Source organism: Dermacentor variabilis, chromosome 3, assembly GCF_050947875.1.
Source record: "Dermacentor variabilis isolate Ectoservices chromosome 3, ASM5094787v1, whole genome shotgun sequence".
NCBI classification, from domain to species: Eukaryota; Metazoa; Arthropoda; class Arachnida; order Ixodida; family Ixodidae; genus Dermacentor; species Dermacentor variabilis.
In genome coordinates, this window is record NC_134570.1 from 191,781,988 (window position 1) to 191,903,883 (window position 121,896).

At 45.2% G+C, this 121,896-nt stretch overlaps 1 protein-coding gene across 2 annotated transcripts; it reads left to right on the forward strand.

Annotated features, from left to right (window-relative positions):
* Window positions 1-15,477: 15,477 nt before the first annotated feature.
* LOC142576580 (ribosomal protein S6 kinase beta-1-like) lies at window positions 15,478-118,189 on the forward strand. 2 transcript variants are annotated; one of them, XM_075686767.1, is made up of 16 exons: window positions 15,478-15,953; window positions 21,442-21,479; window positions 33,584-33,701; window positions 35,340-35,408; window positions 48,145-48,216; window positions 54,784-54,917; window positions 60,676-60,776; window positions 65,566-65,656; window positions 66,446-66,536; window positions 69,013-69,054; window positions 73,321-73,386; window positions 75,013-75,153; window positions 82,292-82,399; window positions 86,909-87,015; window positions 91,276-91,507; window positions 116,972-118,189. In XM_075686767.1, exons 1-16 carry the CDS (start codon window positions 15,861-15,863, stop codon window positions 116,975-116,977), a joined length of 1,509 nt encoding a protein of 502 aa, XP_075542882.1. In that variant the 5' UTR covers window positions 15,478-15,860; the 3' UTR covers window positions 116,978-118,189. The 2 variants fall into 2 exon arrangements, with proteins under 2 accessions (XP_075542882.1, XP_075542881.1); XM_075686766.1 differs by lacking the exon at window positions 116,972-118,189 and adding an exon at window positions 101,478-103,969.
* Window positions 118,190-121,896: the final 3,707 nt, after the last annotated feature.

The window sequence follows — 121,896 nt, forward strand, 5'->3', positions numbered from 1 at the left end:
GAACATTGGGCCGCTTTGCAGGAAGACGGATTCTACCCACCAACAATCACACTCTACTTTATAGCCTTATGGGTGTACTTCACCCGCATTGGAGGTGGGTTGAGTGCGTACGATTGTGTCACAGTGTGCATGAAATCACAAGTTTGTGAGGGGTTCATGCGTTCTTCTATTCAAGCAGTGCGTACTGCTCCAGGAAGCACGATACACACCGCGGGATTCATATATACCCGATAAATAATTTAATAGTAGCATTATTATACGGAGCGATTTCGGTTTCGGTTTCTGTGCTCCGGGTGATGCTATGACGTCATCAGAGAAGAAACGCAACACGGCTTTGTCACGTGGGTCACAAAAATAGTGACGTAAAACTATGCTGCGTCGTCTGCTCGTGCATACGCGTGCTCTGCCAGCAGAGGTAAACAACTGGCGATTCGAAGTGCATGTCGCGATTATTACAATTATTGTGAAGAGCGACAACAACGGCAAGAAAATATTGCGGCTTGTGAGAGTCGGTGATTCATTCCGAAGCGCCGTAATATTTGTCTTTGAAGTGAACTGGAAAGAGCCTAGCGGCGATATCGGCGGCGCCAAACTGTCAGAGGCGGTGAGGCTGCCGTGGCTGCCAGAGTGACCACTCCTCGGTCGCTGATTGGCCGCTTCGCCGTACGGCTGCCGCACAAATGGTTCCCGGGCCCACCCTCTCTGCGGCAAGGAAATCTCGCCGTTCGCGAGCAAAACCGCCGTCGCACGGGAGCCCGCGAACGGCGTACGGCGAGTTTCCGTGCCGGTAACGTGGACGGGCCTTTACACGTTGAGAAACGCCAAGCGAACGAGAGACCGCTCCGAGCTGCCGAACTATGCGACTGGCAGATGCCTACGTCAACTGCACTCCGCGACAGCGCTGTGCATGTCTAGGTTAGCCAGGGGCCAGGGTTAGCTCGCTTACAGTGTTCTAGAAGCCTGTAGCATAGAGAAAGGATTTTTATAATGACAGGAAGCTGAGCTAGTTAGGATTCATAATGCTAATTAAGGGGCAATTGCGTCAAGACACGGACACAAGAGAAGAGAAGCGGACAACACGAACGCCGCATATCCTGGTCCCTTTCAGAGTCGGCCAGTTAGTGTTTACCGGCACGGCAACTCGCTGCAGGCAGTTTGCGTTCGCGGGCCGCCGTGGAGCGTTCGTGTTGTCCACTTCTCTCCTCCTGTGTCCGTGTCTGCGCGCCTTACCCCTTCTTTGCATTAAAGGGACACTAAAGGTTACCAGAAACTCAAGTTAAAGTGGTAGAGCAATGTTCTAGAACGTCTAAGGCGTCAATATAATCGCGAACAGAGCTTTAGTAACCGAGAAATTGAGGTAAATGCATGACACGATTTGAGACCCCCCAGCGACATTGCGGTACTAGCCCGATGACGAAAGGACTCTTCATAATTTGTGTTACTAATACTCAACTAATCGTATTAAAAATATCATTTCATTCGATTATAAGCCGGAAGAAATGCTACTTGTCTACGTCTATTCGATTCTAGGAAAAAATAACATTTTGACGTTACCCTTCAGTAATATGGGTGTTCGAAAGGTTTCGTTTTCGCTCGACTCTGCGCCGCGCACGCTTTGGAGTTTCAGTAGTTTCGTTATCGCGTCGTGCTGTGAGGGTTCTGCTGGCTCGCGAAACTTTCATTTGGAACAAGCAGCGAGAATGCCACGTCCATGTGATGTCGTGGGAAGCCCTCGTTGCTTTCCCGCTCCGGAGAGCCGGTGTCGAGGCCGCCGTCGTAGTACGCAACGACGCCGGCAGTGCGAGCCCTCAGAAGCAGGTCGCGCTCGTCGGTGCTCAAATCGCTGAAGTTGAGCCCACCATCGCGAGCCAATCTGTCGGTGTCAGGGTCCATTGCGACGAGCGTCGAAGTTAGCGTCATAGAATGAAGTACCAGCTTATGGGCGTCTTGCGCTGGAGTGTGAGGTATAGTAGCGGCGCCTGGTGGCGGTGCGGGAAACGACATCTGGGTCGTGCCAGCTTGGGTCGTATTGAGCCCTGGCTGTGGCGAAGCACGTTTCTAGGCCGAGTTTTGCGTCGATTCGCACATTTTTATGCCCTGTTGCGAGTGCGAAAAGGCTCGTCGCTTCTCATAGACCACGCCGACCACGCTGCGAGCTCGCTGCAGCCTATAGTTTAACGAAAACGGACTCTCCGTGTGCCGTGGGACGTAACGTGGGACGTAATTCGTTTCTCCTTCCGCTAGCTACCATACTCCCGCTTTCGCTCTGCTGTCGGCTCTGTCTTGGCTCTGTTTCTGGCCGCGCGTTCGCGTTTTGCGCAGAAAAGCCGTAGCGCCGTCTGCGGACGCCGTTCTACTCACCGATGGCGCAACGTCACTATGAGACCATGATGTCAGTTCTCCTCGATCGGAGGGCGGGCGATTTGAACTGCGCTAGAGGTACGCGGACGCTTCAGAACGCATTTTCTCTTAAAATAAGTCTCTCCTTGGCACGAAACAAGCGTTTCGAGGTTTCTGGGATGGTATTTCAACAGTCCACGTTGACTTAATAGTAACCTTTAGTGTCCCTTTAAGAAAGGATTTCTATATGCCTGTAGCTAGGTCATAGTGGAGGCTATGCTCGGTCGCTCGGCTCAGCAGGCTACGTAATCGGCATTTCATCGCTACTCCTCATACGTCACGTTTTTGTGCTAGTGTGCTATGACATCAATATTTTCGTTCCTCCGCTGTGACGTCATAACTGCCGCGCTAGCGATGTGTCTCGACTACGAGAAGGAGCTTTTAATGACTTTTTGGAGCTGAATTAAAATTATTTTGAAATGCTTGCAGCGTCCAGTACCTCGTTGTAGGTGTCCTTGCATACGGAAGCAGCCTACAACATACTTTTGGCATGCCCATACTTTTTATAGCCTCAAAATTTGGTGTCCCAACCCCTTACCCACCCAAAGAAAGAGCTAATATTGCTTTAACCAAGTGTAAAACATTTTACACATTTACAAAAACAGCGTGTTAATGATTACACTCCTGTGAAAATTTTACACCAGCAGCAAAGGAGAATACATTTTGTTACTGCTCCTGTGTGCGGTTGAGCTCTATGCCACCAGGTGGCTGCACCGTGCAGACCATTCACATTTGCGCTTCTGTTCATCCCCTGAAACGACACGCAAGGGGACACGGCCAGGCCCTGCTATGGTGGCTAGAAGGGCCTGGCCGCCATAGCCCTGCCCCCTTGCGCTTGCCTTTACCCTAATTCCGGACTCGCGAAACGCTATTGCGTTAGTAATCTTCCGGTGTAAATTGACGGCTGCAATTGCGCAAATCCTGGCGCCGATCGGATAGCGGCAGTCCGATGCGCTGCAGCCAGTCCGCTCGTCTACTGGCTTGCAGAGGGACACGATGTCGCAGCTTGACATATTGACAGTCGCTACGTTTGCAGTCCACAACGCAACAAAGTCGAATCATAGCGCTCGCGATAAGACACACTGACACTGACGGCGGAGCTCTCGTCAAAGACTGAGCACGTTGTAACACAAGCAGACGACACTTGCTGTGTGCCGGAAGTGCACTGAAAAATTGTTCTTGTGCATTCTCTTTATGTTACTTTCTTTTTATAAAAACAAATTAACTAACATTCCAACTATTTCGAATATCATTTGTTTGCCATAAAGTTGGGAAAATTATCGATCACGCGCCCTGGTCAGCCAATCGGATAGCTCGCCCCACTGACGTCATATGGGTGATTTCCGCCATATAGGTAGGGGCGGCTTAAAATTCCGCCGAGCAGTGTGCGGCGATCGGCAGCGATGTGCATTTTTAAAACCTTATAATAAATTCCACGCATTACGCGGAGCACTTAGATCTGTCAATTAGTGATCAGAAGGACGTACTCTAACGACTCAGTACGTTTGTAGAAAATGGTCAAAATCGTTTCAGGGTCCCTTTAAAGGGCTTGAGACACTAAATTTTGAGGCTATAAAAAGTCTGTTGTAGGCCGCTTCCGTATGCGAGGACACCCACAACGAGGTATTGGATGCTGCAAACATTTCAAAATAATTCTAATTCAGCTCCAAAAAGTCATTAAAAGCTCCTTCTCGTAGTCGAGACACATCGCTAGCGCGGCAGTTATGACGTCACAGCGGAGGAACGAAAATATTGACGTCATAGCACACTAGCACAAAAACTTGAAGTACGATGAGTAGCGATGAAATGCCGATTACGAAGCCTGCTGAGCCGAGCGACCGAGCATAGCCTCCACTATGACCTAGCTACAGGCATATAGAAATCCTTTCTTAATGCAAAGAAATGGTAAGGCGTGCAGACACGGACACAGGAGGAGAGAAGTGGACAATACGAACGCCCCACGGCGGCCCGCGAACGGCAAACCATGGCAAACTGCGTGCGGCGAGTTGCCGTGCCGGTAAACACTAGCCGGCCGACTCCGAAAGGGACCAGGATATGCGGCGTTCGTGTTGTCCGCTTCTCTTCTCTTGTGTCCGTGTCTTAAAGGGCCCCTGAAACGGTTCGGACAAATTTTGTAGACGCGTAGGGTACAGCTTAAGTAGAACATTCGCACCACAATTTAAGTGAAGCGTTACGTATTAATGGAGCTACAAGCGATTAGAAGTTACCCTCCTCCCCATCCGCGCTTTTCCTCCTCAACTCGTTCGCCGAGCGAGCGGGGCTACGCTCCGCCTTCACTGGTCCTGCGTCACGATGCGAGGTCACATCGTCTACTTCCGGTTGTTTTGGAGCCCGCCCCCGCCCGCGCGAGACCACTCCGCTAGCCGCTTGGCTGTCGACCCCAAGCGAGAGCTATCGAAGCAGCGTGCGTTGCGAGCATTCTGTCGTAGCGCCGAACGTGTCTGGTATTCCGTTAACCACAGGCAAGCTGTTCATTTCGGCAAATCACTGGAGGCATAAACTCAAGCTCATGAAGGAACTTTGGCGTAGACGTACGTGAGCGGCCTGATCGGTCTACACGGTCCAGACACTTGTTGGCGCAGCGTTTAACCAGCCAAGCAAAGCGCTAATATTGCTCTAACTAAGTGTAAAACATTTTAAACATTTATAAAATAACGTGTCGATGATTACACTGCTGCGAAAAATACGCACCAGCAGCAAAGAGGAATATGCTTCATTGCTGCTACTGTTTATGGTTGCGCTCTATGCCACCAGGTGGCTGCACCGTGCAGACCATTCACATTTGCCCTTCTGCTCATCTCGGCTCATCCCGTTACGGCACAGTCAAGCGGCCAGACCCTGTCCCCTTGCGCTTACGTTTGCCCTAATACGGGACTCGCGAAACGCTGTTGCGTTAGTAATCTTCCGGTGTAAAGTGACGGCCACAAACGCGCAAATCCTGGCGCCGATCGGATAGCGGTAGTCCGATGCGCAGCAGCCAGTTCGCACGTACGCTGCCTTGCAGAGGGACACGATGTCGCAGCTTGACATATTGCCAGTCGCTACGTTTGCAGTCCACAAGGCAACAAAGTCGAATCATAGTGCTCGCGAAAAAGACTTAGACCAACTGTGACCGCGGAGCTCTCGTCAAAATGGAGTACGTTGTAACACAAGCAGACGACACTTCCTGTGTGCCGGAAGTGCTTGATGTACTGAAAAATTGTTCTTGTGCATTCTCTTTATACTACTTTCTTGTCATAAAAACAAATTAACTAACATTCCAACTATTACGAAGATCATTTGTTCACCATAAAGTTGGAAAAATTATCCATCACGCGCCTTGGTCAGCCAATCGGATAGCTCACCCCACTGACGTCATATGGGTGATTTTGGTCATATGGGTAGGGGCGGCTTAAAATTCCGCCGAGCAGTGCGCTGCGATCGGCAGCGATGTGCATTTTTAAAACCTTATAATAAATTACACGCTTTACGCAGAGCACTTAGATGTGTCAATTAATGATCAGAAGGACCTACTATAACGACTCAGTACGTTTGTAGAAAATCGTCAAAAGCGTTTCGGGGTCCCTTTAACGCAATTGCCCCTTAATTTGCATTATGAATCCTAACCAACTATATAGCTCAGCTTCCTGTCATTCTCAAAATCCTTTCGCTTCTAGAACACTGTAACCGAGCTAACTCTGGTCCCTGGCTAACCGAGACATGCACAGCGCTATCGCGGAGAGCAGTTGACGTAGATTCTGCCAGTCGCATAGTTCGGCAGCTTGGAGCAGTCTCTCGTTCGCTTGGCCTTTCTCAATGTAAAGACCCGTCACGTTACCGGCACGGAAACTTGCCGCACGCGGTTTGCCGTTCACGGGCCCTGGTGCGACGGCGGTTTTCCTCGCGAACGGCGAGATTGCCGCAGAGAGGACGGGCCCGGGACCTATTTGTGCGGCAGCCATACGGCGAAAAGCGGGTAAATATTACGGCGCTTCGGAATGAATCACCGACTCTCACAAGCCGCAATATTTTCTTAGCATTGTTGTCGCTCTTAGCAATAATTATAATAATCGCGACATGCTCTTCGACTCGCCAGTTGTAATGGCCTCGAGCTCCACCACTGGAAAAGCTGGCGCCACCGTCGGCGTGACGTGCTAGGAGGGATCACGTGGACATAGCGGCCGCGTCGGCTGCTTCGGGCGCGCGGAAGCGACCTGAAAACGAGTTTAAATTCCCTCGTACGCTGCGGTCCTCAGTTAGTGGCGAAATTTTCCCGCTTCGAGTGTCTCCATCACAACGCTTCAAAGCACTACAATAAGTAGTGGCTGCCTTTGAAGGCGCGCAACATGGTAGGCTACTGCTCGGTTCCGCAGGGCCGGACGCACGTAACGGAGGCCGGTGTCAGCCTTATTCACACGTAGCCGCAGGACAAGAAGCTGCGTGAAGCTTGGCTCGCGAAACATAAAACCGGCAAACAGTCATCGGCTACAACTCGGGTATGCAGGAAGCACAGACGCGAGGAAGATTTCTGCTACGTCGCCCGGTCTGCGATGTTCTGAAAAAGCGCACTGAGACGCTCGCCCGAGTCCGCTGCCCGACTAATGTCATGGCGGTTTGGTCTATGAACTTGTCGATGCTATAGATACTCGCAAGTTCAGTGGAATGGAAAGGCAGCGGTAAGAAGCACATTTAAAAAAAGCATGGCATATGGTCAGGTTTGTGTTATGAATTAATGCACTGGATTACAAAAAAGGAGCAGCGGGAAATTGCACGCTGAGAACACCGATAAACATACAGTGCGACGCAACTCGAGAAACAATATTGAAAGGTAAAATAATTTAGAAGAAAAAGAAAGATTGAATCGTCCCGACGGGACATCACAGTCCACGCGTAGGCGTCGAAGTCTCTACAATTAAATTATTTTTGAACAGCTCTGATAGCGCCCACGCAACAATGGTTGCTTGTATACTGTCAAATGCTCATATTCTGCGGCCTAAAGCTCATGGCACGGTGCGAAAACGCGCGCGCGGAGAAAGCGAAACAGTGCGCGGACAAGCATGCAGACGCGCAGTCGGTCGCTGCGAATCTGCGCGATCGCTGCATTGAGGCTTCGTTCTATTACGCTCCATTTAGTTATACAAACACTATAAGAATATATTTCACATAGTTTGCTCTCAGCGTTTACCTACCTTTCACGCAAGAAGCCGGTTCGGGAGACTCCATCGCGGCGACCGCGCGCAGTGGCGTTCACTGTACGTATTCGGTAAGGAGATAGCGTCTGTAAACGATTGTGTGCTTTCAGTTTGCCCAAGATTATTATATAGACAGTAAGAAACTTCTCTCGTTTCGAAAGTACTTATAGAAATGTCCGGGAGAGCTCGCGCGTGGTGTTTTCAGAGAGCGCTAACAGCAAAACCTATGAGGAGCGCTTCACATGATCCCTCATACTACGCCAGCGAGGCGCTTCCGATAGATGGCGACTCCGTAACTCCTCGCCGCCAATACCTCTGCTGGCAGAGCACGCGTATCCGCGAGCAGACGACGCAGCATAGTTTTACGTCACCACTTTTGTGACCCACGTGACCAAGCCGTGTTACGTTTCCTCTCCGATGACGTCATAGCATCACCCGGAGCCCCGAAACCGAAATCGCTCGGTATAAAGATCGTATAATAAAATATTTATCGGGTATATATGAATCCCGCGGTGTGTATCGTGTTTGCTGAAGCAGTACGCAATGCTTGAATTGAAGAACGCATGAACGAAAATCTTCATGTCTCCACCCCTTTAAAGGAGCACTGACACAAAAATTTGAAGTCGAGATAACTTGTGAGATCGATTTAGTTGGTCACACACACATCGTCTATAAGATATCAGCGGCGAACATCGCTTAGAACATATTTAAAATCAATTTTAAAGTACGTGCGCGCAGCCAACCGCAAAACAGAGCACCTCGCGACATTGACATCAAGCGGCATTGTAAATAGCACGACCTACTCTATAAAGGGCGACCTGCGCATCCCGTGGTCGCCTACGGCAGCGCGCGGCCCAAGAAATACCACGTGATCATTGAGTAGGGACCAAGCGTGCCGGTAGAGGCCGCCAGTGCTCACCCTCACAGCAACGCCCGAAACGCTCCGGCCCTGCCATTAGGAGTACGGCGATGACGGTGATAATTCGCAGAGGAGCCGCAGTAAACTCGGCATTTCACATTATTGACAGGGTGCGGCTAGAAAAATCCGCGTCGATACATGCAATACACGCCCCAGATATTTGGTATCTTCGCTGTGCAGTGCAATGAAATTTTAAACTACTTTGAAGGCGCGGCCGCGCGGCTGCTAGGATTGAAATAGTGTAATCCCTTAGAGCTTTTTCCCCCCCCCATTGTCTGCTAAAATGTTGGTTAGTGCTGTGGTGCTAATAAGGTCTGGTGCGCACTTTCCGCGCTAGCCGGGGTCTGAGCGCGCCCGCACTTCATTCTCCCGTAGGTTTCGCTAGTCCCGAGCCGGACGCAATGAACGCACTACGTACCGCTTTGCAGGGCCCACGCGTTCCTTTGCTGCATTCGATCGGCACGTTCACTGAAGTGACGTGCCGCTGAGAGCGCGGCAGAACGTGAGTGGTTTTAATTGCAGTGCATGCCACAATCGTAAAAATGTGCTGTTATTGACGTATTTATTTACGCCACTCTACCAAATGATAACGAAAGTCTAGCTTGAAAAATTCCAAGAGCGCTTTATTGTGCCATCACACAGATAGTCACTACACTTTAAGCACTTTTCTCGAGTTGGGCTTTTGAAACGATCGAAAAGCTTCGCTACGTTAGTCGACACCACGCTTCGCGCGAGCCGGCGTATGTCGGAATTGGCTCCGTAAGCGTGTTCGAAGTCGGCGCAGGTGGCCACTGCCGCGCGCTATGCGTCATCGTTTGACATTCGCCGCCAGCGCGTGTTTATCGCGGAGGCCGACTATATAACCGCTTGCCAAAGAACAGGCGTACGCATTCAACATGGATGGAGAAGAGAGTGACACTACCGATACAGAGAGCTGTACGTGTTTATGGCTGTACAGAAATCGCAAGACAATGTGCCCAACAACGATGAATAAAGATTAATAATCCTGCATAACTTATGGTATATATCATTCATAAGCAATTTGCATCACTACACAAGGCACACATATAGCATAACCATAAGCTTACCAAAGCATATCCATAAGTGAAACCATAAGCATATAACCATAGGCTAAATCATAAAGCATAAGCTAAACCGTAAGCCATATCCCTAACTTAAACCATAAGCATATCCATAGGCTAAATCATAAAGCATAACCATAAGCTAAACCGTAAGAATAATCATAGGCTCATAAAGCATAACTATAAGCTAAACCATAAGCATCACCGAACCTTTTCGCTTCAAGATATCCAGGCTTAACCTTAGCTAAGCCCCAGCCATTTTTTTTTTGTTGTTGTTGTTCAGGTTTCAACCATTGGTTTCTAATATCGGTCACGGGGAACTCATGAAATGAAATTCCTCTTCATGCTCGGCCGCTTGACTTTCACAACGGTATGCAGAAGTAAACCATCGTGCATGAAGCCGCAAACGCGAAAGCCGGCGCCCACGGGGCTGAGAATCACAGTGTCACTGAAATAGAATCTGGTAATCAAGATCTAGCGACACCAACAGATCACCAAGCACTCAGCTAATCGATTGTATCGCGCGCGTGCGTTTGCGTACGTCCTTCCGTGCTCTCGCTGAAAATGCTTGCTGCCCGTGCGTGCGGCCGGCCACGGGGTTGGGGGTAGGTGGGGGTGAGCACTAGCGCCACTGTTCGCGGCGGCGGTTTGGAAAACTCAAAAAAGCTACACAAGCAAAAGCAAATCAGCGGCGCTGGCGCAGCGCCGCACGCGCAGGTCGCCCCTTATACAGTAGGGATCGTATCCCGGCCACGGCGGCCGCACTTCGATGGGGGCGAAATGCGAAAACACCCGTGTACTTAGATTTAGGTGCACGTTAAAGAACCCCAGGTGGTCGAAATTTCCGGAGTCCCTCACTACGGCGTGCCTCATAATCAGAAAGTGGTTTTGGCACGTAAAACCCCATAATTTTTTTATACAGTAGGTCGTGGTAAATAGTCAGCATTGAAATAGCCAAGAAAACGCTACGTCATGTGGCTACGTCACGAATTTTCGTTGGCTTCCATGCGGCCCACATGTGCTGTTCTCCTCTGTTGTTGCTTGTTCTAGCTGTTGTAGTGGGACGCTCTCTGTGTCGCTGCAATTGCAGTTTTTGTCGTGTTCATCGGGATATTTCCCACACCATCAGCTTGATTGCGCTGCCACAACGTTCAACGCCGATTTGTTGTGTCTTACCAAAGATTGTGGTCGATGCGAGGGTTTTGTTGAAGTTCGTCCTCGCCATCGCCAGCCGCAATATCTGAGTCGCTAAGTGATTGGCCACGTCTAAAGCGCGAGACACATGGCGCGATTTTCCGTGCGATCTGTCGTACGGCGCGTCGTGTGCGACTTGCCGCATGCGGCGATTCGGGACACATGGTACGAATGAGCGATTGGCGGCCCAGAACCGGCGCCCTTGCGTGGAAGTTCAGATTGCTGCGTAACTTCGAACAGAAAGTGAAAGCAACCGTATTTGCTCAGCTATCTTGTTTGAAACAAACGATGACAATATAAACACGTCTATGCGAGCACTGTAGACGTGTTTCCGCAAGGGCAGTATCGGATCCGTTGACAGCCGCCGATGGCCAAGAGCCGGCAGGCATAGCTCGCTGGGCCATCGAATCCGACACCGGTTGCGCTTGTGACACGATCGCTTGCAGCTCGTGTAACGAAGCGCATATGTTAGTCGGCACAACGTGTACACAGTTATGTCACGCTTAAATTGCAGCACATTTTATTTCATTGGCGCCGACAGAAGCGAACGAGCATGCCAAGCGAGCTTGCGATCGCTGGGAGACGATGTAGGCCTAGCTCGCCGGCCGTCTATCCGGGGCCGAGGGTCCTTGCGATGCGTCCGCAGCTCGTAATAAGGCGCCTAAATTCGTCAGCACAATCAATGCCTGAACATTTATGTTTCTCTTAAGTGAAAATACGGTTAGTTTTCCCGGTGCCGTAAGTAGCGATGAGTAAACAGGCCAGTCAGGCGAACCGCTTCGTATACAGACGATTGCTGGCGCGCCTATGCTTACCGCGTCCGAGTAGAAATCACGCCAATGATTTACTACTTCGCACAACGTTTTATAACTCGCACTCTTTCGAGGTCACTTTATTCTAGCAGTTATTTCGTGTCAGAAACAAATTGTAGCCCATTTATGTGCCGCCGTCGGCGGCGAAAGAGGCCCGCGTTTGGACCAGGGAGAGAAAAAAAAAGACATGATCGGAGCGGCGAGGCGCCCGCTCGCCGGCCCCGCCCCGCCGGGTCTACCACGTGGCCATGACGTTCACGCTACCGGCGCTGCCATTGGTTGCGGTCGTCCGACCGATGCGGCAGTCGCACGTCAGCAAGTTGGTCGCGCACGCTGGCTGCGCGTCTTAGCATACGTAATGGTTTTTTGCGAACACGTGACCACTTCGTTTACGTTCCCGTTTGTCCCGTCTCGGTGCTCTCTGGAACCGAAACTTCGACTGGTCGCTGCAAAAAAGACTGCAAATAATTACCTGTCGCGCTCTGAAGTAAATGAGGTTTCGTGCCGTGATTACTGGGCCATTAACTACTTATTAAAACAGAAAAAACCACGTGGATTTTTTTTTGTGACAATACTCCTTTAAGGCTCTGTTCGCGATATTTTACCGAGCACTAATCTATCACTTTAGCTTGACTTAATATTTGCCTTTAGTGTCCCTTTAAGTCTGCAGTGAAGCCACATCCACGGCCTCATAACCGCCAGCCACTGTTCCTCCGCGAAGCTGCAAATAGTTCGTGCTTCAAACTTTCCCTGTTACCACATTAAGGCGGTAGCCACAAAAATAATATTATAAGCGCGTAATTTAATTCGTTTCACTTGTGTATTATGGCGGAACAGAGAAAGCCTAATTCTTTATTGAACTGAAATAAAGCGCTTGCTTGCTTCCACTATTTACTGTCAAGTTTCACTTGAATTGACATTGAAATTTCATGAGTAAAACGGGCTCAATAGTGAAATACACTGTACCGCGGACTTTTGAAGAGTGAAATGCTCAGACTCTGTACACTTTGTCCATGTCTGTCGCACACCTCATCGCTTCTGCCGATGAAAAGACTCGTCAAGAACCGCAGACGCTCTGGAAGTATCGAGTTCAACGCTATTTTGAAAACGTCGCATGACGATGACATTCTTTCATGCTTTCTTTGCTTCTGTAATTAGCTATCGGAGTAACACAACCCCGCGCGGTTCGTGAGCCTTTTTTGCTAACTGCTGCTTATTTAAGTTGTATATCCTACTATTGGCCTCGAGCTCCACCACTGGAAAAGGTAGCGCCACCGTCGGCGTGACGTGCTATGAGGGATCACGTAAACATAGCGGCCGCGTCGGCTGCTTCGGCAGCGCTGAAGCGAGCTGAAAACGAGAGTTTAAATTCCCTCGTATGCGGCGGTCCTCGTTCAGTGGGGAGATTTTACCGCTTCGAATGTCTCCTTTACAACGCTTGAAAGCACTACAATAGGCAGGGGCTGCCTTTGAAAACGCGCAACATGGTAGGCTACTGCTCAGTGCCGCAGTGCCGAACGTACGCAACGGAGCCCGGTGTCAGCCTTATTCCTACGTAGCCGCAGGACAAGAAGCTGCGTGAAGCTTGGCTCGCGAAACTTAAAACCAGCAAACAATCATCGGCTACAACTCGGGTATGCAGCAAGCACAGACGCGAGGAAGGTTTCTGCTACGGCGCCGGGTCTGCGACGTTCGGAAAACGCGCACTGAGACGCTCGCCCGAGTCCGCTGCCCGACTGATGCCATGACGTTTTAGTCTATGAACTTGTCGATGCTATAGATACTGGCAAGTTCACTGGAGTGGGAAGGGAGTGGTAAGAAGCTCATCAAAAAAGAAGCATGGCATATAGTCATGTTTGTGTTATGAATTAATGCACTGGATTACAAAAAAGAAGCAGCGGGAAATCGCACGCTGAGAACACCGATAAACATACAGTGCGACGCAACTCGAGGAATAATATTGAAACCTCCAAGAATTTAGAAAAAAAAAAATCGTCGCGACGGCACATCACTGCAGTCCCCGTATAGACGTCGAAGTCTCTACAATGAAATTATTTTTGAACAGCTCTGATAGCACCCACGCAGCAATGGTTGCTTGTATACTGTCAAATGCTCATAATCTGCGGCCTAAATCTGATGGTACGGTGCGAAAAAGCGCACGCGGCGAAAGCGAAACAGTGCGTGGACAAGCATGCAGACACGCAGTCGGTCGCTGCGAACCTGTGCGACCTCTGCATTGAGGCTTTATTCTATTACGCTCCATTTAGGTATACGAACACTATAAGAACATATTTCACATAGTTTGCTCTCAGCGTTTGCCTACCTTTCACGCAAGAAGCCGGTTCGGGAAACTCCATCGCGGCGACCGCGCGCAGTGGCGTTCACTGTACATGTTCGGTAAAGAGATAGTGTCTGTAAACGATTCTGTGCTTTCAGTTTGCCCAAGATTATTATTTAGACAGTAAAAAACTTCTCTCGTTTCGAAAGTACTTACAGAAATGTCCGGGAGAGCAAACGCGTGGTGTTTTCAGAGAGCGCTGACAGCAAAACCTATGAGGAGCACGCCGCGTGATCCCTCATACTACGCCAGCGAGGCGCTTCCGATAGATGGCGACTCCGTAACTCCTCGCCGCCAATAGCAGACTTCGAGAAGCGTATAGCATAATCACGGGCTGTTCGGGAAAAAAAGAAAAGTCAACGTACCTAGACTGTCGTTGAGCCCGAAACGTATATATGGCGCAGAATTTCTGTATAAGGTTCCCGCCTCCGTGCCCGCACTTGCCTGTGACGATGGGTCCTTAATCCTGATTCTAAAATGTTGGCCTTAGCTTGGCGCAACGTCTTTTGACAACACTAGAATAGGGGATGTGAGCACGAGACTATATTACCAAATTGAGGAACAGAAAATTTATTGTAGGTTATACAGCCCCGGGGGGGGAGGGGGGGAGGGCTATGCTTAGAAAAAAAAAGGCAAAGCTATTTTCGAGCTCGAACACCTGCAGTACATGCGCATATGTGTTTCGCACTGAAATTCACCTTAACTTCCAATACCTGTAAACATTCATTAGTCTATATAGCTAAAGCTTATTTCACTACAGTCGTGTACTTTTGAGAGGGGTTAGCTTTTAAAAGTATTACGCAATGCATGACAAATGTCTAAAACACATGAGCTGACGGAAATGCTATTTCACTGAGTGTTCACTTCATTGTCAAAAGACACACACGTGGACACACACGCCTGCCACATGGCGAGGAAAACCATAACATTATCTAGAGGTTCCGGCATCATTTTGAAGGGTAACGGTACATGTTTGTTCAATACACGATTGAACAAGAGAAAGGAAAGCGGAATGTGACATTGAATAAAACTTTCTTCTCCGCTTATGCACGGTGCAGTCAGAACCAATTAGTAGTGAATATCGCCGGTCGTGTGCAAGTACGAACCGACTAACCCAGAAACACGTTGTATTAACTGTGACATCCACATAAACAGTTAAAAATGATCGTAAACAGTAATTGAATACTATTTTAGTAATACCAATCATACGGTTAATCCAAAAAAGAAATGCTGGAGGCCATGACACATTCCTGGCACCTGCAATCGCTTTTGACGTCTGCACTGCACGATAGCAGGCTTCGAGATTGCTTCCGTTATCCGAGGGCGCAGTCGCAGGGGGTTGTGATTTGGACATTACTATTCTTGATCACATGTCGAAGACAGCCTATGGTGGGTGACGGAACTTGGGAACAGGACCGAATGGGAAAAATTATGCATTTGAATTTCGCGGGCGACAGATGCGCCATGAAAACCCTAGTGCCGAAACAAAAACTGACTAGATTGCAGCGCCACCCTTGGCATTGCAAGGCAACCTGACAAAGAAGGAGAAGCCTTGACTCGTCGTCAATTTCGTTATCTCTTACAAGCCTTGAGAAGAAAAGCCCTTTAGCTCGTGTTTTCTTTTTTTCCATTACGCTTCGGTACTTCATCCGTTATCGAGGCTAGCTGCAGCTACCATCAACGAGGGAGTGAATTTGCAGCACGCCGTGTCGTGCATCTTTTGTGAGCCGTGGAACGAGCATTGCACCAATCTGTGACCACTGTGTGCGCGTGTGTGAGCAGCTCTTTCCGTCGCTCGCATCACCTGCGCGAGAGCGGAGCGGCGTGGTGGTGAAATTGGGGTGCTTGGTTGCGCGCGCGTGAGTGTGCTCGTCGCGACGTCTTGTCATGGGCCTGTCGTAGTCGAAGGCAGGCTCCTGCGCTATGATGGCCGGTGTGTTCGACTTGGAGCTGCACGACGCCGAGAATGACAAGAACGACGAATCCAGCGACGACGCCATCGAAGTGGACGAGCAGGTAGGCAGCACGCGCCCGGCCTCGACACATGGCATCGCACCGCGGTGACCGCATGGCACACGGTTACCGCGCAGCACGGTCCGTTCGCGCAACCGGGCTCGTTGCCGCTGTTGCGAGCGCGCTTGGCACGCGGCGTGCACACGGCTACGCATTGCCACCGTATGGCGGGGCGGCCCGCCGAGCGCGCGCGTGGGGAAGGCCTTGCTCGGGCTGCTCCACTAGCCCAGTTCAGCCGCATTCCGAGACCCGCAATCGCGCTCTCGGTACGGAGGAATTCCCGACGCCCCGTTGTTGCGCCGGTGGGGGATTGTCGCCACCCCCCTCCGCCAACGACACCGACGAGTGTGCGGTAACCCCCGTTGTTTATTTTGACACGTGCTCGTAGTCCCCCCTCCGCTGCGGCGAAGCCGTTGTCTTGGGTTTCGCCGGTGCCCCGCCGAAGCTCCTTGCCAGGAAGCGACGTAATTGCTCGAGCGAGCCGCAGGTGTGCGGACTCTCTCCTGCTTCCCCTCGAGGACCGCGGTGCGATCATCGGCCTGTCTACCCACGCCCTCCTCCCCCGAGGCGTTCCGACTCCGCGTCGAGTCATGGACCGCAATGCACGAGTGTCGCATTCCTCGATTCTGCGTAGTACTACGGCGTGCCTGGCAATGCTGCGCTCGCCGAGTGGGCGTGGACGCCTTCGGAAAGCTTTAAAATTGAAAGAGCACTTAGGACGCGGAAACGACGCCGCGCAGCGCTCGACCTCGCGAAGCGCTTTGCAGCAGTGGAGTAACGATGTTGCACGATTGCCCCCCCTCCCCGCTGACGACACCACGCGCTGAGCTGTCGCTGATTCAGAGGGTGCGTGTGGTGCCGTTTCCTGCTCGCGCGTGCTGATATGCACAGGAGAATGGTGTAGCGGAAAGAAACCGGAGACGACGCAAGTAACAAAGCAAAGCGGCGCGTCCAACTGGTGAAGGGAATGCGCAATACACGCGTATAAACTTGACCTCGAAACGCTGCAGCGGCAGACTCGCCGGCCGCGTGTAGCCTTTCGCCCTCCGCGCAAGGTCGTCGATTCCGCTGTGGGGAGGAGCGCAGCGCGAACACGTGTGCCGTGACGTGATTGCCACGCAGTGCGAATGCCGCGTGCGACATCTGTTCGCGCAAGCGACGGGTTTTCCTCGCCACCTGTGCGATAAGGTGGGAAGGCGATAGGACCGCCGCCCGACAGATGCTCGTTTGAATGAAGGCGCCTTCGAGGCCCGATTGTCATTGTGGAAGCGCGATTTGTTACTTACTGTTGTACTGCTACATGTACAATATGCACATCTGTGTATCCTGCATAATACTGTGCTAGATTTCTTTTTTCTGTTGCTATAGTTTCGGAACATCCACCTCAATATAGTTGTGCTCAGTTCACGAACAGCACTGCCATTAAAAATATATATTTTTATATTCCACATGTATTCTTGTTATTCATACACAGTTACTATGCAGTATTGCATAAGGCTTGCAGTCAGGCGACATATGTCTTTGGCTGCCATTGCAAGGGATAGGCAGAGGCAGGCTCTGGCAGCTTAGTGCAGAAAATTCTGCTAACTGGGTGCTAACGACAGAGCACATTGTACTTTAGCATGACAAATGGGACACAAGATGAAGCCAACGCACAAAGCACTACTCAAAACTAAAATGTATTGAAAGAAATCAAACACGTCATCAAACCTGGCACAAGGAAGGAAGGAAAAAGGGGAGAAGGAAAAACAAGAGGTTAACCAGTTTAACTCAACCGGTTTGCTACCCTACACATGGGAGCGGGATGGGGGGCCTGTGAAAGATGGGGAGGAGAGAGCACAGCACACACATCGTCAGTTACAGTCCGTCACTCTTGCATGGTACGTGACATCACTGTCACAGCCGCTTGTCCAAGCCAGTCTCTTTCAAAAAATGAAGTAGTCCCTTCGTCACCTTCAGCTGCAATGTCTTCTGTTGAAACCTGACACAAAGAATGTTAGGTTAGTATATGAGAAAAAAGGACAAGGAAAACAAAGGGGATTTTACCTTGCTACCAGTGATGCTAGCAGCATTCTGTGCATGCATAAGTGCAGATGGTCATGCACATAAGCGTTTACATGAATATTAACACAAGCACGTTGTCATTATCATACCATCCTCAACATTTCGTCGTAGTCATGTAGTTGTGGCTATTCCACAGTGGCCTTACTGTCATTTCCATACTGTTACGATGCATTCATCATTCTATTGTCATCATGCATCGTTGTTATTACATCTTCATTGTGTGATTGTCCCTGATCAGTCATCACACAGTCATTCGTTTGCAGTCGTCGTCATGCCTTCATGGTTGTACCGTCATCGTCATTCTAGGTTCCTCAAACCATTGTTGTCATTGTCGTCGTAGTCACATCGTCAGCGTAATTCCATCCTCATCATATTATCTTCATACTGTCCTAACACCGTAGTTCTCTTTCCATCATCATGTCATGATATCACTGTCGTTTCAGCGGCATGTCATCGTTGTCATCCCTTCTTTGACAATTGTCATATTGCAGTCAGCCTTCCATTGTCATCATATCCCATTATCCTTATGACGTCGTAATCATGCAGCCATCGTCATTCCATTGTGGTCATATCATTGACATCATGCCGTCATGTTTGGTCTCTCGTCATCCTATTGTCACCATGCCGCCGTCGTCATGCTGTCATTGTCTTTCCATCATTGTCGTAAGTTGTCATTGTTGCTATGGTTGTTCTATCATTGTAATTCCAGCACCATCATGTCATTGTCATCATTCTGTTGTGCGTGCAGCTCAGAATTACTTGGAAACTGATGAAATGATATGCCAGAGCCTCTACCACACACAGGCTAGTGTAATGACCCACAGCAGTTAACAGGTGCTGCAGAATATGCTTCCGATAATGCTGCTCTTTCTAACGTGCAATGAACGCAGAAACCACACACCAACTTTGAAAGGGCATTCAAAAGAATGCACCACAAATGCCACCAACACCCTCTTTAAATAATGTCTCTTCAGACAGTGACCAGGCGCCACCGCTACAAACTAGGCTGTAGCATCGCTCCAGGTGCTGGCCGGACACGCTCGAACTGAAGTAATGTCTCGCGCACCACCAGGAGCAGCGGCAGGACTCAGGGGGCAGCATTTGAAAAGCTGGGGGTGCTGTGCTACTGCTGCTGCATTCGAGCACAGTCATGACAAGTGTTTTGTTTCTTCTAATAAACTTCAATTGCAGGTGTAGCGCTCTGACTATGTGTTACGTTAGTCTCGTTTCATGTCTATTACTCTACAGGACAGCTTACTCTAGTAGCCGGTCACCTGCTCCACCACCTGCTTTTGCATGTGTTGTGCTGTTTTTCCCGCATTGCTAGAAAGCAGTACTAGCTAGAAATGCACATAACAATACAAGACTAATTATTAAGGCAGCAGCTATTGAAAGGGGCATCTGTGTCAGTAAAACTTTCATAATGTTGACGGATAGAAATTTCCTTAGTTAGGGTCATCTGCACATGATGAGCCACCATATGCCTTAGTGTGTTCTTGTTGATTTGTGGTGGTCTTGATAACTAGCACAGATACATGTGGTTGTGATCACATGCGCGAAGTTATATATTCATGCTTCTTTCTGTAAATGCCAGTTGGAAGTCAGTGCTTGTCCTTGTCGCTTCTTTTTGCATTCCATGTCTACTTTCGCACTGGCTATATCATTATGCAATGCCAACTAGCCCGGTCTCGCACCTTGCTTCAGTTTGTGTGGTCATTTTCCCCTCTTTCTCATGCTAATATTGTGGCGGGCACAAAATATGGGCCAAGATGGGGCACAAAATTTTCAATGAAGGCAGTGGCGGGAAAGCTATGCCAATTGCGCCAATCTGCACCAGCTTGAATTTGTGCCATACTGTTCCAAAAGGGTCTTTTTTACTTAAATTACACCATTGCTACACCAAGACATTTGCTAAAGGGAGTGTATGCTAAAAAATGCACAGAGCCTATTCTAAAAAATGCAGAACTGCTAATTGAGCGGGGCATGAAGATGGAAAATTTCAGTGACATTCGAAGTGGGCAAGCTGTGTGGATGCAAGCAAGGGAAAATATGGCAGCTAGTGGGAAACAGCTAGGTGTTGGCGAATAAGGCAAAGAAAGTGCAGGGCAGTGCACACTGAAGTGTACTCTTTGTATGAATATGCTTGTGTTAAAGTTCAAGCTCATCACAGGTTCATTTTGCTAGATCTTTGCTAACGCTTATTGATGTTCTTTTTGTGCTGTGCTGGTACAAAAAGGTAAGAACAGCGATATATTCTGGGCTTTCATTTTTTTGTAGAAGCATGTTCTTATAAACATGCTCATGCTGCAAGCAACTTGTTCCTATGTATAATATCATAACACTATATCTGTATTTCCCTATATGACCACCCTGGGATACTTCGTGTTAAAGTAATGGAATGGGTAAATATATTGGTTTTATCATGTGTTCTGCTGTTCTTCAGGATAACACAGAATCACACTTTTTCTGAAAGTGGGCTTCTTCTGTGATGTTCATAGTATGAGGTGATCTTTCTTTTTTTTTCTGTTACGAACTGTGTTAATATTTTTATTGAAGTCAGAGGTGTGAATTTTGCTTGCCTGTGAAAATAATATATTCTTGTACTTATATTGTTCATGATTCTTTAGCCGATTATATAAACTAGCGAGGACATTAGACTAAATTTTGTACATCTGGTGTGTACTTTTGTGAAAACTCTATCCCTGCTCCAAGCACAGGCGCAGCTGTTCCAAAAGTAGATGTCGCCTGCTCCAAAACACTGTGAAAGATTAAGTCTGTATGTTGGCATTATATAAATCTTGAGGTCATCAAAAATAAACTACATACGTACGAACATTGTGTCAGTGCCACTCGATTGCATTGGGTAAACTGCCAACCCCTTTTCAGTGAAATTAAAGGAACACTAAAGCGAAACAATAAATCAGTTTAGACTAATGAAGCATTGGTTGAGAACCCTGCAGGCAGTCATTTAACGAAGAATAGTTTGATTATTAGATGAGAAAATGAAGGTCCAAGTATCAGTATTCGAATTTCGCGCCGAAACCCCAGCGCCGGTACGTCAGCGTGACGTCAGGGATTCCAAAGTATGTTTTAGCATTTGGGCCGCGTTGGCTGAATAAAGGTTCCCAAAACTTGCCATGTTTAATATTTGGTTCCTTTAGAACACAATGTAGTCAATCTGTACTGCTATATATAATTAGTAGGCCCTAGAAGATGCCATCAAAATCTTAGACGTCACAGCCCCCAGGTGCGGGAACCTAAGTAGGCGTCGCCACCCGTATTTCGTTCTTGCGCTTTTTCTGGCTTACCAAACGTCTTATCGTTGTAAGAATGGTGTTTTTGGTGTTGTAGAACAGTAATTTACTGATGCAGAAGAAATCATTTTTCGCTTTAGTGTCCCTTTAAGTATGCGTTTTTCTCTTTGCAGAGCCTTTCGGTGGAGCCCAATATCAACTCCATATTAGAGTAAGCACCTTCGCACTCTGTCTGTTTCTTTTATTTCCTTGTTATTCGGGCCAGTTTGAAATTGTGTTGAAGTAATGTAGCCTTTACTCTATTATTTTTGTGATCATTCATATGGGACAGGCTGTGCTAACTAGGCTTGAATATTGAAATAACACCTGCCATGTTTATCATTGACCAGCTGGGTCTGATCCAGATATTACTATAGCTGGTGTTTTAACCACAAAGAAAATTGCTCTAAATTAACCTTGGTGCACAAAGTTTTTGTATAAGCCGAGGCGAAATTTCACAAATCATGTTGTTCATGTTGCGTCGACGCACAGTCAATAGTAAAAGTTGCTCCTTTGTCTTTCTTCTTTTCTTTCCCCACCTTTTGTATTCCTAGTTTGTAATCGTGAAATACTGTTTCCTGTGCACAGCTCAAAAACCATTTGTGATTTCAGCGATAATTCAAAGGAAAGGGAATTAAATTTAGCACATGTTATGCTTTCACCATGTAGCAATGAAATATAATGGCCAATTAACCCACAAGCACCCCTGAGGATCAAACTTAATCCACACCTGTCATTGCTGTATATAAGAAACATGCAGACCGGTAACATCGTATGGTCAGTGGTAGCTGCATTGAACACTTTCCTGAAACAGTATTGTGCAACTTTCTTCTTTGGATTTCTTTTCTTTATCATTGGCTGGCATGATGCCAAGCCTTTATCAGCCATATTGGCCACTCACTGTGACAGCTGATAAGGACTGAACAGAACAGTAAGCGGCTGCATAAAGGTCAATTCACTCGCTGCTGCTGCCATGTTTCCCTGCAGTGTTTTGACAGCTCGTTTCCATGCTCCTCGAGTGAAATGTGTTTATGTTGGCTTGCGTGCGCTTGACGCCATGATTGTTAATTTAGTTGTACTCACAGACAACTTTCTGTGGTTATGAAGGGAAAGCTATGGAGGCAAGCAAAGCATGCATGGGTGAAAGTGCTTCTGAAGATAGTCCCGCATTTTAATCCACATTAGTTTAGGCTGGGGAAGAGAAAACATAAATACTTTATTGACAACAGTTAAATAAGATAGAACACACCAATGAGTGTAAAGGTTCACTCATTTTGCGGCTTTTCCCTTTCACGTTTGGGCGAATGCGAAGCCGTTGCACATTGTCGCTGTGTCGATTCAGCGTCTATCCCGAGCAACCAAAAGCACTGCCAAACGCTGCTGGACTACTTGGCGCCGTAACGGATGTGCAGCAGCCACATGCCCATAGCTTTCCCTTCATAGCCACAGAATGTTGTCTACTAATATAGTGCGCCTATATTTACAAGTTTATACAGCTGATAAAATTACTATCCTTACTTCATGTAGCTGTCCACTAATTTGCTATCGCAATGGAGGCTTTGTCTTACAGTCGAAACTGTGACTTTTTATGCTTTGGAAAGCATTGAAGCTGTGTTAGGTTGACACTTTTATGTACTGCAACTGTAGTGAACAAATCAGTTCTGTGGTGGCCCGCAAGGTGGAAGAAAGTTCATGAAAGCGAAAAGTTTGATCCACTCAACTACAGCTGAATAACTTTTTTCTTCGTGGAAACCAACGTAAATTTGTGTTGTGTGGTAGCTGTGTTGCGGCTCGTGAACTGTTTGCATGGACTCTTCCTGATGTCCTTTTTTATGTTGCCATGGCTTTATCTTTTGCAAAGTAGTTTTCTTTTAACCGTGTGTCACCACAAAGAAGGAGCCAAAAGCTTTACAAGCAATGTGTTCTTGCACACATTTAATTAAAGGAGAGCATAGTCAAGAGTTTCGTGTAAATTTGTCCTGTTGAGTAACATGTTGAAGATGAAGTTGGAGTCACAGTTGGAGTTGGAGTCACAAATAATTAAAAATAAAAAGCAGGCACATTTTGGAACCTGTACGGGTTCATTTTTGACTACCAAGATGTCAGTGTTGCTTTCCTGGCAAGATATGACATGACAAAGAAGTTTTCTTTCATGCTATTGATAGCATTGATCGTCATTTGGATGAGTAAGGATTCAAGAAAAAAAACGAGTCATTGGATTCTTCTCCTTAGATGTGATTGTGGTGTTACTCCAATTGGAATAGTAACCAAAGCTATCAGTGTCATCAGCAAAGGACCTTTCACAGTGTCTATCACTTTCTTTTGCTGTACACGTGTTGTTTCCTGTCAGTGGTGGTTGCATCCCGCTCCCATTGAACCTAGATTCAAACTGAACTATATATGGAATGATTAGGCTTCTGTAAGGACAAATTCGTCATTCATAGTCAGAAGAGACCTTTTGAAAGTGAAAAAATGGAGAATCAGAGTGGTGCTACCTATTTTGAACTATCCAGCCTCATGTGATGTCACCACAAGCTGATTCATAAAGAGCGACAGAGAGGGAGGTTATATGGGTCAAACTCTCCTGGCGCAGGCAATTCAAATTCAGGGGGCAGCAGCAGGACCTTAAGTCGGCAAGTTTCTACTCAACATTCATATACTAGCAGGTGGAAACAATGATATACTTCTATACAAATAATTCATCGATTTATTTCTGCATAAGATTTTCCTTTATAAAGCTTCTCTCTAAAGATTCCCAGGTGGTCAAAATTATTTCAGAGGCTCTGCCATGGCAGTCCTCATATTCCACTGTGCAGTTTTTGAACTTTAAAGCCCACACTTTATTATTATTCTTGATTAGCAGGGCCGTTTGATGGTTATTTGTTCTTCAGATGTTGTTTTGATGCTCCTTTATTGTTATTGTGAATTATCTAGCTACGTCATGTGGTGGCAGTTATGGTCAGCACACAATACCTTGTATACCACACCAGGATAATCGCTTCTGTCAAGTTTACATGGTTTCTACATCCCATTAATGTAACAGGTAGTTTGACTAGTCTGATAGGTAGGTGGTTGGCAGTTTCACTGTAGCTTTTTAAGTAGGGCTAGCGCATGCTTTACTTTTCCTACTTGGGGCATACTGAACATTGGCCGATTGTTGCTAGGAGTGTTCATTAGTTTGCCAGGCTTAGGCAGCATATTGGCATGTGCCTGTTTGGATACTAAGAAAGGCCCCCAATTCCCATTGTTTTGCTGATAACAACTAGGAGATCATGTTTTTCTGGTAGCTGCGAAGCATCCTATACATGATGATGAGGCCCAGAGGTGCTTCAATTGCATCGTGGTGCACTGAACTACGCTCTGCAAAAACAAAGCAGATTCCCACCTACGAGGATTTGTTTGGCGCAGGTAAAACAGAAGGAAAGGGATTAAATTCAGTGTAGAATGTGTTTCGAATGTCATAAACCAATTTTTCTATGGTGCAGCTCATTTGAAGTTGGTATCCCTGGATAGTATGCTGGGGTTTATGACGGCTAATTGATGTGCGAAATAAGCGTGTCTGCCCATTTAAATTGCCACAGAACTGGGCCCAGCACCAGATTGACTGATGATCAGTGCATTGCCGGCTTTCTTTTATTTCACCGATTCTGTGATGAAGGGAGTTTTAAAAGGGTAGCTGTGAGAGTGGCAGAGGCACTTGGCTTCTGAGCACGAAGTTTCAGGCTTGATTCCCAGCTGTGGTCGGTGTATTTTAATGAGATGGAATTCAAGAAAGCTTGTGCATCAACCTCTGGGTGCACCTTAAAGAACCCCAAGTGGTTATAGTTCGCTTTCAGACTTCCAATACAGTATCTCTCACGGACCACAATGCTTTGAATTTCAGTTTCAGTTTATTATTCTTTCAAGATGTATAATTAGTTGTTAATAGCATACAGGGGAGGATCCCAATGTAAAACAACTTCAGCGGGGCCCTCAGTTAACAAGATTGGTACTAAATGATTAACATACTAGTGTAAAATTATGCAATATACAAGTAAATGAGAAGTGAACAAAGTAGTGTAAAGGAATACATTCGATTTTTATACAACTAGTCACACATAAAAAAATCGCACATTACCAATCTAAATTGTTATAACCTATTTAATAAATGAAGCACACTTTATATACAAAGTAACTTAATCAAGACAACTAGTTATACAAAATGAAATTTTAAGTTCACATTTGAATGCATGCAAAGATGATGATGATTTAAGAGCATGGGGTAACTCAATCCACAGTTGAATCTCTGAGGAGGAGGAAGCCATTTTTGCCATAATTCATGTTGCATTTAGGTAACAGAAAGTTGTGATTATGGGTAAACCTTGGGCTATTGGTATTTATGAGCAACCTAAAATCTATTAATTGAACCGCGAGCTATTTATTAAGTAATTTAAATAGAGTAATAAGTAAATGAAGTTTAAACAAGCCATATATAGGAAGAATGAAGTTAGCCTGAAGGAGCGGAGCAGCATTAGAGTAGAAAGAACTGTTGGTAATAATGTGAATGACCTGGTTCTGAATGTGCTGTATGGGCAAAAGGTGACAGTTATATGTATTTCCCTACGTAGTAATGCCATATGTAAAGTGAACATGTATGAAGGCAAAGTATAAAGACAATAAGGCGTGAACAGAAAGAAATGGATGAGAGTTAATGAGAGCTCTTATACCAGAAGCAGTTTTTTGCCTAACATAAGCAATATGATTAATAAACTTGGAGTTAAGGTCTAATTTTATGCCAAGGAAAGTTACACTATCGGCCGCAGGGATTAAATGATGGTGTATGGATGCTTGTGGTAGGTAAGGCAGAACTTTTTGAGATGATTTAAAATCATGAACTGAGTTTTAAGCGGGTTCAAAAGTAAGGTTGTTTAAAGAACACCATTGGTCACTTTAGTCACTTCGTTGTTCATTTTAGTGATTAGTGTTAACAATATGTTTGATGTGGAAATGGTCGTATCAGTGTAAGGGACAACGTTAGGAAGATTAATGCAATCAGGTAAATCATTAATGTAGATGCAAAGCAATAAAGGCTCAAGTATTGAGCCCTGCTGTAAGCCTTGACTAATGACCTTAATTTTGAGTAAACGCCACCTATGCAGACTGATTGTTCGCGATCAAGTAATTTTTTAGAATAAGTTAAAGGTGGACCAGTGATACCCAATGGTTCTAGTTTAGTAAATAAGATATGATCAGTGGTGTCAAAGGCTTTAGTGAAATCAAGAAATACATAACCGACAAAGTCGCTGTTGTCGATAGAACACTTTAAGAAATCGATTAATAATTGTAAAGCTGAGTTGGTTGAACTACCTGCACAAAAACCAAATTGGCAAGGCTTTAGCAACTTAAAATTTGTCCAGGCACTTGTTAATACGTTTCAGAAATAATTTTTCAATAATTTTGCTAATTTAGGACAGTATAGAGATCGGGCGATAGTTTCGGACCTCTGTAATATCACCTTTTTTATGCACCGGGTTTAACTTGGCCTTCTTATGTGGGCACGGAAAGGTACCACATGTGAATGTAAGATTAATTATATTGCTCAATACTTACGCAATATATGACCTTGCACAATATATGACGCAACAAGCTTTATGTGGTAAGCAGAAATATTATCTAGCCCGATGGTAGAGTTTTTTTTAGATTCGGGATTGTAGAACACACTGCATCAGGGGTGACAGGAAAGAGAAAAAAAATTTATGGTTACTACGTATAAGAGGATACGATGAAGTTACAGGCCTATTATGGAATATTTCATAGAAGTAATCACTAAACGAGTTAGCAATACCGGATGCCTTGGTGTAGATTTGTTGTTTTTAATTCATTTTATCAATTCTACTAATCTGCAGTCTATTCAAAAAGTCATGGAAATTTTTCATTTTTTCTTGGGGTTATTTTTTGTCTTACAAAATTATTTTTCATAATAATGTCGCTTAGATCTTTTTAGGTTATTCAACAGATTGCTGTATTTTTATACCTAAGTTTTAGACCCACATTGAAAGGCCCTTTTTTAGTTTTTCTATATAGATTATCTTTCTTTCGCATGCTAGTTAACAAACCTTTTGTTAACCAGGGATTATGCAGAAATTTAAATATTTTCTTGCATTTTACCGTTTTCGTGTTTGTATACACAGCTTTAAGAAACAAAGAATAGAAATTGTCTAGTGCTCTTTCAAGATCACGCAAATTCCCAATGGAAGCCCTGTCAGTATCATGAACTGTATTGATAAAGTTGTCCTGATTTAACCTAGAAGTAAAATGGCACATGTTAAAGTAAAGTAGTTTCGTGGCGAAAGTTACAAGTACGGGAAGAGGATCATTGATAAGTACATCAATGATGCCTGCGCGTGACATTGGTGTGGTATTGCTTAAAGCGTGGTCAAGAAGAGTACCATTTTCATTGGGGGAAAATCGCATTGGGAATGAAATTAGGGACTCAAGCCCGAAACCAAGAAAGCAATCACTGTATGCTATTGTGCTGTCTGATAAATTAATATTGATATCACCAACCAGCACAACTTTCTTGTTTTCAGCAGAAATTATATAGAGTACTGTAGCAAAATTACGTAGAAAATGCGGGATAGATGAAGGTGTGGAACGGTAAATGCATACAATGATCAAATTGTTAAGATTGCAAAAATGGGAACATTAGGTTCAATCCACACTGATTCACAGTTCAAGACATTTGAAGACAACTAAAATCTACGCTCTACGCTTGTACTTAATTTCAGACTATATACATATAGCCGAGCTGCCGTAGCGACCAGAATCACGGTGACAATATTCTGTACGTGCAAAAACCATACAGATTGCCATCACAAGAGCTTAACCACGTTTCAGTAATACACAGAAATGAAAAAGAATGACAGGGTTATTCAGAGGAGGCAGCAATGCTGCCATAGTTTTTGCACAAACTACGCACATTGATGTGCATTAACGAATAGAATAGGCAAAATTAGAGAGCAACAATTTTGTTTGCTCAGGTGCAAGCAGTGCCATGATGATATAAAATAGGAAAGATAACCTGCAGAAATCAGCGTCAAGTGAATACGCTAAGATCAGATTTCGCATTTATGCAAAGGACCCTGCTGTCATCAGATTTACGGGCCCTAATATGACAATTCTCAGCTCAGAGGAACCGCCATTTCTTTTCCTTTTTAGCGCTAGCGCTTTGCTAAACAGATTCTCGTTGGTCATAGTAAGATGTTCGTTGACAAAAACAGTGGTATCATTACTTCCAGATGTCCCGATCTGGTATATACGCAAATGCGCTTTGCAAAGGAGTTCGTTTTTCTTTTTGCGTGAACAGAAACGCACAATGATGCTTTCCTCAGCTGTTTTACTGGTCAGACGGTGAACAGCATCAGCGTCAGTCGATGCAACAGGGCATTCAATTACTTCTCCGATGGTTTTCATTATAACTGCGCAATCCTCGCCTTGTGTGCATTTTATTTCGACAGTCAGCCCGCTGTATTGCTGAATATCTGCAATCATCTTGTATAGCTGTTCATTTTCGGCCCTCAGCGTTTTGTTTGAATTGACCAATTCATCAACAGATGAGCGTACTGAATTGTATTGGTCACTCATAAAACACTCACTGTCAACAAGTGAACCAAGATTACCAAGACCCAGATCTTCTAGCTTCTTGGAAATTTTAGACAGAAGATCATCAACAAGGTTATCGTGTTTAGAATGAAGTAGGGACTCAAGGTGCTCAATTTTCTTGCCCAGTTCAGTATTAGTAGGATATTGCTTAGCAAGCAAAACCAGAAGGCAACACTTACTGGCAGCTGCCGCAGGTGAGAACACAACATGGACGAAAATAATATCAAGGCCAACCTGTGGTGGAGAGAACAGATTCTTAGTATAATTCCAGTTCCTACGACCGCTGCCCAGAAAGTGCCTGGATGTGTTGGTGGCTCCCTTATATTCCCTCTGACTCAGCTGGCGCAGGAATGGTGCTGTACTAGGGCAGAAATGCAACACGTGCGAGCAAGAGAACGCTAAAGGCCGCACAAGGCGACGATTGCGAAAGCGATGTCACTCTTCCAGTAGCCACATAGCGCAGGCGCAGTTGGGCACAGGAGGAGGGGTAACAGGGTGGTATGTGCAGGCACGAAGTAGCAGCTGCACACGGTAGAATGCTGCATGGCAGGAACCGCTTGCTCGACAGCACCACTCTGTAGCAGAGAGAACCGATTCTTAGTAGACGTCCAGTTCTTATGACTGCTGCCTAAAAAGTGTTACAGTCAATCAATAAATAAAGCTTAGTTGACTCTTTATTCACAAAACGGGACTAAAAACACAAGAAATGTGAAATCCTCGACTCTGCAATTTCATTGCCAGTGTATATAAAAGAAACTAAGAATTGTAAGTTTTCTCTTCATTATTTCCTGCTGCTTTTAGTGTTTGCTTTTCTTCTTTGCCAAGAAAAGTTTAGAAATAGTTTAGGAAAAAATCAACTCGTGGCCTAACTTGTCTCAGTGTTTTACTATGAGTAAAGGGTGACTGCATGTTTCACTGACCTCTCTACGATAATACAGATGATGAGCGGCAATGACGTGCACTCTTTGTAGGCTTTCAGTGACAGGCAGAGCAGCACACACGTATGCCAACAGGGGTCAATGCCCGTTCTTCCCACCTGTTGTCTCCTCCACATCTGGCATTAGTCGTGGTCTATTGTCAGGAGCCTTTCATTGTGCTTTTAACATCTGCTCACTTTTGCAAGTAGTGTAGATGTCTTGACGTCAGAAGTTAACATGCGAGACTGAGGTCACTCATTCACTACGTAGCAGGAAATTCTTCGCAGCCCCGACTGTTTACGTCGCATATGGGCTGCATAGATGTGGGGTGTTTGTTGCCTCTTTAACAAGATTGTAACTGCATATCAGATGACATAAAACTGGAGGCCAGATGTCGTCAATGTCTTCCTGTCCTTTTCCTTTGTTTGGTAATAGTGGGGACTGTGTAAGATCCATGGTAAAGAACATTCATTCACAAGCACAGCTGTTACGTTGCTGGCAATGTTGTTTTGTTGACACCTGCTTGTTACCGCACTGTACAACTCTCCTAGACGTTAATAATCTGCAGGAGTGTTGACTGGCATGAAGGTCTGTGCCATGACACAGAACACAACTGTGATACTAGCGTTGGCAGGTGCGTAGGCACAGAACAAACTCTTGTGCAAGCATTGTGTGCTAGATTATACGTAGCGCCCATTGCATGTTTGCTTGCATGTTTGCTTGCAGTGCAAACAGAAATCCACACACATGCTCCTGTGCACTGTGTGCACAGGAGTGCACTTTCTGCACATACAGTGGTTACAATAGATGTTTGCAAACACTAGACCTGCTGGAAGGTAGCAAGGGCTATCTTGGTTTCAATAGAATAACCTAGCAGATGATACAGATAGCAGATAAAGTAGAGAGGGGGAACTCTCTACTTTCTGACGTGTGCTCTGTGACACAGCCCTGATTGACGTGCCAGACGACGCTCCAGTGAGATCATTAAAATACTAGTGGAAAGCTGTATACCTTGAATAAAACACTTGTATTCAGTCTGATGCCTTGTTTGCAGGAAATGAGATCTTGGCTCATGTGAATTATCGTTTTGCTAGCCTCCTAAATGATTTTTGTTTTGGTTTCAAGGGACACTAAAGCGAAACAATAAACCAGTTTAGACTAATGAAGCGTTGTTTGAGCACCCTGCTGGCAGTCATTTCAAAATAATAGTTTGATTATTAGATCAGAAAATGAAGGTCCAAGTATAGTGTTCAAATTTCGCGCCGTAACCCCAGCGCCGGTACGTCAGCGTGACGTCAGGGATTCCAAAGTATGTTCTCGCATTTGGGCCGCGTTCGCTGAATAAAGGTTCTCGAAACTTGCCATGCTTAATATTTGATTCCTTTAGAACACAATGTAGTCAATCTGTACCGCTATATATAATTAGTAGGCCCTAGAAGATGCCATCAAAATCCAAGACGTCACAGCCACCAGGTACGGGAACTTAAGTAGGCGTCACCATCCGCATTTCGTTCTTGCGCTTTTTCTGGCTTACCAAACGTCTTATCATTGTAACACTGGTGTTTTTGGTGTTGTAGAAAGGTAATTTACTGACACAGAAGAAATCATTTTTCACTTTAGAGTCCCTTTAAATAAGATCATATAGGCCATCAGTCATACCATATTTACTTGTGCAAAGCCTGTGCTTCATTTTTCACAGGATGCGGGCCTTACATGAGGTAGGTCTATAGCTACTCGGTGAAGCCTCCAGCTGTATTCAGACAACTACAGAAAATAACGCAACCACTGGCAACCAACTATGAACACATTTACAGTCGCCGCTGTAAAAATGTCTAAATAATTGGGCAGTCTCAAGAATTGCTACTGTAAAATTTATTTCGTTTTTTTATTATTGTGCTATCAAAGCCAAAAACTTGTTTACAGACTTGTGCTCGGTGTTGTGCCCCATTAAAATAAACCATACTCGAAATCTTTGTGATAGATGCATTTCGAATTCACCCGTAGTGTGTCACGGGCTGTTACGCAGTTCATATACCGCACACGCAACCTTGACTTACAACACATATGTCAAATCCAGCTTAGGGTGCTGTGCTGTGCAAAATCCGTTTGGAGCTTTATTGGCATTAGGCCCACCCAAGCTTACACAGTTTGGTTTGATAGGCGAACTTGGTAGGCTTTGGTTTGGCCGCAAGCAGTTGGCCGCCGATAGCCCGCGAACCAAATTCCGCTTCACGCACGTGGCATCGGTCCAGCCCCTGCACGAGATCTCTGGCTCGATCACCGATGTGGTATACTAGTACAAACATTGCAAAGGCGAACTTACTGTTACGACTTGCCGCTGACACCCCCTTTGGCTAGGCCTAACCGGTTGTGCCATGCCGCTTCGTTGCAGTTTAGTGCCTAATGCGGGATACAGGGATAATTGCGATAATACCGCTGTCGGCACGCCAACTACCACCATTCATTAGCAGCTTACGGAAATAGCCAGCACGCAAGTATGCACATCATGCTTAGTAAAATTTTTTCCCAGATTTTCACACTCGATGTGGGGGTGCGGGTCTTGCACGTGGGCAGGCCTTACATGAATAAATACAGTAAATAGTTAGAAACAATCAAATCACTTAGTCAAGTGAAAGCTTTTGGACTGATTGGGCTATTGTTGCAACTGTGTGGCGGTGCTGAAACATCATGGAAGCAGGAAGACTACTGGTGGGTGAACAGATAATTTAAATTATTTGGTGAATTTGCGCACATAATTAAAAGTAACACTCGCATGAGAGCAATGCCGTGCGGGGTTGGCAATAAAATCTGTCATGGGTTAAGGCGATATGCTATTTATACACGTGTTAATATACAATCTAGAGTGACCACTAGGGCTCACATTCATTAACATTGTGCAAGCAGTGTGACTAGATATGTCTCTCTCACAGTGGAAATGGTTAAAATGTTCATGAAATTTTGGATGCTGTAGGTTCATCTTGCACTGAGTGCAAACTTGATAGGTGACAGTCCAGTGCAAATGGTTACTGGCAAGAAGTAAATGTTCACGTAGAGGGTCGCAAATTAACACACGTGCTCAAGCAAAGTATAGACAGGATGAGCACCTCGTTCAGTCTACTTTTGCCCCTCTTCTAATAACAGTATTTCATCAACCAGCTTAACAAAAAGTGAAAAAGACAGCGGTGTCTTTAAACTGAAATTTACGTGCAGTACGAAAAGTGAACAATCCTGCATGTGCTAATGCCATTTTTTTAGACATGTAACTGCCAAGTCATTTGCGTGGTAGTTTCTGGCAGCTTATGAGGTTGGAAGGCTTTTGTCAACAAAAAATACAACATGGTAGTGCAAACAAACAGAATGCCTTTATTGTTGCCTGCGTTACAATGTCAGCTAGCTGAACTATAAGGAGTAGCTCCTCACTGGTTGCTTCTAGTTGCTAAATATTTTCGCAGGATAGAGTGACAGTCTTCCTTTAATCCTGTTATATTAAGCCTCCCAGTTCCCCTTATTATTCTTGCTTATTACCGCTGATGTTAAAGTAGTGATGGTAATATCACCAGCAATACCATAGTAAAGATATCAGTAGCGCTCATTGCCATGCAAAGACATTGTGTGCGTGTTCTCTCAAGTTTGCCTTCGTCTTGAGTCGTGAAAGTATGCAACAGTCGCACTAATGGTGCCCGTCTTCTCCCTCGGGACTGACCAATTGCTCGCGCAGATTGCAGGATGTCGAGAAGATTCAGCTGTCCGAGGACACGGTCAACCCCAACCAGGAGAAGACTGGCCCCAAGGACTTCGAGCTTCTTAAGGTGCTCGGCAAAGGCGGCTATGGAAAGGTGAATTAGGAGACCTCTGGTTTTCTTTTTGGAAAATTATTTACCCTCAACCGTTACCCAAAGCTTTAGAGACATTTCCAAGCTGTGGCGAGCAGCTTAACTGTGATCCTTGTAAGGAAAAGTACAATCATTGCATTTTACTGCTAGTACTAACACATGGAATGAAACTTGGAGGTTCGGGAAAGAAGCTCGAAAAGAAGTTAACAAGCATGCAGCGAGCGATTAAAAGAACATTAGGCATAACATTGAGACAGGAAGACAGTGGTCTGGATTAACGAGCACATGGCAGTAGCTGATATTCCAGTGGAGATTAAGAGGAAGAAATTGAGTTGGGCAGGCCATGTAATGCGTAGGGCAGAATGTGAGTGTCAAAGTTGCAAAGTGGGTGCCAAGGGAAAGGAAGTGCAGTCAAAGACGGCAGGTGAAATCGTCTAGAATGAAAGATTAAATGAGGAAATTTACAGGCGTAGGATGGCATCAGCTGGTCCAATGCATTGGTTATTGGGGATTGTTGGGAGAGGCTTTCGTCTTGCAGTGGACATAAAACAAGCTAGTGATAGTGAGGGTGATTACAGAGAGGTTGAGTTGTTACGCCAACATAGAGTGTAGAAAGGTAAGTGAAATTCTGAGAGGTCAGTCTGAACCCTAGTGTTCTAGCTAGCTACTCAGTGTCGGGATGAAGGAAGGGGAGAACAAATGGAAAGGGAGAAAATGTTGATGATGCCATTTAGAAGAATAGAGGTGATGCCCATAAATAAAAAGAAACACTAAAAACGAGGTGTGTGCGTCTACAGGATCCAACTGTGGTGGTTGAGTGGCTACGGCACTCTGCTGCTGATTGCAAAGTCGCAGGTTTGATTCTCTTCCTCAGCAGCAACTCTCTGATTGAAGCTCAGCGCAAAATAGATTGTGTTTATGTTTTGGGTGGACATTACACACCCGAGGTTAAAGTTTGAATTCGCCACAGCACCCCTCGTGCCCTACTGTGTAGTTGTAGGACAATAAACTCCACAATTAGTACATGCATATTTAGAAAAGGAAATTTGAGGTATAGTTACTCACTTTCACTCTCTTTCTTGTGTTTCGTTAAATGCGAGAGCGTTCCTTTGGATACCCTAGCCCACTTTGGGTTGTCTGTGCAGCTTCGATATGATGACCACACAAAAAGGCCTGCGGCATAGAAAGCGAATACGTACTTATCCTGTGCACCACGGCAACAATTGAGAAGGGGTGTGAAATAAGGTGTCTGCTACATTAGAGGGGAAGAGCACCACCGTTGTTGTGTTGTCACAACAACACGTGGATTTAGCCACAAAAGCGACAACGCCATGCAGATGCACCTTCATATTTCGCTCGCTCGGCTGTAATGGAATCAGAATAAGGTCAGTGTCTCATGTGAATGCTATTGCGCAACTTTAAACTATCATTGTAGGTGTGGTCTGCCAGATTTTTCTGGCCTGAATATGCATAAGGGCATGTTAAGTATACTGACATGTTTTGTGCATATTTTCTTTTTCTATTTTAGCACTGCACCTGTCGAAATAGACATTTCTGTGCCATTTTATCTCTCCAGCTTTCCTCATGTATCAACTGTCTATGGGTGCTGACCTTGTCTCCTTCCTTCTTGCTGTATCATAGGTTTTCCAAGTCCGCAAGCTCACGGGAAAGGATGGCGGTCGCATCTTTGCCATGAAGGTGCTCAAGAAGGTGTGCAATCGTTTTTCTCTCCCGCACTGTGCATCTCTTCTGACAGCCTCAGAAATTCCTTCGGTGATAAATTGCCCAAACCTGTTGACAATATCTGGCTGCTTGAAATACGAGCATTCCGTGCAAACACATTGCTCGACTGGTTAGTTCTAAAAGTTGCCGAAAAAAAACTTTTGCAGTCATTATCACTTTCACATGATTATAGCGTATACAGTTGCACCTCATTATAATGAAGTCATACTTGCAGAAGATTTCATGAAATCAGGGCATCAGTTATTATTTATTTGGATTGCACACATGAAAACAATCAAAGAGGAAGAGCGCTAGCTTGCAACTGCCACCAGGAGGGGCACAGACCCTGCAAGATCTAGAAGAAAAAGGCATACATAAAAAAAGAATAGTGAATGAAGCACAGGAGAGATATTAAGAGGGAGGGAAAAAAATGTAGAAGGTGGGGAGAGTAACAACACAAGAATAAAAAACATGTATATGTGTCATACACTCATTGGGCAGCACTTGAAATCCGGCACATGGTCCACAAATTAGCACAACTATTGGAGCAAAATTTAGTTATGTCAGGGTATCTATGTTGCAGCAGTAAAGGTCACTTCACAGATTTCCAGTATAGTTCTGGTAATCAGCATCCTCTCAATAAGCTTTTCACAAATGAAATCCTGGAATAAAATAATTACAGGCACAAAACCACCGATGCATTCAGTACAGTCAACATGCGATTTTTCAGACTCCCTAGGGGCCGTGAAAAGCATCAGAAAAATCCAAAAGAAATGAATGCATGCCTTTCTCCAACGGTTCAAATCGCCACAGGAACGTTCTAAATAGCTATGAAGGCCTGCCAGTGCACTTATGAGGTATATCGGTACTCGTACTGTGATAGGAGACAGCGAGTACACGCATGTATGCTGTGTAAGACATGTAAGACATGCTGTGTCCCGTGACAATTGCCCCTTCCCAATCTTGGTATGCTTCGCCGCATAACACTACTATATTGAGGTGAAGCTGCCTTTCGGGAACCGGCATTATGAAATGCATCGTAATTTCTGAGCTTCGAATACATTGGCGAGGATTACAAAGGCTGAGTCAACGCCATTGATAATAGCGGCACAGTTTGTCAATTAAAAACACTGCACCAAATAGCAAGAAGCTTGGTAGAGAACGTCAAAGGAGGTAGGCCTAGCATTGTTGCAGTGGTGGCAATGGCTGCCAGTGGGTGTGCATGCGAGAGCACCTGTTCGAGACAGCGAGATAACCAAATGGCAGCAGTGGTAGCTTGAATAATGCTGTTTCAGACATGTGGTCATGACAAAAAGTCCGGAAAATCTGACTGCAAATGCTTTCTGCGTCGGAAATTTCAGATGTTCTTATACATTGACTCTGTGGGGTAAGTGGTGGTGCCACACAGGTGTCGGAATTATTGGGAATGTCCGAATATTGGTCGTTGACTATACAGGTTGTGTCGAGATGCTAAATTTTGGCCGGGACCACGTGTGGTGCTAGCAGCTGCCTACGGCACCACACATACAAATGGCACCACGCATACATGTGTAGTGGGGAGCATTCATATGCACACCGACTTGTTTAGCGTGGTTTCGGCATTTGAAAGGATATGTGTGGCATCCCTCTAAACTTGGAGGATGAACCTTTTGATAAGTTTAGCAAGTGAGAACCAAAATAGTGGTTGGCAAGCAGGCCACCTAGAAAAGCCATGTTGCCCATGATCATCGGTGTCGTACAGTAACCACATTTGTTCAATCAACCGCACATACTGACGCACAAAAGGTTTACATTAAAATGGAACATGGGTTTTAAACCGACTTAGAATGCAGAGGTTGTCTAGAGTTATGATACTGAAATCTTTTTGATAAGTGTAATTTTATGTTCTTATACAGTGAAACCTCGTTAAACCGTACTTGGCCGGAGCTCGGAAAAAGTATGTACTAAACGGTAGTACTGTTTAACTAAAATAGCATGAGATCGCCCACTTACCTGTCAAAAACGTAACACGGAACTCAAAGAGAGTGTGATGAAAGGGGAAAAGAACATGCAGTATTTATTCACTTCGCAGGACAAAAGTGTTATTTTCGTTTGATGCCGCGGCGGCCTAGCGTGACGACAGTGGCCTCAAACTTACTGAAGCTGCGTGCCAGCTTTTCAGCCAGCCCCCTCTTCTCTGCAAACACTCGCATGGCAGATTCCTCGTTGGCATTACGTATTATCCATGCACGCGTGCAGTAGTGCTGCAGAAGTTCCAGGGCGCATTTTTCATTGCCGGTTGCTGTTCTCATTGGGACAATTGCATTCATGAGGCTGACGTAACACGCAGCTTCTGCCACTGTCGGGCCTGAATCGCCCGTACTGTCACTTTCCATGTCATCCTCATCACTGTCGCTAGTCAACACTTGGGCAGCAACAGAGGCAACGATGGTGAAAAGTCGAACCTTGTAGCTGACATCTCTTCGCGGTCGCAGCAGCTCTGCCAAGCAACTTCTTCGCGTTCTAAATGCCACACACCGTAGTCAACAGCAGATCCCTGTCACATGCCAGCGCCGACTTCTTCGTGTCACGTTCGATAGCACGGACAATGTCTAATTTTTCTTATATGCTAAGCACCCGGCGTCTTTTTTATCCGAGCTTCGGCATGATGCGAGTCCTTGCTTGCACGACGCCACAATGCTCTCTGGCACAGTGCCAAAATGATGTTGATGTTGATGAGGCTTCATGCGCAAACGCACAGGGCGCTTGGAGGCCATTGTTCCGATCTCTGAGGCCTGTTGTTCTGCCGGACCACCCGATGGAGACGACGCACCGCTGTGTTTGTGCAACAAAAAGTGGAAACGCTATGTTTTAACCGATGTGTATGCAATAAGCTGGTACGGTTTATGTGGATACAAAACACATTATGTTCAATGGCTGCTGAGTCGGGGATTTGACTTCACTACTTTTAAAATGATACTACTGTTTAAGCTGGTACGGTTTAACGAGGTTTTACTGTATTGAACATGAGGTGTAGTTTTCATTATCTCATTTAGTTCTAGATGTTGGGAGTTTTCTTTACTTAATTTTTTTGTGAAAGCTTCTGAAAGAAATTATGAGCCATTCCACTCTGTGAAGGTGGATGACCAGCAAAGCTGTGTAGCACATGACAAAGAAGTGACAAAGAATTTTGAACAAAAATATGAACAAATTTATTGCCTTGATCAGTGGTCATTGTGACGAAAGGTACACACACATATTTATTTTCATACATCCGCATTCATACGTGTTATACATTCGTTGTGTACATCTGTGTTCTCATTTCACAATACATTGAGGTAAGGAATTTGAGACCTAAATCGCGGCACCGATCGGTAGTGGGCTAGTGCCGTCAGCGCCTTCGCAGAGGGAGGGTCACTGTGGGAACGCTGGCATGGTGTGCGGCACCGGAGCCCACTGTGTAAGAAGACGAGGACGAACGTGCAAGCAGTGGCACGAGCCATTGCTGATGATAATTTTTTTCTCGCACAGATTTGTTGATGGACACGAAAAATGCATGGAACTCTATCCATAAACAGATTTGCTGTAAAACTGTATTTCCTCAGATTTTCGCTAAACAGGGCATCAATGACTTCTTTGTGATTCCAGAAATTTAGTAGAACCAACTTCAGTGCTCTGTCTATCTTTACTCTATCTCAGTAGTTCCTTGCAACACTGCGGAAGCTACACAAATTCTCACCCAGTACAAAGGTCGAATTCCCCTCTAGATGTGCTCATCTGCACCGCATCATGCGCATGGCATCTGTTTGCCATCCTGTTGGCACACGCTCCATAACTGGTGGATTGATGCAAAAAAATGGTCTGATGCCGTAACCATAGGCTGCATTTATGCATGAAACAGCGGGGCTTCGCTTCACCTGTATGCTTTCCCTGTAGTTGCCTTGCAGCCTACTTAGCAAGTAGTACAGATAAATGCCCTTACAAATGTTCACCCGTGCCACAGCGTCTGCTTGGCATCTACCTGGCATTTCATCACTACCACCATCGCGTTCCATGCTAGAGTGCTGTAGTAAATTAATGATGCATTTAACAATTAGGCTCTTATAGCATTGCGCATTGTCATTGCATCACCAGTGCTAATCCTGTGGCGCCATCTGCTAACTAAAGATCAAACCGCTTTTACGGCTCACCACCATGTCTGTGGCCCTAGCAGCATGAAAACAAACAGCCGATCTCAGTTATTACGACAAAACGTACCTGATGCTTTGACCTCAGCCTGAGATTAGACTTAGCGATGATGGATTTTCCCACTTGTTTCTTGCTGACATGGCGGAGAGCCAGTAACAAACGCGAATTAGGATCAAAGCAGGTGGTTGGCACTGTATGGGCACTGCCATGTTGCTATGTGATCACAGTTGTGGTGGCTGTTATGGTTACCAACAGTAACTGCCACAGTAATTATTGGTACATGACGTGCGTGTGCGAAGGTCCTGACACATTGCATGTTACTGTATGTTGCGAGCAAAAATTAACCTCTGTAGTGCAGCCAGTAATCAGCCAGTTATGCTTGAAGCTACCATATTTATTCGTATATAAGGCAGTCATGATTATAAGACGAGGGGGGAGTTGGAGGACCCAAGAAAAAGAAAAGTCGTCCACTCGTTAATACAGACATCTCACGTGGTCCTTGAATGACTTGTTGAGACACACATCCAGAGGCTGACATGACTTGTTTTGCCTCGAAGGATGACAACCAGATTACAGCTTCTTCACCCCTTCGGTCAGATGTCCTCGAATAGCATGCAGGATGAGCATTGATTGGCGAGCCAACAGTGTCCCTGTATGCTGGCACCACACTGTCTTAATGCAGTTGATGATGAGTGCCTCAGTCGTCCAGCCTTTTTCTTGGCAGCTTTTCTTCTTAGTCAGCCAGTATTTTTTTTTCTATAGTAGAAGTCCGCCTTCTAAGGGAGAAGCTCTTTTCATGAAGTTCTGTGCCCAGCCTCGGCTGGCCTTGAATTGTGATCCAGAGACGCTGCGATCCACTGCGAACTCGCGTGTCTTTATCTGCAACATACCACGGCTCCTGGTTTCTTTGACAAATTCACTCAGGCTTGCCTCCACTTTGGGAAACACACTCTTCCGTGGTCCCTGGAAAGTTTTTCACGTCACTGAGCAGGCAAAGTGGGCCTAGCACATTGTTTTCAGGCGCGCCATATTTCCGGCCTGCTGCATAGTTGCCCAAAGCTTCGGCTTCAGTTATCCCGTATCTTTTTAATGTTGCGTCATAGTAGCAATGACAACTTGCCATGGTGACTTGTCAACACGGAAAGGTTCTCGTAGGCAATCCAGCCGAGTCAAAGGACACACGAAGCCTGCACGCATGCCCGCAGGTAAACACAAGTGACAAATGCATCAGAGCAGTCAGACTTCGACCTCAGCTTGTGGATTGGAACGTACTAGATTGTTCGGGCTTCTGGCCTTTTTCGACTTCACGCTATGTGCCATTGATCTCGGAGCCGACGATGTTCTCGGCTGTTGCTTTGTAGTTTTAACTGCTGTCGGATCGCATTTCTTTTTCTTTCGTTTTGTTGACAGTGGCCCATTTTGTTCCAGTGTGAACGTGTCCTAGCATTACAAAGTTAAATATTCCGAATTATTTACATCTTCATGCAAAGGAAACAATAGCGTGACTTTCTCCACACTGAAGCGATAATTGAAGCTGTTTACCTCGAATATGAGAAAAAAAAAAACTCTCCTTGTATTCGGATACAGTATACGGCTTAACCCATTTCTAACGAACTCGACAGTTTTGTGAAAAGTCGTTATATTAGTAGTTTAGTATACCCTATTTACTCGCATGATGATTGCACTCACGTCATCATGGCACCTCTGAATTTTGTCATCAAAATTTAATTTTTTTTTCTTTCCCGTGTAATGATCGCACCCCAAACTTGTCGCGGCGATATGTTGTGTGCCGAGTCTAGCTAATGATGATTGCGCCTACCATCTGTTGAATGCTGTCAAATGCTACGCGAACGACTCTTGAAGATGTAGCAAGCGGTCTGCCCACACCAAACATTCTTAAGCAGATGCCCCATTTCATTCCTTTCATCACTTTCCGCACTTCCATGAAAAAAAGCTACAACCAAAATTGCCTCGGCTTTATTACTTTTAGGCTTCATAATGGTCTTGGCCAACAATAAAAAAGGCTCCTTTCGATTTTTCTTGTCTGGACTTGTGGGCACGCAACAAATCACGAGTGGCAGCTATTGGCTTCGAGCTCCACCACTGGAAAAGCTGGCGCCACCGTTGGCGTGACGTGCTAGGAGGGATCACGTGGACATAGCGGCCGCGTCGGCTGCTTCGGGCACGCCGAAGCGAGCTAAAAACGAGTTTAAATTCCCTCGTACGCTGCGGTCCTCATTTAGTGGTGAAATTTTCCCACCTCGAATGTCTCCGTTACAACGCTTCAAAGCACTACAATAGGTAGTGGCTGCCTTTGAAGGTGCGCAACATATATGGTGGGCTACTGCTCGGTTCCGCAGGGCCGGACGCACGTAACGGAGGCCGGTGTCAGCCTTATTCACACGTAGCCGCAGGACAAGAAGCTGCGTGAAGCATGGCTCACGAAACATAAAACTGGCAAACAGTCATCGGCTACAACTCGGGTATGCAGGAAGCACAGACGCGAGGAATATTTCTGCTACCGTGCTCGGTCTGCGATGTTCTGAAAACACGCACTGAGACGCTCGCCCGAGTCCGCTGCCCGACTAATGTCATGACGGTTTGGTCTATGAACTTGTCGATGCTATAGATACTCGCAAGTTCAATGGAGTGGAAAGGCAGCGGTAAGAAGCACATTTAAGAAAAGCATGGCATATGGTCATGTCTGTGTTATGAATTAATGCACTGGATTACAAAAAAGGAGCAGCGGGAAATTGCACGCTGAGAACACCGATAAACATACAGGGCGACGCAACTTGAAAAATAATATTGAAAGGTCAAAGAATTTAGAAGAAAAAAAAGATTGAATCGTCGCGACGGGACATCACAGGCGTCGAAGACTCAACAATGAAATTATTTTTGAACAGCTCTAATAGCGCCCACGCAACAATGGTTGCTTGTATACTGTCAAATGCTCATATTCTGTGGCCTAAAGCTCATGGCACGGTGCGAAAACGCGCGTGCGGAGAAAGCGAAACAGTGCACGGACAAGCATGCAGACGCGCAGCTGGTCGCTGCGAATCTGCGCGATCGCTGCATTGAGGCTTCGTTCTATTACGCTCCATTTAGTTATACAAACACTATAAGAACATATTTCACATAGTTTGCTCTCAGCGTTTATCTACCTTTCACGCAAGAAGCCGGTTCGGGAGACTCCATCGCGGCGACTGCGTGCAGTGGCGTTCACTGTACGTATTCGGTAAAGAGATAGCGTCTGTAAACGATTCTGTGCTTTCAGTTTGCCCAAGATTATTATTTAGACAATAAAAAAACTTCTCTCGTTTCGCAAACAGAAATGTCCGGGAGAGCACACGCGTGGTGTTTTCATAGAGCGCTGACAGCAAAACCTATGAGGAGCACGCCGCGTGATCCCTCATACTACGCCAGCGAGGCGCTTCCGATAGATGGCGACTCCGTGACTCCTCGCTGCCAATAGTGGCCACGTTTGCACTGATACGTTAGAAGTGTACCCTATTCATACGCCGACGCTTGTAACACAGCTAAAATATTTGTCCATACTTAGCGGAAATGTGCCGTGTGTTAGGATAGTAGTGAAGACAAGTGCCGCAGTTTCCGCGGCATGCCCACCATGTGTTTATGTCACTGGCAGCTACACTTGCCCATCTCTGTTTCTGTCCCCTCAAAGGGGACATGGCTAAGTTATTGTCGCAAAGTTGCCGATATTAACAATATTATTCATTACTGATATGGAAGAAACTGTTTCAATGCACGTAACATACTCACGAAAAGAAAAAAAAAATTCTTTCAGCACGTTCGGCTTGCTCCGCCGGCCGCCATATTTGTTTTGGTGTCCCGCACTGTTACAGCAGCAGCCGCCAACTTGTTGACCTGTTGTCATCCTGCAGCAAACGCGGGATGAAAAAAAAATCTTTTCGCAGGAAATTTAACCCTCGTAATGATTGCAGCCCTTAATTTGCGTCAATTTTTTTTAGAAGAAAGTGCGATCATTATGTGAGCACATATGGCATATGGACTCCCCCTTAAGAACACTGAAAAAATAACTGCACTGAAGCTGGCATCAGCAGCTGCAATTCGGCAGCACTTTGGCCCGAAAAGCAGATTTTCAGTGTCGTTTGTGTTCCTGCACCTAGCTGCAAATTTCAGTTGGGAAAGGTGCATCTAAGGAACGAAAAGCGGCATTGTGTAGCTGTTTCGAAACGGCACCTGGTTTCGTTTGCCTGTAGTTTCAGAACTACAAGTGCAGTCGCAATTTTTTAATCATGAGCTTGTAGTATATTTACTACCAGCAGTACTTAACCATATTCTGCATAAGAGACCAAACCATTCTAGTTAACCGGAACGTAAGCTTTGGAAACCGCTGCAGCCTGATACTGCCATTTGGCGAAGGTCTCGGACATCAAGGTCACCGCTTTGCGACTGCGTGTTGGCCACATAGGAGCCATAAAATTACGTTATCTATGTCACTTTGGGCAAAAAGAAAAAGATGTTTGAAAGGTAGACTGTTATTGGCAATCGGCAATCTGTAAACGAAGCGTAGCCGAACCGTGGTCTCCTGATAATGGCATAGTAACCGCCGATCCTTTGCAACATTGTGTGGCAGTAGCACGCCAACTCGGGCCACAGGGATATTGACAGTAACGACAGGAACACTTCAGTGGCCATTGATCCCATGGTGGTAGGACATAGCTGGTCGTTCCAAATTGCTGAAATAGGTGTAATGCACGTGGTACTGCACAGACAACTGCGCAAAAGACGAAATTGTACCGTTGTGGCATCCGACATTGCGCCAGTGTGCACGCTGCACCATGTTGTTTATGCAGTATGCCTCCTCCTCCTCCATCCTGGAGGCATGTCTAAATGCGAGCAACCTTCCTCGCGGCTTTTGGAATCTGCGCGCAGTGGTTGCTTGCTCGTCGGAAAGGTCGTATAATCGAAGTGGTTTGACTGGAGCAGGGTTCACTCTGCCGTGCACCTAGTGTGGTCGTGTTTCTGTGCTCCGTTATTTGGTACTTCGCGTGCACCCTCCTTTTGCCATTACCGGGTTCGGAGCATCCACTGTAACAGCACGGTGATTTAAAAAATATTCCTTATATCTGGAAGCAGTTTGAATGGCCAGAGTAAAAAAATCGTAAATGCACTGAAATGTGGTCGCTATAACCGATAGATCATTGTATCTAGGATCGTTTATATGTGGGTTTAACTGTATTCCGTTGCGCAAGGCTATTGTGTACTCCTCGTGCCTTCGTCCATGCTACAAGGTTCTTGTGAGATGGAGGGCAGAACTAGAGTAGCAAAACTTCAAAGAAGACTTCCGGAGAAACACTACTGTGTATGTCAAACAAGTCTTTCATCACAAACAAACATTAGGCTAGCCATTGCTTGGCTTGCCGTTTTTGAAGCACTCAAATGCCAAGGCAAGCATGGGAACCACAAGTGCATGCATTTGTGCATACATGGCATTCAAATTTTGTGCAGTGCACAAAATGTGTAAGCAGTACCTCCACAAATGGGTTTACACTAGTGACAGATTCCACACGATAGGAAGTGAGAACACTCATTTATGTAAAGCGGTCATCTCCAGCTGGTGCATGCACAGCTTGTACAGACCTAGGATCTGTAAACACTGTACAAATGTGTGCCAAGCCGTACCTCCGTGCACCGCGCTGGCGGTCACCAACAGTGAGATTGCAAGCCACAGTTCCATGCATATTTCGTCTGCACTTATGCGAAATGTGACGCTGAAGGGTGACAGCGATCCCGCCGCGATGATTCCCGACTGTGCACCAGCTGCCGCACATAAATTATGGGCCATGCAGCGGCATGCTTCTTCAGAATGTAAGAGAACGAGTCTTGAGTCGTCATGCTTGCTAAACGTGCAAGCTAGCAGATAATGCCGATGGCTGTCAGTAAAGCGCACAGTGTATGTGTACATCGATCCGTGCCACTTCTCATTGTCGCCAAATGTTAGCAAAACTGCAATAAATGTTACCGTATTTACTCGCATACCGATCACACTTTTCTGTAAAAAAAATTGACGCAAATTCAGGGGTGCGATCATTACGCAGATTAAATTTCCCGCGAAAAGAAAAATTTTTCATCCCGTGTTTGCTGCGGGATGACAACCGGTCGACAAATAGGCGGCTACCGCTGTATGTAGTGCAGGGCTCCAAAACAAGAATGGCGGCTGGCAGAGCAAGCCAAACACTCCGAACGCAATTTTTTTTTCTTCTCGCGAGTACATTACGTGTATTCACAGTTTCTTCCGTATCAGTAATGAATAATATTGTTAATATCGGCAAGTTTGGGGCAATAACATAGCCATGTCCGCTTTGAGGGGACAGAAACAGATGGGTGCGCTTAGCTGCCAGTGGCATAGAAACATGGCGGGCGTGCTGCGGAAACTGCGGCATTTGTCTTCACTGCTATCCTAATAGGGCACGTTTCCTATAAGGGTAGGTGAATATCTTAGCTGTGTTACAAGCGTCGATGTATGAATAGGGTACACTTCTAACGTATCAGTGTAAACGTGGCTACTATCATTGCCGCTCGCGATTTGTTGCTTGCCCACAAGTGCAGACGAGAAAAATCGAAAGGAGCCTTTTTTGTTGTTGGCCAAGACCATTATGAAGCCTAAAAGTAATAAAGCCGAGGCAAGTTTGGTTGTAGCTTTTTTTCATGGAAGTGCGGAAAGTGATGAAAGGAATGAAATGGAGCATTTGCTTAAGAATGTTTGGTGGGGGCAGACCGCTTGGTTTTTCTTGAAGAGTCGTTCATCTAGCATTAGACAGATGGTAAGTGCGATCATTATTAGCTAGACTTGGCACACGACATATCATTGCGACAAGTTCGGGGTGCGATCATTATGTGAGTGCTATTATGCGAGTAGTAAATATGGTATCGCTTTCCTTATATTGTTTGCCAATTTGCTGATCGATCTCAGGTTTAGATTAATCTTTAAAAATGTGAGCCCACCTTTCCACAGCTATCTTTATGTGCAATCCTTCAATGCTGTCGTAATTGTGAACATAACAAAGGGTGGATCTCGCAGTCTTTGCAGTGCCATCGGTGCCGATTTGTGTAGTTTCTAGTATTTCTGCAGGCCACCGTTACTGTAGGCGATGGCAATAAGGCTGGTACAGATTTGTGATTGCAGCCACCTGCTGCTGCTGGTGCTTAATTTTTCACGGCTTCTGTAAGCCACAAATGTGAGCGATAATTCAGCTTACGAATTTGTTATATTAAGGGTCTACTAAAATGGGGAAAGCATGGATTCTTCATTTTGAAATATTCGTTGTTTATAAATTCATAGTACTGAAATATTTTGACATTAGAACAATGGGCTTTGAAATTCCCAATGTACTGGAGATTTCTAAAATTTTCGATAATCTGAATTTGTTTTTCACACTATATAAAGTTTGTAGTAACAAGATTTCACTGTAGTTGCAGCTTGCAATGGTCGCCGAGTTCTCATAGTAGAGGCAGGCTTTCCAGGAAATGTGGATTGCCTGGACTGCACTGGATGACACACAAGATAGATGTCAGTAATGCCACAGGCATTGGAAGTATTTCTCTAGTGGTCTGCGTGGGCCACTTTTGTCATTCATGGAACCTCTTCCTCATCCCTGAATGTGCTTCATTGACGTTCTCCCTCACTTGAACTGCGAGTGTCACTCAAAACAACTTCTGTTACTGACTACCACTTTATGATGTACTTATTAGATCGCTCCAGTGATTTGTCTGCGCTTGCAAGGTTTATGTGTTAGATCTTTGTTGTAGTATGTAGCTCGTATTCAAATTGCAAAGGCACTTGCACATGTGGTCAGTCTTTTGCAGCATGGCTTTCAATAATCGCAGCACAGTGTCGCCTGGCACAATGTTTGAGAAAGGGCTTTTATTACGCTTGTTCTCTCTGCTGAAACCTTGGCTGCTATTTGCAACCTCTTTACAGAACAATAGGCCTGGATGTGTTACTTGCGAGCCAGGTGTGCCAACACCAAATACTTCAAAAAGATTTCTGCGTGAGTTGGAGCACGGAGGGTTAAATTCGTAAAAAGTTGTTGAAAGACAACAAAGACAACGCTCTGTCCCACATACAAGCGTCATTGCTTCTGCAGAATATGTATTGTAAAGGATATCCTGAATAATCAGAAATATGTGTGTGTGTATGTGTGTTAAATGGAGACTTGCTTTGGAAGGAAAATAGTCAAGCCTATTTAATAAGCATGAATATATAACACATTGCACATAACTAAGTCTAAAATATTTTTTGTGCTGCTTGTTTATTCTGCTTCTTTGTGCCGTGTGCTGCTTCACATATTAAGATTTCTCCGCCATAATAGCATCTAATGAATGTATTGTTACATACAAAGTATTGGATAATGGTGAAGGCATTTTCCATGTCGAATGTGACTTCGTTATAATGAGGTACAACTGTAGTTGCTAGCATCCTGTGCTGCAGCTGTGTAGGACACATTGCATGTAGTAGGTGCTGCTCCGTCCTGCTGACTAACGGAATGCATGCTGGCTTTCCTTGCAGGCCACCATTGTCCGGAACCAGAAGGACACTGCACACACAAAGGCTGAACGGAACATTCTGGAAGTAGTCAAGGTGGGTGTGCCACGTGGGCTCTTTGGGTTTTACTATGCTGAAGCACCCCAGTAGACTCGCGTATACAGTAAAACCTCATTAATACAGATTTCATGAGACTGAAAAATATGTCCGAATCAACTGAATGTTGAATTACTGTAAAACCCCGCGTATAATACGAACCCGCATATACAGTCAACGACCGATTTTTCGGACCCTCTAGGGAGCGTAAAAACGTCCAAAAATTCAGGGAGTCCGAAAAAATGAATGCATGCAAAAAAAAAAAAACGATTTTTTTTTCTTTTTTTCTCGGATCTAGAGTTAAAGGGTGAAGTACCAGGCTTCCTAAACCCTGCCAAAGCATCAGTGAAGTGGCTATAAAAAGAGGCATTCAAAAACTCTGTATGCAGCCGACTGCCGGTTTATTATGTACATGTGCATCGTCGGGCAGCCGGTGTTATTGCTGCAGTGGCTTGAACTTGTTGTTTGTTGTTTGCACGGCGTTCCAGTTGCATGTGATCATATTAGCCTCGATCTGAGCAAGGGTCATGTCAGCACTGTACACCGACGAAAGAGTCAACAGTGCTCGCGCCAACTCGGCGCTTGCAGGCGGCGCAGGCATTGGCTCATCATTTTCAACATTGGAGTCTTCTGAATCCCCCACAACCTGACGGACTATTTCCTCGTCAGTCAGTTGTGCGCAGAAGTCGAGCTCGTTGTCAGCGTCAACAGACTGTCAACAACAAACTGACGGTACTGCTTTCTGTGCTTCGATGCCATCGGCGAGGACGACGAAGACTAAGTGGGGGCCATCGAAGGCGAGTGAAATCCTCAAGTTGCGAACAGTGGAGTTCGCTGACGAGCGTCGGAGCACCTAGGCCTAGCGACGCAGAGCACACTTGACACAACAGCACAACCACACACCACGCTCGCCAAAACGTGGCCTGCGCAAACAAACGAAATGGCACCGCTCCGGAAACTCCGCCGGAGGCAGAAGTGCGGCGATGAACACAGCCAGCGTGGCCAGACCAAATCGGTGTGTGACGGGTAGATTCGGCTAGTTGTGGTTCAAAGCAGTGATATTCTTTGGCTGCAAGTCGATTTCCTTTGCAAGGGCGCTGCGCGAGGAGCCAAAGAACCTTCCGTCGCAAAAAAGTCCGGAAAATTGGACGGCGGGGGGTTCGAGCGTCCGAAACTTCAGATGTCCTTATACATTGATTCTATGGGGCTCGTGGCGGTGCCGCGAAGGCGTCCGAAATATCAGGCATGTCCGAAAATTTGGGCGTCCGAAAATTCAGTCGTTGACTGTAGTACGAGATGAAATTTTTGGTACGCGAAATAAAAAAGAAGTGTCATCCGCGTTTAATACGAGTTAGGAAAACTCAAGGAAAACATTTATTTATATGGCACTCTGCACTTCAATCACTGTCTTCCTTAGCTGCGTTCTCTTCATATAGTTCTTCGTCAGACATATCTTCCCAGAGGTACTCATCCTCTGTGCCATCGAGCACGTTTGAGATGCCACACTTCTTGAATGCGCGATCCACAAGGTCCTCTGGTATGCTGGTCCATGCATCCACAATCCACTTGCATAGCGCCGCTGGCGAAGCCCACTTCAGCCGCCCGGTCTGCGTCACTGCAGGCTCACCTGAGTGCATCCAATCTGCCTAACACCGCTTGACCGCATCCTTGAACGGCTTGTTCACGCAAACATCTAATGGCTGCAGCTAAAACGTCATCCCACCCGAGATAACAACGAGTTCAATGCCGGATTTGCACAACAGCATCTTCACTGAGTCGGCCAAATGGCAACGAAATGCGTCCAGCACGAGGATGGACGGGAACGACAACAGTGCGCTGGGCCGCCTACACCAGACAGACTTTATCCAGTTGAGCACAAGATTCTTGTTCATCCAGCCTTTCTCATGGCATCTCTTGACCACATTTTTTGGCAGCTCCTCACCTTTAGGCACTGTCTTTCGCTTGAAGACGACATAGGGCGGAAGCTTGCGTCCGTCTGCCGTGCACGACATGACGGTAACTCGCGTTTTCTCGTTGCCAGTGAACCGGACATAAACTTGTTTAGATCCCTTTTCGTGCACGGGGAGGGTCGATGGCATGTCCAGATAAACCGGCATTTGGTCGTCATTGCCGATTTGCCCTAGCGGAAACTTCTTGGACTTGTGCAGCGAAATAACATGGCCCTGGAAAGCCACAAGCAGCTCTTCGAATGATTTGGGCAGCTTTTGTGAAATCGAAGTTCGGAGGTTTAAGGAAAATAGCACGGCACATGTAGTGATAAATCCAGTGCTTGCTCGCTTTGAAGGCGGAGCTCGATAGCCCTTTTTCTCTTGCAAGCTCCTTAGCCTGCAAGCTTGCAAGCCTGCTTCACGCTCACATCTAGATGCGTGGCTCGCTGTTGGTGTACAAACTCCGTCAGGGCGAGTTCGATTTCCGGGAATGTCCCACTCTTCGAGTTGCAAAAGCTTCTTCGCATTCCACTGCATGCAAAAAGGGCTTCCTTCTGTTGACGCCATCCACGAATGCTTCCCTTGTTGGCGCCAAACTGCCTCCCGGCTGCACTGTTGCCAATGTCCTGTGTGGCTAAAATAAACTTTCTCTTGAAAGCACCCGAGTACTGTTTTCTTGGTCCTTCAATGCGGAATAAAAAAGATGCACTTTACAATACACGTGTGCCGCCAAGGTGTGCACTCAACAATAAAGAAACGATGCTGTATTCACGTAGCAATAACGAAACCAAGCCGTAGCCATGCAGCAATAACGAAGTCAAGCCATAGCCACGCAGCAATAACGAAACCAAAACTTCTAGCCCAAATTTTTGACTGAAATTTTCGTGCGGACCCGCACATAGTACGAGGCGAAAATTTGAGACGCTAATAATAGGAATAAAACATCATATTATATGCAGGTTCTTACTGTATCGAGGATCTCAAGAAAAATTTGGAGGATGCCTAAACTTCGCGTTTAAGAGTGGAACATGATAGCATTCAAAGATCTCCGACTGCTTCTCACGCTTGTTGGCAACTGCCGCTTATGTAACCGTAATGTTTACTAGGAAGCGCTGGTGGCGAACGCTGTCCACGAAGGCGAGCTTTCTGGCAGAAATGCGGCCTCTTGCGTGGGCCTTGATGTGGGAAAGCCCCTTGATAATTTGATAGTAGCAACACTCTCGTCCTCGCGGCGCTTTCCTCCTCCATTCTTCTCGCCTGCCGGCTGCGCACGGCACGATTTTTCTTCTGGGCTCCCGTGGACGGGCCAGAGCATTCTATGGAGGCATGTTATTTTGGGCCAGTTGCACGCCCCGTTGGTGTTGAAATTTTGAGAAATGCTGATAACAGCATTGACAATGCTGAAGGCAGCGTTTATGAAGAGGTTGGTATTTTCTTAAAGCCGTATAAACAGGGTATACTGATGTAAAAGGAGCTTTGAGGCAAGTTCTATACTTCAGACAATTTTTCTGCCACATGATGAGATGCTTTACTTTGTTTGTCTGATGTAGTATTGCTTGTGGCACATCCCTTTGTGTGTGGCTCATTAAGCGAAAGCCTTAGATCTCTGTTTCAAGGTTGCGTTGTGAGCTACAGAAGATATCACGTGACCGAAGGAAGGCCAGAAGCGAACTAAAGCATGTGCAGCCGTGTATAAGAGATGATTACTGATTAGCAAAGTAATGATTCATAAGTGATTGGTTTAAGATGAATTAAGGTGTATTAAGGAGGAATAAGGTGTATTAAGGTGTATTTAAGTCGATGAAGGTGGATTAGGCTGAAAAAAGTGTATTAAGGTGCACTAGGGAGGATTATGGTGAATTAGGGGGCATAAAGTGAATGAAGAAGGATTATGGTGAATTAAGGAGGATTCAGGTGGGTTATGGTCGATAGAGACAAATTAGGGTGGATTAAGGTGCATTGAGGAAGATAATGGTGGACTAGAGTGCATTAAAGTGAATGAAGCTGGATTAGGGTGGATTAAGGTGCATTAAGGAGGATTAGGGTGGAATAAAGTCAATGAAAGAGGCTAAGCCTCCCCCCCACTCCCCATCTAGCTAGCGTACCTGCATTTTTTTACCTCGGCTAGGAAGTACACGTGCACTGTTTTCCGACTAACTCACTGGTGCACCACCTGACATAATCTTGATACAAAATCATTTTAGGTTAGGTCGACAGGGCATGAAACCGTGTATTTGGTCACCGTCCCTATCATTCAACAAAATTGTTTTTCGAATTAATTTTTTACAATTGCCTGATAAATTGGAAAATTTTAAGGCCCCTTCCGGATAAGCAAAATCCATCGGCAATGACTTATTTGCTTTAAAAATCTGGTCTTGTCTCCCAAACACTTGTGTATACCCACTATGAGGGATTGGCCAAGAAGCAGGCTGTTTCCCGTATGTCTAGAATTAAAACAAAACTAAATTTGAATAGTAGAATGCAGAACTTTAAAAATGTGATTTAGAAGTTTAATAAAAGTATTGTTAAGATATTTAGTAAAATAACATCAAGAAATGAAATAATTGATAATTCTATAATTTCAGCAAGGTACTCTTTTTGCCTCTCTAATGAAATTGTAAAGTGCAAGAAAAGCATTCCTGTGGCTGAATTCCAGTGAAGTCGCACCAAAAGAAAGAATGGTTGTCAAGGTTACCGATAGCCGAAGTTTGTTAAATGAGTTTTTAGAGTTTTCTTTGTCTAGCGGTTAGGATAGGCAGTAACTCACCAAAGGATTGGCGTCGTCCTTTTCCACAAGGTACTGTTGTGGCAAATATCTTGTGACCTAAACAAATATAGTGCTCGATAAAGATATTTAATGAATCTCAAGTGTGATGAAATTAAAAACAAATACGTATAAACTGCTTCGAACTGAAATCAATAGCAGCACAAGGAAAATTAAACCTTCTGCTAGGGTCACTCTGCAAGCAAAGCTTCTATTGAAGTTGTCTGTGAAGTGAAGGTCTCTACCTCTTGAATGCAACGCTAACAGCGTCAAAGGAGCGACTGATTAAGCCCACTGCCTCCTTCTAGTACACTGTATCTTTGCCACAGTCCAAAGGGATGCTGTAAACGACCCCTTCAACACACAACACAAAAAGTTTGCAGTGTGTCGTGTCACACCCAAATGGCTTGCATGTATCCACGTTTACCCTCGTGCACAAACTACGCAACTTCAAAGAGGCAGGGAACAAGATATCTACACCGACACATTTCCCAATCTTTTTCAGGTTGTGACTAATCTTTTGCAGGTAGGGCAAGATGATTACTTTTTTTTTTCGTCGCCTGGTCAGTGGCATTGCGAATTACGTTCTTGCTTTTCTTTAGAATGGTGCCTGCAACAGCTGACAATGCATGCAACGTGTATGGAATATTGTTTCTATTCTTGCTACTCCTAGTCCTTCCATTCGAGAGCACACTTTCCTATCTTGATGAGCCATAAACAAGTCACTTAAACAAAGCGGGATGCAGGAACCCATGCATACACGTGTCTTTTGCACGCAGTTTTAATCACACCAAGAGGCAAATGTTGAGGAAAGATAAAAGTTCAGAATTTCTAAGAATTTCCCAGAGGCAAGACCTGTTTCATTATGGAACTTCACTACACCATGAATGTCAATGGTGCTGTCCACACACGGGAAGAAATCGGTACTTGATATGGAATGGAATAAGTTCTTTATGTCCAGAGAAGTGAAGCTGCCCTTGGCATTGTAGCTTAAAAATTCTGACTTCATTAGAACTGGTTATTGGTAATTGGTCATCAATTTGCTTGTCTTAATTTGCCTGCAGAAAACATGCAAGATTTTTTGCCAGCAGCTGCTTTTGGAATTGATAAGTTGGAAGGGGCAGTCAGCTTTATGCATTTGACCATGAAGAACATCTGTAAACTAAGGTTTTTTGCTTTTGTCCAAGTCCCGATGGAGCGCAACTACTCCAGGGCTTTCACACAACCTGCGTGCGTCCTTCTTTACTTTGGCTAGGCACACATCGTCCCGCTTAAGGAATGAAGAGTTTATGGCATCTGGTACCTTAGTATTGTAAACACTGCTTGGAAAAACAGTGAAGCGACCCTCTTTGTCGGATTGTACCAACGACAGTTTTTTTTCCTTTTCAGTGTTTAACAAGACGAAATTACCAAAAAGCCCCGTAAGAAGTGCCCATTAAGTTTATCTTCAGACTTTAATGCTTCCTGAACCAGAGTAGCTATCAGAAAAGTAATTGTAGATTTGAAATCAGCATCAAAAACTGATAGAGACAGTGAAGTTTAATTCAAATTGAACCAAAAATAAAGAAAAACATATTAGAACCCTCGCGACCCCCTTAATTAATACGCTGGGACATAAATGGCAGGAAATGTCTGTGTCCACTTAATTTATTTGGCACTCCCAATTCAACTGTTCTAGCCACTCAACATAGTTGAAACAAAATTGCCTTACATTTCACCGTTTAGTCCACTTGGCCAGCTTCTCTCTCTTTGCATGGATGCCATGTCTGCCTCTATGACTTTTTTTTTTTTTTTTTAGTGTGCCAGTTGCCTTGGTCAATGCTGATGACATTGCCTTATTTGTCGTGTGTGCAGCACCCATTCATAGTGGACCTCATCTATGCCTTCCAAACGGGCGGCAAGCTCTACCTGATCCTGGACTACCTGAGTGGCGGAGAGCTCTTCATGCACCTAGAGCGCGAGGGCATCTTCTTAGAGGACACTGCTAGGTGAGTGTGCCTCTGGTATTGCACTGCGTTAGCTGCAATGCATATTGCAATACGTCTGCAACTGTCTTTTATGTTCGCTCTGTATGTTATCCGTTAACTGCAGCAGAATGTCATCTAAAGGTGCGTACATTAACTGTGATAGAAGAGCTCTTTGTGTTGTGGTTATTTTGCCATTGGGCTGTTTGCAGTGCACGTGTGAGGTTCAGTACCATAAACTAGCCCCATTCATTGTTCTTCTGTGAAAACAGAAAAAAAGAAAAAGTTTCTGAATTCTCTAAAATTAGCATTTTTTAATGATTAGGCACATCAGTTAGGTGAAGTTATCAGATAACTTTAGCAATGCTCCCACTCCTCCACCAAATCGCACCAAACAAGATTTCCTGCGCCATCCTGTTAAAAAGACAATTTTGCAACGAAGTGTGCCAACTGTGCATTACCTGCGTGGCCACAGTGGTTGGCAGATGTGCATAGTGTGCATGATTAAAGCACTTTCATAAATTGAATTTAATTTACCTGCATGTTGCCGATAAATAATTCAAGCTCGACGGGGACGGCCTAAATGTCTGAATAATTGGGAGCCGGAAAAATCCCAATTCGCCAGAAAACAAGTGCCTTTATTCCACGAGTGACTAAAAAAAGTGCCATATTCTCCGATGACCACTTTCGGGTATACATACGCATGTACTGTTCGACACCATGCAGTGGCTGCCACAGAACTTTGTTTTCGTGAAGCTTCACAAAAACAAACTAACGCCAACTTCCAGTATCGCAAAGGCTTCACAACAAGTGACGTCACGGCCTCTCGTCAGTTTTTTCTTTCCTCCATGCAAGCAACGTATCAAAGCCAAAATATAGCTATTTCCACTCAACTTGGCATCTGTGGCTGGTCCCGTAATCCAAGCGGAGCTCGGGCGGTTGGTTCAGTCACAGGTGGATCTCCACCCAACCAATTGGGTGGGGCATCGCGGCGTGTTGCATAAACCGTGTGGCCTAGTCTGGAGGAACACTTGCATCTTGGCAGCTGACACTGGAAGGTGTGGTGACCCTCTGTAATCCAGCTTCTGTAATTCTTCTGTAATCCTCTGTAATCCAGCACAATGCTAGAGGGGGTGCCTAAGGCCGGGGAAGGTTGTGCCTCCTTGTAATTAAAGCATAGAGGCCGACACAACCATACGAAAGGTATGTTTGGGATGAGAGGCGAGGTACGTCTAGATCCCAGGTGTCAGGAAAACCTCGCCATCTAAAGCTGGGGGTCCTTGCGAGCCCCTGTAATCCAGCTCATTGGAGGCTGCGCGAGTGAAATTGAACTAGGCTGCATGTGTGGTGCCTCACCGAGGTGTAGGAGATCCACACAATCACAGGTGACTTCGCTGCGTGAGGTGGCACTCTCATGTAATCCAAGCTGGTGATCAAGATCAAGGAAGCTTGCCTGTGTTTAACCTCGCCCCCCCCCCCCCCTCCTAGTGGGCGCCTCGGGCAATACTGTAAAGTGGCTAAGAGGGCGCGGAAGCGAAACCAAGCCTTCCGGTTTGGGAGTAGTACTGTAAGGTGACAATCTGGAGTTTCCTGTTGTCAGGACTCAGGCCTCCTGTCACTGATATGGGAGGTCCTTTTGGGAAAGTGCCAGCGGTCAACCCATCTGCTATCTAAATGTGGGGAGAGATGGCTTCCCAGCCAGAGGTCTGGAGTAGAAGGGAATCACCAAGCTCGAGGACGCTACGGCGCCCGGCAGAGGTGCCTTTCACGGGGTGCATTCGGGGAGTTATCGCCCCCGCCAACTCGAATACAAGGGTTGCCCGGGAGACACGTGGATATGAAGACAGTGGAGTTTATGGACAAGCTCGAGCAATGGCAGGTTTGCAGTTAGTGTGGCTCAGTGTCTTTAGGAATTTTTAGGCTTGACTGTCAGTACATCATATGTGGACTCTGCGAAAGCAAGTATGCTTCGTATTGTTATTTCTACGGGTCATACAGAATTAGTTGCTGCGAACAGCATACGGGCTCTGTTGAGCTTAAGCTGGAAGCCGGGCACCCTGACCACAAGCGAGTATGTTGTGTTAATGCGGCTGGTGGCTGCGACTTTGTTGGACCTCTGAGAGACTTGGACCAGCACCTGCGGGAGAGCTGCACCCTGTACCCGGCGACGTGCTCCAAGTGCGGCGACACCGTTGCCCACAAGGACATGCGGAGCCATTACGCTGCATGCAGCGGCAGACCGGGAGTTTTTCTTCGCAACACGGATGCTCGCTGCCTGCTTTAAAACTATGGCGCCGTATGCGAGAAGCTTGAGCAGGCTGTGGCCTCAGCTGGTTCGAACGACCACGATGTGCTTCGGGGCACAGTTAGTCTGGTGCGCCAACAGTTCGCCAGGATTCGCGGCCAACTGGATACAGGCACCCCGTGGCACATAAACATGTAGTGTCTCTCGTCTCGGCAAATGAAACCGCAGCGCATACGGCGACGCTGGGCCTTCCTATAGGGATTGAGCAAGCAGCAGTATTTCGCCATTTGTTAACTTTCACGAAATTTCTTATTTTGCGAATCTCTTTGTTTATATTGTTAAATAAATTACATTATACCTTTCATGCCTGTGAAGTCATCTTCATCACTAATACGTGCTCATATGAACTAGCATATATAGACACATAAATACCCAAAAAATGGATGGGGAAACGACGACGCGGTAGCTATATTGGTAGAGCATCGCAAGCGAAATGCGAAGGTTGTGGGATCGTTCCCCACCTGCGGCAAGTTGTTTTTATGCGAAGCATATTACTAGAGCTCAACCCAGCTCCTCAGGCGCGGCGGTGTCGCCTTCAATACCACGTGAGACCGTGACGTCACGACAGAGGAGAAACGGGGCTCCAACTCGCGCCGTCACTCGCAGCGTCGCCCCTCGCATCGAACGCGGTGAGCGTCGAGCAACGCACACGTTCGGCGCGACAACGAAATGTGCGCCTGAGCAAGCGCCGCACGCCTGAGCCGACGCCGACGACACCGGCTTTTCTGCGACACGAGCTCCTTAACGCTGTCGCGTTAAAATAAAGGCTAGTATGCTTCGCATCCTGGGCTTAACCTTAGCTAAGCCACAGCCATTTTCTTCATTCACATTTGTTTCCATTAATTTATTGCTTCTTTATTTCATTTATTGAGCACAAGTAAGTTCCCCTATGTTCTTGTTTGTTTGCTTCTTGTAATGTGGCTAATAAAAATCCGGCCCCTTGGTTAACCCCCTTTCTTCTCATTTATGCTTGAGTGTACTGGCACATGCCACTGCCCCGTTTCAAATGGGAATTCGCTCATAATCATCATCATGCTCTCCTGTTCTATTCAGGAGTAATAGTTATTGCAGTGCCTACGACAGTCTATTGCGGAACTGTATGGCAAATTTTCATTTCAAACCATTTAGGCAGTTGACTCATTAAAGGAAGAAAGCCCCTGCATTTTCTTATATTACGCAGTATGCTGAAATCGTGCTTAGCTCTGAACCTCTTCAGGATTCAAGTGTTCATGCTGATGTCTCCCACGGTGTTAATACAGTAGACTTCTATTAATTTTATTCTGGTTAATTCGTTTGAAAATTGCTTGAGTGATGCAGTCCGATACAAACCAAATTGCATTTGTGACAACTTCTAGCTAGTGTCATCATTATTGCCATCAACAGATGGTGACCATTGATGGCAACAAAATGAGTTCTTACGTAATCATCGTCATGTCTGCACTTCTTGCAGAGTCATTTGATAAATGCAAAATGTCAAACATGCTATTTACTATATGGAGAACATGTTTTTCATAGACAACAGTAAAGTGCTGTCTTAAGAGCGATGATGCACATTACTTTCACAGAATGTAAATTTATTTAAGTAAAGTTCACAGCTGTCGTCCTTTTCTTATTATCGGCGGCGTGCTATGTTTTTCTTGCTACAAAAAATTAGGTGTGGGTTCCATTTCTACTTTGTATTAAAAAGTGGTCGTGCATTCAATTCAGGGACGTGTTAGAATCTGGCAAATACTGCCGACTGAATCGGCGTTTTTTTCTCTTTTATTTACTGAGTCGTGCTTAATTCAGTGTGCCGAATAATTCGACCAATTTTGTTGGTACTGTCAGGGTCAAACTAATGGAAGTCGACCATACTAAAATTGCTGCGAGGTACTGTTGAGGTTATTTGTTTGTCTGTTCAGTGGTTGCGTTCACTACGTGCATGCGTGTAAGCTTTCGCTGCCATTGTTCACTACTCAGAAATTTAAGACCTACTCTGTAAACAGTCTTGGAATTGCGATACACGAGCTGTGTTTTGTGGCTAGTTTCGTTGCATACCGTGTTTGGCAACAATGGTAACTCCAAACTTGTTTGCACAGTGCCGCGCCTAAGTGCTCATTGCTTTTCACGGTGCCTCAGCAACTTCTTGTTTTGCAAGAAAAGCCTGGTATATGAACCAGCATGCTATAATCACAACTTTCTGTGGCAATGAAGGAAAGCTACGGAGGTAAAGCGCATACCCTGACAGTGCTGCTCAAAATTAGTCTCACAGCTTCATTCGCGTTTAAGCCGTGGAACAGGAAACAAACATCTTCTATATCACAGCACTTATATCAACCGATTTGCTGCCAAAGCCGGCGAATTCTCTGGCACACCTGAAGGGCAATACTGCCTAACGCCTCTACAACGAAATGACCTGTATAATGAAGGAATAATTCTGCCCCATTCTATCGTGAGTGGTGCAGTGCACAATCCATGCAACGAAGTGACCTCAAGTTGGGGGCCCCAAGCATTTCGTTATAGAGTAAAGGCATTCGACTGTATTGCCAGAACCGGCAAATCGCTGGGCAGCCGTTTTTCATACTTCTCTAAGCTATTGATGCATGGCAACACTTGTTGATTTATCTGGGCATTGTTGGATATGTTACTGATAGTCATTGTTACCTGTGTTGCTTTAATACACTTTTGTATGTTTCTGGTTATCTTTTTATTGTCTCGAGTGCCAGAAGAATGGCAGCATTCAGCGGATGCTGTGTATTCTGTGAGTGACAGATATTAGATATTCTCTTCGACAGTGACAGTGATAATAACCCTTGTGATGACAGCACTTTCTCTAAGCCTTCTGCTGAAGAAAATGCTTTTGACAGTAGCTATCGCTCCGATTCACCAAAGGACGACAACCCATGTTGGAGTGCTTCAAACTTTTTTACACAATGAAATGCCTGCTACTTCAAAAACTGCCCCAAGTAAAATCTGATGATATTCAAAGGTAAAGGAATGTATGTTTCATTATTTTCCCACCAAATATTTGGCATGGGCGTTCATGGTGGCAAAACAAAATGAGCGTTTAGCATACTAATACTTCCAGTAAAGAAACGTGGTGCAGAAGGCTCACACGTGCACACAGCCGGCAGCAGCAAACGGGTTAAAATGACATATGAAATAGACCGCTCAGTGTTATATTTTAAATTTTAAATTTATTTCTTGCCTTTACTCTTTCCCATTATGGCATATTTGGAGTCGTCACAATTAGCAAGCTGTGCTGATTTAGTATCTGCTCCAAGAAGCCAACAAAGCGCTGTTTAACTCTGCCTCCTTGGCGCGGAAACACAAGTGCAGAAGCTCTGCCGTTTCATTGCCACAGTCCACGAGTGCGCAATTAGGCTGGTGGTGCATTCAAAAGGAGCAGGAAGTGTTGATGCCCAAGAGCTCATGTAATATGTGCAGGTGCCCTCTTCATCTTGTTCATGGTCTTGTTCTTTTTTTTTTTTTTTTCAGCTTCTACCTGTCTGAGATAGTGCTCGCATTGGAGCACCTTCATCGTGAGGGCATCATCTATAGGGACCTCAAACCAGAAAATGTCCTGCTTGATGCACAGGGTGAGTCATCGAGAAGCTGGTCATTGGTCACGGCTCTTACTTCACCACATTGTCCAGCAAGGTGTGGAAGTTTCCAGAGCGTGAAAAATATGTGGTGCATACCTGTCGCCACTGTCTTCAGCACGTGAAATGCCTATTCTTTGGAGAGAGCTTTCATAGCAGACTGCAATGTCGTTGGCCCAATACACTAGGGAATTTTCATCCATTTTAACTGCATAAAAACATGTTCTATTGCCATATTGTGATGAGTCACAATGGCAATGAGTGGCTCTGACAGCAGACAGTGAATGCCGCAAACAGGGTTTTGGTATTGTGTCTGATTGTAACATGCAGGCACTTTCAGGTCAATCTTCTGGGAGAAAATATGTGCATTAGAATTGGGTAGATATGGCGCCTGTCTTCATAAACGAGCACCTCTGCAGAGAAAATAAGATACTGCTTGGGAAAGCTATGCAAACCAAGAATGAAAACAAATGGAAGTTTGGCTGGGTTTCTGACGGCAAAATACTCATGCGGGAGAGTGAAAACACGAGGGTAGTGCATGTAACCTGCGAGGAAGATCTAATAAAAATAGCATGATGTGATGTTTCTGATGTAATGTGATGTTGATGTGTTTCTGATGTGATGATCCTGCTGTCAGAGCCACTCATTGCCATTGTGACTCATCACAATATGGCAATAGAACATGTTTTTATGCAGTTAAAATGGATGAAAATTCCCTAGTGTATTGGGCAACGACATTGCAGTCTGCTATGAAAGCACTCTCCAAAGAAAGGCATTTCATATCTGTTCTAAGTGTTATCAATGCCATCTATAACCAACTATAACGTATTCAGCCCACAACAACCTGGTTTTCGACCTAATTACTCTACGTCTACCACAGTACTTTCATTAGCACAGGTAGTAAACAGCGCTCTTCATAATAACCAACTATTAGCAGTTATTTTTCTCGATTTAAAGAAAGCCTTTGACACCGTTGATCATAATGTCTTATTTAATAAGCTAAGCACTTATGGCTTTCACAACAATGTACTTGAATTGTTTCGTAGTTTTACTTTCACAATCGAAACCAAATCAATGATATAAACAAGGTAACCTCATCCCCTCAGCATCTGAGAACAGGAGTGCCACAGGGATCTGTGCTTGGTTCCTTGTTTTTTACAATTTATATCAATGACTTACCCCAGATTTTAACGTCCGCTAATGTATTAACATTTGCCAATGACACTGCTTTGATAATCACAGCTAACAACATCAAGAAAATAGAAGAAAAAATGCAAATAGAGCTTTCTAAGATTTATAAATGGTTTCTTGTGAATAAATTGACAATACCAAACTGAAATATACTCTTTTTCATTCACGTTCCAAAACTGTCAGTAGTGATTCTATCTCATTGTCTATAAATTAATGTCCACTCAAACGCACCGACTCATATACGTATCTCGGTGTTATTCTCGACAAAAATCTAAACTGGCAATGCCAGATAGAAGCTCTTTGCTCCAAGCTAGCATCTGGCTGTTATGTTCTTCTTAGGGCACGGGAACATATTCAAACAAAAATTCTCCGCATTTTATATTTTTCATTTATTCAATCTTATTTGATGTACTGTATTGAATCACGGGCATGGACTTTCACAACGTACCTCAAACCTATTCGATGCCTTCAAAAACGAGCCGTCTGCACCCTTACTTTCTCTCAGCGAAATGAAACAAGTAAACCAATCTTTGTCAAATTACAAATACTGCCCTTCGATTCTTTGTGCGAAATAAATATAGTCAAATGCGTTAATAGCATCATAACAGACAATCATGCATTTCATGTATCCATATTACATATGCCAGCTCACCCAACACGAAATAAAACCTTTTGCAACTTCAATATGCCACCAACAAGAAATGTATATGTCCAGAGATTAGCGGAATTTATTGGCATAAAAATGTGGAATAACTCATCATTTGAGGCTAAACAAAACAAAAATGTATCACATTGGTTAGAAATACACTATCTTCAGCAAATGTCCGCGGAACCTGTCTGAATAGCGTATTTACTCGCATAATGATCGCGCTTTTTTGTCAAAATAATCGAACCAAATTCAGGGGTGCAATTATTACGTGGGTTAAATATCCCATGCAAAGAAATATTTTCTTTTTTCGTCCCGCATTTACTGTGGGATGACAATGGGTCAACAAGCAGGCGGCTGCCGCTGTCAGTGCGGGACACGAAAACAAGAATGGTGGCCGGCGGAGCAAGGCGAACGCGCCGAACGTGATTATTTTTCGTCTTGTGAGTATATTATGCGAATTGAAACAGTTTCTTCCATATCAGTAATGAATAATATTGTTAATATTTGCAAGCTTGCGGCAATAATGTAGCCATGTCCACTTTGAGGGGACAGAAACAGATGGGCGTGCTTAGCTGCCAGTGACATAGAAACACATGGCCGGCATGCTGTGGAAACTGTGGCATCTGTCTTCATTGCTATCCTAATATGGCACATTTCCACTAAGGGTGTGCGAATACCTTAGCTGTGTTACAAGCATCGGCGTATAAATAGGGTACACTTCTAACGTATCCGTGTAAACTTGGCCACTATTGTTGCCGCTCACAATTTGTTGCGTGCCCACGAGTGCAGACGAGAAGTATCGAAAGGCGCCCTTTATGTTGTTCTTGTTGACCAAAACCATTATGAAGCCTACAAATAATAAAGTCAAGGCAAGTTTGATTGTAGTTTCTTTTTTTTTTCCCCATGGAAGTGCGGAAAGGAATGAAATGGAGCATCTGCTTAGTATGTTGGGTGCGTGCAGACCGCTTGGTATGTCTTCGAGTCATTCGTGTAGCATTGGACATATGTTAAGCACGATCATCATTGCTAGACTTGGAACATGATATATCACTGCAACAAGTTCAGGGTGTGATCATTACACGGGAAAGAAAAAAATCGAATTTTGACGACAAAATTCAGGGGTGCGATCATTATGCGAGTGCGATCATTATGCTAGTAAATACGGTATGTTCTTCCCATGAACGAGACCAATGGTATGTATTTGCTTACAAATATGTTTTTATGCTGAGTTTCAAACGATATTTTTTTTTTTTTGTACTAACCAAGTGTTCCTTTTATTCTATACTGTTTTTCTATATGCTCTATGTGTTCCTTATATTTATACTGTGCATTAATGTGTCACAGACAAGCTTACTGCCAATTATATATTTGTAAATGGCCCCACTACTAGCCTGTAGCTAAGGGGCCATATAGTGTTTGCACACAATTTGTGCTAACTTTAGAGAAAATAAACTTGAAACTTGAAACTTTTTCAAAAAAAGGAGTCCAACAGGCAAAGTTTGGGAATGTGATCTTTAAGGGTTGCCCCCAGCCTTGGAAGCCACACAAGACGGTACCATTCTACCACCATGTCATCCGTGATGTAGCCCTTCCCGTTGACTTGCATAACTACACCTTTGGGTAAGGCTTCGAATGGCTCGTATTTTGCTTGAAAACAATATGTGGGCTGAGTTTCATACCATGCGCTCAGCATGACAGTAAAGCAAAGCATTTCATTTTGGCTTGTGAGGAGCTTCACCTTACGAGCTCCCTTCACACTCACTGTCATGCTGCTTCTCATGTTGAAATACACGAAAGTTTGATTGGCATTGCCAATCTGGCTAGGCAAGTATTGCCGTGAGTCGCAAAGCTTGAAATGGTGCCTATGGAATGCGAGGACTTTCTCCTCCCATGTGGCAGGCAGCTTCCGGCACATGCTGGTACTCACTAGCTGGTACGCCCACGCAGGGAGAAACCAGCCCTCTTCATAAGCTGATGCACAAGTCCTGCTGCCTTCAAAGTTTTTCCTGGGTATCCCCACTTCTGAAATGAAGACCCGGGTTTGTTGCGTGACCATTTCGCACATCACTGGCAGGGACCGATCACATATTTCCGTGACATACACCTCAAGCTTGATCTCCAGCTCGGGAAAGTGTCCGGACTTCGCCCTACGGAAACCCCTTCGCTTGCCGTCACAGCTGAAAATTTTGCCTCACTGCATATGCCACTCCTGCACCACCTGTTCCGAAACATGGAACTTGCAGCCTGCCACGCAGTTGTTTGCTCTTTCAGCATAAAAAGTTGCAGCCCTCTTGAACATTGCCATGAACAAACGCCGAATGTTTATTGGATTCGGAGCATCCGTGACAGTTGATCAAGCATGACAGTAAAACGTGGATGGCAGTCAAGTCACACAGAGCCAAAGAGAAATGCATTAGCGGTGTCGGCTCTTCCATAAACTATCGATACTCCCCGGAAGTGCCACCGTTTCGAGTGTCGGTGCCACGGCGATTGGAACAGTGGTCCTTCCTTCAGCTATCAACACTCCCATTAAAAATAAAAATATCCTTCCAAACAAGCACGCGGATAGACAGATGCTACAGGTAGAGCTGTAAAGGAAACATAAAATTGTAACCATGGTGTAGTGTCTCTCATATTTTGTTTATCTCGCCTTTGTTGGTAGTGCTGTGCTTTGGTTTTTATTGTAATCCGACCCCCTCCCCCACTTCAGATTTTCAGATTAGAGAAAAATTGGTTGATTTACAATGATGTAAATATGCTACTCTTGTCACTTAATAAACTTTTATTCGGTTTACATTTATGTTGAAATGAACATGCACGCTAATGTCCCAAGTGGCAAGGTTGTTTCTGTCTCCAATTTCTGTTCAGAGTTTTGAACTGTAAACCTTTCAATGTCGTTTATGCAGCTTTGCAAAGCAAGACACTTTCCCTTGTTGTTTCTTGCAGGCCACGTGAAGCTGACAGACTTTGGACTCTGCAAGGAGTCAATCCAGGACGGTGCCATGACGCACACGTTTTGTGGGACGATAGAATACATGTGAGGGTCTTCCATCTCTGCGTTTGGCTGGTACCGTCGGGCCCACCTATAACTAGCGCAGTCATGCTTGGTTATTTTTGGTTATAACAAATGCTTAGTTATTAAAAACAAAGATATCATGACTGATTATTGTCACGCTGTCGAAGGCAGTGCGTATTAAATGTAACGAACATGTCGCAGCTGTGAGTTCTTTTAGAGTGAACATGGAAGTAGCTCTCCGTCTGCTGAGATGGTGCCACTCTCCTTGCATGCCCACTGTTTATAGTGTGCTCCTTGTAGGTGCAGGTCCAGGCGCAAACTAAAAAGCACCTCTCAAGTGCCAGAGATTGCGCCACATCAGCGGGGCATGCAGTGCTCGGGCACGAGACAGTTGGCAGGGAAGGTGTTTTTCTCACCGAGCTGGAGGTCTGCACTTTTGCTGCAGTTTGTTGAGTGGGCTGATGAACTCTGACTCTTCGAGAGGAAACCGGTTAAAAAAACAATGTTGAAGGAGCCCTCCTTAAATTGTCTGCCGATGCTTGCTCACCACATGCCCCTGTCAGTGGACTGCTCATGCTTTCCAAGACACGGGACATGGCTGTTCTTCGGAACTTGGCTGATTTTAATTCGGGAAATGGCTGGCTACACTGCTTTAAGCTCCGACACAGAATTGTGCTCACTGCAATTGCCGGTGAGGCCGCATTGGTTAAGTAGGCTCTTGAAGTATGCAGTGAAATATGCTGCTTGTGCTGCAACTCTCTTCGCATATCAGCATGCGTCTTCTCACCTCATGTTGAATGTACAACTCAGGGCTCCGGAAATCCTGACAAGGACGGGTCATGCCAAGGCAGTCGACTGGTGGAGTCTAGGTGCTCTCATGTACGACATGCTCACAGGGGCGGTGAGTGAGTTTATGTTCTTGCTTGTGCGTGCAAGTGTTCATTGTTGCTTACAGGCAGTGTGCGTTTTCCAGCATGTGGTCCATTTGTAGCACAGCATGATGGCAATGGCAGCATGCTCACGTGTTGGCCACAAGACTGATTCTGTGTGCTGTCGTTTTCCCGGTGTGGGTTCTAAAACTAGTCAGGCACGAGAAACTTGGCAGATGTCTAAGCTAGCTACCCCACGTGTATGCTGTGGAAATAGGCACACATCCCTTATGTTCATATAAGGGGTGTACCTTCTGCATTAAAATTGGGTGTGGGTTCTTTAAAGGGCCCCTCACCAGGCCTTGTAGCAAATTTTGGTTATACACTGGAAGTTGTTAGGTGCCCTCTAAGGAGTGTTCTACCGCAAGAATTTTTCAAATTATTTAATAGCAGACATGACAATATTTAAAGTGCTGCAAACCCATGATTTCAGGAGGCAAGCGGCACCGCCAACATAAACACTCTCTACACTGGCCCCGTCTAGCCTCCGCAAGCGAAATTCCTTCCCTGCACTCTCGCATACTGAAGCCGGAGGATCGCGTGACAAATAGCATCACAGCCTCTCTCTCTCTCTCTCTCTCTCTCTCTCTCTCTCTCTCTCTCTCTCTCTCTCTCTCTCTCATTTTTGCTGAGTGGTGCACTTGTGGTGACTGTCTCATGTACGAGCTGTAAAGTTTGTCTTGTTTTGTGCAGTGAATGATATTGGACGCTCTGCACAAAAACACCGTCAGTGTCACAATCGTGAGCACTGATTCAGACGCGAAAGGACAAAAGAGTATGATCACGGTGCTGAAACACGGTGGAAAGTGACACAGCTTAGCTCTCTGCGCGCGCGACTGCACAACGTGGGAACAAGCAAACGAAGTAGAAGTACATACTACAGTACGAAGTAAAACAAAAACACGCAGACATTCAATTCGTTTGCTTTATTATTTCTTTGAACTTTTAATTCATCTATTGAAGCAGCAGATTAAACAGATAACTGCTGTTGCCGTGAAAAATTCTCGAAGTCACGTGTTACTGTGTGTAATATCACAGCACTGCCATGTGTGTAGGCACACAAGTGGGATTTATGTCAACTCTCTGGCTGCGTGTGCAGTGCATAGAGATGTAATACTTATAAGACACGATCGTTAGTGCACATTGTATGCACTGCACTTGTCAGCTAAAGATGGCCAGACGTCGTGAGGAGCCCTTCAAGTGCAGCCTAAGTGCACACAAACTGAACAAATGTCTGCAGGCAGTCAAACAAGCAAAAGCCATACAAGCAATCGCCTTCACTGCCCATACGAAAACAAACAGCATGGGAGTTAGTGACATTTCACTTCGTGAGCGCGGGTTACGTGCAAGCGTATGCGTGCTGTTCATATATAATTGCCGATACGGACACTCCAGGCACATTTCAGCCATTGTGGTCATCGCAATGTTCTGTATGAAGTCCAGGGGCAGTAACACGGTCGCCGTATTCTGTGCGTGTTAGTGAAAGTGTGCAACAAGTGAGCCGAATTGTGCACAAAGGAGCAAAGCGGGAAGGCAGCACGGGAGGGAGGGCAGGTGGTTCACACTGCGGTAGCAACTGCATGGTTTACACAGCGGCATGCGCCGTGCCTTGAAAGCAATCTGCAGATGGCTCATACCTTTGTGCATTCTCTGTTTTCGCTGCTCAGTTGGGCAGCGAAAAGCGTTGAAGCGATAGCACAAAGGTCACTTCACTCGCTGCTGCTGACGCGCTTTCTTATGGCAGCACTTGTGCAGCTCGTGCCTGGCGCTTAGCGACAACTTTGGGGTCGGTTGACTCACGGTCGGCCTGCCACGGCTTGCGCTGCTGCTCTGCCCTTCTCACACGGTGCTCGGCAACTTGATCACGAGACAAACTTGGTGCCTCCATAGTGTGCACACAGCCTGTAGCAACTGCCAGAGGAGGCTAGCTCGGCACACTTTGCCTACCCTCCTCCTCTGCGAACTTCACCTCTTTCTCCCTTCCCCACTTCGCTCAACGCCACCTAGACTTTCCTCTAGGTGGTGTTGGTTTGCCGTGCACTCAGCGCACTGCTTCATACTTTCCCCGGCATGCAATTCTCTTCTCCACCTCCAGGTGCCTTCCTCCTCAGCTTCCTTCGTGGCTTCACACTACCCCTCGCCAGCCCTCGGTGCACCTAGCCATGTACGCTTGCATGTAAAAGGTGCACATGGGCTTGTGCACCTGTCCATAGAGGCAGTCACCTTCACGTGTGATAGGACACTTCAGGGGTCGCCTTCATGGATGCTTAGGAGCCATGTGTGCATTTGTCCATCAAAAAAATGAATTTCTTTTTAAACTGAATAAAGTTTAAAATGAAGTTTTTATTGATGAGGGCCGAGGCTGCAACCATTTTCCCCCAAGTATGTGTCGCCTTTGAGAGTTTGATTGTCCAATGAGGTGATTGTTGCTTATATTCATTCTTTCAGCCTCCATACACGGCGGAGAACAGGAAAAAGACAATAGAAAAAGTGAGTACCCTCTTGTTGAAGCAATGTATGTTAGCTTGCGACTTACACATGATTCAACTAAGCTTTGGCTTTGCCTAAATGCCAGGTCTTTCTTTGACGGCATCAACATGACACCAAGTTTTGGAGCTTGAATGGCACGTAAAACTTAAGAATTAAATTTTTTTAAAGTGGAGGAGGATATAGAATGCATGGCATGCAGTTTTGTTTCAAAACTGTCATCGAGAACTTCAAGGTGACTAGAATCTTGAAGTATAGACTTACCAGAAAACAAGCTTTGGGAGGGGGCAACAGTAAGGCAAGCTCATCAAACGACAAGGGCAGCAGAAGCCATGGGTACGACTGAATTAGATTGTTCATAGCAGAGCATCAGGGGTGGTGTTAAGCTGCGTATCAGAGTGAAGTTTGAGACTTTGGTGATAAGCCTGCCTCAGGTAAGGTCCACACCCTATAGAAATTCATCTTAAGAAGTGCGGGCCTTTTATGAGTACTATATACAGTAGTTTCTGCCAGCGTTCTCTCGTTTGTGCGGCCTTTATTGTGCGAGTTGAAAACTTGCAGGTACCATTCAGCGGCAGTGCCCTTGTTGTGCAATTGGGTTCCAGAACATATGGAGCTGGAAGAGTCTAGCACTATGCACATATAGTTTGGGGCTGCCTCTGAGCAGCTTACACATTAGGGGCCTCGCATCTCTTGCCATCTTGCATGCTGTGCCAAAGGGTTGGTGGTCGCTGCCGGTGGGAGTGGCATAGAGGCAGCGATTTCAGATTCAGAATTTGAGTTGGAATGTCCATTACAATGCACACATCTGCGTGCATGTGCATGTGTGTATGCATATTGGACCATTCAAGCTCGGTTAAAAATTTGGAGGACGCTTAAGCTTTGTCTTTAAGAATGGAACACTATAGCATTCAAAGATACCCGACCACTTCTCACGTCTCCCGGCAACTGCAGCTTGGGTAACCACAATGTTTACCAGAAAGCACTGGTGGCAAATGCTATGCACGAAGGTGAGCTTCCTGGTAAAAACATTGTGGCTTCTTGCATGAGCCGATCCCGGAGGTACCGTATTTACACGATTGTAAGTCGACTCGATTAATGAAGGAAAAAATCAGACATCCACCTGTCCGTAGCCATTTCTACAAAGGAAACGCATACGGGTTCCTTGAAAGAAAAGCCTCGCAGTTGAAGAAAAATTCATCCTGGTCCGGGACACGAGCCCGGGACCACCGCCTTTCCGGGGCAGCCACTCTACCATCTGAGCTAACCAGGCGGTTAGTAGATGGCAGGGCGAAGTCGAATTTGTCGACAACGCAAAGCAAAGGCAAGAGTTTGACGTAATAGTTCTGCGGAAATCCGCAAGGTGGAGAGCAGTCATTAATGAAGGGAAAAATTAGACATCCACCCGTTTGTAGCCATTGCTACAAAGGAAACACATACGGGTTCCTCGAAAGAAAAGCCTTACAGTTGAGGAAAAATTCGTCCTGGTCCGGAATTTTTCTTCAACTGTGAGGCTTTTCTTTCGAGGAACCCGTATGGGTTTCCTTTGTAGCAATGGCTACGAAGGGGTGGATGTCTAATTTTTCCCTTCATTAATTACTTCTCTCCACCTCATGGGTTTCCGCAGAACTATTATGTACAAGTCGACTTGAATGTAAGTCGACCCCCTCATATTGCTTTTGACAGGAGAAAAAAAAAAGCATATCCAAGGGTACATTCGATAACGAAAATTTATTGGTAGTTATCATGGTCACTGGACTACTCGTCTTCACTTGTGCCATCGTCCTTACTAGTGCTGCCATCGTCATCGCTGCTACGGTCCTACAGCGCGTCGTCGTCCAGCAAAATTCCACACTTGGCAAACGACCGCACCACGACATCTTCTGGAACAGCAGCCCACGTCGAATGCACCCAACCACACGCAGCCATCAGGGAGGCTCTTTTGACAGGTCCAGTTGGCATAAGTTCGCTGTCTTCTGCCGCCAGCCACTCGTGCTCACGGCAGAGCAGGTCCTTAAAAGGCGAAGATCTGGGCTGGTTTCATAACCATGTCGCACTTCACAGGCAGGGACCAATCACGCATTTGAGCGACATATGCCGCAAGCTTGGCCTACAGCTCCGGAAAGCATCCAGACTTCGGCCCGTAGGAAATTCACTTGCCGTCACAGGTGAAAATTTTGCTTCGCTGCAGTCGCCACTCTCGCACCACCCGTTCAGAAACATTGAACTTGTGGCCCTCTGCACAGTCATCTGTTTCTTTGGCGTAAAGGATGGCAGCCCTCTTGAACGCTGCTGTGAACAAGCGCCGAATGTTTAGTTGGCCTGGAGCACTCATGACGACTGAGGAAGCATGGAAGTAGCATGTAGCCGGCAGTAAAGTTGAACGCATCAAACTAAGAGCTACAGGGAAAGAGAAACACGCGAGCAGTGTCTGCTCTTCCATGAACTATCGATACTCCCCGCGAGCGCCACCGCGAGTATCACCGGAACTCTAGATTATGCAACCTCCAATACTAAACGTGTGGTATGACAGTTTACATGGTGCCACACCATCTTGGCACACCCACTCTGCACATGCAGCAGATTACCCCTAAAGCAGGGTGCGCGACTGCGTATGCGCTCAGCCACGCTGACAGCCATACGCAGCCATGGCCGAGATGTGCGCCAACCTACCCGTGACTGTGCCCACGCCAGCCCCCTTGCGCATGCTTGATAGCGTCAGCACGAGCTCACTCCCCTCCCCCTCTTTCTCTTTGCTCATGCAGGAAGGCGGCACTAGTGAAGCCACCATCTCTCTTGTCTCACCCTCGCACACTTTACTTGCACCTAAAGCACATAGTGTCTGGGGCACGATAGGACCTTATCGCACTTGGACTTTATACAGAACATGAACATGACCCGGCGCACGATTTAAGAGGTGCATTTGCAAACAGCCGCTGGTAATTCAATTATTTCATCATCTGTGTCTGCGGTAATTCCCGTTTATTGTCTATGCATTCCTCTACGGCGCCAGTGAAACTTCATTTTATTGAAATTGCATACAGACACACTTCATTATATTGAGGTTCTAAATACATGGTTTTCTATGGACAAGAGGTTATGAAAAGTTAAATGCTTCGTTATATGGAGGTTTAACTATACCTAAATTTGTATGGAAATTTTCGCTCACGAACAACACTGCCGACACTGACACTGGATTTTCCACAGCAGGGAGCCCTTAAAGGGACACTAAAGGTAAATATTAGGTCAAGCTAAAGTGATAGAGTAGCGCTCCAGAATCTCTAAGGCGTCAATATTATTGCGAACAGAACCTTAATAATCGAGAAATTGAGGTCAATGCAGGACATCATTAGGAGACTCCCCCAGGAAATTCAAGTACTTGCCCAATGACGAAAGCACTCCTCAGTCAAATTATGTCACTAATACTCAACCACTCCTTGCACAAAACATCCTTGTATTGTATTATAAGATGAAATAAAATGCTACTTGTCCAGTTTTATTTCATTTTTAGACAAAAGAACTCATCGAGAAATGACCCTTGGCAACGACACGAGCGGTTGAACGGTTTAGTTTTCTCTCGACTCCGCGCCGCCCGCGCTTTCACATTTCAGTATTTATCGTGTAGGGCTGTGCTGGTTTTGCTGGCTCACAAAACTCAAACTGCAAGTACCAGAGAATTTAACTTCCATGTGTTGTTGCGGGATGCACGAACGGTCTAAAACCCCTTTAGAACGCAAAACAGTCTATGCTACTTGGCCAAAAAGCTGCTACAGCGGTGAATCCGCCACTCTTTCTTTATCTGTCTTGGCTCAGTACCACTGTCTGTCAGGCACCGCAGCAAAGGCTGGTGAGGGTGTATGCAACGTCACCACTCCCTCGGTTGGGTAGCGGTAGATTTGAATTTCGAAAAAGATTATTCGGACCCTTCAGATGCAATTTTCTCGTAAACTCTTTTCTTGGCACGAAACAAGTGTTGCGAGGTTTCCAGAATGGTATTTAAACAGTCCACGTCGACTTAATGTTAGCCTTTAGTGTCCCTTTAACATGTCGCGTTAAAATGATAAACTGTGACTAGTCAAACAAGTGTGGTCTTGGCCCCATTAAGGGTGACGGGATTTGCAGCTTGAAGAAAATTGACTGAGTGTGTGGCAATGTTAGCATCACAGTTTTAAAACATGTCATTATTTTAATGCAAAATAATCACCAGATGGCATAGTCAAGATGTTTTGTGGTGGGTAATGTTTGCACATTTTGTGCCCATCATTTCAGATCCTGCGCTGTCGGCTCAATCTGCCTCCTTACCTGACACCTGATGCAAGGGATCTCTTAAGAAAGGTGAATGGGGTTAAAGTGGGCTGCAGGTTATAAGGCATGGGTAGCAGTATGTTGCGACTCGGTGCAGGGATGAGAGAAGAGAGGCATAAATGGATTCACTCTCTTGCTCCCAACTGTTAGTTAAAGAAAGCAGCAAACATGCCAGGTTATCAAAAAAAATAATAAAGAAATTCAAAGTCAAAACACAAGTGGGAAAAATGCATATAAATGCGAATGTGCAAAGAGCGCTGGCTGCCATGCAGGTTTATTATTGCATTTGAATTGCTGAGCAGTGTACCTAAAATAGGAGCATGCGAGTGCTGATCTGTAGATCTTCAATCACGTATCAGGTAAAAAAAAAAACTAGAACAAGTTTTGAGGCTTACAGAAAATGTTCTGCAGCAAAAGCAGCTACGGTGCAGCTAGCTCATACTCGAGGGTCTACTGTTACTATTGGGCCGTGAGATTGTTGTCAGCCCTCTGTAGCTTTGGTATTTATGCTGTTAAAGTGGCCATGTACTCATAGCTCTCTTTTGAGCAAAACGAGAACAAGGTAAAAGCGGGAGCCAACGTTTTGACAAGTGGACTTCTTCAAGGCGACATATGCTTTCCTCGGCACAGTATATATAGGTAGGGTTCTTCTAAAGGGGAGATGGGGTAAGGTGGGTAGGCAAGGCAATGACCGAGGGTGTGTTAGCGATGAGGGTCAAGAGGAACTTATGACTTCACGTCAAGATTGTAGAGGCAGACCGAATTAGCTAAGAAACAACCTACACCAGAATCTGAGAGACCACCAGCCTTTAGAACAAAATGCCGCATTTACTCGCGTAACAAACGCACTCACGTGATGAATGCAACCTCCACTTTTCCAATCAAGAAATGATTTTTCTTTTTCTTGCGTAATAATTGCATGCTGAATTTGCTGCTGTGAAGCCCATAGTCGTAAATTTTTTCAAAGAGAGCTTTAGAATCTATTTGCTATGCTGAATTTCAAGTTATAGGCACTTATTTTTCATTGGGCTGCTTAGTGTTTCTACCTTTTTTTTTTTCTTTCCTCCCATTCCTTCCCTTTCTCTTATTTCTTTCTTTTTTTATATACTAAAGCCATTTTAGTAAATTTTATTTATTTTTTCCTTCCCCATAAGCACCATTTTCTGCCGCTTCTTTTAGTCTCTCTTTCAGAGAGGCCATAGCTCGCTGACCTCCAGCAGAGCAGATAATCCCCCCCCCCCCCCCCCCCATTTCGTCCAGGCCTCTTCCACGAAAAAACATACAGTCAGCTGACACACGGTGCTACCGCACATTCCCTCACCAACGTTGAAATAGTACCCCTTTATTTTCAAGTCTACACCCTCACCGCTAACACACCCTCGGTCATTGCCTCGCCCAGCTGCCCTTATATATGCTGTGCCGAGGAAAGCATGTGTCACCTTGAAAAAGGCAAGTCCACTTGTCGAAACTTTGGCTCCCACTTTTACCTCATTCTCGTTTTGCTCATCGTCTTGAATTTGTATCTCCCGCCTTACCCGTATTTTCCCTGTATAGCTGTCTTTTGTGGCTTGGGAAGAGTTTCTCCTATCACTACAGCTGTAAAACCATGTGAAGTTGCTGAGTCGAGATGCTTTGCCTGCTTCCTTTTGTATGTAGCTGCTAAGGCGCAACGTACTCCAGCGACTGGGCAGTGGACCTAATGATGCGCGTGACATCAAGGCGCACCCCTTCTTCCGGCACGTCAACTGGGAGGATGTGCTGGCAAGGCGCGTGGAACCCCCCATCAAGCCACAGCTGGTGGGTCTCTTGTTAGGCCAAAGGGAAGCTCCTCCATAGTGCTCCCCCTCGCCAATCAGATAAAACAGCTGCCCACTTCTCCGTGATCTCTCTTGACTTTCATTCTTAGATTTCTGCATAGGGGAGAGGAAGTGCCACCATGTTTTTCTTGATGACATGTGAACTTAGTGAAGGTAGGCATGTGTTGCCACAGGCTGTGCTGTCGTGAGTAGTTGAAGCATCTTCATAGAAAGAGTACGCTTAATAATCTCTACATCTTGCATAATCTCATAAACTGTATGCATCGCAATACAGAAGCACACATGGTTCTACAGTTGCCAGCCAATACCGTATTTACTCGAATCTAATGCGCACTTTTCTTCCAGATATCATCATCATCAGCCTGTTCTATGTCCACTGCAGGACGAAGGCCTCTCCCTGCGATCTCCAATTACCCCTGTCCTGCGCCAACAGCTTCCAACTAGCGCCCGCAAATTTCCTAATTTCATTGCTCCACCTAGTCTTCTGTCATTCTCTATTGCATTTTCCTTCTCTTGGTACCCATTCTGTAACCCTAATGGTCCAACGGTTATCTAACTGGCGCATTACATGACCTGCCCAGCTCTGTTTTTTTTCTCTTGATGTCAATTAAAATATTGTCTATGCCTGTTTACTCTCCAATCCAAACCACTCTTTTTCTGTCCCTTAACGTTGTGCCTAACAATCTACAATCTAACAAGTTCCATCGCTCTTTGCGCGGTCCTTAACTTGTTCTCAAGCTTCTTTGTCAGTCTCCAAGTATCTGCCCTATATGTCAGCACTGGTAAAATGCACTGATTTGCACCTTCCTTTTCAATGGTAATGGTAAGCTTCCAGTCAGGAGCTGGCAACATCTGCCATTTGCGATCCAACCCATTTTTATTCTTCTGTGAATTTCCTTCTCATGATCAGGGTTCCCTGTGATTATTTGACCTAGGTAAATGTACTCCTTCACAGACTCTAGAGGCCGACTGGTGATCCTGAACTCTTGTTCCTTTGCCCGGCTATTTATCATTATCTTTGTCTGCTGCATATTAATCTTCAACCCCACTCTTACACTCTCTCTGTTAAGGTCCTCAATCATTTGTTGTAACTCATTTGCATTGTTGCGGAATAGAACAATGTCATTGGCAAACCGAAGGTTGCTGAGGTATTCGCCGTCGATCGTTGCTCCTAAGCCTTCCCAGTTTAATAGCTTGACTACTACTTCTAAGCACGCAGTGAATAGCATTGGAGAGATTGTGTCTCCCTGTCTGACCCCTTTCTTTATAGGTATCTTCCTGCTTCTCTTGTGCAGAATTAAGGTAGCTGTAGAACCTCTGTAGATATTTTCCAAGGTATTTACGTAAGTGTTCTGCACTCCTTGATTACGTAATGCTGCTATATGACTGTTGGTATCTCTACTGAATAAAATGCCATTTCGTAATCTATGAAAGCCATGTAGAGAGGCTTATTAGACTGCAAATTTCTCGATAACCTGATTAATGACATGGATGTGATCCATTGCAGAATATCCCTTTCTGAAGCCAGCCTGTTCCCTTGGTTGATTAAAGTCCAGTGTTGCCCTTATTCTATTGGAGATTATTTTGGTAAATATTTTATATAATACTGGGAGTAAGCTAATGGGCCTATAATTTTTCAATTTTTTAACGTCTCCCTTTTTGTGGATTAGTATAATGTTTGCATTCTTCGTTTTCTGGGACCATTGCAGTCGATAGACACTTCGTATAGAGAGCCGCCAGTTTTCCTAACATTATTTCTCCACCATCTTTGATTAAATCGACTGTTATTCCATCCTCTCCTGCCGCTTTTTCCCGTCTCATGCCTTGCAAGGCCCGTCTGACCTCATCTCTAGTTATAGAAGGAGTTTCTGTATTCTGTTCATTACTGTTTCTAATGGAAGTATTCGGACTCCTCTCGGTACTGCACAGGTCAGTATAGAATTCTTCCGCTGTTTTTATTATATTTTCGAGATTGCTGATGATATTACCCTGCTTATCTTTCAGCGCATACATCTTGGTTTGTCCTATGCCAAGTTTCTTTCTCGCTGATTTCAGGCTGCATCCATTTTTCCGTATTTTTCTGTCTTTCTCACGTTATAGTTTCGAATATCCCTTATTTTCGCCTTGTTGATCAGTTTTTACAGTTCCGCGAATTCTATCCTATCTCTTGAGTTGGACACCTTCATTTTTTGGCGTTTCTTTATTAGGTCCTTTGTTACCTACGGGGAGCTTGCCTACTGGTTGCCTTGGTGCCTTGCCTCCCACTTCAATTGCTGCCTCTGAAGCCAACCTAGTTACGGTTTCATTCATTAGCTCTGTCATCATCATCTCTCTGTTCTAAGGTTGCATATTTGTTTGCAAGTACCAGTCTGAATTTGTCTGCTTTTACCCTTACTGCCTCTAGGTTGACCTGTTTTTTCATCACCAAATTTGCTTTTTCTCTCTTCAAGTTGAGGTGAACGCTAGCCCTCACTAACCTACGATCACTGCACTTTACCCTACCTATCACTTCTACATCCTGCACTATGCTGGGATCACCAGAAAGTATGAAGTCAATTTCATTTCTTGTTTCACCATTAGGGCTTTTCCAGGTCCACTTTCTGCTGCTGCGCTTCCTAAAAAAGGTGTTCATTATTCAAAGCTTATTCCTTTCTGTGAATTCTACCAGCATCTCCCCTCTAGCGTTCCTAGAATTGACGCCGTAGTTGCCAATTGCTTGCTTACCAGCCTGCCTTTTCCCCACTTTTGCATTGAAGTCTCCCATTACTACAGTATACTGAGTTTGCACTTTTCTCATCGCTAATTCAACATCTTCATAAAACTGATCTACTTCCTCATCGTCGTGACTAGATGCTGGAGCGTAGGTTTATACTACCTTTCATCTATACCTCTTATTAAGCTTCATTACGACCACAGCTACCCTCTCATTAATGCTGTAGAATTCGTCAATGTTGCCCGCTATGTCCTTATGGATTAGGAATCCTACCCCGTATTGCTTCTTATCTGGGCGACCTCTATAGCAGTGGACATGTCCGTTATTTAGAAATGTATAAGCCGCACCACTTGCCAGCATGGTCAATCATTTTAAAGGGGGCATTGTTAGAAAAATTTTTTCTATTCTTATTTTTACCGATTTTTAGAAAATCACACTTTCAGTTTCTGTAACTCTTTTTCTATCTGATTACAAAATATCTTCACTGAGAACCACATAGAAGTGCTATAAAAAATTGGTTGCATCAGGCAATGGCGTGAAAACTTTCACGGAAATTATGAAAGAAATGATGTTTTTCCTGCTACAATGTCTCTGGAATGGCACAACCGAGCACCACCATCTTGGTCTTATCAGAAAGCGCATTTCTCTGTGTTCAAATTCGCCGCTTCAGCTATCCTCCACACAGAAACAAGCACACAAAAATCAAATGTTTGAAGGGGATTCTGAAGTCATGGACTGGCCGCGCCTGCCACACGACTCCAGCATGCTTTGCCCATTGGTTCGGCGCTCACTTTGTTGGGGTAGCACCCCTAACTAGATGCCTGCGACGTTGCTTCCTTTCACAGTGGAGGCTCCCTGCCGTATTTGCGAGCTGGAATCGCGAGGTGGCACTCGCAACCGTACCGCTGGAGTCACGTGACTCCCGCCGGGGTAGCTTTCTGCCAGCAGGCAGGGTCGGTAGCCTTGCGTTCGGGGCCGGTGCAGGAGGCCATAGTCTAGGGATGCCTGTGTTCAAAAACTGTCAAAAAATTGGACACAACAATTGGCTTCAGCAGCCGCTCCGTAAGTCTTTCTTGAAGTCGACAGTGTGGAGGTCCTGTCTGCACACCACAGAGCACTACAGGGTAACTTGATGGCACTTAATCATTACTCAAAGTCACCATAGCCCCTGGTCGTGCGAACTGCTGTCGGAAGGCATTTCGTGGAAAGGCACGCCCAGGTCTGTTTTCTGTGTTAAAGTTGGACTCCTGTACATTGTCGTGGCTACGTAACTTTCTAATCAAGATCAATTTACCTCTGTTAATGACTTCAGTTCCCCCAAATCTAACGTTACTTCTGGTGTGTCACAAGGAAGTGTCTTTTGGGACCTCTGTTGTTTCTAATCTATATAAATGATCTGCCTAACAACATGTCTTACATACGAATGTTCGCCAATGACTGCATAATCTACCATCCAGTAACCAATAGTAATGATCATATAGCGCTCCAACGAGACCTAGAAATAGTGAAGCAGGGGTGTACTACATGGCTCATGACACTAAATGTGTCAAAATGTAAAACAATGTCTTTCACCCGTAAACTTGTTAATTTGCAGTTTATCTACCACATTAACAGTAGTATTATATCCCTGACTACACAATATAAGTGTCTTGGCGTGCACCTTACTCTAACCTATCATGGTCTGAGCACGTTATGTGTGTCTCTGCCAATGCATCCAAATCATTAGGTTTTTTGCGCCAGAATTTGCGCAGTGGTTCATCTGCCTTGTGTAAAATGGCCTACTTCGCGTTCGTGCAACCCCAGCTTGAGTGCGTGTCTCCCATTTGGTCTCCACACCAGCATCACCTAATTGAAGTGCCAGAAATCATTCAGAATAGGGCAAGTCGTTTCATTACTCATAATTACAGTGCCCAGTCTAGCGTTACGCAGATCAAGGCCGAACTATTGTTGCAGTCGTTGAGTACTCGCCGTGATATTGCATTGCTGTCATTATTCCATAAATTTATTCACTCCGACAGATTATCCCTGCCTTGTTTGAAACACCAAGTCTTCACATCATGCAGATTGCACAATGATTTCAGATATGTCCGCGTATATGGAGCGACACAAACATTTAACTTTTCACCACTGCCTCGCGCTGTCCGTCTCTGGAACAGCCTTCCGGATAGCATTGCTTCGCTCAGAAATCATGCCTTTTGCAGTAATTTGGTCAAACATTGTTCTCCACACTGTGCGTAGGGCTGAGCGAGTGCACAGGTACTTATCAATCCCATTACGTTTACGTTTTCAATGTATTGCCACATGTTATGCCATATGTTTGTTTTCTGTTTTTTTTTTTTTTTTTTTACGTTATGCTGTGTATAATGTCTCAACGCAAAGTACCTTGCTGCTTTTATGTAATACTCCTTGCTGTTTTTATGCAATGCTTATCTGTTCATTCATTTTTTTTTCTTTGTTCTTGACATCTTTCTGTAGGTATGTAAATTTCACCGTCCTGTGCCAGTGCTTATCTTTTTATGTTTATGCATCAATATCTTTTTACTCATTGTATCTTGTGATAAACTGTGCCGTATGCCCCCCTCACACTATGCCTCTTCGTAGGCCTGTGAGGTCTTTCTAAATAAATAAAAATGTGATGTATTGCAGTTAAACATACTAAAAGCGGGAAGGGGCCACTGTCACTAGACACAGTGTGTATTTCACATGCGCCTGCCGTCTCTTGCCACAGTACAAGCACCAATATGCCAGAGAGGTACTGGCTGGCCTTTAGAGCTATTCCAGACATGCCTGTGGCAGTTTCAGCCCTTGGGGTCAGTAAAATGCATGCGTTCATATTGATACATGCATATTGCGTGTTTCTTGTCGACGATGAAGATGGCGAATGACGAACGGTCTCTGTGGCTCTCCAGCTGTTGACTGAACTGGCCAGCGCTGCAGTTGTCCTTTGTAAATATACATTGTAAATGGCCTCCTGTTCTTATTGCTTCGTTCGTGTAACAACATTTTCGGACTATGCAATTTTTCAATATTTTCCACAGCCCTCTAGGCAGTTGGAAAAATCAGACGTTGACTTCAGTTAAAAATGCTTATCTCCAAGGTCACTCGTACCCTATGGCTCTACTGAATGAGATAAAGCAATCATATAGCCCTCATTTAAAAAAAGTTGTTAGTCAGTCGGTTTTCTTTCTAGATGTCGATTTGATTTTCCTATATGACAGGAAGCTATTTTTTCAATCTCATGTTAATTACTGTCATTTGGTCTTGGGCACATAAAGATTAATCTTAGCAGACTACTGGTATTGCAAAAAAAAAAAGCTGTGAGGCATATTGCTGGTAGTATCAGTTACAGAATACACACTGGAGCTTTTTTTTTTTCATTATAATACTATTTGCATTACCACTACTTTTGAATATTGGTTACTCTATTATAGCATTAGATTTTCACCACCTGTATTGACTGAGTTTCTGAAATCTTGCTGTCATAACCTTAAAAGATAAAGTTGTTCATACTAGATGCACTGAAAAGTGGACTGTTCCTTGAACCAGAACAAACTAAGGTAACCAAACTTTGCAATTCCTGGTGCGAATGATCCTAAGTACATACAAAACAAATAAATGGATTTTATTTACCGTCACACTTAAAGTACCTGCCATAGTTGCTTAGTGGCTCCGGTGTAGGGCTGCTAAGCATAGGGTCATGGTGTTGAATCCCAGCCATGGCGACCACATTTTGATAGTGGCAAAATGCGAAAACACCCGTGGTACTTAGATTTAGGTGCACGTTAAAGAACCCCAGGTGGCCAAAATTTCCAGAGTCCCCCACTACGGTGTGCCTCATAATCAGATAATGGTTTTGGCACGTGAAACCCCATAATTTTTTTCACACTTAAAGAACTTAAGCGACAATTTATAATGTCCAGCATATAATTGTTTATGAGACACTTCTAAAATATTTCATTTATTAAAACTTGTATTTGCAAACTTTCAATTTTGTGATACTGCTTTCAGAGGGTGAAACATTTTAATGCTGTATATATGAATGTTTATTCTTTCGATTGCTATTTGTTTGAATAATCTTGTACGTATGTTATCACTTTGATTGCTGACTGTGTTTTTGTTTCCCTGCCATGTATTTAATTACGTTGGACCTCAGGCACACTCAAGCTACACTTTTGTAAATTTTAGTCTGTGATCCTTTCCCCCTATGGGAAAGATAAAGGCAATTTTCATTTTCAAAACTGACAGCAGATTCTAGCATGGCATCGGTGCTGTGTGTGCAATACGGTGGCGCACTAGTTAAAAGTTTCTATAGCTGGCGCCCATCAATACAATTCTTAACATCACATTAAGCTGTTCTCGAATGCTTTGTTGTGACGCTGCTGGTTGCTTTTTTGTTTGTGCCCAGCTGAATGACGAGGACGTGTCGCAGTTTGACACCAAGTTCACCAAGCAGACGCCCATTGACAGTCCGGACGATGGAATGCTCTCAGACAGTGTCAACCAGGTGTTTGTGGTGAGTGCTCGAATGTGGCTGGAGTGACCCAGGTTTTTATATTTCTTGCAGTCTTCTGGCTGTGCTTTTCTTTTTTTTTTTTTTCCTTGTACATGTGCTGTGTGCATGTGCTACGAGGTGCTCACTGTCATAACAGGACTGTTCGTTGGCTAAATCGGTGTTTGCTGAAGGGGATATTTTTTGCCACACATTAGGGCGTACACCAAAGGAAGAAACATAGGTGGCGCCACAGGCGACACTTCCAACTGATTTGTTTTGGGTGCTGACCCACGAATAAACAAACATACAAGCTATTCACAAACTTAGGATATGCAGTGGTCGAACAATCTGGTTTCCAATTCGTAAAGCATGACTGACGTATCACTAATACAGCTTGAGTCTTTCTTTTTTCTATAGTAAGCTTTCATTAGCTCACGTGCTGTTGGATTCTTACTTCTACTGACAATCTTCATCTCTTGGAAACACATGCAGGCCTTGCAGTGCGCTGGCAAATGTGCCATGCCATCTTTCATTAGATTTAGGTCATGTTCCTTGGCTTGATCATTTATACAGTGCCCGGTCTTGCCAATGTAGGGCTTGCTGCAGAAAGAAAAATGTCATAGACCACCCCCAGGGCACATTTTCCGTAAGTCATACGATGTTTCTTGCCGCAGCCTTGGCAGCCTGTCTCCTCACAAGCATGCTCGAGCAGAGTTGAATCAGCTTAACGTGGGCAGAGAAGGCAATGGGTTCCTCATACTGACCTGCCACCTTCTTGAGGTTATGGGTGACCTTATGAACATAAGGAATCACTGCAGGCCTTGCAGTTCTAATACTTTTTTCCTCTCTTGTGGCACTTGTACTTCTTACGTTTCCTAAAAGGGTTTCAGTGACTGATGTCGCCAACGAGTTAATGAACCATGCTGCCTTTTAAGTCGCTGGATCGGATTATTGAAATATACCTGCTTCGTGTGTGTACATGATTTCCTGTGGGCAGACTTCAGGCAGAGCATAGCAGTTCCATGCTTGACAATTTTAGAATGACAAGAGTCATACATCAGCACCCATTTCTTGGCACGTGGAAAATATAGCCAACGGGCTCATGTCGCTACCACCATGAGGCAGCAGCTAAGACGCAGCAATGAAATAAACTCACGATAGCCAAGCAGATCTTGAGGTTTCTTTTTATTCTTAGGTGAACACCCGAATTAAATCATTGGAAGTGCCACCCATGCTGTCGTCAGTGTTTCTTCCTTTTTAGGGTGTCTTCATTTGTGGCAAAATGTATGTCCTTCACTGTCACAGTCCATGTAAGAACAAGTGCTTATATTTGTAGAGTGTTCTCGGTGGGCTTCCATGGCTGCTGGTTTGTGTGTGTGTGTGTGTGTGTGTGTGTGTGTGTGTGTGTGTGTGTGTGTGTGTGTGTGTGTGTGTGTGTGTGTGTGTGTGTGTGTGTGTGTGTGTGTGTGTGCGCGCGTGCGTGCGTGCGTGCGTGCGTGCGTGTGTGTGTGTGCGTGCGTGCGTGTGTGCATGTGCAAACCCTTTTTGGCAGTGACATCTTTGTTTCACGGAACATGAAGTGTTAAAAAGAGGAGTACAGAAAACATGAAGATAGTATAGAATCTCAATTATACAAATCTCTAAGAAAGGCTAAAAGTATTTATATCACCCAAAATTCGTATCACCCAAAAACCAAAAAAAAATTGAAATTAAGGAACTTTTACTTTTATTGCCATTGAATTCTTAATTGCAATAAAATAGCAGACTTGTTCAAAATTTTATATTCCTTATATATTTTTTCTGCAATCCTAAGACCTTCCTTTAGCCTTCTCCGCGTGCCTCTCTCCTGTTGCCTTTCCACTCCATCGAACACGAATGGGCTGTGCCCATAACACTACGTCACGCCACCCTCTGAAACACGAATAGACCGCGCCAACTGCACTGCTCCCAGATTGCTCGCTGTCATTCAGCACAGTTCTGCAAACAGCTTAATCGCTTGCATTCGTCTTTGTTGGTTGCGTTGAAATCATTCCTGGCCATGTGGTTTCTCAGCCTCGTTTGACTTGCCCCCGAAACGGAAGATGGCTGGTCTGCCCGTGATCATCAGCAGTGCACGATGTTGCCGGTGAAAAGAAAGTGCATGTCTATAGATTTGGAAACTTGGAACATGCTTCTAACCGTTGAGGCAATCGTCGCGAACATGCTTGCATCGGATAGCGGCGCCGGCAGTGATGATGCGGCAGGGCAGGCTGCTTCAGCATTCTCCTCACAGGAGGCCCGGCAGATGATTCAGTCCCTTCGGGGCTTCGTGTTCACGAGGAACCGTCCACTGCACTACCGCATTTACTTGATTCTAACGCGCCCTCAATTGTAATGCGCACCCGTTCTCCGTGACGCAAAAAAAAAAAATGAAAACCTCGATTGTAACGTGCTCCTATTTGCCATGACCAAAAAAAAATGAGTACAATACCGCGCATCTCGTGCTTTCATATAGAAATACTATTTTCTCTCATTTGGAAAAAAACAAATTTATTCCCAATACACTAAAGTTGTAATGAATAAAAGCACAAATTGAAGCGCCGTACCTTGCCACCAAGATTTTCACTGCGCCGGTCACTTTGAAGTCATTCCGCATTGGCCCTTTCTTTAGAGCTAACTGCTTCACCTGCACTTCGAGCAGATCAGTCGTCACAGGCCGATGTGCCGCTCGCTGCTCTTGCACGTATTCCGTGAGCAGCTCTTCTATTTCGGCAAAGTGGCCCTGCTTCGGTCCACTGAAACCCTTCCTTGTTCCTTTGCTGGCGAAAATATTCTCCTTCTGTTTGCGCCAGTCCTGCACGCAAGTTTTGGGAACTCGAAACGCCCGTGATGCAGCCAATTTCTGTCCGTCTCCGAGCACATAACTTTCCTTTTAAATGCGGCATCATGGTGGACTCTCTGTGTCTTCGCAGTCAGCACTTCCGTGCTGATTGAATAAACGCAGAAAACAGGAAGACAGGCGGTAGACTAGGTTGCACCAGCGTCTGGTTACATGTACAACATGGAGTTATGCATATAGAGGAAGCTACAGTAGCTAGGCTAGAAGCGCATATGAGGCAACCGTTTTTCAAATGCCGATGGCAATATGGTAACACGGATTTAGGGTCGTACTTGATTCTAACGCTCATGCAATTTTTCGACCCATTTTATTGGAAAAAAGATGCGCGTTAGATTCGAGTAAATACGGTATGTGGAGCACCTGCATGCCTTGGAGAAGCAGGTCTGCAAGCTTTGCGTAAAGCATGCAAGGCTGATGGCCATAGGATTTTCTCATGCAAGCCAGTGAGAAGTACGGGGCGAGATGCTTGTGGCGATCTCACCTCGGTCTTTCTTCTGATTTCTCAAGCTGACAGGCTGCTGCAGCAAGCTTTTCGCATTTTTAAAAAGGCCCCTTTTGGGGCCACTAAAGCGATGCCTCGCTGGTGCTCGCTTATAGCTTGTTACAGCAGTGCCATTCTTCGACCCCAACAGCCGCAGCTTGTTACATGCGATCAGAGCGCCCAGGAAGCAGTTAAACGAATGAACACAATCAGCAGCTGGATGGAGGAAGGTGGTAGGGAGGGGCACTGGCCTCTCCGCCATTATAGTTTTCTCGGAACACCTATGCCATCCTCCTATTTCGATGTTTTCATGCAATCCACTTACAACAATTATTGGTTACAACAGTGGAATTTTTGTGGCACTTGAATATTGTTATAAGTGAGTTCGACTGTAGTTTATATGAATTATTTTTCATATAACATATAACATGCATGTTATGTTATGTTATATAACATATAACATAACTTTCATAGATCATAGAAACTCACTATGAAAGCACTGGAGCGAAGAAGTGCGGTAACAGGAGCGAGCGAATGGACATTTGTGCTGCCTCTTCCTTGTGTGACGAGAACACAGCGCAGCGCATTGACACGTAGACTCTGTCCCCCCCATCACAGATCGCTTTCAAGATAGGGCCCACGTGGCCGTGTGCACGCAGCAACCGCCAGAGTAGGACGCCTCTCCTACCATTTGCGCCAGTCCCGCAGGCAAGTTTCAGGAACTCCGAACACCCGTGGTGCTGCCCGATTTGTATCAGTCTCCGTACACGTGATCACTTTCCTTTTAAGTGGGGACACAGGTCTGTGGCCCAACCTTCCATCAACATCCAAATCATACATAACTGGCCATAAAGCATGGTAAAGTTCTGTGGAACCTCGATACATGGATGATGCCACACTTCGTTGCAGCACCCCAGAGAAATCTCCAGAGAAAGCTTCTTTTCTTGTGTGTGTGTGTGTGTGTGTGTGTGTGTGTGTGTGTGTGTGTGTGTGTGTGTGTGTGTGTGTGTGTGTGTGTGTGCGTGTGCGTGCGTGTGCGTGTGTGTGCGCGCGTGCGTGCGTGTGTGTGTGTGCCGTGGCCTCTTTGCAAATCAAGCCGCGAAGAGTGACCAGCTGCAACATGAAATATAGCATGCTGTTTCTATCATGTGCTTGGCCCTGTACTGTGCAGGGTTTCACGTACGTGGCCCCCTCCGTGCTAGAGGAGCTGCACCGGCCCATGGTGATCAAGGCACGCTCACCACGCAAGCTCACGAACAGCCCTCGGACACCTTTCAGGTGAAGAAATCACACAAACACTCCAGAGTAGTGATGTGAAACGGTCTATAGTATTATCAGTAGTTTAGTCATTATTTAACTAATGATAATGCAATAACCATCAATAGTGCACAATTGATAATGTAAGATCACACAACGTATGACGTATGTTGCAGTGTTTACGATTGCATCGCACATAAACACTGCAACATAAACCAGGTGATATTTTCCTGTTCCCAATTGCATGAACCAAGGTTACTGATTGTCAGTTATTGCAAACTTTCTGGGAATATCACTAGCTAAGAATTGCAAAGCAATTAATCTCATTGTCAACAGTGAATTGTCGCGATACTATTGAGAGTACCGTAGACTTCTGTTAATCAACTCCAGTTAATTCAATTTTTCGGTCAATTCAATTCTGATCGAAGGTTGCAGCCAGCCGTCATACATTTCTGTGGGACCAAAGTGAGACAGTATTGCCCTCAAGCACGTCTTAAGGATTACAATAAAACAAATGGGATAAGATCCTGTCCAGCCGTTATCATGCTATGCTTTCTGTAAGCAAGGTGGCAGACACAAAACACAATTTTGAGAAAATGGGCCACAGAGTTTTGGGAACAGTTGACTTGCGCAAGCTTATACCAGGACTATAATACTCAGTGTCCTTCGTTAGTGAGCGAACTTCTGGGCCTCCATTTCTCATTTGGCAGGATTTAGGCATCTCTAATTCACCACAGATGCTTTTATGCAGCTCCACGGAGTGCAAGGGCACCAGGCTGTATGTCAACAGGACACACTGGGTAGTCGCACCATTTTTTTGCAGACGCGGAACTTGTGGCCAGGCAGCCTAGATAGTGCGTTATTGGCTTGGTGTGAAGCTTTGCGGTCATCTCTGGCAACTACACTTACATCAGGGCCTTAACTTTCGTATGCCAAAAAGCCGTGCTTGCGCCACAAGAACTGATGCTACACTCGTGGTCCTGCCACACCAATCTTGGTTCCATGCGAGCTATGCCGCAGGCACCGTTTCACGTTTGCTTTTCTGAGAGTGCACTGTCTCTGCTGGTGTTGACATTAGATGCACGTGGCGTCAACATAGGATGTAGAACGTGCAGACAAACACGAACCCACATATGTGCAGAGAGGCACGGAAACAGGCATCAGCACATCGCATACGGTTACCAAAGTAAAACTACACCTGCGCATAGGCTCGACTACTACGGGCAGTGGTTTGCTTTGCTGGCGCATTATTACGGATGTGGTATGGGACTGCATGACGTGCCGAAAACTTGTTCGGTTGGTTTGGCGTGATCTTATTATCGGCCCATCCAAACCGTGGGATAAACGCCTCCTCTTATCACCATAATAAGCAGAGAAGGCTTGCGCTTTGATCTCTGTAGGCGGGCCTGGCCTAGATTTTTTGTTTTTCTTTTTATAGACTGTCAATTCACCACTTGCAGTCACCGTGCGATCTGCAGTGATCGGCAAATAAATGGTGGATCAACAATTTTTTCAAAGCAGGCTTAGTACACTAGCACTTGCTGGCAGCGTCAGTGCATGTTGCCACACCAACACACAATCGTAAGGCACATCTCAGTGTGCTCACACGCTGAGCCAATAGAAGGGCCGCACACATCAGGAACTTCAACAGATTGGCCCCTGGCATTTGATGCTTGCACTCTTCCAGTACCGTTATCGCAGCCGAGGAGAGTGGGAACGGAAAGGTGGAACTTTGAGCTTTCGAAGATACCAAGGTGGCGGCGCTCGTTGTTGGAAATGATGAAAGACGAATACATGAACTTTGGTGTTGTTGCATGATTTTGAGCTTCTTTCTCACCTTCTGCGCTGTCAAAATAATTTTTCTTTTTTTCAGGCACATAGAGCGCTTTTCCAGCTAAATCGTTTCAATACAGCGTAGATTAGGCATTGCAAGAGTGATTTCCCAAAATTGTCCAGAGACTATCCAAGCTGTCATCGCTTGCCGTCACTTGCTTCGGCCATCGCACAGGCTACCTTCACTCGCCATCATGGTGCTGACATTGTATAAGTGTGCTGCCCCGGCCGAGGCTCTAATGTTCCGGGTGTTTCAGCACCGACGGTCTCCGATTATTGGACACAGGAAGTTCAAGACAAAATTAATTAGTTTTTACCAGCCAAGCTTCAGAGCAGCCATGGACACCGGAATGTGCACGATAATAGCCAGTGTGATTACCAATGAACAAATTTTCACTTTTTAGTGTGTGTTCTTATGTGAGGACAACATCCCTGAAATCGCATACGGAATCTCATTTTAAAATGGCTGTACCTGTTTTTATAAATGGAACTAATCGTTCATGCCTGCTCAGCACACGCTGCGCTCTCTCCATGTGCTGTATTTGCCCTAATCTAGTGCACTTCTTTTTTTCAGGTTCAATAATTGCCTGCACTTTACAATAGAGTACAAAGCCAAAACTGAGTGCGCTGTGTTAGCAACAGCCAGTGTACCATCAGAGCCGTCAGACACTGCGTCATCGCGATCACAAGATGCGACAAAGTACCCCAAATTTCAAGTTGGCTCACTCCCAAATTTCAGTTGGCTCAACCCTACTATAAGCTTCCCCAAGCCATTTTGCTCTGAATGCCGATCTCGCCTGTGCACAACAGCACGCAGAGGCTCTGCACATGGCACACTTGGCCTTTGGATCACACCGAAGCACTTCGTTGCAGACAACAGATTCAATTTTCGCATGATTGACATGTGCATGATTTCATCATACCGTATTTACTCGCATAATGAACACACATTTTTTTCACAAAAAATATGCGCAAAGTTGGGGTGCATTCCTTATGCGGGGTAAAATTTCGAGCGATTTGTTCTTTTCCGTGGCCACCTACAAAGAAGTCAGTTTCACCCGTAAGGCGAACCATGGATTGTGATAGCAAATGTATAGACAGCTAGACGAAGTAAGGATAGTAGTTTCATCGGCCGTATAAATTTGCAAACATTCGCTTGAGCACAAACTAGGCGGTGAGAACGCAGCATGCACAAAGGTAGGAACCGCCATCGACTCAGCCATCAACGCAGATCACATTGAAAATAGGGCACACCATGGCCGTGCAATGCGCAGTTGATGCCAGAGTAAAATGCCCCCCTCTCCCTACTTCCCTCCCCCCCTTCTCCCGGCGCCATGCGCGCGACTGAAGACGTTGTGTCTCCGCTCTGCTTTCCTCCCTTGTACGCAGGAGATTGAGCCACGATCATCGGTGCCCCTTGGGTGCCGTTGTGCAATATGCAGTTGCTGGCAAAGTACCCTCCCTCCCTCCCTCCCTCCCTCCCTCCCGGATCCGTTTGCACGACGAAAGACTGCGCGCGAGATTGAGCCGCGATCGTCTGCTTCCCTAGCGTGCTTTCGCTCACACCTACATCATGCAGCGCGCAGCGATGGCGATGGCAAAAATGCTCCTGGAGCGTCCATATATCTGCTATTGTAATAAAAGTTGGAGACACGGTGCAATTCAGTGTCCAACGCAGCATCCGACACAATCGCACCTGTCGGACACCATATCGGAAGCCGAATCGTACCATGTGTCTCCTACTTTGCGGCAGCAAGTTCGAGGTGCGATCATTATGCGAAAAAAGGAAAAAGAACATACTTCTTGATTGGAAAAGAGCTGCATTCATTACGTGAGTGCATTCATGATGCAAGTAAATACGGTAATATGCGAGCATGCCCCAAAGTGATGGCGTCACCCAGGCGGCGACCAATCACTGCTCGCAAAGCGAATTCTTTGAAAACCGAAGTGTTAGAGAGTACGGCTCCAGGATTTCATTTGTGAAGGTTACTTCATTTGCTAAGGTTAATTTTGTGCATGTCTACGAGCTAGAGCGGTATGCTCGGCCAATATCTTTTGGACATTGTCTTTATGTGGTCATCGTATTGAGGACAGATACAGACCAAAAGGGGGATAGAGTACCCAAAAAATAATATGCTGTTGCATTTAATAAAAGTGATCAACTGCGTTCATGTAGCATGCGCTGTGGAGGCACCATGCACCCTTGTGCTGTGTTTCTCAATACAGCTGTTTATTACATTTATCGTCATCAAACTCGGCAGTGCATGGGGTTGTTATCTGTGGATGGCCCTGTCATAGACTCCCTGTGAAATATTTTGGATGTTGAGAAATTGTTCGGAGCTGCCGAACGTTTGCTCTAGATGGGATTGTTACATCTGGCCATGACTGTGTATACTGCAAGGTACCTCTCACTACTCTGCTTCCAACCTCGACTGTACTTTCCTGCAGTCCAGTGTCAAAGCGTCCCCAGCCGCACTTTGGCTTCAGCCCCTCGCCGCTGGTGACTGGTAGCAGCGGAGTCAGTGGCCGACCAAACGGCGGAGTGGTGCCTTCCTCACCAGACGAGCAGATGGACACAACGAGCGGACCTGCCCTGGCCCCCGTGGTAGTCAGTGCACCTCCTCCGCGGTCACCGGCTATCCCGACGCGGAGCAAGGTGCCGCCTCCGCCTCGACCCAAGGCACGTGGTGACCATGCTGTTCCTTCCCTGCCGCGTCGTCTGCTTGGATATCTGGGTGGACCTTTCCGCTGAGGGAGCACCGGTTGAGGGGAACACTGTAGCAGCCCAATACCTGTGTCACAATGGCACCCTCTCAGTGATAAGTGAATTCATAATGTAACTAGAAATGCAGTTAAAAGGCAATGATGAAGATTAGTTACAGAACACTGGAGCTGACTCCGCACTAGCGTTGCATTACTCGTCTGCGAAGAGCATGCAGAATGATAAGGCATGAAAGGAAGAAAGGCATACGGAGTTCTTTGTCCCTGCACCTTTCTTCTACAGCGAGAATGTCTGTGCACGCTTTCCATAGATCATGAATTACCACCTTGCCCAAGCCTCCACCATAGCTCGTTGCACTACTCGCCTCCGTCCTTGCCTTTGCTGCACTCTTGGTTACGCCATGGCTCCAAACCATGTTGTGCAGTTTTCTCTAAGTCACCGAACATCAAGCTTGATGGCCATCAGGGATTGTTGCAAGGCTCAGTAATAGCTCTGCTTCTCTCAGCTATGGTTATTCAGTGTTCTGCTCCTGTCTGCAAGGCTGTTGGCAAAATGATGTCTGGGCTGGGGAAAGAAACAGAAAAATAGGCTGGAAGACACTGCCTTCTCTGGAGCTTGCTGCCTAATTCTGAGTTACATTCCTTGTTATTGAAATTGATGCTGCTTATTTGGATGCAGCATTATGAGTCCTTGGTTGAGATTCTCAAAGGGCACTGAAAGGTATGGTCACCAGCCCTGCAGCTGGTGATTGAGAGTTAATCAGCACCTCTATCTGCAAGCTTCAAATAGCAGATAGCATTTGTTGTAGTAAGTAAGACTGCATTGTTTATCAGAAATTGGTTAATCATAGGTTAGTGTGCAGTGCATTCAGACATCAGCAGCAATGTTTGTGAACGAACAAGTGTATTGCAAGTTATCTTGCAGGTAATCAGTAGTTGATGACACAATGCTTTTTCAATTGAAAATTTCTCTTTACACTCAAACTTCCATACCATGAAGGTCATACTTGCAGTGAGAAAGTTTGTTAAATTGGGTTTATGATTAATTGAGGTTTCCTTGTTTCAGCAGTAAAAATGACTGTGCAGATTTCTAGAAACCTCATGGTAGATAGCATCTCGTCAGTAAGCAGTTATATAATAATCAAGAGAACCTCACAAGAAACTTAGCCAATGATTACAGGACAAAAAGCACTAGTGGGCGTAGTAGAGCTCAGGAGCTGCACGTGGACCGCATCTACAGCTACGGGTCACTTTCACATGGCACCCTGAATGGATGGACTCGATGCTTGTCACTGTGGGAGATCACTGCTAGGCTACAGATGACACCTAGACAGTGTGCTTTTTTTTTATATTGGTCGCTGCTGAGCCACTTGTAGGCTCTCTTCTGGTTGGCGAATGCCAAGGGCATTGTGCCCTGTGCACTTGCCGTATCTAAGTGATGCGTTATGTCCTTAGCTGAACTGTGAATGCTTTTTTGCCACCCCGGACGTGACAGTGATGACAGAAATGACATAAATGATGAATTTACTTTCAGGCAATGTATTTGCTTTCTCTCGCTTGTCACAAAGGTTTTGGGTATGTGCATGCAATCGACAGTATTTGTCAAAAATATCTAAGAGTATTTGTCAAAAAGTTCCCTTCGACCGTCTGGCCCAGTACAATCTGTACGGAGAGTTTCTTTGAAATGCCACGAGCTCCAACACCCTCTGCAATGAAGGGAACCTCACGCATGCCATTCAGGCGTCTGGATTGTCAGGAGCGCAGCGGGCAGCTATCCTCTACACAGCCAAACAGCATGCCTACCACATATAGTGAAGGTGCGGAGTAGCCAACATATTTTTGCAAAAGGATTTGCTGTTGCGCTCATTATGAGTTGTAGCACCCGCCGTGGTTTCTTAGTGGCTATGGTGTTGGGCTGCTAAGCACGAGGTCGCGGGATCGAATGCCAGCCACAGTGGCCACATTTCGATGGGGGCGAAATGCAAAAAACTCGTGTACTTAGATTTAGGTGCACGTTAAAAAACATCAGGCGGTCAATCTCACAATCTGAAAGTGGTTTTGGCACGTAAAACCCCATAATTTAACTTTAGCTATGAGTTGTAGCATGGGAGCTTGTGGCCCCAAGGTGCTCTGAGACTGCACGGCAGCTTCGGTGCATGAAAAATTGGTAAACTAAATGTCATTAATGGTGACACATCGTTTCTGAGAAGAATGACACCTGTCATTTTTCTTGGCAAAACAAAATGTGAGGGATGTATACCATATCGCAATTTGTATGCTACATGATGTATCGATGGACATTGTTAAATGAAAATGGTGGAAGAAAATTGCCATGCTAAACGCTGAAAAAAGTTCAGTGGAACTCCAATTGTACAACTGTCAGGGGGCCACGAAAAATCGTTGTATAATCGAACAACTTAGAATGCAGGCAGTGATGCTCAGTCTTGTCCATAACGGGTATAGATCGCCTGAATAAGCCCACGGCACAAACCTCAGCTGCTCCAAGGAAGGTAGATTAAATAATAAAAAAATGGCAACCGTGCATAATTGGAGGAGGTGCAAGTGCATCTTTATTCTCACCTTTAAAAATAATCTGTGATATTTTTCTGGATGTTTTCCCTGCTGCAACGCATCAGCTTCCTCTTGAAGGTCACCAACATCGTTGCATGCACAAACAAACCACCAAATGTTGTCGATGCTCCGCAGCACTTACGCATAAATGTAACGAACAGACAATACGGAAACAAATCCTCTTCAGATATGGTCGTCGTCTGAGGTGCAGACTTTGGACACCTCAGACAACGACCTTGGGCAATCCTCTCAGAGATGGTTTTACTTTCGCCAACTTTCTTGCGACTCGGCACTGAAAGCGTCCCCGACAAGTGTTTTCAGTGTTGTGCCAAGCTCGTTATCAGTTCCAAGAGTGGCCGTATACTTCGACGGGTTCGGAGCTTCAGGCTGTCTCGCGAAAGCGAATCTATCTCTGTAAGTGAAAGCACGAGTACACGACACCTTTGAGCTCTTTTGAGATTAAGAACTTCTTGAGAGGCCACACAGCCATTTGATTCAAGAATGGTACCAGGTCACTATGAGGTCCACAGAGCCCTACCGACCAGCCTTGCATTTAAAGAGGGCCTCCCGCTGGTCCTGCCATCCGCTAATCATTGACGTCGAGCCGCGGAGCCATGGCGGAATTTCCCTCCTCCTCGGCCATCAAAATTGCTCGTCTCTCGAAAATGCACTACGTTGGCATAACGTCACAAATAAGTGGAGTCAAAGTGCAAAAGACTGCAGGGTACTGCACCACCATAACCGTAACACAAGTACAGCAAAAATGGCATCAATTCCAACCGAAAAAAGTTTTGACTACAGTCGACTCGTGTATGCATTACATCGATACGTAAAGGTACAGATTGCCAACATAATGCTAAAAACTGCGGAATTTAGAATATTCCTTTCAAAATTGCGAATTTTACCGTTATTTGAATGTAACACCAAGGAAACCCATTATCAGCTGGCTTCAGTCTGCTCGGGTGCCCGCTTGCATCTGCTAAGGGGAAGGGGGGATTTTTTTTTTTTAGATGATATCGGAGAGGCGTTGTACGAGGCAGGGTCAGCGTAAAATTTCATTGTGTACAGTGGACTGTCGTTAATATAGAACCTCAAGGGACCAGGGAAATTGCTTCCGGTTATCAGAAGTTCCATTTACTGAGAGACAAAGCAAGCTGAATAATACAATTGCCTGTATACAAAACCAGCCAACCACGAGGATGGTGTTCTGCTTAAGAGGCAGTTCCATTTAAGCGATTTCCGTTTATTGAGATTCCATTGTAATCGATGTTTTTTGATACATTATTTCTTTGAAGGTTCTGCCCGGACCAAACTAATTTGTCGCAAAATGCAGGTTGTCGCATGACCGGGGACGTGTAATTGAGGTTCCACTGTACATGGTATTTAATAGAACAGAAGATAGAAAATGATAAAAGAAAGTATAATGTATTGTTGATCTCATTAAACCAAGGATAATAGTATTGAGTTTCAGCTGTGCATCGTTTTCTTTTAGTCCGAGGAATGTTTGTAAATTACAACTTTATACACTCAAGCCTCATTATAGCGAAGTTGGCGGGGAAGCCTAAATACTTTGTTATACCCATTACTTCGTTATGCCTACTATTGTTACTTACTGCAATGTATATTAGCAATGTTATGCACAACTTTAAACATGCAAAGAATACTATGACTCCCTGGCGTTCCAAACCTCTACACAGTGCGTATGCAGTGAAAATTCAATAAAACAACAGCAAAAGACTCTCCAGCACGCACAACACGAGAGCTTTTAGCGCCTTACGTGACAGCCATCATGATGGCACTCTTATGTTCCAGTGCGATGGTCTTTTGCTCCCACTTCTCACCTGGCTTGCCCATACCATTGTCATGAAACCCGTCGAAGTATACGACCGACAGAGCTTGGCACAGCGTCAGAAATGCGGACGTATACGTGGACGCGCTCGCCCCTTGAAAGCGAAACTGTCTGATCCTCCGTTTTCTAGCGGCCCCTCGGCTCCACATAGCTTGGCTTAACTTGGCTTAGCTTGGCCAGCTCATGCTGGTTTTACGCGATCTCGGAGGTCCCGCCTAGCTGCGTTGGCACAGAGTGGTGCGCTGCAGTTAGAGAAAGAACTGGAGGCACTAGTTTTCAGCACATCGCATGCAAGCATCATTATCTATATGCGGTGCAGCATAGTTAGGCATGGCCTGCTAGATTGCAAACTCGGAGGGTGCGCCTAGCTTCGCCGAAGCGAAAGATAGATGCTATAAGATAAGAAAGAAGTGCTGAAGCAAGAAAGACCATAACGCTTCAGCAGCTGTTCTGCTGGGTTCCCAACAAATGCAGAACTCGGCAGAAAGTGATATGCTTAACGCACAAACGGCCAGCGTTGTTGTCTTTGGAGACAAACCTAGTTCATTATATGCATTGGCAGAACAATTTTACTTCGTCAAAACAAGGTATAAAATATGGTGATCTGTATAGAGATTTCATGGGAATTGCATTTACTTTATTTCCCGCCTCATTATAATGAGGGTCCAGTCTAATTCAGGTGCACGTGGCACCACTCTGTTTATTTTACTGGGGCAGCTGATTTTCATTGAGCGTCGAAATGGAGAGTGCAGTTCTACTAGACTCCTTCTGCTGATGGGCGCTAAACAATTGTTGAAACAGCCTTCACAACAGCTGTGCACCCGGACTTTATTCAATATTCTTTTGACAGTAAAATTACGGAAGCAGTGGAAGTACCGATGTGACAGGAATAGTACTACCTATGTGCCATATTTATTCGAATCTGGGTCGATAATTTATTTTTTTTTTTCAAATAGACATATGCCAAACTCTAGGGCCGGCTTAGATACGAGGATATTAAAAAACACGCAAGTTTGTAATTAAAAATTATATATATGGCGCATAGCTACCGCCATCTAAAGAAGTTAGTATCACAGCTGCTATTTTGACCTGTGTCGTATCGACATGTGGCGTGGCCCATAGCGTGGCTGGCATGGCGTTATCGTAATGGCACCAAACAGGTGATGCCACTATAATGCCGTTTTCAAACGAACAGTTATGCTAGCCGCACAGGCATCGGCAAAGGTTCAACCCGAGCGGGATTTCAGCATCGATGAGAAAAACATCCGTTTTTAGAGTGGGCAACAAGGGACACTTTTTTCGTGTGCCGCAACGAGGAGATGACAGCGATAAGGAAAATGAGCGCGTGATGACAGAGAGGAGCTGTTCACTGAGGTCGCACCGCATTTCAATGCGTGCGAGCCATGCCATACTGTCTCTGTCTATGCATGCATGGGCATGCAGATGTGAGCCTGCGCGTGTCTGCAAGCATGCGTGTGGTTAGGCTAGCAGTGATGATAACGTAAAGTGAACTCGGCACGCTCATATTAAAGGGACACTAAAGGTTACTATTAAGTCAATGTGGACTGTTGAAATACCATCACAGAAACCTCGAAACGCTTGTTTCGTGCCAAGGAGAGACTTATTTTAAGAGAAAATGCGTTCTGAAGCGTCCGCGTACCTCTAGCGCAGTTCAAATCGCCCGCCCTCCGATCGAGGAGTACTGACATCATGGTCTCATAGTGACGTTGCGCCATCGGTGAGTAGAACGGCGTCCGCAGACGGCACTACGGCTTTTCTGCGCAAAACGCGAACGCGCGGCCAGAAACAGAGCCAAGACAGAGCCGACAGCAGAGCGAAAGCGGGAGTATGGTGGCTAGCGGAAGGAGAAACGAATTACGTCCCACGGCACACGGAGAGTCCGTTTTCGTTAAACTATAGGCTGCAGCGAGCTCGCAGCGTGGTTGGCGTGGTCTATGAGAAGCGACGAGCCTTTTCGCACTCGCAACAGGGCATAAAAATGTGCGAATCGACGCAAAACTCGGCCTAGAAACGTGCTTCGCCACAGCCACGACCCAAGCTGGCACGACCCAGATGTCGTTTCCCGCACCGCCACCAGGCGCCGCTACTATACCTCAAACTCCAGCGCAAGACGCCTATAATAAGCTGGTACTTCATTCTATGACGCTAACTTCGACGCTCGTCGCAATGGACCCTGACACCAACAGATTGGCTCGCGATGGTGGGCTCAACTTCAGCGATTTGAGCACCGACGAGCGCGACCTGCTGCTGAGGGCTCGCACTGCCGGCGTCGTTGCGTACTACGACGGCGGCCTCGACACCGGCTCTCCGGAGCGGGAAAGCAACGAGGGCTTCCCACGACATCACATGGACGTGGCATTCTCGCTGCTTGTTCCAAATGAAAGTTTCGCGAGCCAGCAGAACCCTCACAGCACGACGCGATAACAAAACTACTGAAACTCCAAAGCGTGCGCGGCGCAGAGTCGAGCGCGCAGAGTCGAGTGAAAACGAAACCTTTCAAACACCCATATTACTGAAGGGTAACTTCAAGATGTTATTTTTTCTTAGAATCGAATAGACGTAGACAAGTAGCATTTTTTTCCGTCTTATAATCGAATGAAATGATATTTTTAATACGAGTAGTTGAGTATTAGTAACACAAATTATGAGGAGTCCTTTCGTCATCGGGCTAGTACCGGAATGTCGCTGGGGGGTCTCAAATCGTGTCATGCATTTACCTCAATTTCTTGGTTACTAAAGCTCTGTTCGCGATTATATTGATGCCTTAGACGCTCTAGAACATTGCTCTACCACTTTAACTTGAGTTTCTGGTAACCTTTAGTGTCCCTTTAAATAAATGCTGTTTTCATTTTGTGAACGCTTCCTCACTTTTTTGTGCGGTCTACATTCGAGGTAAGCTTTTTATTTTTTTTGGCTTTGGACATCTGGGGGTTGGCTTAGAATGGGGACGGCCTAAATTCGAGTAAGTACAGCATGTTGCCTTTGCACAGTTGAGTACGGCTTTGCGTTCTGCCTGCATTATGGCAACTATGCCTGAGGACTTTGTTATTTGTGCTGTCGCTCACAGCTGCTGCTACGCTGTACAGCCAGCGTGCAACAGGCATGGCAGATGCTTCGGGCACTTCGTGCACTTGTAGCGGCACTGCTTGCGCAATGCATTCAGTGGCTGAGATGTGCGGAAACTGAGGCAGCTTACGGTTTAAGTAGCGACAAGTGGCACCAGTGCCAGGTTGCAGTACGTGTGAATACACAAAATGGACCCTTGAAACATCCGGCACCCCTTACCTGGTGGTACATACCTCTGTGCTACTACCGGCCCTCCTGTCACTTGCAAAGAGATGCAAAGCTTTGATTGCAGATGTTGCGATGTGCTTGTGCCAGTAGTTACCCCACAGATTTTAAGCAAGGGCTTGACGACCAGTGGGTGTGGCCATCACTTTTCTGGACACAGATCCTTCTCCAGTCTGTTCCCACTGTGTCTTGCATGGTCACACCCTGCGATCTCTCAAAACATGTCATTAGAAAGATCTCATGACTGATGTTTCTTCTGCGATTTTATCCCATTTTTACATATCACCTTTTATGCCAGTTGAACCATCTCTGACATCGATGCATGTAGAACATATCTTCATCGTTTTTTGTTTCTTTTAATGGCTGCATTTTTCTTTTGCTTATCATATTCATGCCCATTCTCAGATTTGCGCATCCTTCTGGAATGCTGCACAGAACATGCAACGAGAATGAGCAGATCAGTGTATCCTGTTGCATTTGGTGGTGCTTGAGTAATTCACCAGCTGGAGTTAAGCCACTAAGGCAAGAGTAGGGAATACTTGGCCAGTATATTTGCGGGTGAACAAGTGCTTCCACCTGATATGAGCTGTGGTTAGAAAAGGTGCTATGAAAGGAAGATTGAGTCGAGGCTTTGGCTGTCTCCCTTCGTTGTGGTTCCTTTTGTATTCTTTCTGCTGCATATGGCTATTTGTCCTTAGTGACGTCGACAAACTAGACGTAAAACAAAGAAGAAAAGCAAGCTATCAACTGCAAGGTAGTAAAAGCTTTATTATTAGCCTACTGCGAGTTGGCTCTGACACTCGTACATGTAATTTCAGACCCATTGTGCCACGACACTAAAGGCCAACTTGCTCACTCCGTGCTGAACACTCCGTGCAATGAACAGCACTCCGTGCTGTGCAGTGGGCAATGCTATGACTTGTAGTTTCCACGGATGCCATTAAAAGCCATTTAACCTTACAGCCGCTTTTGGTAATGGAGCTCTTTTCATATTGAGGCTAATGGTGGCCCCACACCACCGCATGCTCTCCCAATGGATGCAGTGTCAAGACTGACCAATGGCTGTGCAGTAGTAGACAATTATCCGTGCACACAGCACGTACAGCAAAATCTCATTAATACTAAAATACCTAATGTATCATTTCTACTTCAAAATACTGATGGAGCTGTGAGAAACTTAACACAGTACACATAGCAGCGTTTTCAGTGCAAACATATTTATAACTCATTTAACATTCCATTGTTCTTTTGGTGCGAATTTACTCTGCCCAGAAATAAAGGTCAACAAGTTCTTTTAATTGTCGTTGATGTGTAATGATATTTGGACTTAGTTGGGTTAAAATACATTCAGTCAGAGAAGACATGCTGTAAGTGCTTGCCTGGTAGTGAAGACTGGGCAAAGTGGATTTCCACTTATTTCACTCTGGTTAATTCAACCTCCACCTAATGCGATCTCGTCTGAAGGCACGAGCCGTTGTTGGGCATTATAGGCTCAACCTTCCATTATTCCAATTTCAATAGTGATCACATGCCATTAGATTCCACTGTTAAAATACTCGTTAGCAGGACCACAATGCACCAATTCTGAAGGCTTCTAGTATGTGCATATGCCAAACCAGTTGGATTCACACAGGCAACATTGTGCCGGCGTACTTTGCAGTGGCAGGTTAAACTCTTCAACCCAAGACCTTGTTTCTTAAAATAGAGCAACTGTAATGAGGTTACGGTGCATTATTGTGCTCTTCTTTCCTTTATTGCACCAAATTGTGCTTTGGATTCTTCGCAAACCTGCACCTGCTCCACAAGTTTTGCCTGTGCATGCTCCCTTGGGCATGCGGAGCTAATTTCACCTATTCCGAGTAGTACCATTTGTTGAAATTGCAGTACACTAAAGGCAACACCAAATCGTAGAACAAATATTTTCAGCGTAATTTTTTTTAAAGCAGGGAGAAATTACACAGAGGTGCATTTGCACGTTGACACTTTCTAGGACCATCCACGAAATGAACACTGTATCACAATGCTTATGAACATAAGACGAAGTAGCTCTCTACGTAATAGTGGTGGCATCTCAGGGTCATGGGAGGCAGAATGATTGATTTCGCGTGAAATGCACAGAAATGTCGATAATGGGCAAAGGCATCAGTTAGGAGGGGCTCGTATTCATCTCAGACCACTGTCATTTATCTTCTTGCAGGTGTATTTTCCAAGGGCCAAGCGATAGATGGATGTCCTTGAGGCGGCAAATATGGTCAGGGTTTGCACAATACACATGCTGCACTCGTTGATCATAACGGAGTTGCATGCAACCGTGTTCAAGTTGCGGTTCAGCTGTGGTCGTTTCGGCACGACCTTCAACCAGCCGAAGTTTGAAGCCTTGTCCGGGGCTGCAGTGATAGAAATTCGAGGCCCTCTCGACTGAAGCTGCAGAGGTCAAGCAGGGGATCAAAGCTGGACTCTGTTTGCAGGCTCGAGGAGACAATGTCGCACTTCCAGGGTATTTCATCGTTTAAAAGAAGAGTAGGGGCATGCCTGGAACACAGCCCTGCAGCAGGCTAGTTAGGTAAATGTCTTGGAACGCTAACATTGCAAGCGAGTGGCAGAATGAATGGATTCACCAGTGTCAGTCTTGTGATCACTCTGCATTGTGTGTTGTCTTTCAAACGGTTATGCACTGTTTTGTATGTAGCAAGCAACGCTGCGAAGATGCACAAGTAGTGCGGTCATAGTCTCACTCTACACTATACATTCTACACTACACTATACACTACACTATACACTACACTATACACTATATACCGTACTTACTCGCATAATGATCACACTCGCGTAATGATCGCACCCCAGAATTTCGTCGTCAAAATTCGATTTTTTTATTTCTTGTGTAATGATCGCATCCCGAACCTGCCGCAGCGATATGTCGTGTGCCAAGTCTAGCTAATAATGATCACGCTTACCATCTGTCTAATGCTAGATGAACGACTCTTCAAGACAAACCAAGCGGTCTGCACCCACCAAACATCCTTAAGCAAATGCTCCATTTCATTCCTTTCATCACTTTCCATGTCAAAAAAAAAAAAAAAAGCTGCTACCAAACTTTCCTTTACTATGTGTAGGCTTTTTATAATGGTTGTGGTCAACAACAAAAAAGGTGCCTTTCGATTTTTCTCGTCTGCACTCATGGGCACGCAACAAATTGCGAGCGGCAACGATAGTAGCCACGTTTACACTGATACGTTATAAATGTACCCTATTCATGCACCGACGTTTGTAACACAGCTAAGATATTCGCTCACCCTTAGCGGAAACGTGCCATATTGGGGTAGCAGTGAAGACAAATGCCGCAGTTTCCGCAGCGTGCCCGCCATGTGTTTCTATGTCACTGGCAGCTAAGCGCACCCATCTGTTTCTGTCCCCTCAAGGTGGCCATGGCTAAGTTATTGCCGCAAACTTGCCAATATTAACGATGTTATTCATTACTGATACGGAAGAAACTGCTTCAATACACGTAATGTACTCACAAGAAGAAAAAAAAATCGCGTTCGGCGCATTTGGCATGCTCTGCCGGCCGTCATCTTTGTTTTGGTGTCCCGCGCTACATACAATGGTAGCCGCCTATTGGTTGACCTGTTGTCATCCCGCAGCAAATGCGGAATGAAAAAAAAAAAAAAAGAAAACTTTTTTTTTTCTTTTCGTGCGAAATTTAACTCGTGTAATGATCGCACCCCTGAATTTGCGTCAATTGTTTTGACAAAAAAGTGCGATCATTATGCAAGTAAATATGGTATACTCTACACTATACAGTCCACACATTATAACTACAACTTATGGATGTCAGGTTACATCACATTGGATATTGATTACACACCTTTGCAGTTCCACTGAGGTGGCTTTCTGTGGCCACCTTGGTGGAAGTACGTTGAGATCTGCAATGTCTTCCATGCAATACTTATGCTGTGTTTTGGTGATGCCAAGCATTTTATGGACAACCGTCTGGTCAGGTAAAAGCATGAATGAAAGACTGGCTCACTGAGTAAATCGGAGCAAAAAACTTATTGATGATTTCGAGTTCCGTGGGGAGCTAGCATGGAGCTGTTCCATTGAAGTCATTTTGTACAGAATCCTCGCGAACCAAATCTTCGTATGGAACCTGAAATGTCAACAATTCCTTTGTGTTGACCTTGTCATTGATCTTATCCTTCGATTGTACGTTATATTTTGTGACATAAAGGTATGAGACATGGTTACATCTTATCACATAACATATAGCTATACGACTAATTGAAGCACAAGAGAGACTGCAGAGATGACATAATATGTGATGCACTATTTTTGGGTTGAGAATGCGAGCATTGAGACTCTAGCCTCCGTAGCTTTGCCTACTGTATATGAAATGGAGTTAGTGTTTGAAGAGAGATATGCCTAGTCCTCGCAGAGAAGGTTGCTTGCTTGCCCATGGACCAAGACGTGCCTTCCTGCGTCGCCACACTTTTGATGTGGCTTCACAGAACTGCAGCTTGCACAGTGGTGTAACAAACAAAAGGATTGTGTTCGAAGACAGATTTCAAATGACTGTTCAACATTTACATTAATGACCGTGATGCAGTTAGCATGCAAATCTGTCCTTTGCCAAATGAAGAAAACTTGTGTATGATTGGCAGGCTGTAAATAAAAGTTTGTTTCTGATTAGTTTGTCTGTTACTGAGCAGTCTTATTTCGTTGAGATAAGCTCAACCATGCAGGACTCTCCTTACTGACTGTTCTGCAGCACACTATGCAATTCATTCCTTTCCACACATCATTGTGCCTAGAGGCAAAATCCAGTTTTACACAACACCTTGTATTGTTCAAAAGTGAAACATAACGAAACCTGAACTGGATGTGCGTGCCAACAAACCCAACTTGAAATTCTAGTTAGTTGCATCACTGATCCTATGCCTTATTGCCATTACATTAGTAGTTTCTGTTGCTTTTCCTTCGTGCTATCAATTTGGGTGTGGCACGGAAGATACCGGCCACATTCATTATTACCTGCTGCCAATTCACAGCAGCCACCCGGCATTGCACAGCTGAGACACTGCTGCACCTAGGTGCTTCTGGCAGAGTGAACTAGAATGTATGGGCAGTTTGCCAACCAAAGTGCGCCGCGTATTATTGCGCGTGTCTCGTGAAGTGGCCCTCCCAGAAGTGGCGTTGTTGTCGCTAACTGTTGAACACAGCTAGTGAGCCATAGCTCTAACCATAGCCGGTCTGGAGCGTGTATCTCGTTAGACGTCGGATGCATGTTCCAGACCCGCGTCCAAACTGACTGTGTTCCAGTGCGTGATGCGCTTCACTGCGATTCACCTTCAAACAGCGACAGCACCGCCGCTATTGGTGGGACAAAATATATCAAGCAGAGGGGCACGGTCATGCCACTGAGAAAAGTTTCTAGTGCACTCTACATCTGGTGCCAGGCCATTTGCAGTGCAGCTGGTGGCCTTTAGCCATGTTATGCTCTGTACATCAGTTCCTGTTGCACCAGTGTGGTTAATTTTCATTATGCTCGTTCTGTGCATGGCAGCGGGGTCTATTCACCTGCACAGCAAATGCTTGTGGCTCCTCCCTCCGTCGCGGAATGGTTTGCATGTCCACCCGTAGTGGTCTGTAACTTCCGATGTCGCAAGAGTGATGAAAGATGAACCACACAGGCCAAGCACTGTTTTCAGCCAGTTTATTGCGAGGTGTGCACCATTTATGTAGGTGCCGGCCCCTCGGAAAAAAAAAAACAAGGAAGGGAAGAACCTAGCAAAAGTGTAAGAAACAAGAAATTGCCAGAAATTATGCCCACGTGTGTAATTACAAATCACATACGTTGTGTATCAGCAGAATGCATGGACTCTAGAAGCTGTAGCTCCTTGCTTGTCAGTGAAATAGGTGGCGTGCTAGCAGCTGCAAGGTCATCCTTCTTCACCCGCAGTGAGTGTGGTTGTTTGGTTTTTATGGCTTCCCTACCTCTTGATATGTTTAACTGATAGTCTTTAGACCTTGTCATGTTCGTATGCTGCGGTACCGTATTTACTCGCATAATGATCGCACTCGCGTAATGATCGCACCCCTGAATTTTGTCATCAAAATCAATTTTTTTTATTTCCCAAGCTTTTTTTGCCTTTTTCTCCTCACTTTGTGGGTGCTCGCTGCTATCTTGCACGGTGAGCCGCTCTTGGAGATGCAGTTGAACCTGTTCATTACCACCTCGATAGTTCCAAGAAAAGTTATCATTATATCAGTAGTTTGTTACATACAGAACTTGCCCTTAAAAACCCTCAAAAATTAACTGCACTGAAGCTGGCATTGCAAGTTACAATTAGCAGCACATTGGTCCAGGAACCAGATTTTCAGTGTCAGTTTTGTTCCCAGTGTGTTGCCACACTTACCTGCAAACTTCCATTAGAAACTACCATCTAAAGAACGAAATGCAGTGTCGTGTAGCTCTTTCAAAGCGGCTCCCGGTTCCAATCGCCTGTCATTTTGAAACTTCAAGTGCAGCCACCATTTTTTATTTCAGAGCTTGCGATACATTTCACTACCAGAAGGGCATGACTGCTTTCTGCACGAGAGAGCAAAGCGTTCTAGTTGGCCGGAAGCATAAACTTTCGGGTCTACTGCGACATGCTACCATTCTGCGAAGGTCTCGGACATCGTGGTTTTTGCGCGAGGACTGCATGCCAGCCACGCAAGAGCCTTAAAAGTATGTTATCTATCTCACTTCTGGTGTAAAAAATGCAATGTTCAAAAAATTAAATGTTACCGTGAACCATTATCAGCAATCCGCAATGCATAAAGCGTAGCCGAACCATGATCTCCGGATAATTGTGTAGTAACCGCCGATCAAACCAAACAAAAGGCACTACTTGAGATTGACACACATGCTGAGAAGATATTGAAATTCGCTTTGTAACAGAGATATTGATGCTTGGCTAACACTTTGACTGCCTTTTCTTGTTTGGTTTTTATGGCTTCCCTACCTCTTGATATGTTTAACTGATAGTCTTTAGACCTTGTCATGTTCGTATGCTGCGGTATCGTATTTACTCGCATAATAACCGCACTCGCGTAATGATCGCACCCCGAACTTACCGCACCGATATGTTGTGTGCCAAGTCTAGCTAATATTAATCGCGCTTACCATCTGTCGAATGCTACACGAATGACTCAAGACAAACAAAGCGGTCTACATGCACCAAACATTCTTAAGTAGATGCCTCATTTCATTACTTTCATCACTTTCCGCACTTCCATGACTAAAAAAAAGCTGCAACCAAACTTCCCTTTATTATGTTTAGGCTTTATAATGGTTGTGGTAAACAATAACAAAAAAAGCGCCTTTCGATTCTTCTCATCTGCACTCGTGGGCACGCAACAAATCGCGAGCGGCAACGATAGTAGCCATGTTTACACTGATACGTTAAAATGTACCCTATACATACGCCGATGCTTGTAACACAGCTAAGATATTCGCCCACCCTTAGCGGAAACGTGCCGTATTAAGATAGTAGTGAAGACAGATGCTGCAGTTTCCGCAGCGTGCCCGCCATGTGTTTCTATGTCACTGGCAGCTAAGCGCGCCCATCTGTTTCTGTCCCCTCAAAGTGGACATGGCTAAGTTATTGTCACAAACTTGCCGATACTTATGATATTATTCATTACTGATACGAAAGAAACTGTTTCAATGCACGAAATGTACTCACGAGAAGAAAAAAAATCGCATTCGGCGCGTTTGGCTTGCTCCGCCGGCCGCCATTTTTGTTTTGGGGTCCCGCAACAAACACTGGATGAAAAAAAAAATTTTTTTTTTCGCGGGAAATTTAACCCGCGTAATGATTGCACCCCTGATTTTGCGTCAATTTTTCTGACAAAATAGTGCAATCGTTATGCGAGTAAATACAGTATTTGCAATCACTTATATATATGTTGATAGTTTCAACAAAAATTTAGTTGAGAGCTAGCGCTTGTCCCATCTTCTTCTAGTCTGTGTGTGTTTCACTTGACGCTACAAACCAAGAATAGGTTACATGCACAAGGCTGTGCTTTCATACTGCTACAATAATGTACGCTTTGACGACAGCTTAAAATTCAAACAAAAGGCTGCGCACATTCTTCAGAAGAACTCGTCTTGTGGTAGACTAGTAGGTCACAGCTCATACCTCCACATCACGTCATGGCTGCAGCACAGCCAGCAGGAACGCAAACAAGTCGGGGATATCCATGAAATGCAGAATGTGCATGTGCTTTGGGCATTACATGCACTAATCAAGTCAAGGAAGAGTAGTTGGAGTTTGCATGCCAGCCCCATTCGTGGTTTCCAATGTCTCTTTGAGCACCGAGGAAACATATCGCTTGCCCATTGCACGCCACGTTCTTCCAGCAAGATCTCAATAGTGTAAGGTGAGCAGACGTCCTGACTTAAGCGTGACATGTCCCGTTTTTACCTCCATCGTGCTGCTGTCCCGTGGCTTACCTGTGGGAGGGCGTTTTGTCCCGTTTTTTCCTATCCAGACCCCAACTTGGCCCGAAATACCTGCCCTGTGGTGCCAAATCGGCTGTTCGCTTTTGGATGTGGTGGTGCTACCTTAAAAAATAAATTTTAGAGGCAGGCGACAAAGCGAAACATTGCCAGAATTGAGTCAACAATGGCGCTTCTGATCTCATAATGGTCCACAAAGCAAACTGTTCACTTGCCTTTGGATGATTGGTCACAGTGGCCCTTTTGCTAATCAAAGTGCAATTCTCGTCAATCACGTGAGGGCAAGGGAAAGGCTCGCTTTCCAAACCATTTTCGGGTTGCACCCCTCCAAGGACGCACAACCACTTTTACAGCTCGTACATTTTTTTTTGATCCAGTTACAATGGACTTCTCAATGCAGTGACTTACAAGCCATAGCGAAACCAAAGTGCACTGATGACAGCATCTTCATGACATCTTGCTTGTGACGCATGTGGTGTTGAAAGCACATGGAATAATGCCAAAAAGCAAGTGAAAATTCACTCAGGAGCTTGGAAAGGAGTTTCCTTTCACATAAACCAAACATGGAATAAATGTTGAATGTGATTAATGTTATATCCCCCCCCCCCACTCCCCCTTCCCTCCTGTCCTGCTTTGGCATTCGAGGAATCTGGTCACATTGCACTAGTGCTGACACACAGCAGGCAACAAAGGGACGTCGCACGTGGCATGGCCTCCTCGACTGGTGCCCGCTAGTCAGACACCTTTTCATTGCCTTTTCTCACAAGTAGGTGCTACAGTTCATTTTCGCAGGTGAGGTTATGCCCAACATGCGCTTTGGGCTCTGTGAGTGCGAGTATGCACAAGATCTTCGAGGCCATGCCATGCATGTGCTGACTGTGTTGCCAGCTGCGTAGCAGTGGCCTTGCAAGTCTTTCTGAGACGACGCAGCAGGCAGGAGAGAAAGGTAATGCGTGGTGCAGCTGTTCGGCAGTTGCCGCTAACTCAGAGCTGTTGGTCCAGACGGTCAGTGACCGTCTCCTCTGACCATCTGTTGGATCAGATGGTCAGAGGAGTGTTTTGAAGAGGCACCCAATTGGTGTGCCAAAGTGCAGATGATAATCCCGTGACAGTTGTGATGAAGTGATACGTTGTAAAGTGTAAATCTTAGGTAGTCAAGCACCAAATGATAGACAGTCACGAAAATAAGGGCCAACCACCATTGACAGTGGCCAGTAACACTGCGCTGTATAATTATGCTGTGTTACTACAGTATGTGTACTTGTGATAGCCAGCCTTGGCGACCTCGTTTCAATGGGGTCATAATGCAAAACAGTTGGCACTAAGCTTTGAATGCACATTAAGGTACCCTAGGCAGGTATAATTCATCGGAAAGCTTCAACTGTGCCTTATAAACCCGGTGTTGCTTTAGGATGTTAGTCAGTCGCCTCATGCACTCCGGATTCTTACACCAATAGCTTAGGAAAGAGCACTTTACTATGAGTTCGCAGCAAGGAAGGTTGGCCATGTGGGCTAGTTTCAGAACAGAATAACCAAATAGTACACCAGTCGTGGCTATGCTACACCAAATTAATTTGCACTAAAAGTGCTAAATGTTTACTTGTATAATGAAGTTGGTGGCTTAACCTCATCTGATATGAGAATTGTCACTCTCAGGCAAGTCTTCAGGATGAATAGACTGTTTTTTCGTAGGCGCCGCCATATTGTGAACGCAATGGCACCGCTTATGAGCAGCACCATACTGGCTTGGGTGAAAGCGGTCTTTTGCATGGCAGGTATACGCTCGGCGGTAGGTTCTGGTGTGTGTTTTCGTGGTCGTGCGGTCTATTTAGTATGACGTGCGTCGTCTATGTGGTAAACGTTTCTGTGAGACATGCTGAAATGATTTAAGGCATCATGGCCGGAATTTCTCTTGTTGTTGAGGTGGACGGAACATGCGGCGCTATGTGTGCGCGCATATTTGAGACTACAATCAGCCTCAGAGATCAGTTCTGTATTTTTGAATGTTCCAATCACTAATGTGACCTCATTGCAGTATTATCTTCTATTTCTAAGCTGCGGTTTAGGAGCCATGAAACATACGCCACAATCGTAACAGCGTGGGTACCGTTCTGCTACGATAGGAGCTGTGATATACTCTGACAAGCATTCAAACTGTTCGCCGCAGGTTACATTGCGTGACTACTTGGTTCGATGGATGAGGTTTCCGCCCCTCAATAAAATAGTTTTGGCAAGTAATAGCAGCATACCTTACATTCTGAGTTAAGCTTGTCCAGCAAAGGGACTGTTTACGAACTGCACAAGTGTCCTAAGCACTGGTCGGTGCTGGATTACAGATATCTTTGTTTTATATACCACATGGTCCAAGCGTACGGCTTCAGCGGTTATATATTCATAAACGTTATGCGGCGTGACTATGTGAAGTCGTATTGCGGCATCAGCCCGTTTTCTCTTGCTTTTTCGAGAAAGAGGCTGATAAGCAAATTTTTTTTTTCGGTTGTGTTCATTCCGTTCTCTACGACGCACTCACACGTATTACGAAAATTTTGTCCTCAAAAATAGGCATCGCATTCTTTTTATACGATCCCCCTCATATATTATGGCTGTATACAGGCCAAAAAGGCAATGCCGAAGCGCACAGCTTACATATGTACCGTGCTGGTTCACCAACTGCAGTGATCTGTGTGTTGAGCAGTGCCATCGGCCTCATGCAGGAAGGCTAGCGTAGACATACAGTAATTTGAAGCCTACTAGACTTGAAATGCATGAGAACAATGCCGGTGCATCACAAATATTTGACAGTGCCTGCTGCTTAGATGTTTCGTGGTTGCCTTAGGTTGGCCGTGCACGAGCATGCACTCTTATGCTTTATGTTTTACTCCCTACGCCAAGCAATCAGATAGTGAGCAGATTTACCATTTCATGCTGCTAATACAGAGACACCGGTTTTCTTTGTGGAAATTAAACCGGTATAAGCAAAATAGTTCACAACACATACACACGCCGCAACTGATAATGTGCGTACACCGTGGCTGATAAAGCGCGTCACATTTTTGCACCCCCAAGAGATATTTCCGCCTACTGTAGTTACCGATGCACCGAAAGGCTTCCCTGACGACCTTATATGAACGGACATGGCATAAATTTCACAAAGTACTATCTAAAACATCTCCAAATCGTTCCACAGCACGCGACAGCAGTACTTCCAAGCAGCGCTGCGCCAGATCGCCCAAGCCAGAGAGGAAAAAAGGCTCTCCGCGCGCCCCATCCTCCTCACCCAATGAAAAAGTCTATAGGCTACTGCTTTTTCAACAGGCCATACAGAAATACTATTTTCAGGCAAGAGAAAATGTCATTACAGCAGTGGGGCAAGCTAAGGAGTAATTAAAAAAACTAACATTGGTGTGGTGCACCAGTTTCGCAGTACATTGAGGTTTGAAGAGGTGGAATATCAAGGTAATGGTTCTCTACGCTGATGCACTAGCTGTTGCAGTGTGTTCTTTGCACTTTGAAACTTCTCAAAAGTTTCTCATCCACACTTCTGATGATGCTTTTTTGCTTGTGTGCATGCATAACACACCCACACTGCATGCCAAGCACAAACACTCGTGAATGGGAGCACCCATGTCAACAGCTCCTCCAGTTGACAACAATAATTTCATTTTTATAAGCATGTTTAAGCACTTATCATTGGCGATTAGTGTTGGCAAGCAAGGGCAGTTGTCATGTGCCACATGGTAGTTGCTGGCTGCTGTGTATTTTTGCAGCTGAGCTTTAGGTGGCCACTTTGTTGGAGCAACAGTGACAAAGAAAATGCTAGGATGAAACGCAACTAGCAGCTCTTTATTTTGCTTTCAAGGTATATACAAGCTCAGTAATGTGCTCCAGGACTTTGCTTCAACCAGCCTTCGAGCCCCATTCGCCTGTCCTGGACTGCAGAATCCCTTCTCCTGTGGCTTGTAAAAGAAACTGGTCTGAGTTTGGAAATGTGCCCACCAAGCTACGTGACAGGCTCCCATGGGATCTCGTGTAAAAATTTGTGTACACGCACTCAAACCTCGATGTCCGGAAGGCTTCGTCTGCTGCACGGCGAAGCTGTGACAGACAGATTGATACAAATGTCGGTCTTGACGCTTTGATGTGAAATCAATGCATCTATATGAAATCGTGCCTAGATTTTAAACCCAGAAGCTCTGCTGGGTCTTTTGTGATGCAATAAGCTAACAGTTATATTCTTTTCGGCATTAAAGATACAAGTGTGTTGGGTTTTTCATAGCTCTGTGCGCAATGATCTTTCAGTTTTTCATATTTTTCTGAAGAAAAACATGAAAAAAGCCAGTATTTTTCATGCCCCTCAAAATTTCATGAAATTTTACATCTCTAGTCTTGTTATAGCAGTCGCTGCAATATTATTGAGGTTCTTTTTTTTTATATATATATATATAGTCTGCCCTAGAAACATTCCCCTGGGGCTAAAAGGTGCGGTCTGCTTGAAGGCACAGGTGCGGTCCTGGCCCATGGCAGACAAATTTCAGGGGGGATAGAATGCAAAAACACGCGTGCTTCGATTTAGGTAAACCTTAAATAACCTCTGGTGGTCAAAATTAATCTGGAGTCCTTCAGAACAGCATTCCTCCTAATCATATCGAATAAATTAATGAATTCGGGCGTTTTACATGCCAAAACCACGATTCGGTTATGAGGCATGCTGTAGTGAGGCACTTCAGATTAATCTTGACCACCAGGAAATCTTTTAACGTGCCCCCAATGCACGGGACACAGGCATTTTTGCATTCCACCCTTATCAAAATGAGGCCACTTCGGCCAGGATTTCATCCCACAACCGTATGCTTAGCAGCACAACACCATAGCCACTGAGCCACCATGGCGGGTGATGATATATTCATATTGTGGTTTCAGTATGTAAAACCCCAAGGTCTAATTAAATATCTAAGCTGTGGGCTGTGGCTTCACTGGTTCCAGGAGGTGTCGTACCTAGCATTAGGTGGCAAGAAACTCGAAAGAATGTCTTGCAAGGGAATTGTTGGAATTGTTAAAAGCACTTGAAATTATCGGAACAAACCCCCAATATGTGCTAGCTATACAATTAAGAACTTTAAAGAATATTACAGCGTTATTAACAAACTGAAGCATATGGCAGTACAATTAAGTATACAACTCAGAAGTATATTACAGTAAGGAATTGACAGTAATGTACTTCACTCACCATCACTTTACTGTTTTTGTACTGTTCTCGTTTTACATGAACAAAGGAGAAGAAAAACTGAACTGCATGAAAGGCGCCATGAACATAAAGCTTACTCAATGTAGATAGATTCAGCTCAGTCCAAATTTATAGGCAACCTGGCAGACCAACATACAATGTAGTTTTATTCACGAACGGATGTAAACACTTTCTCTGCTGTACAGGCACCTGCCCACAGCCCAGTTTGTCGTGCTTCAGGGCTACAACACAGTTTTTCAGAAAATTGGTTAAGGCTGTGATGCCTGAACACACTTCACGAAGTGACATTTCGATGCGAAAGCATCAAATGGCCCATTGAGCGAAAAAGCCGGCTGTATCTATCACCTGTAGGAGTAGAACGGCACCTAATTTCCCATTGGCAGCTGCACCACAGCACAAGCACACCTCTATGGAGCAGAGTGGGCGAAGCCAGAATATTGAGGTACAAAAGCGTTTCCAATGCTACATTGGGCATTACGGGGTTAGAAGGCGCTTCACTGGGTTCAAGCATTGCAGGCAGACCAACATGTGGTGTGCAGATTGAGCAGTGGTTATCACGTCTGCAGTGTATTATGCTAATATGTACAAACAAGAGTACCTGAAGCAAAACTTCATGTGCCCTTCTCAGAAGAGCCTTTCGTCTGTGTGAAACCCAAATAGCTAGCAGGAATGCAAACAACCTGGGGATTTCTGTGGAGTGCAGGGCATCATCATCATCAGCCCATTTTTCTACGTCCGCTGCAGGACGGAGGCCTCTCCCAGAAATCTCCGATTACCCCTGTCTTGCGCTAGCTGATTCTAACTTGCACCTGCAAATTTTCTTATTTCATCACCTCCACTTAATTTTATGCCATCCCTGACTGGTGCTTCCTTTCCCTTGGCAGCCAATCTCTAACTCTAATGGTCCACAAGTTATATGCCCTACGCATTACATGGCCTGCCCAGCTCCGTTTTATTTTTCTTAATGCCAACTATAATATCGCCTATCACCGTTTTCTCTTTGATCCGCACCACTCTCTTCCTTTCTCCTAACGTTATGCCAAACATTTTTCGTTCCATCGCTCTTTGCTCAGTCCTTAACTCGTTCTCGAGCTCCTTTGTTAATCTCGAAGTTTTTGTCCCATATGTTAGCACTGGTAGAATGCAGTGATCTTACTTTTCTTTTCAACAACAGTGGTAAGCTCCCAGTAAGGTCTTGGTAATGCCTGCCATAAGCATTCCAACTGATTTGTATTCTGTAAATTTCTTTCTCATGGTCAGGACCTCCTGTGAGTAATTGACCTAGAGAAACATACTCCTGCACATACTCTAGAGGCTTACTGATGATCATGAACTCTTGTTCCCTTTCCAGGCTATTGAACATTGCCTTTGTCTTCTGCGTATTAATCTTCAACCTTGCACATGCACTTTCTCGGTTAAGGTGCTCAATGATTGGTTGCAATTGACAGAAGTCTGGCAGAAGACAGAAGTTGACAGAAGTGCTGTGATAATCTGAACACAGTTGAATTGTGCTACGCTGGCAAAATTGCAGTCTGCCCTTGTCTGGAAATTTTTCGATGAATCTGCCTGCACCCAATCACCTAAACTAACTTCACAATTAACGATTTCAGGTGCCACATTTTGTTAGGCCTTTCATTGGGAGAAAAAAAAGATTATCTGAATAATTCACAGACATCTTTCTTTTTCACTCTTCGCTGTTATTTGCAGAACATTCCTTTGGATTTCACTAATGGAGAACACAGCTAGCAGAATAGGGAAGACTTAAAGGGGCCCTGAACTACTTTTTCTTGAAGATTAGTTCAGAAATACTTTGCTGCAGAAAGCATTTCAATGCATTCAGCACAAGTGGACTTATTTGCCATCAAAGGTCACCTTTGAGCGCCCTTTGTGGTGCTCCTGCTCCTTCATCAATGCCTTGCACTGCGAAGGCTACAGTGGAGCGGGGCATGCCCACAATGCTTCACCTAATGCTCTGCCTAATGCTCTGCCTAATGCTCTGCCTAATGCTCTGCCTAATGCTCCGTCTATTTGAACTGCATGGCGCGCAGTTCAAATTTTATTTTGTATGTTCACATAGGTGCAACTATTTCCGATTTTGGCACCTGCAATGCACCAAATACGGTTGTCTTCAGCAAGCCGCTGTGCGCTTAGCAAGCAGTCTCATTGTGGCTCCTCGTGGTGGCATTAGTATCATGCTGCGTAGCAGAAGCTGCTGCATGCAACTGTAGAGTGTATGCACCGCACTTGCTTTGCACAACAGGGCTTGAGTGTGCGCTCACACTTTTATGCTCCAGTATGGTCGTGCTATATGTTGTGCGGACCAGTTTGACCGATGGGTAGTAGCCACGTCCAACAGCTAAATACGAAGCGAGGTCTAGCCAGGAGCGGCCAGGAGCAAGCGCATGCTTATGTGATCTGACCTTAAGTTTCACGCGCTTTGAGGCTAGTTGAGTGCTCAAAACTAGTCGGAATCGGCAAGATTCGACAGCTACGACACCGATAAGCAGGGCGGCTAAAGTTCAATTCCTGTGCGGGGGGCCACTGCTGAGCTTGAGCAGACAATCGTCGGCATCTTCCAGAAGTATGCAATTCTTTTCAAAATTAGAAAGCAGATTTTCACTTCAGCCAGTTTATTAAACTGCATCAATAAATATACACAGTAACGGAAATAAGATGCACAGTGACCGAAACACCCTTGTTGATTGATATCGGCTATTGGCCAATAGCAGCAGCATATGGGAATCTGCTATATGGCAAAATAAAGCAGCCCGAAAAGAGTGAGGAAAAGGCTTCTGTTGAAAAGAGAGCATTTGAAAGAAAAGGTGACTTCGCACTCTGCTTGTGAGCTCCATGTGCCGCACACGATTGCAAAATTTGGCTGAGATATTCACAGCAGTGTATGCTATCTGCGGACTGTGTTTTTTCACCAAGCCTGAAGGGTGGTTCAGGACCCCTTTGACAAGGCAGTCACATGTAGTGAAACCAGTTGGATAAATGTGTTAAAAGTTTGTTAGTTGAAAGTGATCTCATGTGCCTCCTTGAAGAAATGGCACTCCTCGTGCACTTGGCAAAAATGTTCTGTAGACCGTAGCTAAGGAATATCAATGGGAAACACGAAATCGGTTTAGACCAATAAAGAATTCATCTAGCGCTTAATTTCCATTCCTTTGCTACAAAAGCATTAATTACCAAAGAATGTAAGCCCGAACTTGCATTTCAGTTTGACATCACACTTTTCAAAGTGCTATTTCCTCATATTTGGGCTTCTCTTAGTGCAGAGTACGGTCCTTTCATTGTTTTTGTGCTCGAGCTTTAGTATGTTAAACTGACTAGCCCACTGTCAATGTTTCCTTAATTACTGGTACAGCTTGGATTGTCCCTTGAATGCATTACCACAAGCTTTGTCATTTCAGATGGGCATTAAATTAAAGTTTCAAGCTGGTTTGCATACACTTTCTGCCTTTTGGTCTCAGTTAGTTGCTGTCAGAAAGCCAGAAAGAGGGGTCACTACTTGTGTAGTTTGTTGATGCAGCAAAAAAAGATAGACTGGCATGATGTATTCTTGCAGGTTTTTTAAGTCTGAGTATTTCAGAAGCATCAAGGCCAATAGGCTAGTAAATACATTTGAAATATTTGTAGCTCCTACTGCCTTTTTCTGTTGAAACAAGAAACTAGTGTGGAATTGGAGTAAATTCTGATGGCTGACTTCAGTTTATATCTCGGTGTTGGATGAATTGGGTGTATGAATTTGGATTGCTTTCATTTTTGACCGTGGATTTTTGCATAACTGTAGCACAACTTGCGAAGCATGGTTCATATTAGACGTATTTGTGATATTGTACCAGGAAAAAAAGGAACAACTGCATCACCAAGAAAAAATACAAAACCTTGTCATACACCTGTGCTTTGCTTGGACCTGTTGTCACCCTCTTTCTCGCAGCCGTAATGCAGCTGCCATCCTGTGACTGGCTTCTCCTGGCTTCCAAGTCGTCTCCCAATAGTCTCACGTGCCAAGCCCTCTGGGGGCCTGCTGCCATGTTGGTGGCTCACTGCGAGAGCAGCAAAATCTGCAAGAAGACAGAAACAGATTTCTAACACGTCTACGGAACCAGATGTGGTCGGACACGTACTCTCTCCCCATTCTCCGACACGTCGGACAAGGGCAGCGGCTGCTGCGCTTGGAGAGAGGACATGCAGGCATGTGCAGTGAAGCTTGTTTATTGTTTTGTGCCTGACCAATCGTGCAGCGAGATGGTGAACCCACTCAGTCATGTCTGAACTATATGTGTGGAGCGTACACATGCATCCTGCTTCTGCAGTTCCCGGGCCCTGCCAAACAGATGTGAATGGCAACGGGTGCTATGTTTTGGCAATGACCACCTAGGCCCTTCTGAACTTTCTATTATTAGCGGCTTGGTTTGTGCGTTCTGTTTGTTTCTGTTGTTGCCTCTCTTGATTCAAGCTTTATTTTTACGTTTGTGTGTGCATATGTGTGTGTATGTGTGCAGCCTTGCATCTTTTTGCTCTGTGTATAGTAGCTCATATGTGTAAAACGAAAAAGTGGGGGTTATTTGCACGCACAGTTTGTGTGTTTTCCAGAAGTAGGGAGAACCTTTGGCTTGGAGCTTCAAGTGAAGTGCCCCCTACCATTCTGTGGCCTAAGCCCTTGTGAATCAGAAACTCAAGCTCGTTCTTTGTCCCATCTTAGACCCGTCTCATCATGAGCTCCTCGATCATGCGGTCTTCAACTGTGGACTGCCTATTGGCGGCACTACGAACTCGGCACTGGTGTTGGTAATTCCGTGGCATCATTCAGCAGTGCAAAGTTTTCTCTTCTAATTGCCACAGTGTTGCCAAACAAATGTGTGCCTGCATGGAAGTGCGTGAATGTGTTATAGAGCTGCGTCAGCACTGCTGCAATTGTTGTTGCCCTGTGTTAGCATAGCCTTTCTCTGTTCTCAGCCAAACACTGCTGTAGCAGCGTTCCAGACAAAGAAACAAAAACGTAACTATGGTGCTCTCAAATCATTGCCGATTGTCTTGCAGTTGCACAGCTTCCGAAACAACCAGAAAGATCCTTGCAGCATGCTTGATTTCTTATTTTTGTACACACCTTCTGCAATAAGAGATTTTTAGGGTTCTGAGCCTTCCATTTGCATACTGACTGCATGGACATTTTTTTCTTCTTTGTGCTATAGCAGTTCTCTGCTTCTATTGTGCCATCAAGGGCTGAATGTTTTTTGCTGGCAGTGCTTTTTCATCATTTGCATGCTGCCCAATGTCTTCATGGTGGTCGCTGAACAAGTGTAACGGGTGGTGAAAGTGTATGTTGTAGTGAGCTGAAGGGGGTGGGGGTGCAGTCACTCTAACCAAGGCAGCAGGTGTACAGGTGTATCTGAAAAGGAAAAAAAAAAAGACCTCATCATCAAATGAAGGTGCCTTATTGTTAACTGGCAGTTATGCACAACCGCCTCAGTCTAAAACAGGCAGCCAAAGGAATGCAGATGCCCCAGTGCTGACACAAGCTAATAACAAAACAGTTTTTGCTCGACTACAATCACACTTCATCTGCCTGTCTCCTTGCTTCTCTCTTCTTTCGTTATTTAAGTTCTCTTATGCAATACCAGCTGTACGAGTAGCCAGCATGCAGCTTCAATCTTATTCAACCTCCTCGATCACATTCGAGGCTTCTGGTTGGTGCCTTGCATGTCACCAGCTCTAGTCGCGGTGCCTAGTTTCCCCGGCTCTGTCACCCACTGGGGCGTTAGTGCTTGCATTATTGTGTACTCTGTGCAGAAATGTTTCTGCAGCAGCACAAGAAATTGTGCGTGCTTGTCCCTGTATATGTCAGTCGAACCCAAATTTAGCCTTTGTTGTGTGCCCCATACTCATTACTTCATGAGCCCTTTTTGGAATCTGCACAGTGTGGCCGTGCGTAGCAAAGTTGCAGCTGCCCAAGGCTAGTTGTCATGTAGCCTATTTTACATATGTGCTTTCTGGCATTACGGATCTTCCATCATGTTTTATTGGTGTTTGCTATAACGAGGCTTACCCAACGAACAGTGTTTGCATTCTTTTTTCCCTTGTGTTAATGCCTTCTGAACGAAGACTGAAATATTTTGCCATTAGCATCTTTCCTTCGTTTGCGTTCGTGTGTTGTGATCGTGGTTGCAAATTCTAAGCTGTGCGTCTTGAGTTTGATTTTGTGCATTGCAGTTGCAAGAAAATGCACCAAAACGAATGGCATGTAGCGCTCTGGACTGTTTAGAAGACATGCACCAGACTTGTGGTGCCAAATTAGTGCTGTCATGCCACACAATTTTTCTCAGTGGTAGAGCAAAACATTTTGCAGTAGGTCAGCTCTCTCGCATGCAAAGAACGAGTGTTAGTGCCTTATCTTGCCATGTCTTGCGGGCACTGCGGGACGAGGAGCGGCAACGCAACTGAAAATCACTGCACGCCATTTGAGCTGAGAGCCACAAAGTTTTCGACGAGGGAGTCTGTTTCTGCTGTTTTTAATCTAACTGGTGTTCTGCATACGTGATGTCTTAAAAGCTGTAGTTAAAAACTGTAGTTTTTCTCGCTGTCCTCAAAGGTTGCTCTGAAGCAAGCACAATGTTTGCTTCCATCTCAAAATGTTTCGGTTCTCGTTGAGCGACTTGATGAGCAGCCCATATTAACCAGTGGTTAGTGCAGTGTGGACAGCTGTGTGGTGTAATTTTGTGATGGTATGATGTGACACATAGGCACTGTATTGGGTCATGCTGCTAAGTCAGAATGACAGCAGTGTCCTTCCTGTTTATGCATGCAGAATTTTGTTCCCTCCCCCGACTGCACATGCGTGCACCAATTATTTGGCAGCCATCTCTTGCTCAAGAAGTGTGCTGTTTAAAGCAAGAGCTTCTAGATGAACCTGAAGGCATGACATAATTTTTTTTAACAGAGTCATACACTGCCTGCAGTTAGTGGTGTAGTTCACCTTTCGTTTTCAAGATGCTTGTGCAAGCTGCAGAAGAATTTAACTTTGTTTCGTTAACTACAATAGTAACCAAACACAAGACCCAGCAGATTTAATTTAGCTTAATAGGCATTGCTTGAACTGGGAAGTTTTCATACTCAGTGCTGCTCAAAAAGGGTAACTTAAGATCTCCTGGGGTTAATTCAGTGTGGGTCAGCTGTGGTAATGTCGCAAAATGTTGGCTTTGCAACACAGGAGGCAAAAGCTCCACAAGGTTTCACAGAGGGATCAGAAGGTGCATTCTGAGATTGTCAAACATGTCAAGATCTGTGAACACTTATTTTGTGCAATGAGAGGAGCATCTGAGTTTCATCATTTCCGGTGCAACAGTGTCTCCACTATTATCTGCCAAAAGGGCATTTGTATACAAGGTACTGGCCAGCACTCCCATAGGGGTAACTCACATGGCCCAAAATGTGCTCTCAGTAAATAGAGCAGCGTCACCCTTGATTGGACCGCTATACTGAATGCCATTCCATAGCATAGAAGGAAAGTATTTGTGAAAGGAAAGAATCGAATTTCATGGAAATGTCCAAGCTCAGTGCTGCGCATTTTTTTTCTTCCCGTTCTTAAGCCACATTGCAGCTTTACATTGATAATGCAAGTGTGAGCTCCAAGAGTATTCCTGGCAACTGCAAACAATTGTGTGCAGCCGTTGCATCAGCGAGGCTGCCATTGAGTGCCAAGAAAGAAGAGTGCTTTTCTAGCAGTTTTTTACACATGAGTGTGTCTGGGTTGGTTAGTGGCACACCACTAGTCTTGGAAGAATTGCCAGAATCTCTCCCAGAGTCTGACGTCTTAAGGAAAATCCTGGTGAGAACTGTGTCACGAGAAGCGTTTTGAGAGTGGCTTCATAGTTTGCATGTCTGTTAGGAACAGTGCTTGATGGCTGTGTGGGAAGTTAGTTTTTGCACACAGTGTAACTCCTCCACTACGGCTTTTCCAGCAGAAAAACTCATCTGCTTGATACCAGTGCTAGATATTCCAACACTAGCAACATTGCCACTTTATGGAAACATTGTGGTGTGAAAATTGTGTGAGTGATGTTGGACCAATGTAAATTGTGCACCAGACAGTGTGTCAACTTTGGTCACTGAAGATGTGTACAGCACATTTGCCATATCAATTGCTTTTTTTTCCTGTTGTATTCTAGTTGAGACATGTGAGCATGCTGTCACAATGTCTTTTAAGCAGTGAATTCTGGTTTTGATTGGCCCCTCCGGGGAGGCTTGAAGGCGAAGCACACGTTTCATATGACAAGAGTGCCCAGATTGGGGCTGGCACTATGCCAGGAGTACTTATTTTTGCCCATACTAGTTTCTGAAAGAGCAGTGCCTCACCAACAGAAAGACCACAGAAAAAGAAATCAACCCACAGGGGAACTATCATATGATGCTGTCTGAACATAGGAGGGCTGTCCTCATTATGCTGCAGCAGCAGTTGAATGGTGTCCACTAATTACTGCTGACCTGCTGCGTTTTTTTTTCCCTCATAGTTGCCAGGCTTTCTGCCAAACTATTACTACTCCTATAATGCCACCCTGTAGTGGCTTGAATGATCAGGATGTCGGTAATTCACTGGTAAAGCGTGCACTGTTACAGCAAGGATATGAAAAAACACTTAGCATGTCATTTAGTTTCCGGCAGCCTCTCAGATGTTTTTCAGTACTGCTATCTTTTGACAGTAAAGCAGAAGTTGACTGAAGACACTAAAAAGAAAAATGGGGTGGGGTGTACGAGAAGAAGAGCATGCGCGCAGAGAATGTACACTAAGATGGTAGAGAATCGACAGAGCATGTTGGATGAGTTGGTAGGTTAACATTTTAACATTGCACATATACTTAAAGA

Excerpts from the sequence above, each read along its gene's own strand:
- LOC142576580 (XM_075686766.1), top strand. The coding sequence starts at position 15,861 with ATGATGGCCGGTGTGTTCGACTTGGAGCTGCACGACGCCGAGAATGAC. Across the intron at positions 21,480-33,583 it reads AATATCAACTCCATATTAGA|ATTGCAGGATGTCGAGAAGA; the intron begins GTAAGCACCTTC and ends TTGCTCGCGCAG. Across the intron at positions 48,217-54,783 it reads ACATTCTGGAAGTAGTCAAG|CACCCATTCATAGTGGACCT; the intron begins GTGGGTGTGCCA and ends TCGTGTGTGCAG.